The following is a 102,500-nucleotide window of genomic DNA, read 5'->3' on the forward strand; positions in this document are numbered from 1 at the left end:
TGCCACTGCTTCTTCTACTGCTGCTGCTGCTGTTGCTGGTCAGTACCGGTTGTCTGTGAGTGGTGGGTGTGATGGTGGTGTCAGTGTGGCCATGTTTGGTGAACAGGTGCACCCACAGGAGACAGCGTCGGGGGCATCAACCAGCCTGTTGGCAACGGGGACATCTTCATCCTGCCCGACCCCCCGCCCCCTGACAACCCCGGGCCTTGAGACCGCCCGGCCTTGACCCCCTTCAACAAGGTGAAGGTCACGTCGCGCCCAGCCGGGAATGTGAAAGAAGCACACAGACACACACTTGACACCGACACACACACACATCATCATCATCACCAGTGACACAACACACGCACGCGCACACACACACATGACACAACACACACACAGACACGCACACACAGATACGCGCGCGCGTGCGCACACGCACACACACGGCATACGTAACTTCTGCCATGAATATTCTTCGGAGTTCTGGGGCTGCCTGCAACCGACTCATACATACACACGTGTGTGGAGCCGTTAACCTCGACCATTATCGTTATTCTGGAAAAAAACCTTGAACTGCGCGAATCGAATGTCTAATTAATGAGGAATCAATGTAGATCTGACCGGCCCGTCTTTTCTGTTACCAAAAAATAATATACACGCCAAGAAACAGAGCGAAATAATTATAAATTTAAAGATAAAACCTCAGTCGAGTCTTCCAAAATAAAATGAGTACTCCCCAGATGATACCGCGCTGGCAACCCGTGTAATTACTATCATTTATTTCATTTAATCGTTCATATCATCATTATTGTAATTGACAATATCACTCATATAATTGTGTTTTCTTGATCTTATTCTGTTTCTTTCATTTATCTGTTTTCACTTTTATTTCTGCTTTTATTTATCATTCTAATCTATTAATTGATTAACTTATCTATTTGTTCATTTGTCTATTCATAATTTTACTTGCGAGGCATGCGCACTGACGGCCGAAACTGAAAGGAAGATCCAGGCCTTCGAGAACAAATGCCTGAGGAAGCTCCTTCAAATTTCCCGGATCGAGCACAGGACCAATGAATATGTAAGGAGCAGAACTAAGAACCTTGCTGGACCTCAGGAACCTCTCCTCTCAACTGTGAAGAGACGCAAGCTGATATGGTTTGGGCACAACACTCGACACACCAGTCTGTCCAAAACAATCATGCAAGGCATCATCGAGGGCGGGAGAAGAAGAGGAAGACAGCGGAAGAACTGGCATGAGAACATCAAACAATGGACCGGACTCCATATACGTGAGCTGCTGCCGGCGGCTGCTGACAGAGACAGATGGAGAAGGGAGGTTGCGTCTGCGGTCCTCAGGTTTCCCCCAACGACTAGTTATGGGCCTGAGCTGAGCTGAGCTGATTTTACTTAAATCTCTATCTCATTGTCTTTTCCCGCAGGGCCTGATCTGATCTTAACGTTCCTGCCTGAGTGCAGAACGCATGGATTTACTTGACACTGATCTCCTCTTGAATAGATCTCGTCACTCAGTGTAACGGATGAGACACTGGACTGTCTCCTTCATGGAATGTTTTCAGAACGAGTGCTGACGACAAAGACTACTGCATCGGCACTTTACGTCACTCGGCTGAAAGTTGAGCGGGGATCTGTTATTATTCCTGTCTGCAAGTTCAGATAACAGCAGTTCAAGGATAACGGCACCACATGCAAACCGTGACACACCAAACATTGAAAAACAACACACAGATTATGAAGATCTATATTCATGTGTGGTAACAGACTATTTCAGACATATGTAGGTCTATGATAGATAATGAAAACTGCCGTACAGGAAAATATATTCGTGATCACACAGGAACATTGACAACAATCTGTTATCAGTATTGAACTACAGAAATGATGTGACGCCACAGAAATAGCACAGATGTGTGGCGATTCACACGAAGATCTGTGACCGAGAAGCTGACGTTGAATTTACACTCCCCCAAGAAATCTCGGCTTTTACTCTGACTGTTACCTTTTGAAACTTCCTCGTGTCAATGCAAGAACCAATGGTGAACGTTCTTTCTTCTTTGCTGCTCCTCACATCTGGAACAATCTTCCTCATCATATCCGTGCATCTGATTCTAAGCTTATTTCTGCTTTTTGCTCATCACTAAAAACTCATCTTTTAAAAACCTACCTATAAGCACTCTCAGCTTCCTTGTTCTCCAACACCACCCATGTCAGCTCACTTTGGGTGTATGTGGAGTGGTTTTTTGAGAAAGAGTGGTCATAAATGTTTCAAGTTATGTAAAGCGCCTTGAGCTCTTTGAGAGAAAGGGCGCTATATAAATGTACATTATTATTATTATTATTAAGTGTGTAGATACAGGTCTGTGACCGAAAAGGAGTCTAGCATAGAGTCTAACATAGATTGCAATCAACATTGAATGATATACAAGTGTATAGATCTGTGGCGATACAGGAATTTGTAACTGGGATAATGGATCTGCCATTGATATTGAATACACCGACCGAGCTAGCGCCACAGTGGAGAGAACATTGCATGGTGACCCCATATATATATATATATATATATATATATATATATATATATGTGTGTGTGTGTGTGTGTGTGTGTGTGTGTGATGTGGTCAGTATCGATTACGTCACTGTATACAGCAGTATACAAGACTAAGGGCCACTTGTGCGCGCTGCCATAGAATTGATCTGCGATCGTGCAGAGCGGGGATTCCATTTACACTTCTTTTTGTTCTTGCTTTTTTTTTTGCTGGCCTTTTGTTTTTTTTGTTTTTTGTCGCGACCTTGATGCATGGTTGTTGAAAAACTACCGCCAAGGTCATGTGGAGCTGTGCAGCCTACAAGGCACACGTGGAGCAGTTCTGCAGAATGTCACTGTTGACTCTGCAGCCACGTACTCAACTATATAGCGCGCGCGCGCGCGCACACACACACACACACACACACACACACACAGAGTCATATACATCCACCCACATAAACACACCGTAAAGCACACACACACACACACACACACACACACACACACACTTCAAGCTTACACAACTAACTACGTCCCACAAGTTTTGACGTGCACCAGAGTGCAGTTTCAGTTTCAGTAGCTCAAGGAGGCGTCACTGCGTTCGGACAAAACCATATACGCTACACCACATCTGCCAAGCAGATGCCTGACCAGCAGCGTAACCCAACGCGCTTAGTCAGGCCTTGAGAAAAAAAAGAGAAAAAAAAGAAAAAAAAGGGGGAATAAATAATAGATAAGCTTACATAAAAAAAAAATTATAATATAGTATAATATAGAAAAAGGTGGTAGTAGTAGTAGTAGTAGTAGTAGTAGTAGTAATAGTAATAATAATAATAATAATAATAAAAAAAATAAAAAAAAAAAAATAAAAAAATAAAATAAAAATAAGACAGCAATGATGATAAATAAGCAAATAAATGTAAAGTGTGCACACATTATAATTGCAAAGCGTGACTGATTCCGCCAGCAGAAATACTTCGCTGCATCTCCGCTTCTGCTGCTGATTTCACTTTCAACAGCCGTGACTTGTTTTCTTCTTCTTGTGTGGGATTTGAAAAGCGACACGTTCCTCATTGGAATCTGCGCTAAGATAAGCACTTTATTATAATATATATATATATATATATATATATATATATATATATATATATATATACAACAGTAGGCTCTTCATGTCTGAAAGCTTGTATTCAAACAAACAAGGGTACCCTTGCCTGAGGAAGCTGTTTTACAGTGAAAATTTGCTGCTTTTTAAGAATGCAAGTTTTAAGACATGTAGAGCCTACTGTTATTGATATTTAAAATTATTTTTTTTACCGGTCTTAGTATTCACCTCAGTGCCTTCCGCAAGGAGCGGTGCCCAGGACACGAAGAGAGTGTGAACTATCTGAAGATATATATATATATATATATATATATATGTGTGTGTGTGTGTGTGTGTGTGTGTGTGTGTTTTGTTTTGTTTACAGTTCAGGGTGCATCTCTAATTCATGTTACTTTTTTCTGCGTATTGTAAACGCGGAAACTTTACGTAGCCAACTCGATTCGGTTAAAACGTACACGATTAAACACACACACACGCGCGCGCGCGCGCGGTCATGAATCTTTTGTATCTGTTTTAAGGGAAGGCGAAATGGTTTGGCTTTATGGCTTGCATACATTTATTCTAGGTAGACATGACTCGTCCAATACTTTTTAAAGCAAACAAATGTGTGTCTTCACTTTATCAAAATGCGAAATCGTCGTGTGGTCATGGAGGCCGCCATTTTGAAAAGGTTGTGACGTCACAAGTTCGCTGGGAGACTTGAGTTTGCTTTTGGCATCGAAATGAATCCGTTTGAAATGCTGTGCAATGATTAAAAAAAAATGTGCAAGGTCTGTGTTTGAATGGATTTTTAGTTTAGTTCTTTATCATTTTGGACCCGATTTTACGAAGGGAGAGCTGCTCAGTGAAACGTCACTGACACAGACATATCTAAGTTGTGATCGCCGTTGTGAAAACTGCCGTGTTTACTCACATCTTCGTGCCTGAAGAAGGCACGTTTTGCAGAGACGATGATCCCACTGTGGCATATTTTGAAAACGAAGAATTTGACAGGCCTGCAGTTTGAATCACAGAACATCCATCGTTTTCCCCTTCAAGAAGTTGATGGACCTGTAGTTTGAATCACAGAACACCCATTGTTTTCCCCCTTCAAGAAGTTGATGGACCTGCAGTTTGAATCACAGAACACCCATCGTTTTCCCCTTCAAGAAGTTGATGGACCTGCAGTTTGGATCACAGAACATCCATCGTTTTCCCCTTCAAGAAGTTGACGGGTCTGGAGTTTGAATAACAGAACATCCATCGTTTTCCCCTTCAAGAAGTTGACGGCCGAAGTTGTGGGTTTGACCACACTACAAGCAGAGAAGTCACGTTTGAATGATTTTGCATATTTTTTGTTTAGAAATTTTAGCCAGCTTCAGCCAAGATTGTCTTTTTCTTTTTTTCTTTCTTTTTTCATTAGTAAGCTTAATAGCGTTTTGATTTTTATTGGAGTGTAGCTTGAACAAGTGTATTCTATCATTTCTGAACAAGAGCAATGAAATAAATGGTAAAACTCATCATCAATGCCTCTCTAATGACACATATTGCACAATCCCATTTCTTTCAGCCCACGTATGTGCCCTGTGTATACGTATAAGCAGTCGATGATTCACAGTTCCAGATTTTATTATATATATATATATATATATATATATATATATATATATAGTGTGTGTGTGTGTGTGTGTGTGTGTGTGTGTGTGTGTGTGAATTGTTAAGTTTTCAACAGATTCAAAATATAATTCATTCTGGTGATTTTCAGCTTGCTGATTAACATTCAAACTCCACATGCATGCATCCGAGGAATATTGCGCATCCTTTTCCAAACCAATACTGTGTATACAAGTATCTTTAAATCTGTCCATAGCGTGGACATTGTTGTTTCCAGGCCCGGCATGGTAAATATGCCCACACATTCCCTGGATTTTATAGACATGTATATCTACAGAATATGGAGCTAGAAGAACGGCTGAGGGTCTGGGTGATGGCAATACTATCACCGTTGATGTCCACCCCGGGTGTATGACGTCCAGTCCCCGTGAAGATGGGGCTTCAAAGAAGATAGACTGACTGTCTGGGCAATGGTCATAAGATCAACATGGATATGTAATGCCCAGCTGTTAAGTGTCTACATATACAGGCCCCAATATGTATATATGTATGCAGGTATCTGTGTAATCTTACCTGTCAGGGCAATAGTGATAGAATCAACACGGATGTACTATTTCCAGCTGTTGCGTATCTCCATGTACGAAACCCCTAACATTCCATAAATGTTTACAGGTATCTGTGTAACCCTACCTGTCTGGGTAATGGTAATACAATTCAGCACAGATGTACTGTTTCCAGCTGCTAAAGTGTCTGCATGTACGGACCCCCCCTAACATTCCCTGGTATATATTTTTGTAGGTATCTGAGTAACCTTGCTTGTCTGGGCAATGGTATTAAAATCAACACGGATGTAATGTGTCCCGATGTTAAGTGTCTACATGTGCAGACTCCCTATCATTCCATAAGATATAGGATTGCAGGTATCTGCGTAACCCTACCTGTCTAGGTAGTGGTAATACAATTCAACACGGATGTACTGTTTCCCGCTACCAAGTGTCTACGTGTATGGAACCCCTAACGTTCCATAAGATATATGTTTACAGGTATCTGTGTAACCCTACCTGTCTAGGTAATGGTAATACAATTCAGCACAGATGTAGTGTTTCCAGCTGCTAAGTGTCTACATCAGTACCTCCTGGTATATATTTTTGTAGGTATCTGAGTAACCTTGCTTCTCTGGGCAATGGTATTAAAATCAACACAGAAGTAATGTGTAGCGCTCTGAATTGTCTACGTGCGCAGACCCCCTAATATTTCCTAAGGTATATATTTGGTGGTGTCTGCCTAACCTTGATAGTCTGGGCAATGGTCAAAATATCAACACGGATGTAATGTTTCCAGCTGCTAAGTGTCGACATATGCGGAGGACCCCAAACATTCTTTAAGGCATATTTTTGCAGGTATCTGCGTAACCTCGATTGCCTGGGCAATGGTAAAATTATCAACACGATATAGTGTTTCCAGTCCCTAAGTATTTGCATGTACGGACCTCTGAACATTACCCAAGATTATTATATCGATATGTTTGCAGGTGTAAGAGAGACGTTGCTTGACCTATAAGTATTTGGACTCGACTTGTTCCTTTGTTGACATGAAATTCGATGCACGGATATAGATGAGGATGATTTATATGTGATGGATTTTTGTGGTGTTTAATTTCTTTTGAAATATGGCACTTTATACTGTGCAGTGTGTGTGTGTGTGTGTGTGTGTGTATACACACGTGCATTTTCTTTAAGTACTTTCCTTGATCTATATTTGTTCATGGACAATATCATGCGTGCGCGTGAGCACGAGTGCATTCGTGAAGGTGCATGTGTGTGTGTGTGTGTGCGTGCGTGATTTTTTTTCATTTTGGCATGATTGTATCGCATGAGTTATGTATTTCCGACGTATGTCGTTTCGTTTTGTTGTTGAACAACGGTAAGATGTCTGACACTGTAGTGATTTTACCTTGTAAAATAAGGTATCATCGGTACTGATTCTGGGTTGTTGTTTTCTTTTTGTTTTTTGTTTTTTTGTATTGTCCATGTCTTCTGTATTAGTTTTTTTTTCTTTTGTTACATATAATTATGAACATGACATTGTTTCCATATTTTCATGGAACCAGAATATATAAGTCATTTGTGTTTGTGTGTGTGTGTGTGTGAAAGACAGAGAGAGAGAGAGAGAGAGGAGAGGGAGACAGAGAGAGAGAGAGAGAGAGAGAGAGAGAGAGAGAGAAGAGTTAATCAGAAACAGAACATAGGCGGTTGTTTTCATTCTCATGAAAACCTCAGATTTATTTCACACAACTCAATGGAGCAATGTTGTATTGGTGGCAAATTTCATACTGAATAGTTGACATTAAAACTAACATTGCCATTAAATAAAATAAATAACAAAACAAAAAAAAGCACGACCTTTAAATGAAGCAGTCTTCAACACATTTCATAACAGCAATACAACGGAACGATAATCGACATCAATTTGCGTCGTCGCTCTCTTCCTGAAAGCCACAGACCATCATTCAAGGCGTTGTTGATACAATTGTAACAGTAATTTCTTCCTACAAACATCACACACACACACACGCACACGCACATTACAGGTGAATGGAGATGACCTTCCCCGTAGTTGCAGATCTGACACACATGAAGTGTCCTACTCTTTGCAAAAGGTACGACCACACACCAAATCACCACTTTAAAGTAAACACTGTATACGCGATGTGTTAAGTTAAATTTACGTTAGCTCAGCAAATGACTGTTTCCAAAGAGGAGATCTTACTACCTCTGACCATTTCCATATTTAAACAAATAAAAATAGATTAAAAAAAAAAGAAAGAAAAGAAAAGAAAAGTGGGTGGGGTGTGATGGGCGGGGCTAAGGGTGGTTAGCAACATCGATTGTTTTTGTTTTTCATCCCTGTGATTTTGTTATGCATGCGTGTGAAACGACTGGTGTGTGGGCTAAACGCTTATATTTGGTCTCTTCACTATGTGCATACTTTATCATTACCATTTCTCATTATTATCTTCTCATTATTACCATCTTCACTATCATTATTAATTCAGCTGCAAAAGGCCGGCTATGCAACAAATCAAAGTACGTCTCCCCCCCCCCCCACCCCCTCCTCCACCCGCCGTTTCGATGTTTCTGTTGTGCAAGCACGCATGTATATCATTAGGTAAAAGACAACAACCAATGACAACACATGATCACACACATGTGATGTCTAGAAGACAGCAGCAACGGCCAATCAGTGAACAGCATGAAGACTGATACTTTCCACGGTACATGAGCATTTCAGTTGCAATACCACGAACAGGTATATTGTCAACTTTTCCAGTTACGATAGCACTGTTTTTAAATCAGTGGGGTGACAATTATGTAATGTTCCAACCGCTTAAAACAGATGCTGCACTCGTGAACTGAACGTGATGAATGAATGAAAACACGTTGGTTTCAAATGAGGTTCAACAATATACATGACCGAACTGTGGGGATACCAATCCAGTTTCATGTTTGTCTCTTTCACCTTGCAGAAAAGTTAGTGAAGTGACATTGGTTCAACGATACACTGGACATACTCTGGATTAAAATCCACTTTCATTTCTATCTCTTCTATCTTATAGAAAAGTTAGTGATGTGATATTGGTTCAACGATACACTTGACATACTCTGGATTAAAATCCACTTTCATTTGTATCTCTTTCATCTTGCAGAAAACTTAGTGAAGTGATATTGGTTCAACAACACACTTGACCAATCCACTTTCATTTCTCTCTCTTTCGCCTTGCAGACAAGTAACTGCTGTGACACTGGTTCAACAATACACTCGACAGTACTATAATAATAATAATGGTATTTATATAGCGTTGAATCTTGTGCAGAGACAAATCAAAGCGCTTTCGCACCAGTCATTCTCACGCACGCATAAATCTAAAACTGGAGAAACTGAAGACAAGGAAGAGGCAGGGAAGGGAGGTTATTTTGGGAAGAGGCGGGTTTTAAGGCCAGACTTGAAAGAGCTGAGTGTGGAGACTTTGACGAAGCGAAAGAGGAAGTACTCTGGCGTGACCGATCATTTTGTCCACTTCACTTTGAAGAAAAAACAGTTACTGAAGAGAGGCTGCGGCATCCGAGTCCTAACTCGGGATGAGGAAATGTAACTACACAACCCTGACTTCGTGGACAATAAACATAATGTTAACGTACAACATGCGTTTTTGTATCCAAGGCAAGAACCGGCAGAATTCCTAAAACGAAATGACTGACTGGTAAATATGCATTCAAACACCGTGAAAGCATAACAACGAGGTAAAAAAAAATTCTACTAGTTACAATTTACGTGCAGCCAATGCCAAAGGTGTAACTATTGTTACCAGTCAACATTTTTGTTACAAAGAAAACATGTTACATTTTCCGTTGCAACAGCCGAAAGATGTTTGGACTTTCTTTTTTTTTTTTTTTTTTAAACTGGGACAAATCGGTACACACACGCCGACTCACTCAGACACACACAACAAAGGCAAAATATTCTGCCTGGTCAAATCTTTTGGTGGAGCACCAAAATATTGCAAAGTTCGAATCACACACTAAGATTAAAACAAACAAATCAATATTCTTTAAAAAAAAGAAAAAAAAAGAAAAAAAAAAGTTGCCCATGTTCTGAATATAGCGGCGTGTGTTTGAACCCCAAACCCCTCGCTCCCACTTTCCTGGATTGGTTATCTCCCCCATCGGCCATACCCCCCCCCCCCCCCCCCTCCCCCCCACCACCACCTGAGGTAGGTGTCAACGTGACACAACGATTTCATGCCTTATTAACTTGTTTCCTCCTTTGTTTACGAACGAAACAACAACATACTTGGTGTGTGGAGATTCGCAAAAACCCCGACCAGATAAAAAGTCATCCAATTTACATGAAACAGCAGCAAAAAACTGACTTGAGTTGTGAAGATTTAAATAGAGAGTGGGGGGAAATTTTCTTTCACAAACAGGTAAATTAATAACGTACCGAATATTCTATTTTTCTTTCTTTCTGAAGGACAGAGAACAGGAGGAGGAGATAGAAAGAAAAGAAACAACAAAAAAACAGACGAAAAGCAGAAAGCAGGAGAAGGGAAGGCAGAAGGATGACGACACAAGGCGGACAAGGAGGAGAAAGCAGAGGGCAGCGAAAAGACGAGACAGAAGAGAAAAACAAGGAAAAAGAGGAGAAGAAGAAGCAGAAAGAGAATGAAGAAAAGAAAAGAAAAGAAGAAACAGGAGGAGAATGGAAAAGAGGTGATTGAGGAGGAGGAGAAAGAGATGGTGGAAGAGGTGGAGGGGGAACGAGAGAGTAGAAGGTGGTGGTGGTGGAGAAGAAGAAGAAGAAAAGAAAAGAAGAAGAAGAGAAGAAGGAATATCTCAAGAAGAAGAAATATCTCAAGAAGAAATATCTCAAGAAGAAGACCTCAAGAAGAAGAAGGAAGATCTCAAGAAGAAGAAATATCTCAAGGAAGATCTCAAGAAGAAGAAATATCTCAAGAAGGCAGATCTCAAGAAGAAGGAAGATCTCAAGAAGAAGGAAGATCTCAAGAAGAAGAAGAAAGAGCTGAGCAGAAGGAGAAGGAGAAGATGAAGAAGGAGGAGGAGTAGTAGTAGTTGTGGAAAGAGTATGAGAAAAAGAAGAAGAAGGAGAAGAAGAAAGTGGAGCAGAAACCGAAGAAAAGGAGGAGGAGACGACGAAGACAGAGGATCAGCAGACAGACACAGCAGAAGACGTCACCCACAAACAACAACAACAACCTAAGTAAATACTAAAACAAACGCTCCACGAACTGCCAAGAACAGCCAACTGACTATCCTATTTCAGCCAGGACAAACCACTGGAGGCTCAAGTAACAGGTAGTCACAGCCCCTGTCATGAATATGGAATGTGAGTTGGGAAATGTCGAGGGTATTTGGGGGAGAGAGAGAGAGAGAGAGAGAGAGAGAGAGATAGAGGGGGGTGGGGGGGATTCTTCTTCTTTTTTTATATTTTTAAAAATTCTCCTCCTCCTCCTCTTCTTCTTCTGTCTTCGTTAAGGAGAGGCCTTTTGTTTGTTTTTGTTTCTGACTTAAAAAAAAAAAAAATGGCTTGTCTTTTTCCAGTTTTCTACACACCGGTGGCATGAACAGAGACATTAGCTATTCATGTACTGAAACACACACACACACACACACAGAGTGACACACAAACACATCACAGTGACACACACAGTGAAACTCTCACACAAAACACACAGTCACACACACACACACACACAAAAGCAATAAAATGGAAAAAAAAACTTCATCTTGTTTGTCCAGGAAGCCATCAGCCATTTCACTGAAATTAAAATGCCTTACAAAAATCACAAAACAGTAATTAAAAAAATGCATGCCAATTCACTGAAATGCTGTCATTCATCACCAAGTCAAATATGATTATGCAAGTTTGCGTACCCATCCAATTGTTAACTGAACACAGAGCTTCGTTAATATTCCCACACAGCTTAATATAATATACAATATGAAAAAAACAACCCCAACAACAACATGGGATGCTAACTTAGTTTGGCTCTGCAACTAAGTGATTATTGTCATCAATAGGGGGTGTGGGGGGCTTAGAAGGTGGTGTCCTGTATACGTTTAATCAGAGCAGGCACCACATAACATCACCTATGTGACTCAGCAGAAGCAGTGCAGGGTCTCCACTGGTGTGTGGCCTGCTGGCAAACCCAACAGCAACATCCATAGTTCCCTGGGGACTGCCGATACTAGGACTGCGATGGATGAACCCATGTGTGGCTGTGTTATGGGGGACTCTCTCCGTGAACTGTGTGGGACGAATGGCATTGAAATGGAGCAGATGATGGGGCCAAAAAAACCCACAAAAAAACCCACCACCAACAACACAAAAACAAAAAACAGCCACACAGCAGTAACTGAATCAGGTGTGCATTGTGTGAACCAAGGCTATCACTTTAGTGTACGCATGTATACACATGTTTCCACATGAGCATCAACAAAGTTGCAGTTAACTGGAGAAAGAAAGCACTGAGCGTCCACCCATGACCTCATGTTTCATCATGCGTCTTGTATTCTGTTTCTGCCATTCTATACGGAGACTCTTGGGAGGGCAAACACACACACACACACACACATTAAGGCATGCACACAAACATGCACACATGTGCAAGCACACACATCTGTATCTACACATACACGCACAGAAGCTCTCTCTTCCACTCTCTTCCTCACTGACAAAATAACAAACATATACATTATATATATATTGATAAAATATATAATCATACACCTCCACCACAACAAGTCAGAATTTCTTTTATTTAAATAAGTACCAAAATAGATTTCTGCAAAATTTCTATGCAGGTCAAAAGATGCATGTCAACTCTCATTCACACATCCTCTGTCAGTCTCTCTTCCACCTCAGCTTCAGACAGACATTGGAGATAAATTGGCATGCACGTGCACATACTCCAACACACCAACACGAACAAATGATACACTTCACACCTTGACAAACTTGGTCTGTACCCTGCTCTCTCTCTCTCTCTCACACACACACACAGAGCAATGAATGTGCACACACAAACACCAACAGCTAAACCATTGCAGACAAAAAGAAGGAACGGCACACATCGCATTCAGAGACTCGTTCTGAACACTGACCATTTTCTTTCTTCTTTGTCTTCCACAATCAAGATTCTATGTCTTCAACATTTTCTTTCTTTCTTTCTTTCTTTTTTTCCTTCCCCAAATCCATCTCGCTACAACCTCTTCCACACAGGTCACTGATGGAATGTTCCTGCTTGCATTCCCAATACTCCCTGGGCCAAGCATGCAACCAACAACATCCACTCACTCCATACACTCTTAAAACGAACTAAAACTTAAAAACTTCAACTCAAGGTGCAAAGCCTTCACAGCTTACCTGTACTTCCTGCTGGTTTGAGAAGAGAGAGACAAACACACACAAAAAAAGCAAGCAGATCGCTGGCTACGTCTGTAATTTGTGAGGGTTTTTAAAAAATTTTATTGTTGTTATCATCATCATCATTCTGAAAATTAATTCTATTATTATTATTATCCTAAAAATGACATTCTGCAGACATGTGCACCAAATCCCGGGACATGGGGCGGGAGGGAGGGAGTGGGGGGAAGGGGGCGTGGGTGTGTGTGTGTGTGGAGAATTTACCCCACATTTTTACACAGAAGGAAAAAATAAATCTTTTTTTTTCAGCTGTCAAGAGACGTTATCTAATCTTTTTTGAGCCTCGTCTGAATATCAATCAAATTCCTTGCCGCAGACACCGATCACTTTTCTTTTTGCAATGACTAGACAAGTCACTGGGCCTCCTTCAATGAGAGGCTGGCTCTAAAACCATGGCTTCAGTTCAAACCCACCTCCCCCTTGCTACCCACAAACCACCCATCCACTGTTCTTGGTTGCCTGACAACCCTGGCACACACGGTGAGTGCTGGGTCTTCTACAGCGTGGGTGTGGAGCGAGGGCCTACACTTTGGCAGGTACCTTCCTCGGGGCAGCTACCACAGCAACATGTCTGGGTCCTCCCCCTCAGCCCCCCACTACACACTGTCTCCTTCATCACAGCAACCTCCTGCCTTCCTCACGTCACTGCAGCATCCACTCCACTCCATCCTTCCACTCCCTCCAACATTGTGTCATCCACTCCACTCCATCCTACCACTCCCCCCAACATTGTGTCATCCACTCCGCTCTTCCACCACTCCCACACCCCATTGCATCATCCACTCCACTCTTCCACCACCCCCACACCCCATTGCATCATCCACACCACTCTTCCACCCCCACACCCCATTGCATCATCCACACCACTCTTCCACCACCCCCACACGCCATTGCATCATCCACACCACTCTTCCACCACCCCCACACCCCATTGCATCATCCACTCCGCTCTTCCACCACCCCCACACCCCATTGAATCATCCACTCCGCTCTTCCACCACCCCCACACCCCATTTCATCATCCACTCCACTCTTCCACCACCCCCACACCCCATTGCATCATCTACTCCGCTCTTCCACCACCCCCACACCCCATTTCATCATCCACTCCACTCTTCCACCACCCCCACACCCCATTGCATCATCCACACCACTCTTCCACCACCCCCACACCCCATTGCATCATCCACACCACTCTTCCACCACCCCCACACCCCCACTGCATCATCCACACACTCTCACCCCACTCCCTCTGCTCATCCACTACACTCTTCCACACCCCCACACCCATTGCATCATCCACACCACTCTTCCACCCCCACACCCCACTGCATCATCCACTACACTCTTCCACCACCCCCACACCCCATTGCATCATCCACTCCACTCTTCCACCACCCCCACACCCCATTGCATCATCCACTCCACTCTTCCACCACCCCCACACCCCATTGCATCATCCACACCACTCTTCCACTCCCACACCCCATTGCATCATCCACTACACTCTTCCACCACCCCCACACCCCATTGCATCATCCACACCACTCTTCCACTCCCACACCCCATTGCATCATCCACTCTGCCCCTTGACTGCATCACCCAGTCCCCCTTCCACTCTCTCCATCACTGCATCACCCACTCCCTCTTCCACTCTCTCCATCACTGCATCACCCACTCCCCCTTCCACTCTCTCCATCACTGCATCACCCACTCCCCCTTCCACTCTCTCCATCACTGCATCACCCACTCCCCCTTCCACTCTCTCCATCACTGCATCATGCACTCCCCCTTCCACTCTCTCCATCACTGCATCACCCACTCCCCCTTCCACTCTCTCCATCACTGCATCATGCACTCCCCCTTCCACTCTCTCCATCACTGCATCATGCACTCCCCCTTCCACTCTCTCCATCACTGCATCACCCACTCCCCCTTCCGCTCTCTCCATCACCCACTCCCCCTTCCGCTCTCTCCATCACTGCATCATGCGCTCCCCCTTCCACTCTCTCCATCACTGCATCACCCACTCCCCCTTCCGCTCTCTCCATCACTGCATCACCCACTCCCCCTTCCACTCTCTCCATCACTGCATCACCCACTCCCCCTTCCACTCTCTCCATCACTGCATCATGCACTCCACTCCACTCCCGCCCTCCCTCCACTCCCTGCAGTGTGTCAGTGTGGGTCATCCCATCCCATCACATCAGGCAGCACTGACTGCTGTCCATGCCGGGTAGCTTGGGCATGCCGTGCTCGTCAAACTCCAGGCCTGGCGCCTGCAACACCGCACCCACACTGATCTTCACCGCTCCCCTCACGTTGTGACGCACAACACTGATCCTATCACACTTACTGTCTCTCTCTCTCTCACATACACACGTTATGATGCACAACACTGATCCTATCACACTTACTGTCTCTCTCTCACACACACACACACATTATGACGCACAACACTGATCCTATCACACTCACTACACGTTATGACGCACAACACTGATCCTATCACACTCACTACACATTATGATGCACAACACTGATCCTATCACACTTACTACACATTATGACGCACAACACTGATCCTATCACACTCACTACACATTATGATGCACAACACTGATCCTATCACACTCACTACACATTATGACGCACAACACTGATCCTATCACACTTACTACACATTATGACGCACAACACTGATCCTATCACACTCACTACACATTATGATGCACAACACTGATCCTATCACGCTCACTACACATTATGACGCACAACACTGATCCTGTTACATTTACTGTCTCTCTCTCTCACACACACACACACACACATGTTATGACACACAACACTGATCCTGTTACACTTACTGTCTCTCTCACACACACACACACACGTTATGACGCACAACACTGATCCTGTTACACTTACTGTCTCTCTCTCACACACACACACGTTATGACGCACAACACTGATCCTGTTACACTTACTGTCTCTCTCTCACACACACATACGTTATGACGCACAACACTGATCCTGTTACACTTACTGTCTCTCTCTCTCTCACAAACACACACACGTTATGACGCACAACACTGATCCTGTTACACTTACTGTCTCTCTCTCTCTCTCTCTCACACACACACTCACACACATGCACACATACGCACACATTATGATATACATCGCTTATCCCATCACACACACACACACACATGCACACACACACAAACACTCACACATGCACGCACACATTAAGATACACATCACTGATCCCATCACACACACACACACACACACACAAAGCCAGTGACTTTACCATATCTCCAACAATGTCTTTCGGGGGCTGTCCCAGATCCTGCATCTGTTAACACACAGAACACAACTGGTGAAGCCTCAGGCCTGTCAATGTGGCTGTATCTCTTGTCAACACACACACACACACGCTCTCACACCACACACACACACATATACACCACACACACTTACAAAAACAACAACAACAAAAACACCCCCAAAACACAATCGTTCCTACACTCTAATTTTTCTTCACTGTCATCCGTCCATATTACAGTCTTCTGTGGTTACAAACTGCCAGGAAAGATGAAGGTGGCAGAATGGTTGAGACGCTCCGCTGCCAACACAGTGTTGGAGAGGGTCTGGGTTTGAGTCACACTCTCCCCCCTTTCTCCCAAGTTGGACTGGAAAATCAAACTGAGCGTCTCGCCATTCCAATGAGACAATTAACGGAGTTCCCGTCTACAGCACGCAACTGGTGCACAGTGACACCTCCTTTGAAAAACAACAACAACAACAACAACAATGAAACTGGCATGGGAGATGTTAGCCAAACATAACAATTATAATACTAATAATCATAAGTAGTGATGATAATAACAAAACAACAATGCAACTGAGGCAAAAAAAAAAAAAAAGAAAGAAAAAAAGAAGAAAAAAGGCATTCTTGCTGCCCATGTTGACGTGGTGTCAGTGTCGTCAACCAGATCAACTACACCAGCTGCCCTCCCTGCTCAGCTGTTTATTCTCTTTTCCTTGTATTTTTTGGATTAAGAGCCATGTTTTGATGTTTTGCAAATTAATTTTGTCTGTCATGATAAACGAAACAGGTGGGTATCCCAACCTCCCATTCCCCCCCCCCCCCCCCCCCCCACAACCCAACAACATCAATAACAATAATAACAAGACAGGCAAGGCCTTCAAGACTCATTTGTGATAAATTAAATCCCCTAGCATTAATTACAGAGTAATTTCCCTTTTTTACTACCTGCACCAAAACGTTTGCAAAATAAATAAAAATTCCATGCTTAGCAAAAGAAGTACCTGTTTGAACAAAAAATGATAATACTGACTCCTCTTGTTGTTGTGTCAGAATAAGAGGTCAAAGTGCCAAGTTTAGAGAATACAAAAAATATAAATATAACAGTAAATGCAGTTTGCATAAAATTAGGCTTCTTTTTTTTTATTTCTTTGTGCCCATCCCAGAGGAGCAATATTGTTTTAAACAAGATGACTGGAAAGAACTGAATTTTTCCTATTTTTATACCTAATTTGGTGTCAACTGACAAAGTATTTGCAGAGAAAATGTCAAAGATAAAGTTTACCATGGACACACAGACACACACACACAGACAACCAAACACCGGGTTAAAACACAGACTCACTTTGTTTACACAAGTGAGTCAATAATAATGAACATTCATCCATTGCTTTTTCCCAAATGAAGCTAACATATACTACCATCACTGCTACTACTTACTACAACTACTTACCTCTAATAATAACAAACAACACTTATCCAGCATTTTTCCCCTCACATTCTAAAGCTCATATTGCTTTACATACATGTACAAAACTCAGTAAATTGTTAAATGAACCCTCCACGCTCCCCCGCAACCCTCCCCCCAAAACAACAAAAACAAATCAACAACAACAACAAAAACCACATTCACTGCAAACAGAAATCATGACACCACACATACAACTCGCTTGCATACTGTACACACAAACACACAACCTTGACAGCACGAGTGAAAGCAGTGCTGTTCAAATGGAAAGATTCACTGTCCTGCTGGCAGTCTGTAAATGTATTGTATCACACTTCCATTTCTCTGCCTCAGATAATAATAAATAAAGTTATACAGATTCTGATGCTTACTTTGCAGTGCAGCGACACATGAGGCCCAAGTCCAAGGGAGGTAATCTTTGACAGAAATAATCTGCCCAGCAGGCTTAATGGTTTACCCAGCACAAAGTACACTGCATACATGTAAGTTTGTCACTGTCACTGGTCCCCAAACCCAACTGGCTGTGTGTGTGCTGCACTGCTCAACACATCACCAACACTCTATCTCTGGCGGTCATGGGATAGGCTGCAGTTTCGGCAACACTTCTTCAGGCCTTGAATCCTAAGCGTCACCTTGACCGATGCAAAGGATTCTAGCGAATGAGAACAGTGTCTAAACAATCCCTTTCCACGGATGTTTTAAGGTTCTCAAGCAGGCATCACTGCGTTTGGACAAATCCATACGCTACACCATATCTGCTAAACAGATGCCTGACCAGCTGTGTAACCCAACAACAAAAAACCATAAAAGCCCTGATGATAACAAAACTAAATAAACACAGTGAAATAAATAGGTAGAAAAATCAATCGATTGATAAATAATACATATGATGAAAAATCACACATGCACATCACCTACCCAACCAACCCTCTACCCTACCCACCCCACACACACTGATCACCTACCCTACGCAAACACCCACCTACCCCCACACACATATCACACCCAAATCCCCACTGAAGTCACACACATGCATACCACACCTGCACACAACACCAAGAAATAACATAATACACACAACCTATCCACACACACCTGCCCACATCAATTACCCACTTTCCACACACGGACCACACACACACATCTAACCCACAGAAATCACACACACACACCCCCCCCCCCAAACACACACATATCAAACCCACACACACAAGCAGATATTGAACCCCCCCCCCTTCCCCCCACTCACCCCCACACACACAGAGATCACAAACACAACCTACCCACCACTATACCCACAAATCACACCCCCAACCCACAAATCTAACCCCCCCCGCCCCCCCCAACACTTACAGAGAAATCACAAACACATCCTACTCACCCCTCTACCCACAATTAACACATGCACCCCTCCAAACACACCCCACACATCAACCCCATACCCCCCCCCCCCCCTTTTTTTTACTATCTGCACCAAAACGTTTGCAAAATAAATAAAACTTCCATCCTTAGCAAAAGAAGTTCCTGTTTGAACAAAAAATGATAATAATGACTGCTCTTGTAGTTGGGTCAGAATATCAGATCAAAGTGCCAAGTTTAGAGAATACAAAAAATATAAATATAACAGTAAATGCAGTCTGAATATAATTAGGCTTCATTTTTTATTTATTTATTTTTTTGTGTGTGCCCATCCCAGAGGTGCAATATTGTTTTAAACAAGATGACTGGAAAGAACTGAATTTTTCCTATTTTTATGCCTAATCTGGTGTCAACTGACAAAGTATTTGCAGAGAAAATGTCAATGTTAAAGTTTACCACGGACATTCAGACACCCCTCCTATTCCCCCCCACACCCCCACCTTCTGCATGAGGTCCAGCAGTTTCTCAAAACGCTGTGTCTTGACCTCGGCGCTGTCCACCCCTGTCTCCTCCTCGTACACGCTGCAGATGGCCGTCATCAGGTCGTACTGCTTGCGGTACAGTTCAAGGTCGCTCGCGTCCACCTTGCCCTCGTTCTCAGACAGGTACGCCGGGTACTGCACACACACACACACACACACACACAGCCAGGTGAACAGGTGTTGTGTTGTTGTGACAAACCCTAGACATACAAAAACATTTTTTGTGACGGTTAAAGAATGAAACTAAAAAATAAGGTGTCCATCTATGGGAAAATGCACAGGTGCATCTTAGTAGTTGTATACTGTGTGTGTGTGTGTGTGTGTGTGAGTGTGTGTGTGTGTGTGTGTGTGTGTGTGTGTGTGTGTGTGTGAGAGAGAGAGAGAGAGAGAGAGAGAGAGAGAGAGAGAGAGAGAGAGAGAATGACAATGACAAATGTTTTATTGAGGGTAAACTGGATAAGCTGAAAGCTTCTTTACGTTATGCCCTCACACACACACACACACACGTACACATGCACAAAAGAAGAAAAAGAAAAATAATCGGTACAGACACTGTAGACAGTAACAAAAAAAACAACAACAAAAAAAACCCCCAAAAAAAACAAAACAAAAAAAAGAGTGAGAGAGAGAGAGAGTGTGTGTGTGTCTGTGATCGCCCATGGTGTGTGTGTGTGTGTGTGTGTGTTTGTGTGTGTGTGAATGTATGTGTGACTGGTGTGGGAAGATGTGCAATGCGGCTTGTTTGACTGAAATGGAAGTGCATAAGAATTGCAGTAATCTGTATAGATATATATATATATATATATATATATATATAGAGAGAGAGAGAGAGAGAGAGAGAGAGAGAGAGAGAGAATATATATATATATATATATATAAAGAGAGAGAGAGAGAGAGAGAGAGAGAGAGAGAGAGAGAGAGCTATTTCTATTTGGTGCCATTCACTTGACCTTTTTATTTTTCATTCATTTCATGATTGTTTGTTTTACATGCTGCACACATGCTGCTGCCAAAAACAAAAATCTCTGCACCAAAGTATAGACAATACAGTTTGTGTATTCATGTAGTATTGGTGACAGAGAAATGTGTGAGAATGGGAAGGGCAGGGGAAGAAAGAAACCCTCTTCAAAAAAAGAAAAAGCTCCTACATTGTTCCCCAATCCCTCTTCAAAATCCTCACAATCATGCACACACTCAGACTGGCCTTGTATGTCTGCTGCCTTCTTTTTTATGTGTGTTTCATTGTTGAATAAAATGACAAGCAAAAAACCCCCCCCAAAACCAGTATTGTGTTGTATTGTATTGTATTGTATTAACCGTACTGTGTGACGTATTGGGCTGTATTTGTATCCCCATTCTCTGACTGGTACACCGGGTATTGCACACAGCCCCATAAGCAGACCAGCACTGTACTGCATTGCACTGTATAATGTATTACAATGTATTGTGCACTGTATTGCAAAATCATTCAATTCATGTGAAATTGTCATCACCGGACAGTGCCTTCATTTTCCTTTCAGAAAAGTGCAAGTTATATATATTCTTTCTTTCAGTGGTTTGCATGCTAGAATTAAAAAAAGAAAAAGAAAAAAAATAGTTATGGTCTGGCATCCACAAACTGTACACGGACATGGACAGCCACAAAGCCAGCCACTGCCTACAGCAAGCTGTACCTTGGAGGCGATTTCCTTCAGCGACGGGTACAGGACGTTCTTGGACAGCAGCGTCTGCATCAGCTCCTGCATCATGGGCATGAAGTCCTCGCCCTGACCCTCAGCCTGACCTTCACTTTCCACCGTCTCCTCCTGTGTGGAGCCAGACAAGACGGGAACTCGTAACTGTTAAGACTTACCGTTTCTCTGCCTGTAGCCCAATTTTGGCACAGAACAATTTATCGAAGTACCCATTAGTGGCAGCCATTGTGGAGTTTTTGAAGTTTTGTTTCAACATTACTAGTTGATGACATTCTGTGTGCCGGAAAAATGGATAAATTTTCACTGGCGTGTTGCACAGCCTCGATCAATATATACAGAACCAGCAAACTATCAAGAAATGTTCTAAGGTGGCTGTTATCACTATTTCCATGACCGGAAGAAACAGCTAAGTTTCCTGCAGATGCAGCTATGACAGGATATCGCCTTCCTGAATTCATTCAACCCCTTCTTCAACTCAGATGGAAGCGTCGGAATCAATGTGTGGTAAGCTGAACCCCCTCACCCATCCCTCCATGACAGACAAAAACATGACTGTGTGTTGTCAGTCGTCCCAAACAAGACCCCTCAGCATGCTTGGAGACGTCAGCACAGGACAGAACATGGTCAGGGCTGAAAAAAACAACAACAAAAAACACCACCACCCTCTGGCTACTGACTGGGATTGAACCCGCACCTTCCACTGACAGCCCACAACCCTAACCACACACATCTGGTGCAATATGTATAATCATTAATGGTGTAGTCCAAGTGTAGAAGTCAGTAAAACACTCAACACCTTGCTTTGAAAGATACACTCATCTTTTTAAACATTCATATAATCATTAATGTCTTTTTTTCATATCGCTTGGAGTCCAAGTACTATAGAAATCCAGATTCTGCTTATTCTACAGTGTTACCAAATAACTGTGTAATTGAGTAAGTAAAGTTTGTAACAGCCAATAATCCTTAGCCCGTTAACAGACAATGTTTCGACAATTTACCCAGAAATGAAAAAATCTGTGATAAACGCTCCACGAACAACACTGTTGAGGAGTTTCACTATTTGTTTGTCTGCCCTTTTTTGGAAAGCATCAGGCAAAAATGTTTATCTAGATATTATAGAATCCGCCTGAACTCCAATAAATTCTACCTATTATTTTCCGAAAAAACAAGAAGAATACTGTTAAAACTTAAATCCTTTGTTTCTGCTATGCGTAGCTCTTGTCATTAATGTTTTGTCTATTGATACGATTTTTTTTATTATTAAAAAAAAAAAAAAAAAAAATCTTTTCTTTTTTTGTTGTTGTTTGTTTGTATTATGAGTGAAATAGTACTTGTCAATGTGTATATAAAGTGACTGAATGAATGAGCCTACTGTATATATAGGATATGTGTAAAATATGAACGTATGTAATATTTCAATGCCCCTTGGGGGCACACAGAATAAACTCCTTGCCTTGCCTTGCCTTGGTAGGTAGCGGCCATGAACGTATGTAATATTTCAATGCCCCTAGGGGGCACACAGAATAAACTCCTTGCCTTGCCTTGCCTTGGTAGCGGCCATGAACATATGTAATATTTCAATGCCCCTTGGGGGCACACAGAATAAACCCCTTGCCTTGCCTTGCCTTGGTAGCGGCCATGAACGTATGTAATATTTCAATGCCCCTAAGGTGCACACAGAATAAACTCCTTGCCTTGTCTTGCCTTGGTAGTGGCCATCTTGGATTTTATGCAATTAAGCTCAAAATGCCTAACATTTATGACTTGGCTTAATGGATTTAGAATCAGCACCCCCGAAACCATGTAAAATCAACAACAAAAACCTAACATATGATGCAAAACCAGGTATTCTGCTCAGACTTGTATTGCATTTCCACTGCGTTTGCTTTGATGCTGAACAATATGAATGAATGGCATTTGAGATGGTGTGTGTTGTGCTAGCTGCATCATGTGTATGTGTGTACGTGCGATCGTGCATGTGCATGTTTCTGTGTATATCACATCTGTGCGTATATATATACATGTGTGTGTGTGTATGTTGTATGTATAAGGTGTGTTATGTTTTTATGGTGTGTGTGTGTGCACATGCGTGCACGTGCGTGCATGTGTGTGTGTGCATGCGCACGCGCATGTATTTTTATGTATGTGTGTGCGTGCATATGTGTGTGCGCGTGCGCACATGCATGTATTTGTGTGTGCATGCATGCGTGCATACGCGTGTGTGTGTGTGTGTGTTGCAGGTGTGTGGCTCTGACCTGGATACCATCAGCGTTCTGCGACATGTCCATCAGGGTCTGTGTCAGCGTGTCCATGAAATTCTTCTGTGCCTCTGGCGAGTCCCCTGCACACACACACAGTGACAAAGCCAAGACCTTCACCAAGGATTCCTCCTTGTTGTCTTCACACACGGCAGTGCTGGACCAAGTGTTGCCCACTCTGGTTAAAACCAGCACAACATTTTGCTCCAATCATTCATGCAGCTTTCATTCTTTGTTACAAATTAATTCTTTAACTCACTCGGGATGACAAGTTTTCTCCCTTGCTTTTCCCCACAGATGGCCCATTTGTAAGGGTTTAGAAAAAAAAATTACAAAAAATACAAAATACTGCATAAGAAAATGAAACTTTCAGAACTGGTTTATTACGTGTTGAGCTATTACATATATATATATATATATATATAAATCAAATTTCTCATCTTATTTTTACAGTTTCGCCATATGTAGAAAATACTGCCAATTTTTCACCCCGAATCACCATACCCATGCTCGCTTTCTGCATTAAATTCACTTTCTTCTTTGTCATCATCCACTTCTTCAATGTCCGACCCTTCACTTTGTAGCATTTCAAGTACTTTGGCAACACTAAAACATTGCCGTCACTGCCTTGTTCGGTTCACAACATTCTGAGAAGAGCCCGCTTTGCTAACAGGCTGGCACGCGAGCAGACGACCGGTCAGTGACTTTGTCAGCGTGTGTGCGAGACAGGCCACACATCCCAGGCTGACCAATCATACTGTTCGATTGTGGAGTGACCCAGAATAGCACACTCTGCTTGGCTAATCACAAAATCACGTGTACAGCACATGATGGAATTTTACTTTTGGAGAATGCTATTCCATTCCTTCATCCGAATCTGAATACGTTTTGTGTAGGAATGCTTGAGCATTCCTTCGCCCGGAGAGAGTTAATCTACTGTAATTTTCAGACTTAATTTTTTTTTTTAAATTTTTTTTTAACTCAAATCTGACCCCTGCGTCTTAACGGCTGTATCACTGTATGTGCTTTATTTGTGTCGGAAAACTAAATTTGTGACCACCATGTACTGATGTAGGGCCACCTGACACAAAAAAACTCAATGACAACATCCTTGATCACAATAAACGTTTACAGTCACGCTTAACAGCAACTTTGGCCTCACCACTGTTCAGTTTGCCATGGTTCTTGTTCACCATCAAATCAAACTGAAACCAAATCGCACACTACACAAAATTTTAACTGAACATGATCGCAGTTTGCCCTTAGGCCATGAAAAAAAGAACAGTGTCTGATTCAGGAATAGATTCATGGTGCCAAAGTAGAGACACTGAAAGTGAACAGATTGCTTTTTGAAAGCAGAATGTGAAGCAAAATGGCGGACGGGACTGAAAAGCAGAGCTGGCAGACTTGATTCTGATGGAATTAGTTAACCTCTTGACTGCGCTGTTGACGTACGGCGTACGTCATGAAATGTCGCTCAGCAATGCTGTATTGACGTGCGCCGTACGTCATGTTACAACGTTCTATGTTTCGAGTCCCGCATTACAGAAAATACAGTCTGCTAACCATTAAATTAGCTCCCCTGATAGCTCTTTATCTCCTGAGTTCCATAAGCTAAAATTATTCATTGGATTGTCATATTTATGGCGAAAGTTTTGCAAGTTTGTACGAAGCTCAAGTTGTGTTTGCAAAGCCATGGCTGAACGCAGACAAACCCCAACACTTGCACTTGTATTGAAAGAATTCTTTCGTGATGCAAACAGTAGAGATGAAGATTGTGGACTGAATGAGACAGAACTGCGTGAAGTTGATGCCGAAGACGCTGATTTTGACAGTGCAGGGGGGTGGGAGGTGGAGTTGTTGACGAAACTGAAGACAGACAAGCTCAGCTGATTCAAGATGCAGGTGGGTGTTTTCGAGGTTTGTCAGTTTATTGTTTGCTTTCTGTTTGTTGTAACAATGAATATGACTGCATTGTGTGTGTTTTGAATGTGTTAGCTGTGGTAAGTGGCTTCGTCAGTCACTGATCAGTGTATGTGAGTGAGAGTCAGTCAGTCACGTGGGTACTGTGACCATCACAGCCCAGGGGGGCGTGGCTTGCTGGCTGGCTCATTGTTGATGACAGCGTGTGTCGCTCGCCTGCAGCTTTCTGTGTGTTCGTTCCTGAGTGTGTATTGGTTTGTTGCTGTTGTTGTTATTGTTGTTGTTGTGTGTGTGTGGTGTGTGTGTGAGTGAGAGAGAGAGAGAGGTGGGGGGGGGGGGAGATGATGTTTATAAAACTGAAATCAGAGAATGATATACAGAACTGTATGCCTAAATTACTTTGTAAATGCAACACTTGTAGAAGTGTGTGTGTGTGTGTGTGTGTGTGTGTGTGTGTGTGTGTGTGTGTGTGTGTGTGTGTGTGTGTGTTGTCATTTTGTTTTGTATGAGAAAGAGAGAATGAAGGGGGTGTGGCATACCATGAACCAGTTTCAGTGTGTGTGTGTTTTGGGGGTTTGGGGTGGGGGGTGGGGTAGGTATGTGTGTGTTTGTATTTCAGCTTCTGAAAACAATGCTTCTGAAAACAATCAGAAATAAAATGGTACCATTTCATGATCTTTTTATATGTAAAAACCAAAAACCAAACCCAAAACCCAACAAACTTAGTCTTTTATGCAATGTGTTTCAGGTATGCAGCATGGTGATGATCATGATGTTCATCCTGGATCATCTGGAGTTGACAACTTGCCACAAACCTACAGCTGAAGACCAGCAGCAGCAAGACCAAAGGGCAGTAAACAAGCCTCCAGCAATTCTGGATTACAACAAAAACATGGGTGCCATGGACCATCATGACCAACAACTGCATCCCTACAATGTCACAAGGAAAACCCTGAAGTGGTACAAATAGCTGTGTGTGCATTTTCTACAAATTGCCATGCTGAATGCACACATCCTCTACAAAAAAGCAGGCAACAACAGTACACTCCTGGACTTCAGAAGGATGTAATTAGTGCCATGATTTTTGGTGACCAAGACACTGCTAAAGATGACCACGCTGTTTGTCTTGTGTGGACGACACTTCATCCCACCTACCCCACAGAAGGCCTGGCCACAAAGGAGGTGCAGAGTCTGCTGGAAGAAAGGACAAAGAAAGGATGTGGGGTTCTACTGCCCAGACTGCCCCAGCAAACCAGCACTGTGTCTTGAAGACTGTTTCTGCAAGTACCACACACTGGGTTTTTACTGGCGTTAGATCCTGGGTGAGTACACCCTTTTCATTCTTTGTGTGGACTGTTTTGGTGTCTTATGCACCTGGACACTGTTGCTCAGCCTTGACAGTGTGTGTGGTTGATCACAACAGTCACAAGAAAGACAGATTGAGAACCTGGTTGATATTGTAGCACCTACATGGTGGAATGACAGTCCCAATTTTTTTTATTAATGCATTTTATGGAATTTTTCTGTTAGATTGACTCATTATTTGAACATGTGAGTATCAAAAACAAAATCTTGGTTCATTTTCCTTTCATTTGATATATACTTTTATGCACTTATCTTCAGTACTTTTTGAAATATAAGCAAATTAAAATCATTGGCGTGTTTTTCTTGTTTTTCTGAAAATTTTCTCAGCATACGCCATAGCAAAACGTACTAGCAGTGAAGGGGTTAATGAACAGGGGCTTCACAACAGTGTACATTCAACTGAAGGCTGTCATTTTATTTTTAATGTGTAAAAAGAAAAAAAAAGAAAACAGCAGATAACAGAGCAGATAAAGGCAGTAACAGAGCCCAGTCAACAGGCAGACAAAAACTAGTCGGATTCCGATCCAGTTTTCTGAAGATGACGTCACTGCTGGGAAAACAACATCTGCTGTTAGCAGAGACAAATGGAGGACTTCCACTATGTGGCAGATGCAGCTTATCAGATGTGTGTGCCTTATGAGTTTGAAATAACTTTTTTCTTTAAATTCAAGGGACATGCCTATAGCGCTGTGGCACCTTGTAGGCTGAAAATGACAGTACTTCTATTTGTTTATTGATCTGATTTCATTTCCTATTACAGTTGTCTATAAACCAAAGGTATGGGCCTGGCCAGCACACTGAGTCAATGTGTAGGCAGCATTTGTTTTCTGACCACCTTGTTGTACTGCTGTGAAACATGGACGATGTATCGCTGTCACATTCAACAAGTTGAGCAGTTTCACCAGAGATGCCTACGAAAGATCCTCGGCATAAAGTGGCAAGACGGTCTCCAACCTCCAGGTCCTAGAGAGGAGCGGCCTGCCCAGCATCGAAAGCCTGCTGATCCAGTGCCAGGTACGCTGGACAGGACACGTCCGCATGACATACAGCAGGATCCCGAAGATGCTTTTGTATGGCCAGATGAAGGAAGGCCACCGCAAACTTGGAAGACCCTGCAAGCGCTTCAAGGACACCTTGAAGACAAACCTCAAAGCCAGTGACATAGACATCGCTTCCTGGGAAACTGATGCCCTTGATCACTCTCGCTGGAGGATGCTGTGCTCTAGTGGCATAAAGACGTTTGAAAACAAAAAAACGCTGTCCATTAAGGAGAAGTGTGAGCGAAGGAAGCAGGGCTCAACTTCTGGAGACATTTTCCCTTGCAACACCTGTGGGAAGTGCTGTGCATCCAGAATCGGCCAGAATCGACACACACCGACAGATAAGCCTGCCTGCCTACTCATCCGTCGGTCCGATGGGAGACTCCATCATTTGCTTTCTTATCATTTATTTATTTATTCATTCATTTTTAAGCAGATGTAGTATAGCATATATCACTATATGTCTGCACACTTTGACGCTTCCTTCAAACTAAAACTAAACTAACAGAACTGAAGAAACTTTGCTGAGCATTTCCATGGCCTGATGGGTGACAAGCCATGACGTAAAGGAGGAAAGGCCACACAAACTGATTACTCCTGTCAATTTATAAATCATCCTACTACTACTTTTAAACAGGAAGAAATGCCTTCATGGCTCACATGTGATTCCTACTGATTCAAAAACAAGAAAGAATAAAACTGAAGACGCAGGGGGTGGGGGAAAGGGTGGAAGGGTTGAAGAAGAGGAACGTATAAAAACCAAAACGTACATGTATCAATCAATGTCATATCTTAGCTCACAACCTAAAATGAGTGTTGGACGCAATGTTGTTTGAGAGAAACTGATCAGTTCTGTCTAAAGCAGCCAGTGTCAAGCAAATTTCATCGTTTCATGATCATAATAATTACTACAGATCTATCAAAGTTTCAAATTAACCCTGTCCTCATGACTTTCGGGGTTTGATTAATCCTAACAAAAATTCAAAATGCTCATGAAACACTTGACACACACACAAAAACCCACCTCATGATACATACTGGAAATTTCCTGCTTAAAGATAACAAAGATAACTTTCTTTCCACACACACACACAGATAAACATCCACCCCTCCACTCACACACACATCCCCCCTCCACACACACACAATCCACACACTCACTCACATCCTCCCTTCACACACACACACACACACACACACAGAGTTCACCAACCAGCAGTGTTGGCAGCCTGTGCCAGTTTTTCAAACTGCTGGATGACCTGAGGATTCTGGGACATCATGGACGCCATGGTTTCCTCAAAGTGGCTGGCAAACTGCTCGGAGAACATCTCCGTAAATTCCGCAGACATGGGGTCTGGCTCAGCACCCTGCAAAAGCAGCCGTAGAAATAATGCATGGATGTGAGACTGTTGTACCAGAATCTTGTAACCATTACATTAGTCTTGATAATGTATTGCTCACAAAAATAATGGAAAATGCTGTGAATTTGAATCACAAACTTTTTTTTCTTCTTCTACACATTTTATTATCACTATCGTTATTATCATGATTATTATTATTATTATTATTATCATCATTATTATCATTATTATGAGCATATATGCCTAATCTTGAAAATCCTAGGCATTTAAAAATAGACACACATACGTAAATATCAAAAAGAAAAATTGAACACAAGATACCAAACATTATCAGAAAATTATTCATCCCACACACCCCCCCGCTCCCCCCACACCACCCCCTCCACAACACCCATAAGCATGCATGCACGTGTGAACACAAGTTACAGCACACAATCATGAATAGTACACAATCCAAAATAGAACCAACAAATTCAGAAACTATCAAAACTCACTCACTCACTAATAGTCATTTTAGTTCATAATGGAAAGGGATGAGCTGTTGAGAATTATTCAGGAGGGGAAAAGGTGGGTCTTCAGACTGGATTTGAGAGATTGCAGCGAAGATGAGTGACGGAGAGGCTGAGGAAGTTGATTCCAAAGAATGGGGGCTTGCTGTGAAAAACTGCATTGGCCGTATGTTTTGGTTCGAGCAGGGGGGATCCTAAGCATGCAGGACTCAAAAGAAGAGCGGAGTTGGTGTGAGGGTATGTAAGGATGAATGAGGTCAGAAAGATACCGTGCACCATTAGCCTCAGTGGACTTCAAACAAATAGAGACAACTTTGTAAATAATCCTTTCTTGTACTGGGAGCCAGTGTAGAGCATGAAGGAGAGGAGAGACGCGATCAAATTTAGAGGAATGAAAGACGAGATGAGCGGCATGGTTCTGGCCTTTCTGAAGCCTAGCAATAAAGATAAAAAATTATTTTACCATTTGCCTATGTAGAATAAACCCAGCATTGTTAAACAAATTTAAATAAAGAAACTTTATGTGGGCATGCATATGACAAATTTATACTTTAAATGTGTCATATAACGTGCAAAGCCATGCTACCTGTGCACACACACCCATGATTTATCACCTGCAGCAAGAACCACACTTCCTGTGCACACCTATCTATGGTTTATCACCTGGCTTCAGCAAGGACAACACTTCCTGTGCATACCTATCAATGCTTTGCAAGGACTTCCTGTGCACACCTATCTATGGTTTATCACCTGGCTGCAGCAAGAACCACACTTCCTGTGCACACCTATCTATGGTTTATCACCTGGCTGCAGCAAGAACCACACTTCCTGTGCACACCTATCTATGGTTTATCACCTGGCTGCAGCAAGGACAACACTTCCTGTGCACACCTATCTATGGTTTATCACCTGCAGCAAAGACAACACTTCCTGTGCACACCTATCTATGGTTTATCACCTGGCTGCAGCAAGGACAACACTTCCTGTGCACACCTATCTATGGTTTATCACCTGCAGCAAAGACAACACTTCCTGTGCACACCTATCTATGGTTTATCACCTGGCTGCAGCAAGGACAACACTTCCTGTGCACACCTATCTATGGTTTATCACCTGGCTGCAGCAAGGACAACACTTCCTGTGCACACCTATCTATGGTTTATCACCTGCAGCAAAGACAACACTTCCTGTGCACACCTATCTATGGTTTATCACCTGGCTGCAGCAAGGACAACACTTCCTGTGCACACCTATCTATGGTTTATCACCTGGCTGCAGCAAGGACAACACTTCCTGTGCACACCTATCTATGGTTTATCACCTGGCTGCAGCAAGGACAACACTTCCTGTGCACACCTATCAATGCTTTGCATGGACTTCCTGTGCACACCTATGGTTTATCACCTGACTGCAGCAAGGACAACACTTCCTGTGCACACCTATAGATCTATGCTTCGCATGGACTTCTTGTGCACACCTATCTGTGGTTATCACCTGCAGCAAGAACCACACTTCCTGTGCACACCTATCTGTTGTTATCACCTCCAGCAAGAACCACACTTCCTGTGCACACCTATCTGTGGTTATCACCTGCAGCAAGAACCACACTTCCTGTGCACACCTATCTGTGGTTATCACCTGCAGCAAGAACCACACTTCCTGTGCACACCTGTCTATGCTTTGCATAGACGTCCTGTGCACACCCATCTATGGTTTGCCTTCTGCAGCAAGGACCACACGACCTGTGCACACACCTATCTCCTGCAGCAAGGACCACACTACCTGTGCACACACCTATCTATGGTTTATCACCTGCAGCAAGAACCACACTACCTGTGCACACCTATCTATGGTTTATCACCTGCAGCAAGAACCACACTTCTTGTGCACACCTATCTATGGTTTATCACCTGCAGCAAGAACCACACTACCTGTGCACACCTATCTATGGTTTATCACCTGCAGCAAGAACCACACTTCTTGTGCACACCTATCTATGGTTTATCACCTGGCTGCAGCAAGGTCCACACTACCTGTGCACACCTATCTATGCTTTGCCTTCTGCAGCAGGATCCACACTACCAGTGCACACACCTATCTCCTGCAGCAGGATCCACACTACCTGTGCACACACCTATCTTCTGCAGCAGGATCCACACTACCTGTGCACACACCTATTTCCTGCAGCAGGATCCACACTACCTGTGCACACATCTATCTCCTGCAGCAAGGACCACACTACCTGTGCACACACCTATCTCCTGCAGCAGGATCCACACTACCTGTGCACACACCTATTTCCTGCAGCAGGATCCACACTACCTGTGCACACACCTATCTCCTGCAGCAAGGACCACACTACCTGTGCACACACATATCTCCTGCAGCAAGGACCACACTACCTGTGCACACACATATCTCCTGCAGCAGGATCCACACTACCTGTGCACACACCTATTTCCTGCAGCAGGATCCACACTACCTGTGCACACACCTATTTCCTGCAGCAGGATCCACACTACCTGTGCACACATCTATCTCCTGCAGCAAGGACCACACTACCTGTGCACACATCTATCTCCTGCAGCAAGGACCACACTACCTGTGCACACACCTATCTCCTGCAGCAAGGACCACACTACCTGTGCACACATCTATCTCCTGCAGCAAGGACCACACTACCTGTGCACACACCTATCTCCTGCAGAAAGGACCACACTACCTGTGCACACACCTATCTCCTGCAGAAAGGACCACACTACCTGTGCACACACCTATCTCCTGCAGCAAGGACCACACTACCTGTGCACACACATATCTCCTGCAGCAGGATCCACACTACCTGTGCACACATCTATCTCCTGCAGCAAGGACCACACTACCTGTGCACACACATATCTCCTGCAGCAAGGACCACACTACCTGTGCACACATCTATCTCCTGCAGCAAGGACCACACTACCTGTGCACACATCTATCTCCTGCAGCAGGATCCACACTACCTGTGCACACACCTATCTCCTGCAGCAGGATCCACACTACCTGTGCACACACCTATTTCCTGCAGCAGGATCCACACTACCTGTGCACACACCTATCTCTTGCAGAAAGGACCACACGACCTGTGCACACACCTATCTCCTGCAGCAAGGACCACACTACCTGTGCACACCTATCTATGGTTTATCACCTGCAGCAGGGACCACACTACCTGTGCACACCTATCTATGGTTTATCACCTGCAGCAAGAACCACACTACCTGTGCACACCTATCTATGGTTTATCACCTGCAGCAAGAACCACACTTCTTGTGCACACCTATCTATGGTTTATCACCTGGCTGCAGCAAGGACCACACTACCTGTGCACACCTATCTATGCTTTGCCTTCTGCAGAAGGATCCACACTACCTGTGCACACACCTATTTCCTGCAGCAGGATCCACACTACCTGTGCACACACCTATCTCCTGCAGCAGGATCCACACTACCTGTGCACACACCTATTTCCTGCAGCAGGATCCACACTACCTGTGCACACACCTATCTCCTGCAGCAGGATCCACACTACCTGTGCACACACCTATCTCCTGCAGAAAGGACCACACTACCTGTGCACACACCTATTTCCTGCAGCAGGATCCACACTACCTGTGCACACACCTATCTCCTGCAGCAGGATCCACACTACCTGTGCACACACCTATTTCCTGCAGCAGGATCCACACTACCTGTGCACACACCTATCTCCTGCAGCAGGATCCACACTACCTGTGCACACACCTATCTCCTGCAGAAAGGACCACACTACCTGTGCACACACCTATTTCCTGCAGCAGGATCCACACTACCTGTGCACACACCTATCTCCTGCAGCAGGATCCACATTACCTGTGCACACACCTATTTCCTGCAGCAGGATCCACACTACCTGTGCACACACCTATCTCCTGCAGCAGGATCCACACTACCTGTGCACACACCTATCTCCTGCAGAAAGGACCACACTACCTGTGCACACACCTATTTCCTGCAGCAGGAGCCACACTACCTGTGCACACACCTATCTCCTGCAGCAGGATCCACACTACCTGTGCACACACCTATTTCCTGCAGCAGGATCCACACTACCTGTGCACACACCTATCTCCTGCAGCAGGATCCACACTACCTGTGCACACACCTATCTCCTGCAGAAAGGACCACACTACCTGTGCACACACCTATTTCCTGCAGCAGGATCCACACTACCTGTGCACACACCTATCTCCTGCAGCAGGATCCACACTACCTGTGCACACACCTATTTCCTGCAGCAGGATCCACACTACCTGTGCACACACCTATCTCCTGCAGAAAGGACCACACTACCTGTGCACACATCTATCTCCTGCAGCAGGATCCACACTACCTGTGCACACACCTATCTCCTGCAGCAGGATCCACACTACCTGTGCACACACCTATCTCCTGCAGAAAGGACCACACTACCTGTGCACACATCTATCTCCTGCAACAAGGACCACACTACCTGTGCACACACTTACCTGTGGTTTACCTCCTGCTGCTCCACCATCTGCAGGTGGTTGTGCGGTGGCTCCAGTGGGTGCATCTGGAGACGTCTCACTCAGCTTCACCTTGTCAAAGTCCTCCAGGGCACCTGCCCACAAGCAGCTCATCAACACTGTGTGTGTGTGTGTGTGTGCGTGTGCGTGAGTGTGTGTATGTGCGTGTATATATGTTTCTGAGTGTGTGTGCACAAACATGTGTAAGCCTGCTGAGTGATGTAATGTTATGTCATTGTATGTGTGTGAATGTGTGTGTGAATGTGAATGTGAATGTGTGTGTGTGTGTGTGTGTATGTGTGCGCGCATGCGCACACGTGTATATATGTATGTGTATGTGTATGCGTGTAAGACTGCAAAATATTATTTATTATTTTGTTGTGTATGCATGTCCAAGTGTGTGTGTATGTGTGTGCGCGCGCGTGTGTGTGAGTGTGTGTGTGTGTGCGAGTGTGCGTGTATAATATGTGTTTGTCACTTTGAGGTGGGGGATTGTGTGTGGGGGGTGATATGGAGGGGTGGACGGCGGGATGGGGGCGACCCAAGAAACAGATGGTTTGGGGAGGTAGCGGGGTTGAGGGTTATATTGTTGACTCACAGGCAATAGTCAATAGACCAGTCTGGACATGCTGAAGCAGTCCAGCAACTTGGCTGTGACAACCTCTTTGTCATACAAGTATATAACAGAATAAACAAGCTGCTTCAGAGACATTATGCATTCACTCATTTCAGCAGTCGCACACACATGCATGCATACACACATGACACACACACACATGACAAATTCACACACACACCCTGGGCGTGGAGAGTGGATACGGTAAAATAATCTTCTTCTTCTGGATGGGTAGCCAACATCGACTTGTCAATGAATCTGCTACACAATTTCTTTTCCTTGGGGGGAGGTGGGGGGTGGGGAGCGGGTGGAGGGGGGAGGGGAAGGGGGGTTCCGAGTGGGCTGTTTTAGTTAGTTCTGAGTTTAACAGGTTTAGGGGTCTTGGGGGGGGGGGGGGGGGGGATGGCTGTTGTTTGGAGCTGGTCAGAGGTTTGCCACACTGGCCTGGAAGGCTGCCAGGAAAGGCGCAGAGGCGGCTTCAGTGGGCAAGTTGTTCCATTCCGGGATGGTTCTAGGAAATAATGTCATCTGCCGGTACTGTGCCCTGTTGGATGGGATGTATTGCAGGGGGTGGGACTTTTCTAGTTATGTGGCTGAGGCAAAGTTATTGCAAACTGCAGTAACCAAGTTACTGCACACTAAAGCGTTTGAAAATTTGTAAACACAGACAGTCACCAAATAAATGCAGACGACAGTGTCTGACACAGACAGGCCAGAGGAGATGGGATTCTCCGACTGTTGCTCCAGTCGCCTAACTGTAAATGCTGCAATTTGCGTTTATCTGTTTTTATTAGCACTTCCAGTTCTACAATTATAAAAAGAAACGACAACAACAAAAGGATACTTTCAATGTTTCAAATCATTCACGTGCCTTTCGTCTGTCGGACTTTGAACTAACTTTTGACGGTCACGAAGGAATAAAAAAGGTCGCACAAGCAAATTCAACAACATTCACCACACTCACTGTTCAAGAGTTCATTAAGTTCAGGATCATCTTGCGAATATTTTGCCATCGCATCCACGTCAGAATTGATAGCGATCTCTCTGCCATCATCGACTGAAGTTTCCACGGAGGACGGTTGAGAAGCTGACTGGTCGGCCATGCTTGCGACTGGGTGAAACTCTATACATTCAAAAACTGAACCATTTGGGAATAAAACGTCAGGTGGCGCACAGTTTCCGAACCCAGCGGACTGAAGATTTTAAGGAGCAAACATTTTAAACATTTTAAACTCATATTACATGATATATGCTATTTTGTTGTTTGTTTTTATGTTCAGATGTCAGCAATGACTATTAACTGGGTAGACAACACGTTCGTTTTGCTCGTTTGATTGCAAAACAGTGCTAGTTTTGGAGAGTGCAACTCCAAAGGCCGCGACAGTGTGTGTATGTGTGTGTGTGGGTGTGTGTGTGTGTGTGTGGCACGCGCGGCGGGCGCCGGCGTTCGTCAGTTCGTTCTTTTGTTTAACGTCTATCCGCGATTGTGATTTTGCTTATCAGTCGTTGTTCGTTTATTCATTTATATAGTTTGTTCATTTAAGATGATGATATTAGACGGCTGAAAATAAATATTATTATTATTATTATTACCATCATCATCATCATTTTTTCTATCATAATGGTGACTGGATTATTATTATCCGGCATTAATTAGAAACCATCATTTGTGAAAATCAATGGCAGGGGAAGCCTCGATTGTGATTTTGGACGAAAATCGACCACCTCAGTTTCCCATCCAACCCATCAATACTGTGTCATCACTAGGGTACACTTTTCCTGTTCCTCTCATCCTAACATGCACCACCGACCCAAAGTATTGAACAGAACAAACTTTGAACAATAAGCTAACAACTAAACCAGAAAAACCATGACAGAGAGCCAGTTGGACTCCTAAACTGACTGAAGTATTTCAAACACAGCCGGGCTAAAGGTGATTGTCACGTAAAACATTTCCAATGGGAACTGCAACTTTTGTAAATGAGGTACACATGTTTTCCTCTGTTCACATTCACAGATGATATTGCATAACCACAAATGCCGCAAGAAATTTGAGGAGTAAATTTTTGTTTTTATAGCATCCAATCGTAATTTAAGCTGTGGGTTGTATGCCGGATTAGACTGGTTAACCTACTACGCTTTCGCTTTGGAAGTAAACATCGATCGTTCTGCACGTGCGATACTTAGCATTTTCTCTAACAGGGACAAGCCCCGATATCAGTTTACTGACATGGTTCCAGCAGCTGGTTTCTCCAGTAGAGAATAAATTATATAGCCTTCTTGTCATGAAAATGGGAGTACGCCGGCCAGGATTTCTATGTCATTGTGAATATTCGTTGCACCCTTATTTTTCACACTGACAACGACCTACACGCTCATTTCCAACACTCCCTATGTGAGAAGGGATGCGACAAAATAGCAGCCTTTGTGGCCACTAATGGTCAGAAAATGAATTGCATGACCAATTTCTGTTACGAGTTCTCCTCTTGTTTTCAAATGATTTTAATGCCAGTTTGCAAAACATGCAGATTTAGAATCAACACAAAACAGCACCTGAAATGACGCCTGTGGTTGAACAATCTGGCATTATAGTAGCCTTTTTTCAGTAAAATAAATAAATAAATGAACAAATAGATAAATAAATTATGGCAGTCTACCCTACAACCATCCTTATCTTTTTTATTCGCTTTTTTGTTGTATTGTGTTGTATTGAATTGCATGGCATTGCATTTTACTGTACTGTATAGCACTGCGTTTTTTTTTTTTTTTTTTTTTTTAAATTGTTTTCCACTGCATTGTATTGTGGTGTGCTAGATGTGCTGGGTTGTGTTGTGTTGTATTGTTGTCTTGTCTTGTACGCAGTCATGTTTTGTCATAAGAAATTTCTCTGTATAAAATTCAGCCTTCTTTTCCCAAAGAGAGCGCGTTGCTACAATGGAAGTACCACCTTTAAAAAAAAAAAAAAAAAAAAAAAAAAAAAAATTATCATATATATTATCTGCCTGCAAGCGTTTTTGTTTTCCAATCAGAGCGTATTATTCTACTGACATAATTATTGCCAGGGACAACCCTTTTGTTACCGTAGGGTCGTTTACGTGCGTGCTACACACGTGACCTCTGTTTACGGTCTTACCCGAATGACTAGCGTCCAGACCACCACTCAAGTTGTAGTGGAGAAGGAGAAAATACTGGCGAGAGAGGGATTCGACCCCACACCATCAGATTCTCTCGCGTCATGGACGGACTTGCGTGTTGACCACTTGGCCACCCCACCACTTGCCGAACTTTGCGCTTGTTGGACACCGTGCACATGTACGTGTGTGTGTGTGAGTGTGTGTGTGTGGAGAGAGAGAGAGAGAGAGAGAGAGAGAGAGAGAGAGAGAGAGAGTGTGTGTGTGTTTGGTTTGTGTGCGTAAGTGTGTGTGTGGAGAGTGTGTTGTGTGTGTGTGTGTGTGTGTGGAGAGTGTGGTGTGGTGTGTGTGTGTGTGTGTGTGTGGAGTATGTTGTGTGTGTGTGTGGAGAGTATGTTGTGTGTGTGTGTGTGGAGAGTGTGTTGTGTGTGTGTGTGAGGAGTGTGTGTGTGTGTGTGTGTGTGTGTGTGTGGAGAGAGTGTGTTGTGTTGAGTGTGTATGAGTGTGTATGTGTTGAGTATGTGTGTGTGTGTGTGTGTGTGTGTGTGTGTGTGTGTGTTTTCGTGTTTGTATGTATGTGTGTGTGTGTGTGTTGAAAAACGAACACGGACACGGACGCGAACACACACACACACACACACACACACATTCACACAAACATAAACACCCACACTATTCAAGAGTAAAAAAAAAAATGATGACAGACAGACAGACAGACATACGGAGAGACAGACAGACAGACCAAAAGGAGAGAGAAGACAGACAGACAGATGAACAGAGAAAAACCAAACAGATGGTGAAACACCAGAAGGCAGGAACACGTATCATAAGCACAGCATAAGTTTTTATTATTAGGATTGTTACTATGATTATATTATCTCGCTGAAGATTGGGCTGGGTGAGGGCTTTTGGGTGGGGCAGGAAGTGGGGACTGGGTGGGTTGGGTTTGGAATCGAATGCCCTCTGGCATAGGGTTCAGGAGGGGTAGAACTGGACAGGTGCCACAGTCCACTTTTAGCAGTTGTGCCACAGTAAACTTTTATCAGTTGTGCCACAGTAAACATTTATCAGTTGTGCCACAGTCCACTTTTATCAGTGCCACAGTAAACATTTATCAGTTGTGCCACAGTAAATTTTTATCAGTGTGCCACAGTAAACTTTTATCAGTGTCACAGTAAACTTTTATCAGTTGTGCCACAGTAAACATTTATCAGTTGTGCCACAGTAAACTTTTATCAGTGTCACAGTAAACGTTTATCAGTTGTGCCACAGTAAACTTTTATCAGTGCCACAGTAAACATTTATCAGTTGTGCCACAGTAAATTTTTATCAGTGTGCCACAGTAAACTTTTATCAGTGTCACAGTAAACTTTTATCAGTTGTGCCACAGTAAACATTTATCAGTTGTGCCACAGTAAATTTTTATCAGTGTGCCACAGTAAACTTTTATCAGTGCCACAGTAAACATTTATCAGTGCCACAGTAAATTTTTATCAGTGTGCTTTTATCAGTGTGCCACAGTAAACTTTTATCAGTGTGCCACAGTAAACTTTTATCAGTGCCACAGTCAACATTTATCAGTGTCACAGAAAACTTTTATCAGTTGTGCCACAGTAAACTTTTATCAGTGTCACAGAAAACTTTTATCAGTTGTGTCACAGAAAACTTTTATCAGTGTGCCACAGTAAACTTTTATCAGTGTGCCACAGTAAACTTTTATCAGTGTGCCACAGTCAACATTTATCATTGTGCCACAGTCAACTTTTATCAGTGTGCCACAGTAAACTTTTATCAGTGCCACAGTAAACTTTTATCAGTGTGCCACAGTAAACTTTTATCAGTGTCACAGAAAACTTTTATCAGTGTCACAGAAAACTTTTATCAGTGTCACAGAAAACTTTTATCAGTGTCACAGAAAACTTTTATCAGTGCCACAGTAAACTTTTATCAGTGCCACAGAAAACTTTTATCAGTGCCACAGAAAACTTTTATCAGTTGTGTCACAGAAAACTTTTATCAGTTGTGTCACAGAAGACGTTTATCAGTCAGTGTGCCACAGTCAACTTTTACCAGTGTGCCACAGTAAACTTTTATCAGTGTCACAGTAAACATTTATCAGCTGTGCCACAGTAAACTTTTATCAGTGTGCCACAGTAAACCTTTATCATTGTGCCACAGTCAACTTTTATCAGTGTCACAGTCAACTTTTATCCGTGTCACAGTAAACTTTTATCAGTGTCACAGAAAACTTTTATCAGTGTGCCACAGTAAACTTTTATCAGTGTTCCACAGTCAACTTTTATCCGTGTGCCACAGTAAACTTTTATCAGTGTTCCACAGTCAACTTTTATCCGTGTGCCACAGTAAACTTTTATCAGTGTTCCACAGTCAACTTTTATCCGTGTGCCACAGTAAACATTTATCAGTTGTGCCACAGTAAACATTTATCAGTGTTCCACAGTAAACTTTTATCAGTGTCACAGAAAACTTTTATCAGTTGTGCCACAGTAAACTTTTATCAGTTGTGCCACAGTAAACTTTTATCAGTGTGCCACAGTAAACTTTTATCAGTTGTGCCACAGTCAACTTTTATCAGTTGTGCCACAGTAAACATTTATCAGTCAGTGTGCCACAGTCAACTTTTACCAGTGTGCCACAGTAAACTTTTATCAGTGTCACAGTAAACCTTTATCAGTGTCACAGTAAACCTTTATCAGTGTCACAGTAAACCTTTATCAGTGTCACAGTAAACCTTTATCAGTGTGCCACAGTAAACCTTTATCATTGTGCCACAGTCAACTTTTATCAGTGTCACAGTCAACTTTTATCAGTGTCACAGTAAACTTTTATCAGTGTGCCACAGTAAACTTTTATCAGTGTTCCACAGTCAACTTTTATCCGTGTGCCACAGTAAACTTTTATCAGTGTTCCACAGTCAACTTTTATCCGTGTGCCACAGTAAACTTTTATCAGTGTTCCACAGTCAACTTTTATCCGTGTGCCACAGTAAACATTTATCAGTTGTGCCACAGTAAACTTTTATCAGTGTTCCACAGTAAACTTTTATCAGTGTCACAGAAAACTTTTATCAGTTGTGCCACAGTAAACTTTTATCAGTGTGCCACAGTAAACTTTTATCAGTTGTGCCACAGTAAACTTTTATCAGTGTGCCACAGTAAACTTTTATCAGTGTCACAGAAAACTTTTATCAGTTGTGCCACAGTAAACTTTTATCAGTGTGCCACAGTAAACTTTTATCAGTGTCACAGAAAACTTTTATCAGTGTCACAGAAAACTTTTATCAGTTGTGCCACAGTAAACTTTTATCAGTGTACCACAGTAAACTTTTATCAGTGTGCCACAGTCAACATTTATCAGTGCCACAGTTAACATTTATCAGTGTGCCACAGTCCACCTTTATCAGTGTGCCACAGTAAACTTTTATCAGTGTCACAGAAAACTTTTATCAGTTGTGCCACAGTAAACTTTTATCAGTGTGTCACAGTAAACTTTTATCAGTGTCACAGTCAACTTTTATCAGTGTCACAGAAAACTTTTATCAGTTGTGTCACAGAAAACTTTTATCAGTGTGCCACAGTAAACTTTTATCAGTGTGCCACAGTCAACATTTATCATTGTGCCACAGTCAACTTTTATCAGTGTCAGAGAAAACTTTTATCAGTGTCTTCCCTACACAGACACAGTAGTCTTACAGACCCAAGATAAATGATGACGGCAATTATAATAAACGCTGTCTCCCCTATCGATGAGTAAAGCATCAGCTGGGTAAATCATTATCACCTGTCGATTTTCTTCACCCCGTTAACAATTGAACGGGCGCACAGGATATCTAATCATATCATACATATACTTGCTGTTGTCGTAGTTGTTGTCGTCGTCGTTGTTGTTGTTGTTGTTCTTCTCATTCATTTATTCGGCAATTGATTAAGTTTCGCACAAAGATCACTCACAGAGCAGGGCACATTAAAACAAAGAATTAACTTTTTTGCACAAAGGTTAAGGCACAACGGCGTGTATTTCGTGTGTGAGTGAGTGAGTGAGTGAGTGTGTGTGTGTGTGTGTGTGTGTGTGTGTGTGTGTGTGTGTGTGTGTGCGTGTTTCTACAGACAGAGAGCGAGCGGGAGAGCGTGAAAGGGTAGGGGGTGGAGCGGCAGGGAGGAGGGAAGAGGGAGGTGATTTGGGAAAGGGTGGAGGGGATGGCGAGGGTTGGGGTGTGGATGTGGTGTGTGGGGGGCGGGGGCTGGGGGGGGGAGGGAGGGGGAGAGGGTGGAGAATGGGAGGGGAGGAGGTGGTGGCGAACGGGGTTCAAGTGCATAGCGCATAACATATGTCTGAGCTGGCTGTAAAATTTCAAAATTTCAGGAGATGGAGAGTAGCCACAGGCGTTCACTCGCTCGGTTGGCAGCGGCGGTGGCGGCTACAGTCGTGGATACATTTCGGGCATGAGGTCAGATCTGCTGAAGGCAGCTTTCAGATGGTCCGGGTCCACTTTGCTTCTGGTTTGCTTTTATGGCTGAAACCCAGTCACACAGTCGTGTCGTGTTGTATCGTGTCGTATCGTATCGAATGGAATCGTATCGTATCGTATCGTATCGTATCGTATTGCACTGTACTGCAATATATTGCATTGCGCTGTATTGTATTGTATTGCATTATATTGTTCTGTATTGCATTATATTGTTCTGTATTGCATTACATTGTACTGTATTGCATTACATTGTACTGTATTGTATTGCATTGTGCTGCATTGTATTGCATTGCAGTGTGCTGTATTGTATTGTATTGCACTGTACTGTATTGTATTGCATTGCATTGTGCTGTATTGTATTGCATTGCATTGTGCTGTATTGTATTGTATTGTGCTGTATTGTATTGTATTGTGCTGTATTGTATTGTATTGCATTGTACTGTATTGTATTGCATTACATTGTACTGTATTGTATTGCATTGTGCTGTATTGTATTGCATTGCATTGTGCTGTATTGTATTGTATTGTATTGTGCTGTATTGTATTGTATTGCATTGTACTGTATTGTATTGCATTGCATTGTGCTGTATTGTATTGTATTGTGCTGTATTGTATTGCATTGCATTGTGCTGTATTGTATTGTATTGTATTGTGCTGTATTGTATTGTATTGCATTGTACTGTATTGTATTGCATTGCATTGTGCTGTATTGTATTGTATTGCATTGTACTGTATTGTATTGTATTCATAGTATTGCACTACATTGTATTCAGTGATAAGAAACTCTAGGGAGAGCTGAACAGTACAAGGTCTTCAGAGAAGAAGCCCCCCTCAGTTAAATGTTTCGGCCCTTAACTTCTTACACTCTATGGGGTTCGGGCCGCACCCATGTCATGGCTCCTGGATGCCCTTGTATTGGCGCCTTTTTTCCCCCTATTTTTTGGCCGGGTCCTCAGCAGGTTTGAACCCGCGCCTCCAGGGTGGTCGCCACTTCAGGACTGAGTCACCTTTCTGGCAGATGGTTTAACTACTGAGCCATTGTACGCCTAGTTTGAGTTGAGAAATTTAATTCCTCCTCGACCAGATCCAGCTGGAACTCTTTTCTGCTGCTTCTGCCATTGCCTTGAGAGCCCGTGTCGTCTCTCTGCCAGAAATCCACAGCTGTTTCATGAGGCTGGAGGCAGATGCGATCACAAACCCTCTTGCACCAATCTTTATGGTGAGGACTTTGGCTTGGAAGCCAGATTCTCTCAGGCTGCTGGCTAGACTAGCATACTTCTCGGACTTGTAGATGTGGGCTTCCTCCAATCTGCTTTAGTATGGCACAGTGAGCTCAATCAGAATCGCTTGTTTCGTTGCCTTGGAGTGGAGTACCATGTCAGGTCTCATGTCGCTCTTGCTGATGATTTCCGGGTGGTTCTTCCCCTCTGGTAGGTCAGCTGTGCACTCTCAATCTTCGGCACCATCAAGCAGCCCAACTTTCCATGCTGCTGGAACTTCTGGTGGGGTTGGTGCTCCTTGGACAGTGCTCACCACGTGTGCAATTTCTTTTAGCACTTGGTTGTGCCTCCATGTGTACCGTCCTTGGCTTAACGCCGCTTTGCATGAGCTGAGGACATGTTCCACTGTTTGTTTGCCATGGCAGAGGGGGTACGCAGGGTCCTCTGCTTTCCAACATCACCAAGTTTGTATTCGAGGGAAGGAGGTCGTACACAGCTCTGAGGGACGCGTGACCATCCAGGCACAAATCCAACATGTCACTGTGTGCTCACAACACACACTCCTCTGTGTCAGTGAGTGCTCACAACACAATCTGCTCGGTGCACAGTGTGGCTCAACACACATTCTCTGTGTCAGTGTGTGCTCACAACCACCCCACTTCTGAGTGTCAGTGTGTGCTCACAACACACACTGCTGGTGTCACTGTGTGCTCACAACACACACTGCTGGTGTCACTGTGGGGTGCTCACCAACGCACATTGCTGGTAGTCAGTGTGTGCCTCACAAAACACACATTCTGGTCTTGTCAGTGGTGCCCCCACAACACACTTTTGCTGGTGCAGTGTGTGCCACAACACACATTTTGGGCGTGGTGCTCACAACACACATTCCCAGGTGTCCACCCTTTTTTTTGTTGCTCCCCACCCCATCCTCGTTTTAAAAAAAAATTGGTACTCACAACAAAAACCCATTTCCCCCCTTTTACGGGTTCACCCCAAAAAAACCCCCATAAAAACTTAAAAAAAAAAAACTGGTGTTTCCCCCAAACAAAACCCACCCCCCCCCCAAACCCCAATTTCCTTTTTTTTCCCCCCTTTTAACCATTTTTTCCCCCCCCCAGCATGTTGCAAATATATGCAAACTGTGTTACTTTGAAGTTCGCAGAATAGCATCCATTCGTCATCTCCTGACTGAAGATGCAACCAAAACTCTCCTCTGTGTCATTGTGCTGTCCCGCCTGGATTATTGTTAATTCCCTGCTTGTCGTTTCACCCAGCTGCCCCATTGCTAGACTTCAGAGAATCCAGAACCATGCTGCTCGTCTTGTCTTTCGTTCCTCTAAATTTGATCACGTCTCTCCTCTCCTTCATGCTTTACCACTGGCACCCAAGTACAAGAAATGATTATCTACAAAGTTTCAAGTCCACTGAGGTTTCTTGTCCACAGTATCTTTCTGATCTCATTCATCGTTACATACCCTCACGCCAACTCCGCTCTCCTTGTGACACCCGCATGCTTAGACCCCCCCCCCCAACCCCCCCCACCCCACCCCCTGCTCGAACCAAAACGTACGGCCATCGCGGTTTTTCATACCAAGCCCCCCATTCTTTGGAATCAACTTCCTCAGCCCTCTCCGTCACTCATCTTCGCTGCAATCTTTCAAATCCAGTCTGAAGACCCACCTTTTCCCTCCTGAATAATTCTCAACAGCTCATCCCTTTCCAGTGTGAACTGAAATGACTGTTAGTAGGTGAGTTGAGAGTTTCCGAATTTGTAGGCTGTATTTTTGATTGTGTACTAAATATTGATATGTGCTAGGACGTGTGCGTGCGCGCGTACTTGTGTGTGTTGTGTCGTCACAACAGCTGTTGCTGCCACTCCTCATCCTCCTAACAACATCACAACAGCTGTTGTTGCTACTACTCCCCCTAACAACACACAACAGCTGTTGCTGCCACTCCCCCCTCCTAACAACATCACAACACTTTGCACCCTCCAAACAACACACAAAAGCTGTTTCTGCCACTCCCCCCTCCAAAAAACACACAACCCCTGTTTTGCTGCCAATTCCCCCTCCTAACAACACACAACCGCGTTGTCCACCCTCCCTCCTAAAAACATCACAAAGCTTTTTTGGGGCCCCCTTTCCCAACAAAACACAACAGCTGGCTACTCCCCTAACAACTCACAACACTGTTGCTGCACTCCTCCTAACAAAAATCACAACAGCTGTTGCGCTACTCCTCCTAACAACAAACACAACAGCTGTTTCCCTCCTAACAACACCCCAACACGTTTTCCCACTTCCTCCCCCTAACAACATCACAACACTGTCGCCCTTCCTCCCCCCCAAAAAACATCACAACTGTTTCTCACCCCCCCTCTACAAAAACAGCTTCGCCACCCTCCTCCCCTTTTCAACATCACAACAGCTGTTGCTGCTACTCCTCCTAACAACATCACAACAGCTGTTGCTGCCACTCCTCCTCCTCCTAACAACATCACAACAGCTGTTGCTGCCACTCCTCCTCCTAACAACATCACAACAGCTGTCGCTACTCCTCCTAACAACATCACAACAGCTGTTGCTGCTACTCCTCCTAACAACATCACAACAGCTGTTGCTGCTACTCCTAACAACATCACAACAGCTGTCGCTACTCCTCCTAACAACATCACAACAGCTGTTGCTGCTACTCTCCTCCTCCTAACAACATCACAACAGCTGTCGCTACTCCTCCTAACAACATCACAACAGCTGTTGCTGCCACTCCTCCTCCTCCTAACAACATCACAACAGCTGTTGCTGCCACTCCTCCTAACAACATCACAACAGCTGTTGCTGCCACTCCTCCTGACAACATCACACAGCTGTTGCTGCCACTCCTCCTAACAACATCACAACAGCTGTTGCTGCCACTCCTCCTAACAACATCACAACAGCTGTTGCTGCTACTCCTCCTAACAACATCACAACAGCTGTTGCTGCTACTCCTCCTAACAACATCACAACAGCTGTTGCTACTCCTCCTCCTAACAACATCACAACAGCTGTTGCTGCTACTCCTCCTCCTAACAACATCACAACAGCTGTTGCTGCCACTCCTCCTAACAACATCACAACAGCTGTTGTTGCTACTCCTCCTAACAACATCACAACAGCTGTTGCTGCCACTCCTCCTAACAACATCACAACAGCTGTTGTTGCTACTCCTCCTCCTAACAACATCACAACAGCTGTTGCTGCCACTCCTCCTAACAACATCACAACAGCTGTTGCTGCTACTCCTCCTAACAACATCACAACAGCTGTTGCTACTCCTCCTCCTAACAACATCACAACAGCTGTTGCTGCTACTCCTAACAACATCACAAAAGCTGTTGCTGCTACTCCTAACAACATCACAAAAGCTGTTGCTGCTACTTTTTATTTTATTTTATTATCTATTTACTTTAAAAATTATACATATACATTTTTTTTAGTTTATTTATTTTATTGTTATTTATTATTATTTTTTAAATATTTTTTTTTCTCTCAATATGTGGTGTAGCGCATGTGGATTTGACTGAATGCAGTGACGCCTCCTTGAGCTACTGACACTGATACTGCAACTCGACCTCCCGCTACTAACAACAACAACACAAGCAGCAGCAGACGCTACTTCTCCTCATCTTCCTCCATCTACTACTACTACTACTTTTACTTTATATATGATAGTCAGTCGTGTTCGACTATGACCATCAGAACAGCAGAGGAGGCAACTGCTGTTCTGACTACTTGGGCTAGAATTTGATTATAGTGGAGAGTGTCTTGCCCAAGTACATCCCCACTCTCTCGGCCAAGAGGGTTTTAGGACAGTCGGCGTTGGGATGGTTCCCAAAGGCCACCTAGCCCACAAGGCTGCAGCACTAAGAGCCAGTGCAGTTTTGCCTCCTAGTTTGAGAGTCATAGTCCTTAACAAAAGACTAAGCTGTAAATGGTTTCCCATTGATTAGAGAAACCATTGATAATACAGCTCTTACTTTGTTGTTGGCCCAAATGTAAACTTATGTCAATCTGTGATATAAGCCGAGTGTTGGGCCTACCACTATACTTACACAATCTCCACAGGTGTAAGGACAACCTTCCTGTACGTTGGAATACGCACAGTATGTATTCACTTCGTCTGCAGCGATGGCACCACACCATGGCAGGGTATTGGCAGGAGGGCAGTTCCCTGCAAAACAGCGCCACACGCCTCGCGTCGTCATCATCATCATCATCATCGTCTCTCTCTCTCTCTCTCTCTCTCTCACTCACTCCCAGAAACAATTAAACAACACCATTGCCCAACCACCTTCAAAAAACATTGCCTTTCCCACCTTATGCCATAATGTGTAATGTAAATCGTTCATCTTATTGATACTGTTTATCAAATGTGTATGGTTGACTGAGAACCTTCCTCACCCTCTATCCCCCATTCTGGTGTGTAGTGCGGTGTGTGTTGTGTGTGTTTGTTTCTTTCATTTTGTTCATTTTTGTTCCTATGCATTTTACTAACACCATCAACAGGAAGTGAAGAACTATCAACACACTGATCAACAGGAAGTGAAGAACTATCAACACGCTGATCAACAGGAAGTGAAGAACTATCAACACGCTGATCAACAGGAAGTGAACAACTATCAACACACTGATCAACAGGAAGTGAAGAACTATCAACACACTGATCAACAGGAAGTGAAGAGCTATCAACACACTGATCAACAGGAAGTGAAGAACTAACAACACGCTGATCAACAGGAAGTGAATAACTATCAACACACTGATCAACAGGAAGTGAACAACTGTCAACACGCTGATCAACAGGAAGTGAAGAACTATCAACACACTGATCAACAGGAAGTGAAGAACTATCAACACGCTGATCAACAGGAAGTGAAGAACTATCAACACACTGATCAACAGGAAGTGAAGAACTATCAACACACTGATCAACAGGAAGTGAAGCACTATCAACACACTGATCAACAGGAAGTGAAGAACTGTCAACACACTGATCAACAGGAAGTGAATTACTTGTCTTCCTTGTAGGGAGGATTGTGGCAGAACGGACAAGCCGCTCAGCTGCCAATACAGAGAGTCCGTGAGAGTGTGTGTTCGAACCCTGCTCTCCCCTTTTCCCACCGAGTCTGACTGGAAAATCGAACTGAGCGTCTTGTCAGTCGGGTGAGACGATAAACCGGGGTCCCGTGTGCAGCACGCACTTGGCGCACTGGAAAAGAACCTACGGCAACAAGAGTGTTGCCTTCTGGCACAATTGTGCAGAAGAAGCTCAGTCTGACAGGTACATACATAGATACATACGTATACACTCATGGTCTGACTAAGCGCGTTGGGTTAGTGTATTGTATTGTATTGTATTGTATTGTATTGTATTGTATTGTATTGTATTGTATTTCTTTTTGAACACAACAGATTCCTCTGTGTGAAATTCGGGCTGCTCTCCCCCCAGGGAGAGCGCGTCGCTACACTACAGCGCCACCCATTTTTTTGGTATTTTTCCTGCGCGCACTTTTTATTTGTTTTTCCTATCGAAGTGGATTTTTCTACAGAATTTTGCCAGGAACAACCCTTGTGTTGCCGTGGGTTCATTTACGTGCGCTAAGTGCATGCTGCACACGGGACCTCGGTTTATCGTCTCATCCGAATGACTAGCGTCCAGACCACCACTCAAGGTCTAGTGGAGGGGGAGAAACTATCGGCGGCTGAGCCGTGATTCGAACCAGCGCGCTCAGATTCTCTCGCTTCCTATGCGGACGCGTTACCTCTAGGCCATCACTCCACAGTAATGCTGTGTGCTGCTGCATCTGCACTTGGGAAGCTGATGTGGTGTGTGCGTATATGGATTTGTCCGAACATGGTGACGCCTCCTTGAGAAACTGAAACCTGAAACCTACTTGTAGTGCAGTCGTTGCCAGTCCAGAGAGGGGGGCAGTCACAGGTACAGGTGTTGATGTTGTAGGTCCCCCCATTGAAACAGCCGTCCACACCAGTCGTACAGTCTGCACGACGGACAGAGCGAGGCGAGAGATTCACTATTACCCATATATCTATATCTATCTATCTATCTATACATGTGTGTGTGTGTGTGTGTGTGTGTGTGTGTGTGTGTGTGTGTGTGTGTGTGTTAAACGCAGCGAAACACACAGTCACCATCCTCTTCCTTTTCAAGAGAGGAAATGGAGGGCGGGGGTGGGGTTGGGGGGGACAGGGGTGGGGGGGGGGGAGGGACTGCTAAAACCATACTCCCCTCCCCTCCCTGACAAACATACGCACGCATACACGCAAACACACACAAACACACACACACACGCGCGCGCGCGCACACAATCACACAGAGGTATACACACCACAGAGGTTGTTCTGACAAGAAGAACCGCAGTCGCCGCACTGAGTCCCCTGCTTGTAGTGACCAGTACTCATCGATCTGTGACACAACAGAAAGCATTCATCCATATCCACCTTCCAGTCAGCTGCCAGTCACCCAAACACTTTGTCCACCTACTGGTCAACTGTCAAATAATCAATCAGTACAACACTTTGTCCACCTACTGGTCAACTGTCAAATAATCAATCAGTACAACACTTTGTCCACCTACTGGTCAACTGTCAAATAATCAATCAGTACAACACTTTGTCCACCAATTGGTCAACATTTAATCAGTCACAAAAACACTTTGTCCACCTACTGGTCAACTGTCAAATAATCAATCAATACAACACTTTGTCCACCTACTGGTCAACTGTCAAATAATCAATCAATACAACACTTTGTCCACCTATTGGTCAACATTTAATCAGTCACAAAAACACTTTGTCCACCTACTGGTCAACTGTCAAATAATCAATCAATGCAACACTTTGTCCACCTACTGGTCAACTGTCAATCAATCAATACAACACTTTGTCCACCTATTGGTCAAAATTTAATCAGTCACAAAAACACTTTGTCCACCTACTGGTCAACTGTCAAATAATCAATCAATACAACACTTTGTCCACCTACTGGTCAACATTTAATCAGTCACAAAAACACTTTGTCCACCTACTGGTCAACTGTCAAATAATCAATCAATACAACACTTTGTCCACCTACTGGTCAACTGTCAAATAATCAATCAATACAACACTTTGTCCACCTATTGGTCAACATTTAATCAGTCACAAAAACACTTTGTCCACCTACTGGTCAACTGTCAAATAATCAATCAATGCAACACTTTGTCCACCTACTGGTCAACTGTCAATCAATCAATACAACACTTTGTCCACCTATTGGTCAAAATTTAATCAGTCACAAAAACACTTTGTCCACCTACTGGTCAACTGTCAAATAATCAATCAATACAACACTTTGTCCACCTACTGGTCAACATTTAATCAGTCACTAAAACACTTTGTGCACCTGTCGGTCAACTGTCAATCAATCAATCAACCAATAAAACACTTTGTGTACCTGTCGGTCAACTGTCAAATAATCAATAAAACACTTTTTCCACCTATTGGTCAATTGTCAATCAATCAATCAATCCATCAATCAATCAATCAAACACTTTGTCCGCATATCGGTCAACTGTCAATTAATCAATAATACAACAATTTGTGAACCTATTGGTCAACTGTCAATCAATCAATCAATCAATAAAACACTTTGTTCACCTATTGGTCAACTATCAATCAATCAAACACTTTGTAACACCTATCGGTCAACTGTCAATTAATCAATAAAACACTTTGTCTATCTATTGGTCAATTGTCAATCAATCAATCAGTCACTTTGTCCACCTATTGGTCAACTGTCAATCAGCCAATAAAACACTTTGTAAACCTCTTGGTCAGCTGTCAATCAATCAATCAATCAATAAAACACTTTGTCCACCTATTGGTCAACTGTCAATCAATCAATCAATCAATCAAACACTTTATGCACCTGTCGGTCTACTCACTACTGTCAATCAATCAATAAAACACTTTGTGCACCTATCGGTCAACTGTCAATCAATCAATAAAACACTTTGTCCACCTATCAGCCAACTGTCAATCAATCAATAAAACACTTTGTGTACCTATCGGTCAACTGTCAATCAATCAATAAAACACTTTGTGCACCTATCAGCCAACTGTCAATCAATCAATAAAACACTTTGTCCACCTATCAGCCAACTGTCAATCAATCAATAAAACACTTTGTGCACCTATCAGCCAACTGTCAATCAATCAATAAAACACTTTGTGCACCTATCAGCCAACTGTCAATCAATCAATAAAACACTTTGTCCACCTATCAGCCAACTGTCAATCAATCAATAAAACACTTTGTGCACCTATCAGCCAACAGTCAATCAATCAATAAAACACTTTGTGCACCTATCAGCCAACTGTCAGTCAATCAATAAAACACTTTGTCCACCTATCAGCCAACTGTCAATCAATCAATAAAACATTTTGTGTACCTATCAGCCAACTGTCAATCAATCAATAAAACACTTTGTCCACCTATCAGCCAACTGTCAATCAATCAATAAAACACTTTGTTCACCTATCGGTCAACTGTCAATCAATCAATAAAACACTTTGTCCACCTATCAGCCAACTGTCAATCAATCAATAAAACACTTTGTCCACCTATCAGCCAACTGTCAATCAATCAATAAAACACTTTGTCCACCTATCAGCCAACTGTCAATCAATCAATAAAACACTTTGTCCACCTATCAGCCAACTGTCAATCAATCAATAAAACACTTTGTCCACCTATTGGTCAACTGTCAATCAATCAGTTAATCAATCAAACACTTGATCTCACGCAACGTAATAGTTGCAGACGAAGTGTTTCCTGTCGTCACATATGGCCTGGCCGCAGCCGATCAGTCTCGTTTTGGAAAAGATCACCTGCCACCAGAAGGAAAACATCAGGGCGTTGACAGGCGCGAGCACACACACCCACACCCACACATGCACACACACACACACACACACACGCACACACGATGATGGAGTCTCCCGTCGGATCGACGGATGAGTATGCAGGCAGGCTTATTTGTCGGTGTGTCCACATAATTATGGGAGAAGAGGTCGATTCTGGATGCGCAACACTTCCCACAGGTGTTGCAAGAGAAAACGTCTCCAGAAGTTGAGCCCTGCTTCCTTCGCTCACGCTGCTCCTTAATGGCCAGCGTTCTCTTGTTTTCAAACGTCTTTATGCCACTAGAGCACAGCATCCTCCAGTGATAGCGGTCAAGGGCATCAGTTTCCCAGGAAGCGATGTCTATGTCACAGGCTTTGAGGTTTGTCTTCAAGATGTCCTTGAAGCGCTTGTAGGGTTTTCCAAGTTCGCGGTGGCCTTCCTTCAGCTGGCCATACAGTAGCATCTTCGGGATCCTGCTGTCTGTCAGGCGGAGAACGTGTCCTGTCCAGCGTAGCTAGCACTGGATCAGCAGGCTTTCGATGCTGGGCAGGCCGCTCCTCTCTAGGACCTGGAGGTTGGAGACCCTGTCTTGCCACTTTATGCCGAGGATCTTTCGTAGGCATTTCTGGTGAAACTGCTCAAGTTGTGACGGCGATACATCGTCCATGTTTCACAGCAGTACAACAAGGTGGTCAACACAACAGCTCTGTAGGTTTTGATTTTGGAGCTGAGCCTGATGCCTTTGTTGTACCACAGTCTGTTGTTGAGTCTGCCAAAGGCGGAGCTGGCCTTGGCGATGCGTAGCGTCAATTCTTCATCAAGGGCTCCGTTGCTGCATAGGGTGCTGCCCAGGTCGCAAAACTTGTCGACTGACTTGATATCTGTGTCATCGATCTTGATTGCAGGTGAGGGGGGAGGCACTGGCATTTTGTGAGCTAGCTGGTTGATACATGGACTTGGTCTTGCTGAGGCTGATGGTGAGTCCAAAGCGCCTGCAGGAGGTTGAGAACCTGTCCATAATGAATTGCATGTCCTCATGGGTGTATGCAGCAAGCGCGCAGTCATCAGCGAAGAGGAACTCTCTCAACAGTGCCTCAAATACCTTGGACCTAGCGTGGAGCTGCAGCAAGTTGAAAAGTTTGCCATCTGTGCGAAACTGAATGTAGATGCCCCGGTCACAGTCTTGGAAGGCGTCAATCAGCATGGCAGAGAAGAGAATGAACAGTGTGGGTGCCAGGACGCAGCCCTGCTTCACTCCATTTACCACCGGGTACGGATCTGACATGTCAGTGTTTTCCTGTACTCTCGCCTGCATGCCATCGTGGAATGACGCAATCAGCTGGATTAGGCTCTCTGGGCAGCCAAACTTTAGGAGGATCTTCCACAGACCACGGCGGTTCACCGTGTCGAAGGCCTTAGTCAGGTCTACAAAGACCATGTGGAGCTCCTTGTTCTGCTCATGGCATTTCTCTTGCATCTGGCGTACGGAAAACACCATGCCACATGTTCCCCTGCCTGAGCGGAAGCCGCACTGTGCTTCAGGGATGACTGTGTTGGAGACATGGTCAACCAGTCTGTTCAGTATAATGCGGGCGAAGATCTTGCCAGCGATGCAGAGAAGAGAGACTCCACGGTGGTTACCGCAGGATGTTTTGTCTCTCTTCCGTTTGTAAATGTGGACAATAGAAGCATCCTTGAAATCCTGGGGGACCTCCCCTCTCTCCCAGATAGACTGGAACAGGGCGGTCAGCTTGTCTGTCAGCACCTCGCCTCCATACTTGTAGATGTCGGTCTGGATTCCATCTGCTCCTGATGCTTTTCCTGACGTTGTCAGCTTCTGGGCCTTCCGGGTCTCGGCCTTGTTGGGAGGGGCAGCTAGCGAATCATTTGACTGGTAGCTGTGGGAGGGTCGCAATTACCTCGTCAGATACGGACGAGTCCATGTTGAGGAGGGTGTTGAAGTGCTCTGCCCAGCGGGCAAGGATGTCTTTCTTGTCTGTCAGGAGGGTGGTCTGGTCCAAGGCTCGGACAGGGGTTGATCCTGTGACTCTCGGCCCATACACAGCTCAGAGATCATGATGGAAGGTCTTCATGTCGTGAGCATTAGCAGCGGACTGAAGCTCTTCGGACTTTCTCTCACGCAACCTCTTCTGTACGAGTTGCTTGGTTTTCAAGAACTGGTCCGTCTTCCTCCGGCAGTCTTTATCGGAAATGTGATCCTGATGCCGTATATGCAGTGTGTTCAGGAGCTTGGAGATTCCAGAGTCATTCTCGTCAAACCAGTCTTTGTGGCTCCTCTGTACAAAGCCGAGTGTGCCAGCTGCTGCTGTGTACACAAAATCTCTAAAGGTGCTCCATACCTCTTCTACATCAGTCGATGCAGGAATTTCTTGGAGAGCTGCTTGGATTTGCTGCTGCAGCACGTCCTCGTTGATAGGGAGACGGAGGATGTTCAGCATCCTAGGGTGTTTCTGCCTGGCTGGTTGGAGCTTGCGTGCACGTCTGATGTTCATCTTGCTGCGTACCTGGCGATGGTCCGACCAACACACTGCTCCTCTCATGCAGCGTATAATGGAAACATCACCTCTGTCCCTCTGCCGGACAATCACATAATCCAGCATGTGTCACTGCTTGGAGTGGGGACGCATTCGTATGTTCTTTGTCCGCTTGTTGGAAGAGGGTGTTGGTGATGGTCAGTCTATGTTGCGCGCAAAGTGAGAGCAAAAGCAGTCCGTTGGAGTTGCACTTGCCAGTGCCGTGCTGTCCTTTTGGCCACGAGGAGAAGTCCACGTCGACGCGGGCATTGAAATCCCCAAGGATGATCAGCCTGTCCTTTCTGTCTACCGCTGAAATGGTGCGGCTGAGCTCCTCATAGAAGGCTTCTTTGATGTCATCAGCGTTGGTCATCGCTGGGGCATAGCAGCTGATGACTGTGGAGAAGTGATCCTTGGACAGCTTCAGACGCAGGGTCATCAGCCTATCGTTTATCCCACGTGGAAGGTTGTCAAGCTGTCGTGCAAGTTTGGTTTGTATGGCAAAGCCCACGCCTGAGGTTCTTGGGGTGCCTTCTGGCTTCCCAAAGTAGTAGAAGGTGTAGCCCCCTCAACTTTCTCCAGCTGGGTTTCACCGGCAAACCTTGTTTCGCTAAGGGCTGCTTTTTCCACCTGGTAGCGATCAAGCATTCTGGCAATGAGCGCTGTAAGCCTTTCTGGTCTGTCATCTCTGTCTAAAAGGGTGCGAACATTCCAGGCACCCAGAGTCAGGGTATGACTCCTGGTTCTTTTCTTCTGTTGTTTTCGACCGCTAGTGTTGGATGTCCAAGTAGGTGCGGTTTCCCACTAGGTACTAGGTGAGGAAGGCTTTGTTAAGGGATCCTTTTATCTCCCCTTCCCCGTGTGGGGAGAGCAGTGCTGTCCCTAAAAAGGGCTGCTCTGACTCTGTGGGAGGATACGGGCGCCGCATCTGCCCCAGTCTACGGCGGAAGACCATCACCCACAGAGTCGTGACTAGGAACTGCCAGCAGCATCCTCTGCTTGTCCCCGTTACCACTTCTCCATCGCTGCAGGGCTTGGGAAAGCTGGGTGTTGAAGGGGAGTTGTGCAGTCCCTTCCCCACTCTCTCGCCTACCGATGCTCAGAGACCCACATGTGCAGATACTGCCACGTGTAGAACGGCCTCGGCAGGTGCATGTTTTTTCTTCGGAGCTCCGTCTCCTAGGAGGACTTCCAGCCAAGGATAAGAGATCCCCCCCTGCCCTTTGGTCATCCTCTTCCGCCTTCACAGCCGTTGGGAAAGGTTTCCTCCTCCGCCTGGTCCGTCGTTGGGAGACTTCACATGCGGCAGGTAGTACTGGGGTACATGGTACCAGTAGCTAGGGCTATGCCCCTGACCTGACAACATACTTACACGCGCGTTAACTCACACACACACACACACACACACACAAAGAGTTTTACATCACACACATAAGAGACAGACACAGACACACTCACTCGCACTCACGTACTCACAGGCGCGCAACTTCTTTCTCTCTCTCTCTCTCTCATGCGCACACACAGTTTTACACCACACGCACACACACTGTTTTACACCACACGCACACACACTGTTTTACACCACACGCACACACACTGTTTTACACCACACGCACACACACTGTTTTACACCACGCGCACACACACTGTTTTACACCACACGCACAGACACTGTTTTACACCACACGCACACACTGTTTTACACCACACGCACACACACTGTTTTACACCACACGCACACACACTGTTTTATACCACGCGCACACACACTGTTTTACACCACACGCACACACACTGTTTTACACCACACGCACACACACTGTTTTACACCACGCGCACACACACTGTTTTACACCACACGCACAGACACTGTTTTACACCACACGCACACACATTGTTTTACACCACACGCACACACAGTTTTACACCACACGCGCACACACAGTTTTACACCACACGCACACACACTGTTTTACACCACGCGCACACACTGTTTTACACCACACGCGCACACACTGTTTTACACCACACGCACACACACTGTTTTACACCACACGCACACACACTGTTTTACACCACACGCACACACACTGTTTTATACCACCCGCACACACACTGTTTTACACCACGCGCACACACAGTTTTACACCACACGCACACACACTGTTTTACACCACACGCACACATACTGTTTTACACCACGCGCACACACACTGTTTTACACCACACGCACACACACTGTTTTATACCACGCGCACACACACTGTTTTACACCACACGCACACACACTGTTTTACACCACACGCACACACAGTTTTACACCACACGCACACACACTGTTTTACACCACACGCACACACACTGTTTTACACCACACGCACACACACTGTTTTACACCACACGCACACACACTGTTTTACACCACACGCACACACACATACACACACTCACTCACATGCATGCACTTGCATGCGCGCCGCTCTCTCTCTCTCTCTCTCTCTCAGACACACACGCTCACTCACGTATACCACACACACACACACAAACATACACGCACGCACACAAATACACAAGCACACACACACACACACACACAGCGCTGCAAACCCCTCTCTGTTAACCCGCTCTAAATATCACTGCCCCCCCCCCCCTCCACCCCCCAAACATCCTCCACTATAACACACACCTGAACGTAATGGCCGTTGTCACCGCTCCAATTGTCGAACTCGTAATGCTGAAGTTCGTCATACCAGAGCTTGAAACCCACGAGGTGGGAAGAGGAAGCTGGAAACTCTGCGAAATTTTGTCCAACTTTTCCTGGTAGATCTATTATCAGACCCCATTTAAAAAAATATTATTATTTATATATAGGAATCAATACATAAAAGATGGGCCGTATGGAAGTGTCGGGAGTGTGTATCGTAAGTATTTACACACACACACACACGCATGCACACTTATCTCTCTCTCTCTCTCTCTATATATATATATATATTGAGAGAGAGAGAGAGAGAGAGAGAGAGAGAGTTGGAGAGAGATGGTTTATTCAGTCAAGGCCATAGCCCCATATGAACAGGGGGCAACAACAAAATTTTGTTTTGTATGTGTCATTGTAATTGTTAATGCGAACAGTGCAGCATATTCCATAACAAGCTCCAATAAAACTAGGATATAAATGTCTCTCTTAAATGAAATGCTTTAGAGATAAACAAAGCGAAACTACGTATAGTGTTTTCATCCACCGATGACATCAGTAAACACAGTCGAAACGTACACGGATATGCATAATATATATATATATATTTTTTTAGAAATGAGCTGGATTCGTAGGTCACTAAGGATAGGACATTTCAAAACAAAATGGACTTCATCCTCTCTGGATTCCCCGCACAAAGGACACATTAAATCAGAATGATAAATGGATTTATAACGATATCTATGTATGTTTAATTCAGAGATACCAAATCTGAATCTAGTAAGAATAAGTCGTAGGTGTCTGTTCAAATCAATCAAAAGGTATCGCTTCACTATGTGATCTGAAATATACACTCGATACATATCAAGCCTGTCGCTTGATTGGATATGGCTTTCCCACTCCTGCCACCTACAGTCTATCAATCGTTGTCGAACAATTTGTACAAATCTAGTTTCATCACCAACCCCTTGAAATTCCCAAGCATACCCAACCCCAATTTCACATATACATATTCGAATTTTCGATACCCAATTTCTTTTCCCTCTTGAATCTAAATCATTTAGCATAATATAATATTTCCTAGGCAGTCGATTATTACTCATTTTTAATAATTTCAACCAATAACGAATGCATCTAATGGCAGAGTTAATATAAATTGGGTACCTATCGGTCTCTCCATATACTAAGTCATTAGGTGTTCTCATTTCAACCCCTAGAAACTTTTTAAGGCTAAATAAATGAAGAGATTCACAATGCATACCAGCTTTTCTATCTAATCCCCATATTTCTGAACAATATAAGAATAAGAATAACTTTATTATCTTCAACTGGAGAAATTTGGTCAGGTGCATTATCACAACATAGACAAGTAAACAACATGGGGACCATAACTGTAAAAGTCAACAACTGCTTTTACGAATATTACGGAAACACAAATGTAAAAAATATCACATACACCGTTTCATACACACATCCACACACTGCAGGTAATAACTGGTATTCTTAATGCAAAAACAGAAAGAATGAAGAAACATTATTTTGAATATGATTATAAGCATAGCCTACTACATTGCACATTGATTGTAATAGACAGATAAGATAAGAATACAGATAAATTGCGGAAAACCACAACCAGATAATCAGCACCCCCCCCCCCCCCCCCCGCACCCCCCCCCCTCCCACAAGCGGTTTACTTGATTAAACAAGAGTGATAAACATATGTTCTCAAATAAAAGCATTTCACATAATCGCTTTTAAAACACTGCAATTAATTATTACATCGTAATTATTAACAGAAATATATTTAGAATATGGACGTTAGCATTAGATATATTCCATTGTACATTCATTCTGCATATTGCACATTATTCATCCTTCATATTGCACACTCATGATAACCAATTGTCACGTTTTTAAGCTCAGTAAACGCGCGCGCGCGCGCACACACACACACACAAGTAGAACAAGGTACAACCTATCATGCACGGCCTTTCACACGTCTCACATGAGAGTGCGTGCACGCGCGCGCGCGCACACACACACACACACACACAGAGTTCTCAAGAATTTAAAAGGTGAATTGAACGTGGAATAAAAGTCTTCAGAGCTCTGGATTTCAACTTAAAAGTTCTGTAGTGTCGTCCTGATGGCAATAGCTCATAATACTTTGCTAAAATATGGGTGTCGTCAGTTGCTATCTGCCTGCTTTTTTTAACCACTCGACTTTCATACAGCTCTTGCATACTAGCTTGTTTCACTCCCACAATTTTACTGCATACACTCATGACATCGTTCAAAACTCGCTTACTCCTCACTCCCAAACTTCCATACCAGCACATAAATGAAACTGTGAGCACGGACTCGATACAACATCGATAATAACTTTGAAGAATAGTTGAATTTATACCAACATTTCTAAGCTTCTGTAAATAAAAATTTCTTGACTGACATTTCTTATGAATGGAATCAATATTTCTGTCAAAAGTCAGCTTATTGTCTAAGATGGTCCCTAGATATCTATATTCATTGACCCTCTCCACTGTTTGACCATCAATAACAAGGTTAGCTACAGGCTATATCTGGATATCAAATATTTTCAAAAAGAGGTCAAGTGAGTTATCATTCAGCAAACACAGTTTCTTCACAATATGTAACAATGCATTTTTTTGCTCTGTTAGCTAAATCCTTACATGCAGCTACAAAACTCAAACGCGTAGAGAAAAATATTCCGAGATATTTATACACATTAACCACCGGCATTACAATACCATCATAAACCCACCTTTCCCTCGCTGCCAAATAATCCCCTTTTCTGAAAACAACAATATTACTCTTATCCATATTAACCCGTAACTGTTACTGATAAGCTGAATTTTTCAACTTATTCAATTGTGTCTGGAGACCAACAACTGTCTGAGAGAGCAAAACTATATCATCGGCGAGCAGTAAAATAAACAATTCCATTGGATCAGTTGTGAAACTAGCACCATGCCTACCCTTATCTATTATCTCTACCGCTAATTCGTTTATAAATAATGAAAACAAAATAGGGCTACATACATCTCCCTGTTTGACACCTCTTGTACAACATACATAATTAGTAAGCTTGTTACCACATCTAATTCTTGTTTTAACAACACTATACATACTCTTAAAGCAACTGAATAGTTTTCCACTAACTCCATTTTTGATAAGAATGGGCCATAATAGATTTCGATTAATTGAGTCAAATGCCTTTTCAAAATCAATGAACGCTACATAAAGTTTACAATTACATGAAAATTGTTTCTGTATTGGATTAAAAAGAGTAAACATATGGTCAATTGTTGAGTAACCTCGTCTGAACCCAGCTTGCTGTTCTCCAGTTATATTGTTATATTTTACATATTCCTGAAGCCTTTGGTGAATAATAGTGCTTTCTTCTTTGCTAATAATATCAGAGAGCTAAATACCTCTATAATTATTGGTGTTATTTACATTGCCTTTTTTTTTTTTTTTTTTTTTTTTTATAAAGTGGAAGTATAATAGATTCACACCACTGTTCAGGAAAGACTTTTATCAAATAAAATATTCAAAAAATTCACAAAAAAATCTACAATCATTTCACATGGACTTTTTAAAAGTTCTCCAATAATACCATCAGGGCCTGCTGCTTTTCTACTTTTTATTTTTCTAAGGGCAAACAAAACCTCTTCTCGAGAAATCGGACGGTTCATGGCTTCAGTTTCCATATCTAAAGAGACATAATCAGTGTTATCATGTGGTATATCTTTATCTAATAAAGTTCTAAAATGTTCAAACCAGTCATCTACAGATAATACATTTTTAGGTTGCTTCTTTTTAAATATTTTATGTACACATTCCCAAAACCGTTTTTGGTCTCTCTCTAAATATATTATCACACACACACACACACATATATGATCTCCCTCTCTCTATATAATCTCTCTCTCTCTATATATATAAAATCTCTCTCTCTCATATATATATATATATATATGTATATATATATATATAATCTCTCCCTCCCCCCTCTCTCTCACTATATATATATAAAATTTATCTCTCTCTCGATATATATATATATATATATATATATATATGACCTTTCCAACAGATGCCACACACACACACACACACACACACGTTAAGACCATAAGGTATTGTACAACAGTACATTAATAAAAACATCACGGGAATAAATCGTATATATAAGTAAAATGCTCACACACACACACACACACACACACACACACACACACACACACTCTCTCACACACACATACACATGGATGTAGGCCCGTATGCATGCAGAAGAAGAAGAAGACATCTTCTGGTTCGTTTCTATGCCGACCCAGCTAATTTTTTTCGGAGAATTTTCACCCAGGATTATACGCGGGTTCACCACTTAGAGCCCAGGGCCCGTATGCACGTCAAACCCGATTAGCTTATTCGCGTTTAGGGCTTAAACGCGGTTAGCTATTCGGAGCTTAAACGCGATTAGCCCCTCTCCGGTTTTGGTATGTACGTCGCCCTATTCGCGATTGAATAGCTCTCCGCGTTTACGGGGCAGGACACGGCGCGCTATTTATAGATTCTTTGGAAAACCGCGGTGCAGCAGGCATTGCTTTCGGTTTAGACATACCCTCCCTCGTGGAACTACCGCTGGTACGTGCTTCGTCGGTTTTCGTCAGTCCCAGTTTTTATTGTTTGTATTACTTGCCATGGAGAATTCAAAGCGCACTAGGAAGCCAAATTTCAGTGCTGATGAAATTCTAGTATTTCTGGAAGAGATGCAGGTGGAACGTGTGCTGTTATTCAGCAGTTTGAATCCGAGTGTAACCAACCCTCAGAAGACAGATACATGGAAAAAGATAGCCGAGAAGGTGAAGGCGTGCGGAGTGGTCGTTCCACCTCGTTTGTCAACTCCCAAATATGTTGCCGCCTAAACCTGAACTTTCGGAACAGGTCATGGTCATCGTACAGGTCAAACGGGTTCTTTCTGTCACGAAAGATGCGGTTTCTTCGCAATTGCCGTCGCTGTCTCACTTGGAAAAACATCAATGCCGCCATATTTATCCGCGTTTAGGCTCGCTATCTGACCCCCGAGGCACCGATAACTTTATCCGCGTTTAGCCCAGTCGGATAGCTTATGCGTTCTGACGTACATACCAAAATCTGCGGCCTATCCACCCGAATAGGCGCTATTTGCGGATAGCCCTCTATCCGGATCGACGTGCATACGGGCCCAGATAAGCAAGCAATGAAAACGCGTTGGTCTTCCCCCTTCCCAAGAAATTCAAACCGGTGGCATCTGTTGGAAAGGTCATGGCTCCCCGTGAAAAGGAAACACCATGCCTCAGAGCTGCACAATCTTAAAGCAGCCATCAAAGTTTAAACGCCGAGGAAAGCTTCAAGCAGGAGAACGTTGTGTTATATTTATTTTAGAGGAGGCGGAAGAGGAGGAGAAGGAGGAGGTGGAGAAAGAAGAGGAGGAGAAGGAAGAGGAGGAGGAAGGAGGAGTAGGAAAAGGTGGGGAGGAGGAAGAGGAAGAGGAGGAAGAGGATAAGGAGGAAGAGAAGGAGGAGGAAGAGGAGGAGGAAAGGGAGGAGGATAGGAGGGAGAGCAGAAGGAGGAGGTGGATGAGGAAGAGGAGGAGGAAGAGGAGGAGGAGGAGGGGGAAGACGAGAAGGAAGAGTAGGAAGAAAAGGAGGAGGATGAGGAGAAGGAAGACGAGGAGGAGGAGGAGGATGTGGAGGAGGAAAAAGATGAGGAAGAGAAGGAGGAGGAGGAAGAGGAGGAGAAGAGTAAGAGCAGAATGAAGACAAGGAGGAGAAGGAGGATGTGGAGGAGGAAGAAGAAGAGGAAGAGAAGGAGAAGAAGGAAGAGGAGGAGGAGGGGAGGAGGAAGAGCAGAAGGAGGAGGAGGAGGAAGAGGAAGAGGAAGGGGAAGAGGAAGAGGAGGAGAAGGAGGAGCAAGAGAAGGAGGAGGGGGAAGACGAGAAGGAAGACGAGTAGGAAGAAAAGGAGGAGGAGGAGGAGAAGGAAGACGAGGAGGAGGAGGAGGAAGAGCAGAAGGAGGAGGAGGAGGAAGAGGCGGAGGAGGAGGAAGAGGAGCAGTAGGAGGAAGAGGAGGAGGCGGAGGATGAGAAGAAGAGGAGGAGAAGAGGAGGAGGAGAAGGATGAGAAGAAGAGGAGTAGGAAGAGGAGGAGGAGGAGGAGGAGGAGACCAGGGGCACACAGGACCTGGCTCTGCGCGGTTGGCGTCGTGGCCTTGCGTACAGTTCATCGCCCATTTCTCCGCCACTGTCGCCAGTCTGTCGTCCCACTTCTGTCATCATCATCATCATCATCACCATCACCACCACCATCATCATCATCATCATCGCCATCATCATCATCATCACCATCATCATCATCATCATCATCATCACCATCACCATCATCATCGCCATCATCATCATCACCATCATCATCATCACCATCATCATCATCATCATCATCATCATCATTATCTTCATCACCATCATCATCATCATCACCATCATCATCATCATCGCCATCATCATCATCATCATCATCATCATCACCATCATCATCATCATCATCATCATCATCATCACCATCATCATCATCGCCATCATCATCATCATCATCATCATCACCATCATCATCATCATCATCATCATCATCATCATCATCGTTATCATCATCACCATCATCATCGCCATCACCATCATCATCATCACCATCATCATCATCATCACCATCATCATCATCACCATCATCATCATCACCATCATCATTATCATCACCATCACCATCATCATCATCATCATCATCATCATCATCACCATCATCATCGCCATCACCATTATCATCACCATCATCATCATAGCCATCACCACCATTTTCATCACCACCATCACCATCATCATTATTATCATCATCATCATCATTATCATCACCACCATTTTCATCACCATCACCATCATCACCATCATCATCATCATCATCACCATCATCATCATCATCATCATCATCATCATCATCACCATCATAATCATCACCATCATCGCCATCACCATCGTCATTATCATCACCCTCATCATCATCATCATTATCGTCACCATCATCATCATTATCATCATCATCACCATCATCATTTTCATCACCACCATCACCATCATCATCAACATCATCAACATCATCATCACCATCATCATTATCGTCATCATCATCACCATCATCATCATCACCATCATCGCCATCACCATCGTCATTATCATCACCCTCATTATCATCACCATCATCATCATCATCACCACCATCACTATAACAATCATCACCATTATCATCATCACATTTTCACCATCATCATGATAATCATCATTACCACCATTATTATCATATCATTACCATAACTGACGGGTGCAATAGCCGAATGTTTAAACGTTGGACTTTCAATCTGAGGGTCCTGGGTTCGAATCTCGGTAACGGCGCCTGGTGGGTAAAGGGTGGAGATTTTTTCCGATCTCCCAGGTCGACATATGTACAGACCTGCTTGTGCCTGAACCCCCTTCGTGTGCACACACAGGCAGAAGATCAAATACGCTCGTTAATGATCCTGTAATCCATGCCAGCGTTCGGTGGGTTATGGAAACAAGAACATGCCCAGCATGCACACTCCCGAAAACGGCGTATGGCTGCCTACATGGCAGTGTAAATAAATAAAACGGTCATACGCGTAAAATGTTAACTATTACATGTTCGTCTGAGTGTGTATGTGTGCGTGCCTGAAATCTGATTAAATGACACAGGAAAAGAATTATAAGCGCCCAATGGCAGCCGTCAGTCGGCTCTACCAGGTAGGCAGCCTGTTGTGTAAATGACCCTGTGTTTGTACAGCGCTTAGAGCTTGGTCTCCGACCGACGAAAGGCGCTATATATGTATCCATATCAATCAGTCAATCAATCAATCAATAATCATTATGATCATCACCACCACCATCATCATCCTCAACATCAGTATTTTTTTCATCACCACCATCACCATAATCATCCTCACCGCCATAATCATCATCATCACCACCATCACTATCATAATCATCGTCATCATCATCGTCGTTGTCGTCATTGTTATCATCGTCGTCCTTGTCATCGTAATCATGACCATCATCATCGTTGTCGTCATTGTCGTTATTATCATTGATGTTGTTAGTATTATCGTCGCCATCATGGTTGTCGCCATTATTATCATCACCATCATCATCATCTCCACCGTCATCAATTTAGTCATTATTATCATTATCATCATCATCGTGGTCGAAGCTTGTACAAAGAAGAAAAAAGAAGAAGAGATATTTACACCAGGTACAGGTACAGAATTTTGGACTTTTTAAAAATTTTTGAGCCTTTTTGGCTTTTCAACGCCCCTTCTTAATATAGAAATAGTTTAGGGTTGCGTACATGCGTATGAAATTTTTTAAATGTTTATTCATCAAAATCGAATGGTTTTATTAATGATTTAGAGTCATTGTCTAGAAGATTCTTGAACAGTTTTAGCTGTTTTTGTTGAAATTTTCAGTGCATTCCATCCTTTAACTGCTCTAAAGCTAAAAGAAAACTTACGAATATTTGTTCTGCAAAATATTTGTTCTACACCAATCTTTCAAAAAAAAAAGTATATTTCATTATTTTACAACAGACATTGAATATTCTTAGCATACTTTATGCACGAAAATAGCTTGTTAGACAGGTCCTTGAATCTAGGACGCTAAAAAAAAAAGACAAAAAAAAGGACTTGACCTTTTCTGATAGGATGAGAGCGAGGGAGGGAGGGAGGGGGGGAGGGAGGAGGGGTGGGGGGTGGGGGGTGGGGGTATCCACCTACCACTTTCAGCATGTTGGAAGCATCAGTGACGTTACGACGGGCGCTGTTATGCAGACGGACGAGTTCGTCTTTTTCCGCCTGAGTAAAAGCCACGGCCTGAGCAGACTCGTGGTCAGTAAAACACATGGTATGGGTAACGGTGTAGTTGGCGTACTTTTCGGGACACTGCAACACGCAGCAATCATGACGTCAATTTCTTTTTGTTTGCTTGGCGTCACGTTGGTGATGATGACGTGTTTTACGTTGCCATCTTCTCTCAGCTGAACGCGAGCAGCAGGGAAAAAAACAACAACAACAAACAAACAATTAATGACAACTTGCACAATGAATGGGCGTGGCGCTTTGCGAACGCAATGTTTATACTTTCGCGCTATGGGTTGGGCTGATCACGCTGCGCGCGCGCGCGCGCGCGCGCACACACACACACACACACACACACACACATACACACACACGCACGCACACACACACACACACACACACACAAACGCACGCATACACGCATCGCCCGTGCACACCCCCAACCCCACTCCACACACGCACGCACGCTCGCTCGAATGCACCTCCCCCCTTCCCCCCACGCACACACAAGGGAGGGGAGGGGCACTTCTGGCGACTGTGGATTCGATCCTGTAAGCCCAGAGTCTCGCGCTTCTCAAGCGGACGCGTTACCACTTGGCCACCACTCCGCTGCACTCTCTTGTCTTCACTTTGGAGCACGTCTCTTGTCTGACAACAATTTCGAGAGTCTGTCGAGGGCGTGTCTGTCATTTGCCTGTTGTGGACGGAAGTCCACGGAAAGCGCTTAGAGCTCTGACCGAGGATAGGCGCTATATACATATGATAGTCAGTCGTGTCCGACTATGACCATCAGAACAGCAGAGGAGGCAACTGCTATTTGGGCTAGAATTTGATTATAGTGGAGAGTGTCTTGCCCAAGTACATCCCCACTCTCTCGGCCAAGAGGGTTTTAGGACAGTCGGCGTTGGGATGGTTCCCAAAGTCAACTAGACCACAAGGCTGCAGCACTAAGAGCCAGTGCAATTTTGCCTCCTAGTTTGAGAGTCATAGTCCTTCACAGAAGACTAAGCTGTAAATGGTTTCCCATTGACTGGAGAAACCATTGATAATACTGCGCTATATAAGTATCCATATAATATTGTATCGTATCGTATCGCATCATGTCATATATCATATCGTATCGTATCGTATCAAATCCAACCCGAACGATGACGTCAGAGACTCACGAAGTTTCAGTTTCAGTTACAGTCTCTCTCGAGGAGGCTTTACTATGCTCGGACAAATCCATATACGCAACACCACATTTGCTGGGTGCACATGCCTGACCAGCAGCATAACCCAGTCCGCTCAGTCAGGTCTTGAGTTTCAGTTCAGTTTCAGTTTCAGTAGCTCAAGGAGGCGTCACTGCGTTCGGACAAATCCATATACGCTACACCACATCTGCCATGCAGATGCCTGACCAGCAGCGTAACCCAACGCGCTTAGTCAGGCCTTGAGGAAAAAAAAAGAAAAAAAAAAGGTGAATCAATGATAGATAAGCTTACACAAATAAATAAATAAATAATAAATAATAACTATAATGTAAAAAAAAAAAAAAAAAAAAAAAAAAAGCAAATAGATGTAAAACATTAAGACACACATTCACATATACACCCACACATGCATAACAGATATGCACCGAACACGCAGTTTCACAGATATGAAAGCACAGTCAAATACATATAAACGTACATGAGCTCCAACACACACACACACACACACACACACACACACACACACACACCACACATTACCCTGCACCTCCTCTACCCCCCTCCTCCACACACTCATTTCTGGTCTACGTATCACAGCTTCCACGGCACACACACACACACACACACACACACACACACACACACACACACACACACACACACAGATGAACACTTACTTGTACAAGCGCACACACATAGGTCTTGAGTGCATGCTTATATATTTATGTGCCTATCAGTGGATTTCTTCAAAAGAACTTGGCCAGAAGACAACACTCTCGTTGCCATGGGTTCTTTTTCAGAGCGCCACGTGCCCGCTGCACACGGGACCTGGGTTCACCGTCTCATCCGAATGACTAGACGCTCAGTTTGATTTCCCAGTCAGTCAAATTTGGGAGAAAGGGTGAGAGCGGGATTCGAACCTGCACCCTCACGGACTCACTGTACTGGCAGCAGCTGAACTTCTTTACCATTCTGCTCCCTTACAGCCTTTGACTTCGCCAGACCCACCCTTAGAGCTGTGGGGGTCCTTTCTCCATGATCGGAAGAATCAAGGAGGGCGCTCTCTCTGTTTCTCTCTGCTCTGTCTGTCTTTGTCTCTCTATCTCTCTGTCTCTCTCTCTCTCAGTCTCTCTCTGTCTTTGTCTCTCTCTCTCTCTGTCTCTGTGTGTGTCTATGTCTCTCTCTGTCTCTGTCTGTCTGTCTGTCTTTGTCTCTCTCTCTCTGTCTCTCTGTCTCTCTCTCAGTCTCTCTCTGTCTTTGTCTCTCTCTCTCTCTGTCTGTCTCTCTGTCTATCTCTCTGTCTATCTCTCTCTCTGTCTCTGTCTGTCTGTCTTTGTCTCTCTATCTCTGTCTCTCTCTCTCTCAGTCTCTCTCTGTCTTTGTCTCTCTCTCTCTCTGTCTCTCTCTGTCTCTCTCTCTCTCTGTCTGTCTGTCTTTGTCTCTCTCTCTCTCTCTCTGTCTCTCTCTCTCTCTCTCAGTCTCTCTCTGTCTTTGTCTCTCTCTCTCTCTCTCTGTCTATCTCTCTGTCTATCTCTCTCTCTGTCTCTGTCTGTCTGTCTTTGTCTCTCTATCTCTGTCTCTGTCTCTGTCTCTCTCAGTCTCTCTCTGTCTTTGTCTCTCTCTCTCTCTCTGTCTCTCTCTGTCTGTCTGTCTTTGTCTCTCTCTCTCTCTGTCTCTCTCTCAGTCTCTCTCTGTCTTTGTCTCTGTCTCTCTCTGTCTCTCTCTGTCTTTGTCTCTCTCTGTCTGTCTCTGTCTGTCTGTCTGTCTCTTTCATCAAACTGGTTCTATTGTTGTCTTGTACTGACGCTGATGTTGTGCGAAATTTGTCTCTGTTTTTCTACAAAGCCTTTAGATATAGGGAAATACTTACCTCTTAACGTTCCTGATTAACCTGATATATCCGTAGCTGCATTGCTTTAATTTCTATGTCTATATTTGTTATTATGATTAGTCTCTGTTCACTTTCCCCTTCATGAGGGGCCTAGGCCTAAAATGAATAAATCTGAATCTGAATATTACCGTGCACATTCACTGGCTTTGTTCCCACTGCCTGTTGCATATGATGCTAACAGAGTATCGTCCCTTACCCACCTACTTCTCTCTCTCTGTGTCTTCTCTTCTCTCTCTCTCCCCCCTCTGCCTCTCTTACCCAGCAGATCCAAAGGCTTTGTACCCACTGCCTGTTGCATATGTTGCTAACAGAGTATCGTCCCTTACTTCTCTCTCTTTCTCTCTGTGTTTTGCAAACATGTGTTTCTCGTGATTTGTCATATTTCCATCCCTGAACACCAGACCGAAAGCCAGTGAGCAACAGATATATGGAACGTTATGATTGCACACACATTCAAAGACCGAAGTTTTTCTCAAATACATGCCACGATCGTGGCAAAAGGTCAATGGAATATTTTCTTTTCGCCAAGATAACTTGCGAAATATTTCCACATAGTCCAAAAAAAAAAAAAAAAAAAAAAAAAAAAAAAAAGAAAAAGAAAAAAAAAGAGGAAAATGTGGCTTTCTTTTAAATTAAGCCTCCCCCCATCCCCCCCCCCCCCCCCCCCAACCCCCCCCCCCCCAAAAAAAAAACAAAAACAAAAAAAAACAACAACAAAAAAACAAATAAACAAACAAACAAACAAAAAACAAACAAACAAACAAAAAAAATCCCACACATGTACATTTTTTTCTTTTTTTTCTTCTATATTTTCTTCCTAAACCACTAATAACTTACCGTGGAGAAGCTTCCAGTGTCTGCAACAGAAAAAAAAGGGGGAAACATGTCGATTATTATCGCCCTCCAAAATCATGACCGAAAATTAAAACAAATGAACACATGTACATGACACACAAAGACACACACAGACACACACACACGCGGGCGCGCGGGCGCGTTACGTACCACAGTCTCTCAAACATCACAGACTTTGAAAGAAGACATGTTCGATTCAAACCATTCAAATATCAACTTTCTTTCTAGATTGTCGGCTAGGTCTTCACTTCTAGTGGCCCAATCGTCATTAATTTTGTATTATGTTCTACTGTATTCATTTTGTTTATGTGTCTTATTTCGTTTTGGGCTTTTCATGTCGTGTATGTACGTATGTATGTATGTATCTCTCTCTTTATACATATGTACAAAACACACACACACACACACACACACACACACACATATACACACGAGTGAACGTGGGAGTTGCAGTGTCTGTGTGTGTGTGTGTGTGTGTGTGTGTGTGTGTGTGTGTGTGTGTGTGTGTGTGTGTGTGTGTGTGTGTGCGTGCGTGTCTCTGTGTATGTGTATGTATGTATGTGTGTGTGTGTGTGTGTGTGTGTGTGTGTGTGTGCATGCGCTCGCGTGTACGCGTGCGTGATAGTGTATTCATGCGTACGCGTATGTGATTGAAGGGTGTGGGATGGGAGTGGGGTAGGGGTGGGAGTGGAGTGGAGGACGGTGAGGTTGGGAGGCGGGGGGCCCGGGGGGGCGGGGAGGGGAGGGTAAGGGGGGGGGGGTCATGACTAATAAATAGTCAGTACTTGTTCCTGCCACGTCTGTTGTGTTTTTTTTTTTGTTTTGTTTTGTTTATTTGACTGTTCTATTATCGCCTGATGACAATGGATCAATCAAACTAACAGATGGTACTATGTACTATGTACTATGACATCGTCAGAAGAACCAACAATACAGGCTGGATTTGAACACGTGGCGATAACCAACCTCCGTTAACAACACCACCACACACTGTCGTTTCCGCGTGCTTTGATAAGATGAATGGCATTGTGCTACTCGGTTGAATTGAATAGTATTGTTTTGTGTTGTATTCGTTGGACACTTCTGTGTGTCGCGAAGTGTGGACGTGGACTTCCCCTCTGTGTGTGTGTGTGTGTGTGTGTGTGTGTACGCGCGCGCGCTGTAAGCCATAAAACATATGATTCAGAGTCTTTTCATTTCACCTTCATCTCACAAACATTTCCGGGTGAACGAGTGCTTCAATGACCATGACACCATTATCCCCCCTTTTTCGTGTGTCTTTTCAATCGTGGGGATACAATGCGTGACAGGTCTAGATGCAGAGCATACTTTGGTGAACACAGCAACCGTCAGAGAGGGAGAGAGAGAGAGAGAGGGAGAGAGAGAGAGAGAGGGGTGGGGGAGAAAGAGAGAGGTGGGGGGAGGGAGGGGGTGGGGAGAGAGAGAGAGAGAGAGAGAGAAAGAGAGAGGTGGAGGGAAAGGGAGAGAGGTGGGGGGATGGAGGGGGTAGGGAGAGAGAGAGAGAGAGAGAGAGAGAGAGAGAGAGAGAGAGAGAGAGAGAGGAAAGCAAGGTTGGACGGCATCACGTAGTCAATGATCTGATATGACCCAGTTAATGATCTGATATGACCCAGTTAATGATCTGATATGACCCAGTTAATGATCTGATATGACATCTAATTACCTTGTGCCGGGGCCGATTTTATGATGAAAGGAACTGTAATGATCTGTATCAGCAGAATGGTCGATGATGATTGTGGCAGTGGAAAATAGTAACAATAATGATAATAAAATAAATCAATCAACAGATAGATGAATAAATAGTAATAACAATAACGTCTACAATAAGCAGAATAATAGTAATGATAATGGTGATGATGATGATGATAATGATACTACTACTACCACCACTAATGATAATAATAAGTTATAATGATTATACATCTTTGTAACGATAGTAACGATGACAATAAACACGAGCAGTTTGGCCCCTTTCACACACCAGGTCAAACTGGTGCAAACGAAGCCTATCAGTTTGCTCTGCTAACCCAGATTTCGCGGCTAACCCAGTAGTAAGACACCACCCTGACAAGGTCTGTCGTTTGCTAAGCCAAAGCCCTCAGCCCAGTTCCCTGTTTCGAGCGCTGACAAGTCATTCCGTGACCGACGAGGAATGCCCCATGTGAACCACAGCCAGGTGCTCAAAACAACTTCCTTCTGGGGGAACTGAGACTTCACTGGTCCCTAGAACACAGCCATGGGACATACAGGTCTGTCAGGGTCAGTGGTCCCACAAGACAGCCTTGGGACATACAGGTCTGTCAGGGTCAGTGGTCCCACAAGACAGCCTTGGGACATACAGGTCTGTGTACGTCAGTGGTCCCACAAGACAGCCTTGGGACATACAGGTCTGTCAGGGTCAGTGGTCCCACAAGACAGCCTTGGGACATACAGGTCTGTGTACGTCAGTGGTCCCACAAGACAGCCTTGGGACATACAGGTCTGTCAGGGTCAGTGGTCCCACAAGACAGCCTTGGGACATACAGGTCTGTCAGGGTCAGTGGTCCCACAAGACAGCCTCGGGACATACAGGTATGTGTAGGTCAGTGGTCCCACAAGACAGCCATGGGACATACAGGTCTGTCAGGGTTAGTGGTCCCACAACACAGCCTCGGGAGATACAGGTCTGTCAGGGTCAGTGGTCCCACAAGACAGCCTCGGGACATACAGGTCTGTCAGGGTCAGTGGTCCCACAAGACAGCCTTGGGACATACAGGTCTGTCAGGGTCAGTGGTCCCACAAGACAGCCTCGGGACATACAGGTCTGTCAGGGTCAGGTCTGTCAGGGTCAGTGGTCCCACAAGACAGCCTCGGGACACACAGGTCTGTCAGGGTTAGTGGTCCCACAAGACAGCCTCGGGACATACAGGTCTGTCAGGGTCAGTGGTCCCACAAGACAGCCTCGGGACATACAGGTCTGTCAGGGTCAGTGGTCCCACAAGACAGCCTTGGGACATGCATGTCTGTGTAGGTCAGTGGTCCCACAAGACAGCCATGGGACATACAGGTCTGTCAGGGCTAGTAGTCCCACAAGACAGCCATGGGACATACAGGTCTGTCAGGGCTAGTAGTCCCACAAGACAGCCATGGGACATACAGGTCTGTCAGGGTTAGTGGTCCCACAAGACAGCCTTGGGAGATACAGGTCTGTCAGGGTTAGTGGTCCCACAAGACAGCCTCGGGAGATACAGGTCTGTCAGGGTTAGTGGTCCACAAGACAGCCTCGGGAGATACAGGTCTGTCAGGGTTAGTGGTCCCACAAGACATCCATGGGACATACAAGTCTGTCAGGGTAAGTGGTCCCACAAGACAGCCTTGGGAGATACAGGTCTGTCAGGGTTAGTGGTCCCACAAGACATCCATGGGACATACAAGTCTGTCAGGGTAAGTGGTCCCACAAGACAGCCTTGGGAGATACAGGTCTGTGTACGTCAGTGGTCCCACAACACAGCCTTGGGAGATACAGGTCTGTCACGGTTAGTGGTCCCACAAGACATCCATGGGACATACAGGTCTGTCAGGGTAAGTGGTCCCACAAGACAGCCTTGGGAGATACAGGTCTGTGTAGGTCAGTGGTCCCACAAGACAGCCTTGGGACATGCATGTCTGTCATGGTTAGTGGTCCCACAAGACAGCCTTGGGACATACAGGTCTGTCAGGGCTAGTAGTCCCACAAGACAGCCATGGGACATACAGGTCTGTCAGGGTCAGTGGTCCCACAAGACAGCCTCGGGACATACAGGTCTGTCAGGGTTAGTGGTCCCACAAGACAGCCTTGGGAGATACAGGTCTGTCAGGGTTAGTGGTCCCACAAGACAGCCTCGGGAGATACAGGTCTGTCAGGGTTAGTGGTCCCACAAGACAGCCTCGGGAGATACAGGTCTGTCAGGGTCAGTGGTCCCACAAGACAGCCTTGGGACATACAGGTCTGTCAGGGTCAGTGGTCCCACAAGACAGCCTTGGGAGATACAGGTCTGTCAGGGTTAGTGCCTTGGGAGATACAGGTCTGGGTAGGTGGTTCCTCGGAACCCAGACCTCCCGGCTCTCACTCACGTTCCTCCCTTGGCAGAACGGTTAAGACGCTCATCTGCCAGTACAGGGGGTTTGGGTTCGAATCCGCTCGCTCTCGCTCTTTCTGTCAAGTTTGACTGGAAAATCAAAACAGGGTGTCTGGTAAATTCGGATGAGACGATAAACAGAGGTCCTGTGTGTAGCACACACTTGGCGCACTGAGAAAGAACCGAACCCAAATGCAAGGAGAGTGTTGTTCTCTGATAGGTACAAACATAAATATATTATATGCATGCACTCAAGGCCTAACGTAAGCGCGATGGGTTACGCTGCTGGTCAGGCATCTGCCTTGCAGATGTGGTGTAGCGTATATGGATTTGTCCGAACTCAGTGACGCTTCCTTTAGAAACTGAAACTGAAACTGTCCCTCTTCTGGAACACGAGCTGGTCTCCCCCTCCCCCCCCCCACACCCCCGCCACTCCCCACCATCCCATCCCTCACCCATGGAGGGAGATGGTCGGATAGTGAACACACGACCTGTACCCCTCCCGTGAAGATACTGGAATGTTCTGACCTGGGGTCAGCAACAACAAAAACAACCCCCCAAAACAACGACATAAAAGCATTGATTCAACAAATGCTAAAAAAAAAAAAAAAAAAAAAAAAAAAAAGTTTTCGAAGGTATGTGGGGAGACAACCGTTGGCCAAAGGAATGAATGACTATTCGGCACCTAAGGCAAAAAATTGCGTTGATTGGTTGATTGGTTCACAGACGACAAGCCTGTCAGAAGTGTACTGGGATTGAGTGAACCGCGAAATTTGGCCAACACTGGTTTGGGAGAGCTATATTGTTGTAAGCTGATTCAGGGACTGGTTTGGGAGAGCTATATTGTTGTAAGCTGATTCAGGGACTGGTTTGGGAGAGCTATATTGTTGTAAGCTGATTCAGGGACTGGTTTGGGAGAGCTATATTGTTGTAAGCTGATTCAGGGACTGGTTTGGGAGAGGTATATCAATATAAGCTGATTTAGGGACTGGTTTGGGAGAGGTATTTCAATATAAGCTGAGTCAGGGACTGGTTTGGGAGAGGTATATCAATATAAGCTGATTTAGGGACTGGTTTGGGAGAGGCATATCAATATTAGCTGAGTCAGGGACTGGTTTGGGAGAGGTATATCAATATAAGCTGATTTAGGGACTGGTTTGGGAGAGGTATATTAATATAAGCTGATTTAGGGACTGGTTTTGGAGAGGTATATCAATATAAGCTGATTTAGGGACTGGTTTTGGAGAAGTATATCAATATAAGCTGATTTAGGGACTGGATTTGGGGAATTATGTTGATAAGAACTGATTCAGGGGACCAGTCTATGGAAAGGTACGTTCAGTGGAGCTGATTTAAAGAACCAATCCGAAGAGAGGTGTGTTGTACGGAGCTGATTTGGGGGTCTGGTTTCGAGGAAGAAAGATGATACTTTACACTGTGTTAAGAGAAAAATACCAGTGGCAATTTTCTAAACTTGATCAAAGGATTAATGAAGCAAAGTTGTCACAGGAGAATGAAAAAAACAAACAACCCCCCCCCCCCAACTTTTTTTATGTTTGTCTTATTGTTTTGACAAGTGTACGATCTCAAAGCAGCTAAACCTAAAACTATTTCTTAGAAGGAACTACTCACACATCAAAGACAACGCGAAAAGAACGCCAAGGATCTGCATCTTTGAGGGACGGGTTTCACGTGCTCGTGCTAATGAAATCAGATGGATGTCCCGGTCGTCTTCCTCTGGGTAGAATAGTGGACAGCAACTCAGGGAGAGTGGTGGTAGTGGTGGCAGTGGTCGTTGTCCTCGTCAGATGCAAAGCGTCTGCTGACGCAACGAACCACACTCTGTCTTTTTATAGAAGACACAGGGTGACTGAGACAGAGGGCGAGCGACAGAGACACAGAGAGAGAACGCAAAAAAAAAAAAAAAAAAAAAAAAAAAAATTATTGTCCAGGCCACATGGCCCGTTACAACTGATCGTGCTGACAATGTTTAGAGTGAACAGCAGTTATGTGGTATTATGGACATGATCAAAAATGTGAAATAAATCTTCAAAGGAAAAAAAAAAGCATCAAGAAGAAAAGGGAGGAAACAATTAGAGAGAGAGAGAGGGAGAGAGGGAGAGAGAGAGAGAGAGAGAGAGAGAGAGAGAGAGAGAGAGAGTTTATTAAATAAGGCCATGACCCCATTTGAAGGGTGTGATGAAAGTCGAAGCAGACGTTTTTTTCGTGTGGCATTACACTTTGTTGAGAGAGTCAATTTTGTTATATTTGTGGTTACACGAGGCGCTTGAGTGAACATTTATTTTTCTAATACAGGTGTTCAGGTGAGAGCGCAGGTAGATGCATGCTCTCTGGCACAACTTGTTTGTCACCGATCTGTGCGGCCGTTCGGCTTACAGTCACAGAGAACTTTGGCTCTCAGACCCTAGTGCTCAGGTGAGAGTGGAAAAAAACAACTTAGAATATTTCTGGTGTTTATTTTATTTCATTGTTATAGCGTCGATGGAGTAATTTGGATAAGTGTATTTGAATGCGCATTTGATGGTAGTTTAGCTTTTTGGTCTTAAAAAAAAAGAACAACTCAATGTTATGTTACCATACTGTTTCTAAACTTGGCAGTATGATTCCTTTTTGTCAAAGTGTTCATAATGTCTTTGCTACTGTGACAGGGAGAAAAGAATATTGTTTTGCTTACACTTGATTTTACCTAATCTTTGTATCAATATTAGAATGATTTCCACTGAGACTTTTCTCCTTAACGCTTAACCTGGCGAAAGCCTTCAGATGGACTTAGCGGTCGGCGAGGCTCAAAACACCATAATTTGATTTAATTTGATTCTTCGTAACTCTGGAATAATGGAATAAAAATGTGTAATATGTAATTACTGGCGCTTGCTTGGAAAACATATGATTGGATTGGAAAGACAGAAAGAGGGTAAAAGATATTATATATTACGAAGGCGATAGCTCAGAATTGTGACTTTATAATTAGTATTTTAATGGTGAGGATGATGCGTGACTGAACCTAGGGAAGTTAGTGAAATCGTACAGGGCACACACACACTCACTCACACACATGTGACTGACGGGACTAACAGACAAGACAAGACAATACGGAGACAAGCCTAAACACGTACATTATCCAAGATGAACTGAAAGTATTTTTTATTTTGGTTTAAAGAGCTTGTGAGTTGGCGCTGGGCCGAGACCAAGCAGCCACAACAACAGCAACAGCAGCAGTAACCGCTGATGGCGCCACTGTCGAGGGCAGCCAAGCTGTGAGGAGCAGCCTGTGTCCTGGACTGAGGACTGGAGTGAAACGAACTCTTTGGACAGAACTGAGTATTCCCGTTATGAATAAAGAAAACAAAACTGGGCTACAGACATCGCCCTGCTTGACACCAGCAGTACAGTTTATAACTTCGGTCAGTTTGTTTCCATTTTTCACACAGGCTTTTTACATTATTGTACATGCTTTTGATACATCTGAACAATTTTCCTTTAATGCCATTTTTCAATAAAATGGGCCATAATAAATTTCGGTTGACTGAATCAAAAGTTTTTTTCAAAGTCAATAAAAGCTACATAGAACTTTCGGTTTGCTGCAAATTGTTTCTGAACAAATACCATTAAGGTAAACATGTGATCAATAGCGGAATACCCTTTTTTAAATCCTGCTTGCATATCTCCAGTCAGGTCATTTTCTGAGATCCAGGCTTACAATCTGCTATTGATGACAGTGCTAAAAAGTTTACTGCTGGTGTCACACAGAGCAATACCGCCATAATTACTAGGGTCATTTAGATCCTCTTTGTCATGTAAAGGTACGATAATAGATTCTGTCCCCTCATCAGGAAAATTAGCCTTATCAAACAATGCATTAAAGAATTTAACACAAAAAACCCTCAGCAGTTTGATCCCAAGAATATTTGAGGGGGTCACCAATTATTCCGTCTGGTCCTGAGAGAGGGAGGGAGGCAGAGAGAGAGAGAGAGAGAGAGAGAGAGAAACTGAGGCAGAGAGACATACATTATTGAAAACTGCACGTACATAGATTAAAAAAGAGATATTTTTCATGCTATATAACAGGAAGATGAAAGACAGACGGAAATACAGTGTGGGGGCAGGTGGGGAAAGAGGGGGAGGGGTAGTGGGGGTGGGGTGGGGGTGGGGGGTAGGTTGGGGAAGTACAGGCATAGATACTGAAAGAGAGAGAATGGTACTCTGAAACAGGTATTGTTTTGCATTCCCTTTGACCATAGTTCCACCTTTGAAATCACGAAAGGTTTGTTGGAATGTGGTCATTATGGTGTTTTCGCAAATAGGTCATGTTTCATATTGTTGTCTTCATAAAAAGTTCCATGGAGGCGGAAGTGGGTGTGTGTGGGTGTGTCAAAGGGAGATCTGATATGCTACGAATATAAACAGCCGTTCCGTTAGGAGAGAGAGAGAGAGAGAGAGAGAGAGAGAGAGACAAAATTTCAATAAGTGCACACCAGCCAACTGTGACGTTACCTGTCATGCTTGTAGTGTTTATTGGGTACTGTTTTTTTTTTGTTTTTGTTTTTTTGTTTCATCATCATCATCATTATTATCATTATTATTATTTCAATCTAGTGGCTGGGAAAAAGGAGCGTTAGAAACTGAGTTTTCAAAAAAATCTATAGAAGAAACCCACCTTGATCGGTACACAATCTATCTCTCTCTCTCTCTCTCTCTCTGTGTCTTTAGAATGGAAGTTCTGGATCTGGATCTGGATCTGTACGTCGCCGAACCAATTTTGGTTATATTGCGACGGAAAAAGTTACATCGGCATTTTTTCGTATGTGACTTGTGTTGACGATTCCTGGCGGGGGTGCTTGAACCAAGTCCAGCACAACGTGTCGGTCTCATTGCTGGCTCGCGGCTGATTCCGGAGGGAGGACAAATAGGGAGGACTGTGACGCGGAATTTGCAACGTCATCTCCCGGAATCGTCGGATCCCCCGTCAGCATCGATTCTCCACATGCGTCAGTACATGAACAGATTTTTCTTTTTTTTTTTTCTTTTTTTTTCTGCTGCCCCATCATCTGCGCCGTTTCAGTGGCATTACTCCCACGCCGCTCATTTAGATTTTCCCATACACGGCCACACCCGGGTTCGTCCTTCGCAGTTCCAGCGTCGGCAGTCCACAGGGAACCATCGATGTTTGGTCACCAGGAGGCCACACACCAGAAGAGACCCTGCACTGCGGGCAGATCAAAAAAAAATCTTCAATAGACATCTCTTTGGTGTCGACTGATATAAATCCATACTGTGAATGGCAAGTTTTCAAAACACCACTGGGGAGTGACCACTTTCCAGTTGAAATGGCATTATCTGTAAAACACGAGATCATAATTAAAGATAATATGCGGATGAAGTATAATGAAAAAAAAAAGAAGCAAACTGGGATCTGTTTGGTAATATGCTGGCTTATTACTCTGCTGATCTAAATTTCAGCACTGATGTTACATCACAAGAAGATTTAGAAATTTGTTATCGGTCTCTAAGGAATGTTATTCTGAAGGCTGCTGACGGTTCAGTTCCAAAAGTAAAGTATATAACCAATCCAAAACGGTCTGGTAATCCTTGGTGGAACAGCTCATGTGAAATAGCAGTCACTAAGAAAACAGAAGCTTTCAAAAACTGGCATAGGTATCGAAAAATAGAATCCAAAGAAAGAGTATCAGAACTGCACAAGTATAAACAGGCTAATAGTTTTAGTAATAGAACAGTGGCTGCTGCCAAAAAGATGTACTACACAAATCTGATTAACGACTGTACTAGCAACCCAACTGCCTCTTCAAACCTGAGGAGAGAAATAAAGCAAATAAAGGGTGTCTATAATCTTCCTGATCCTCCTTTGTATGAAAATGATATGGTGTATAAAACTAGGGAAGAGAAAGCCGAGTTATTTGCGGATACATTCGCAAAAATGAGTCAGACAAAATACTTGCCATCCTATGAGCAAAAGAGAAGGAAACAGTTTGAAGATATGAACTGCCCCTGTGAAATGGATAATAATGAAAGCAGTGCTTCTTACATTAATGCAGACCTAACGCTGGGGGATCTATACCGTGCTCTCAATGCTGTTAAGTCAGGGAAAGTTGCAACAGGCTCAGATCCAATATCGTACAACATGATCAGACATTTTCCAAATATCTTTTTAAAAAGAGTGTTAGATTTTTTTTTTTCAGATTTGTTGGAATTCTGGTATCCTTCCAACTGATTGGAAGAAAGCAACCATAGTACCTATTCACAAACAAGGAAAACCTAAATCTAACCCTTCCAGTTACCAACCTGTTTCGTTAACACCCTATCTTGGGAAGGTTTTCGAGAGAATTTTGAAAGCTAGATTAGAACACTTTCTGGAGAAGAAAGGAATTTTACCTACTTTCCAGGCTGGTTTTAGAAGAGGTAGGGGTGTTACTGATCATGTTGTCCATCTAACTTCTCATGTTAAGAAGGCACTCGCAAAGCGTCACTCCACGGTCGCAACTTTCTTTGACATTCATAGAGCCTATGACTCTGTGTGGCACTATAAATTGATTCATGAAGCAAATACAGTAGGGTTGGAAGGTCTTTTTCTCAGATTTCTTCAGTCATTCTTATCCCAGAGGACATTCAAGGTGAGATTAGGGGGTATATTATTCAGATCAAGGTCCATCAATATGGGTGTTCCCCTGGGAAGTGTGATTTCTCCCACTCTGTTTTCACTAATGCTTTATGATATGAAAAATATCAACACAAATGGTGCCACATTAGTAGCTTACGCAGATGACATAGCTCTCTGGAAGAATGTAAACTGTAATATTACAAAAAATACATCAAAACGAAATAAAATTATTAAGCATTTTCAAGATGCCATCGACAACATTGTGGAATATATGAAAGAAAGTGGTTTTCTCCTGTCTGCTGAAAAGACTGTTTTCGTCATATTTTCTAAAAAGTTGATTGAATTTGAAGGCAGGGATGCTATTAAAATAAAGGTAAACGACACTATTATATATCCGAATAAACAGGTGAAATTTCTCGGTGTTATCTTCCATTATAAACTTTTTTGGACTAAACATATAAACTACCTTATTGAGAAGGCGAGGAAGAAAATAGCTCTATTACGTGTTCTTTCTGGAATCCCTGTTATAAATTGTGGCAATAATCTTATCAATGCTGCAGTGGGACTAGTCCGCTCAATTATATCATATGGTCAGGAAGTCTATTTCACTGCTTCAAACTCTGATCTTCATAACTGACAAGTATTGATTCCTTAGCTTTTAAGATTTCACTTGGGTTACCGCGATGGGCTTCAATCGACAAAACATACAAAGAAGCTGGTGTTTTACCATTACCTGAACACAGGAAATTAAGTGTCTAACTACATGGTAAGGGCTAGAGCTTCCCAAATTCGGTTGTCTCTGAAATTGATGAAGAAACATACATCTGTAGAGAAATTCGTAACAAAACTGTATACACGTCCTTGTTCGATTTTACTAAGTCAGTCTTTGAGAGTTGCAGTCTCTTTCCCAGATTGCGAAAATTCCGCATTATTTTCATCCGCCTTGGCTGACTGAGCAAGCAAATATTATTTTTACATATGGACAATTAAAAAAGAGTCACAGTCCACTCATTATTGCCTTTCGGGCCAAAGAACTAATTAATACACATTTCAAATATTATCTCCGTGTTTTCACAGATGGATCAATCAGTAGTAACTCTGAAGTTGGAGTCGCTTTTGTAATCCCCGTGCTTAACATTAAAAAGAGATTCCACTTAACTAAAGGTTGTTCAATTTTTACTGCTGAATTTTTCGCAATTATGATGGTTTTCACCTTTTAAAAAAATTTTTTTTTTTTAGTGATATGCCTCTTGTGCCTGCAAAAATTCTTATACTATCTGATTCAAAATCAGCATTGATGGCTTTAAATAATCAATCTTCATCTGAACGAGCAGATATTATGTACGAAATTTTGTATTTAATTCACCAATTAATTATGCGAGTCTCCGACATTTCACTCTTGTGGGTTCCTGGACATTCTAATCTTCGTGGCAACGAAATGGCCGATTTTTGTGCCAAGGAAGCGGCATCGAACAATTCAGTTTCAATCAATTACGATATTCCTATTTCTGTTTCTGAAGCCTGTACTATTCTTTCAACATTTATCTGGAGTTTCAGACAGAAACAGTTCTTAGAAAACTCAAATAAGAAGCTCTGGTGGGATCTCTTCCTTCCAGTAAGAAAAGGCACTACCCTCCCCCCTCCCCTCCAGGATCAATTTCCACAAGAAACTTGACACACAGGCTAAAAACTAATGCATGGTTATGCAGATTTTTGAAACCGTCACCACTATGTATTTGTGGTAAGACCCTTGACATCCCACATTTTTTGCTCGAATGTCCAGATACACATTTACATTTCAAACCCCTTCATGATATGATTACATCCTTTAATCTTCCATTCGCCATGTCCAGCGTTTTTCACCTGGCAAAGAAAATGGTTGGTCTCTGACAAAAACCGCAGTTGACCTAATCAAAAGCCATCCAATTGGTCGGTTTTTCTAATTTGTTTCATCCCTTTATATATTATATGCTGTAGAGTTTCCCCTCTTTTATTTAATCCAAAGTAGTGTTTCGTTTTGGGTGATGGCGTCAGATTTACTTGTAGAGCAAAGTTCCCATTATTCTAATTAGTGGACCTGTTCGACTCTAGCATTTAATATGTCGTCTGGATTACATTACGAAACCTTAATTTAATCAGAAAGAGTGAGAGACAGTGTGAGTGTGAGTGTGTGTGTGAGTGAGTGGGTAGGGGAATGAGGTGGGGGAATTTGAATGGGCGTCTGTGTGCATGCATGGATGTATGTAGGGAGAGAGTGGGGGATACACGTATGTGAGTATGTGTGTGCGTTAGAATATTTTTTGAGATGATGATATTAATGAAATTTGGTAAACTGATTTGTTAAATATGTTCTTTTTAAATTAATATATTTTTTTTTCTCAAATTAGAATTTCTTTGTGTTGCTCAGTTAATATTTATTCAAATGGTTGCGAAAATGTCAGTACAACAAACAGTTAATCTGACAATAAATGGTTTCAGTCAGTCAGTGTGTGTGTGTGTCTGCATGCACTCAAGGCCTGACTAAGCGCGTTGGGTTGTTCTGCAGATCAGGTTATCTACCTGGCATAATTATGTGGTGTAGGGAATAATGGATTTGTCCGAACGCAGTGACGCCTCCTTGTAGAAACTGAAACCCAAAACTGAAACTGCAGTGCAGTGGATTTGTAATTACCTCGTGGTGGGCGCAACAGCCGAGTGGTTAAAGCGTTGGACTGTCAATCTGAGGGTCCCGGGTTCGAATCACGGTGACGGCGCCTGGTGGGTAAAGGGTGGAGATTTTTACGATGTCCCAAGTCAACATATGTGCAGACCTGCTAGTGCCTGAATCCCCTTCGTGTGTATATGCAAGCAGAAGATCAAATACGCATGTTAAAGATCCTGTAATCCATGTCAGCGTTCGGTGGGTTATGGAAACAAGAACATATCCAGCATGCACACCCCCGAAAACGGAGTATGGCTGCCTACATGGCGGGGTAAAAACGGTCATACACGTAAAAGCCCACTCGTGTGCATACGAGTGAACGCAGAAGAAGAAGAAGAAGAAGAAGAAGAAGTAATTACCTCGTGGCATAGTCAAGGACTCGTGCCAGTCTGTCAGTATCTCCACCGTGTTGAAGACAGTCTGAGCGCAGTGTGTGGAGTGGTGGCCAAGTGGTAACACGTCCGCCAAGGAAGCGAGAGAATACTGAACCCATCGGATCGAATCCTAATCTCGCCAGTATTTCTCCGCCCTCCAATTGACCTTCATTGGTACACTGGACGCTGGTCATTCGTATGAGACGATAAACCGAGGTCCCATGTGTAGCATGCACTTAGTGCATATTAAAGAACCCCCGCCAACCAAAAGTGTCTGTTTGTCTTCCTGTCTGACTCTATCACTCACTCACACACACACACGCACACACACACGCACACACACGCGCACACACACACACACACACACACACACACACACACACAATCACACGTGCATAATGACAGAGTCAATGGAGATGAAAATTGAAGACAATTTATTCCTGATCATCATCATCAGGGCATGTCCACCTCTCGAAGGACTGGTCTAACCACACGCACTGAAGTATAAAAGGATGAAAATAAAACAAACACAAAAACAAACACACACGAATTACATACAGAAACAATATTATAAAGTACAGCACAGTCTGATTCTTAAGCTCACAATGTCTCTCAGTTCAAACGCTTTACACGAAAAACCAGACAGATCCGACATTATTCTGAGGACGACGTGATAACAAACGCGATTTAACTCTTTCCATACGAACGGCGAAAGAGACGACGTTAACAGCGTTTCATCCCAATTACCATCATCAAAATATTGCAAGCGGAAGGCTCTTATACTGAAGAGGTGAATGTTGACAAAGAATACCACAATTCTGACGACGGAAGCTAAAGGTTGGGTCATTCAGACACCCACTGGACATCCGAGGGGTCTGTGTAGAGGAGAAGAGAGGACTGGCCGTACTGAGTGAGTTAAAAAGGTCTGGTTGTCAGTGCTATTCAGCTGATATTTGTGTAGCCAAGCGCTCAGCTTCATATAGCGCTCTTAGGCTTCAGATACTGCTTCACGCACAAGCTGTATAGCATTTGATTCTCCAGTTTTTGACTCACTTGTGTAAACAAAGTGAGTCTATGTTTTAACCCGGTGTTCGGTTGTCTGTGTGTGTGTGTGTGTGTGTGTGTGTGTGTGTGTGTGTGTGTGTGTGTGTGTGTGTGTGTGTGTGTGTGTGTGTGTGTGTCTGTGTGTCCGTGGTAAACTTTAACATTGACATTTTCTCTGCAACTACTTTGTCAGTTGACACCAAATTTGGCATAAAAATAGGAAAAATTCAGTTCTTTCCAGTCATCTTGTTTAAAACAATATTGCGCTTCTGGGATGGGCACAAAAAAATAAAGAATGAAGCCTAATTATATGCAAACTGCATTTACTGTTATATTTATATTTTTTGTATTCTCTAAACTTGGCACTTTGATCTGATATTCTGACCCAACAGCTAGAGCAGTCATTATTATCATTTTTTGTTCAAACAGGAACTTCTTTTGCTAAGCATGGAAGTTTTATTTATTTTGCAAACGTTTTTGTGCAGATAGTAAAAAAGGGAAATTACTCTGTAATGCTAGTGGAGACACACACGCACATACACAGACAACCGAACACCGGGTTAAAACATAGACTCACTTTGTTTACACAAGTGAGTCAATAAAATGAAATTCGTCCCCAAGCACATCCATATCACAGTGATGACAAACACAGTCACGTGGAATATTTTGACGTCTACCAGTCCCGACAGCTAATTTGTGACTGCTACACCTGAACTGCATTAATTAATGATGAGATGTAACACGTAGGTAGATTGGAAACACACACACACACACACACACACACACACTACCACACACATACATACACAAATACCCGCACGCATATACGCATACACTTTCTCACACTTTTAGGCATGTTCGCAAGCACATGAAAGCATGCACATGATGACTGTGAAGTTGGACAACTATTCACAATCCCCCCCTCCCCCCCCCCCCCACACACACACCATGCAACCTCCATCACTCTCAAACAATGTGCGCTGGTGACAGTGTTTGCGTCCTTAACAATTCGTCATCACAATAACAGACTCCACGAAAAGTTGATTGTCATTTTAACTCACTCAGTACGGCCAGTCCTCTCTTCTCCTCTACACAGACCCCTCGGATGTCCAGTGGGTGTCTGAATGACCCAACCTTGAGCTTCCGTCGTCAGAATTGTGGTATTCTTTGTCAACAACATTCACCTCTTCAGTATAAGAGCCTTCCACTTGCAATATTTTGATGATGGTAATTGGTAACAGAATACAATGGACTGAAGACACTGCAGAATGGACAGAAAAACCATTTGCAAGAGACTCACCAAGCTTTGAGACACCACCGACAGACCCGGAAGGATCTGGTGAACAGTTTTTCTGTGTGGCGTCCCAACGACTGTCCTCAAACACTGAGTTAAGGGAGAAGAAGGAGGAGGAGGAGGAGGAGGAGGAGGAGAAGAAGAAGAAGAAAAAGGAGAAGGAGGAGAAGGAGAAGAAGGAGGAGGAAGAGGAGGAGGAGGAAGAGAAGAAGAAGAAGAAGAAGAAGGAGGAGGAGGAGGAGGAGGAGGAGAAGAAGAAGAAGAAGAAAAGAAGGAGAAGAAGAATAAGAAAAAGAAGAAGAACAAGAAGGTGGAGGAGAAGAAGAAGAAGAAGAAGAAGAAGAAGAAGGAGGAGGAGGAGGAGGAGGAGGAGGAGAAGGTGGAGAAGAAGAAGAAGAAGAAGAAGGAGGAGGAGGAGGTGGAGAAGAAGAAGAAGAAGAAGAAGAAGGAGGAGGAGGAGGAGGAGGAGGAGAAGAAAAAGAAGAAGAGGAATAAGGAGGAGGAGGAGAAGGAGGAGGAGGAGGAGGAGAGGGTGAGGAAGAAGAAGAAGAAGAAGAAGAAGAAGAAGAAGAAGAAGGAGGAGGAGGAGGAGGAGGAGGAGGAGGAGGAGAAGAAGAAGAAGAAGAAGAAGAAGAAGAAGAAGAAGAAGAAGAAGAAGAAGAAGAAGAAGAAGAAGAAGAAGGAGGAGGAGGAGGAGGAGGAGGTGGAGAAGAAGAAGAAGAAGAAGAAGAAGAAGAAGAAGAAGAAGAAGGAGGAGGAGGAGGAGGAGGAGAAGGAGGAGGAGGAGGAGGAGGGGGAGAAGAAGAAGAAGAAGAAGAAGGAGGAGGAGGAGGAGAAAAAGAAGAAGAGGAATAAGGAGGAGGAGGAGAAGGAGGAGGAGGAGGAGGAGAAGAAGAAGAAGAAGAAGAAGAAGAAGAAGAAGAAGGGGAAGGAGGAGGAGGAGTAGGAGGAAAAAAGATGTCGTTGATGTGTCCCACTTCACTCATGTTGTGGTGTGTCCCACTTCATTCATTCATTCATTCATTTTATTTATTTATTTATTTAATTTTTTTTAAATTATTTTTTTCTCTCAAGGCCTGACAAAGCGCGTTGGGTTACGCTGCTGGTTTAGGCATCTGCTTGGCAGATGTGGTGTAGCGTATATGGATTTGTCCGAACGCAGTGACGCCTCCTTGAGCTACTGAAACTGAAACTGAAAGTGAATCATTCATGTCGTGGTCTGTACACCCGAAGTGTCACTGTACCGCTGCTGAACACTGGCTGCAGGTTCTCAAGAGATGCTGTAAGGCAGGAGGACCACAAAGTATGTCACCAGGAGACCACCAAGCTGGAACAAATAGCACGCGCACGCACGCACGCACGCACACATATGCGCGCGCGCGCACACACACACAAGCACATACACACACACACACACACACACACACACACACACACACATACACACACACACACACACACACACACACACACACACACACACACACACACACACACACGCACGCACGTGATAATTGAACCATTCTTGACATGTGAGTAAGTCAAACAACGAATCCACGAAATCAGTTGATTCAGTTTTAATCCATCGGTTCTTATCTTCTGTTCATTTGATATACCTATAATTGTGCTAATTACTTTCATTATATCATGACAAAGACTCCAGAAAAAGCCGAAGAAGTCTACGACGACGACGAAAAAGAAGATGAAGATATAGACAGACAGATATAGATAAACAGACAGATAGGTATATAAATAGAAAGGTAGACAGATAGATAAGTAGATAGATATCTACAGATACGATAACTAGATGGACAGAAAGACAGACAGACAGACATACATGCAGACAGATAGACAGATAGACAGAGAGAGAGAGAGAGAGATAGATGGATAGATGGACATACAAATATGTAGATAGATTTTTAGATAGAAGGACATGTAGAATACAAATATGTAGATAGATTTATAGATAGATAGACATATAGACAGATAGATAGGTAGACAGATATATAGATAGATAAATAGAGACACAGACAGACAGATCGATCGATAGACTGACAGACAGATAGGTAGATAGATAGATAGACATACATACAGACAGACAGAGAGATAGACAGACAGATAGATGGATATATAGATGGATAGATACACAGACAGACAGACAGACATACAGACAAACAAACAGACAGAGAAGTAAACAGAAGAGACAGAAAGGGGGTCCCCGATAGCTCACCGACAGCACGATCTCCTTGGTGATGGTGATGCCCAGAACACTGAACCCGATGGAGCTGCTGGACAGCTTGGACAGGAACAGCTGTAACTGTAACACCACAACACAACAACAACACTACTGCTGGACAGCTTGGACAGGAACAGCTGTAACTGTAACACCACAACACAACAACAACACTACTGCTGGACAGCTTGGACAGGAACAGCTGTAACTGTAACACCACAACACAACAACAACACTACTGGTGGACAGCTTGGACAGGAACAGCTGTAACTGTAACACCACAACACAACAACAACACTACTGCTGGACAGCTTGGACAGGAACAGCTGTAACTGTAACACCACAACACAACAACAACACTACTGGTGGACAGCTTGGACAGGAACAGCTGTAACTGTAACACCACAACACAACAACAACACTACTGCTGGACAGCTTGGACAGGAACAGCTGTAACTGTAACACCACAACAACACTACTGCTGGACAGCTTGGACAGGGACAGCTGTAACTGTAACACCACAACACAACAACAACACTACTGCTGGACAGCTTGGACAGGAACAGCTGTAACTGTAACACCACAACACAACAACACTACTGGTGGACAGCTTGGACAGGGACAGCTGTAACTGTAACACCACAACACCACAACAACACTCCTGCTGGACAGCTTGGACAGGAACAGCTGTAACTGTAACACCACAACACGACAACAACACTACTGGTGGACAGCTTGGACAGGAACAGCTGTAACTGTAACACCACAACACAACAACAACACTACTGCTGGACAGCTTGGACAGGAACAGCTGTAACTGTAACACCACAACACAACAACAACACTACTGGTGGACAGCTTGGACAGGAACAGCTGTAACTGTAACACCACAACACAACAACAACAACACTACTGCTGGACAGCTTGGACAGGAACAGCTGTAACTGTAACACCACAACACAACAACAACACTACTGCTGGACAGCTTGGACAGGAACAGCTGTAACTGTAACACCACAACACCACAACAACAACACTACTGCTGGACAGCTTGGACAGGAACAGCTGTAACTGTAACACCACAACAACAACACTACTGGTGGACAGCTTGGACAGGAACAGCTGTAACTGTAACACCACAACACCACAACAACAACACTACTGGTGGACAGCTTGGACAGGAACAGCTGTAACTGTAACACCACAACACCACAACAACAACACTACTGGTGGACAGCTTGGACAGGAACAGCTGTAACTGTAACACCACAACACCACAACAACAACACTACTGGTGGACAGCTTGGACAGGAACAGCTGTAACTGTAACACCACAACACAACACAACAACACTACTGCTGGACAGCTTGGACAGGAACAGCTGTAACTGTAACACCACAACACAACAACAACAACACTACTGCTGGACAGCTTGGACAGGAACAGCTGTAACTGTAACACCACAACACAACAACAACAACACTACTGCTGGACAGCTTGGACAGGAACAGCTGTAACTGTAACACCACAACACAACAACAACAACACTACTGCTGGACAGCTTGGACAGGAACAGCTGTAACTGTAACACCACAACACAACAACAACACTACTGCTGGACAGCTTGGACAGGAACAGTTGTAACTGTAACACCACAACAACAACACTACTGGTGGACAGCTTGGACAGGAACAGCTGTAACTGTAACACCACAACACAACAACAACAACACTACTGGTGGACAGCTTGGACAGGAACAGCTGTAACTGTAACACCACAACACAACAACAACAACAACACTACTGCTGGACAGCTTGGACAGGAACAGCTGTAACTGTAACACCACAACAACACTACTGCTGGACAGCTTGGACAGGAACAGCTGTAACTGTAACACCACAACACCACAACAACACTACTGCTGGACAGCTTGGACAGGAACAGCTGTAACTGTAACACCACAACACAACAACAACAACACTACTGGTGGACAGCTTGGACAGGAACAGCTGTAACTGTAACACCACAACACAACAACAACACTACTGGTGGACAGCTTGGACAGGAACAGCTGTAACTGTAACACCACAACAACAACACTACTGCTGGACAGCTTGGACAGGAACAGCTGTAACTGTAACACCACAACACAACAACAACAACACTACTGCTGGACAGCTTGGACAGGAACAGCTGTAACTGTAACACCACAACACCACAACAACAACACTACTGCTGGACAGGAAGGAAGGAAGAAAGAAAGTTGAGGCAGAAAAAACGGAGTGAATGAATTATGAATGGACGGTCAATGCTCCATCCCCTACCCCTCCACCCCCCAGCTCGCGCAGGGTCCTCCAGTCAGACTCCACGTCTCTTTGTGGGGCTGCTGGAAGATCGTCTGGAATCCGCCTCTCTGGACAACCAGAATGTGGAGTCTGACTGGAGGACCCTGCGCGAGCTGATCTATAGTACAGCTTCAGAGACCCTGGGACCCATGACCAGAAAGCACAAAGACTGGTTTGATGAAAACTGTGATGAAATCCAGCAGCTTCTGGATGAGAAACGCCGTCTGCATCAAGCCCACCTGAGCAACCCAAAGTCCACATCAAAAAAGGTTGCGTACAATGCCATCCGCAGGACTGTTCAGCAAAAGTTACGTCAGATGCAGGATAAGTGGCTGAGTGACAAAGCTGATGAGATCCAGGGATATGCTGACAGGCACGATATGAAGAGGTTCTATGATGCCTTAAAAGAAATCTACGGCCCCACATCCTCAGGATCACCCCCCCCCCCTCCTCAGTGCAGATGTAGATACATTGATCACTGAGAAGGAGAAAATCCTCGAATGCTGGGCTGAACACTTCAACAGTGTCCTAAATCGCCCTTCCTCCATAAATGATGAAGCCATAGACCGTCTCCCACAGTCCCCATCAACGAAGCACTCCGCCAACACTTCTTGAGACCCAGAAAGCAATCCGTCTGCTATCCAGTGGCAAAGCACCTGGCTCAGACTCCATACCAGCAGAGGTCTACAAGGATGGAGGCACTGTGCTGACTGAGAAGCTCCATCAGCTGTACTCACTCATGTGGAAAGAAGAGACGATCCCCCAGGATTTCAAAGATGCATCTATCATTCACTTGTACAAGCGAAAGGGGAACCGGCTAGCCTGTGATAACCATCGGGGCATTTCCTTGCTCTCCATCGCAGGCAAGATACTTGCCAGGATCCTACTAAACCTACTAAATCTGTTCTCCACCTATGTCGACCTCACTAAGGCCTTCGACACCGTGAGTAGAGAGGGACTGTGGAAGATCATGGCCAAGTACGGATGCCCTCGGAAATTTATTTCCTTGGTCAGCCAATTCCATGAAGGCATGCAGGCTCGAGTCCAGGACAATGGTGAAACATCTGCTCCTTTTCCTGTCACAAATGGTGTCAAGCAAGGCTGTGTCCTGGCGCCAACACTGTTCAGCCTCATGTTCTCTGCAATGCTTACTGATGCCTTCAGAGATGGCGATGTTGGAATCGGCCTAAAGTACCGAACAGATGGCAAGCTGTTTAACCTCAGAAGGCTTCAAGCAAAAACGGTCATGGCAGACATCATCAGAGACTTTTTGTTTGCTGATGATTGTGCCGTCAACGCTGGATCTGAAGCTGACATGCAACTCAGCGTTGACAAGTTTGCCACTGCCAGCAGGAACTTCGGCCTTACCATCAGCACGAGGAAAACTGAAGTTCTCCATCAGCCAGCCCCAGGGAAACCCCACGTTGAGCCCAACATCACAGTCAACGATCAGAGACTCAGTGCGGTGGAGCGGTTCACATACCTTGGCAGCACACTGTCACGAAATGCGACCATCGACGATGAAGTGAACGTCAGGATTGCAAGAGCAAGCGCAACCTTTGGCAGACTCTATGCAAATGTCTGGAACAGAAGAGGCATTGGTCTTGAGACCAAGCTAAAGGTCTACAGAGCAGTAGTTCTCCCCACACTACTGTACGCCTGTGAATCTTGGACAGTGTACCAACGACACGCCAAGAAGCTGAACCACTTCCACACAACATGCCTCAGGAAGCGACTGAACATCAAGTGGCAAGACATGACCCCAGACACGGAGGTGCTTGCAAAAGCCACCCTTCCCAGCATCTTCACCATCCTGATGCAGTCCCAGCTTAGCTGGGCTGGACACGTGGCGCGCATGCCAGATCATCGGCTGCCCAAAAGGCTCTTAATACTCTGAAAGTCTCTCTGAAAGCGTTTGATATCAACCCTGACTCCTGGGAGGAATCTGCAGTGGATCGTGACAAATGGCGCGCTGCTGTGCACAAAGGCGCCAATTTGTGCGAGGCCAACAGGACTGCTGCAGCTGTTCAGAAGAGGCAGGCCAGAAAGTCACGGGCAAACAAGCTCCCTGAATATGCCTGTCTTTGTCTGCCCCAACTGTCAGCGAACATTTCGTGCGCAGATTGGACTATTCAGCCATCTGCGCATTCACAGATAGATTCATGAGCATCCAGACCCCCACCCCCACCCCCCCGCCCACAACCACCCTCCCCTCATCCCCCAGCTGGATGACAACGATGGTCATCATCGATCTCGATGGACACACACCACCCCTCCACCCCAACCCCCTTATCCCGCCCTATCTGCCACATTGCCTCACTCTGTCTGTCTTTCTCTGTCTGTGTGTCTGTTTGTTTGTCTGTGTGTCTGTTTGTCTGTCTGTCTGTCTGTCTCTGTCTCACATATACATTCACACATACACGAACACAAAGACTCACAGACAAACAGAACAGACAGGTATACAGACAGAAACACACACACACACACACACACACACACACACACACACACACACACAACCACCTCCACATCCACCCAATCACCCACACACCGCCACACACACACACACACACACACACACACACACACACACACACACACACACACAGAGAAACAACCACCTCCACATCCACCCACACACCCACACACCGCCACACACACACACACACACACACACACACACACACACACACACACACCTGGGCCAGTTGAACAGGTGAGGCCTGGTCTGCTCTCACAAAGAACAGTCTGTCCAATGGTGAGTGGGCCTGGAACAGGACGCAGCCATGATGATGATGATGATGATGTGAATACTTATATAGCGCCTATCCTTGGTCGAATATCAAGCTCTAAGCACTTAACAAACACGGAGTCATTGTTTGATATGGATAATATATAGCGCCTAACCTTTTCTCAGAGACCAAGCTCTAAGCGCTTTACGAACACTGAGTCACTGTCATGATGGGTACTTATATAGCGCCTATGCTCGGTTTGAATACCAACCTCTAAACGCTTTACAGAGTCACTGATTGATATGGATACTGATAGGCCGTCTCTCCTCGGTCATGACCACGATGTAAGCGCTTTATGAATACGGAATCTCTGATTGATATGGGTATATTTTATATAGCGTCTATCCTCGGTAGAAGACCAAGCTCTGATCGCTTTTCAGAGTCAATCGCACAACAGGCTGCCTACCCAAAACAACACAACCACCACAGCCACCACCGTCACCACCGTTCACCCAAATCAGCCACACCCCCAATCACAACAACTACAGCAACACCGTTCACAGAAACCCCCCCCAAAAAAAACAACAACAACAACAACAACAAACAAACCCACCACCGTTCAGCTAAAACAACTCAAAACAACCACAACAACACCATCGTTCACCCGAAAAACAACAACAAAAACCCACACCCACAACTACAACACAGACACCACCGTTCACACCCCCAAACCACACGCTCAATCACAACATCACAACCACCACCACCACTACCACATCACCGCCGTTCACACCAAAACAACCACATCCACAACAACCACATCCACAACAACCACACCCACAACAACCACAAACACAACAACCACATCCATAACAACCACATCCACAACAACCACATCCACAACAACCACATCCACAACAACCACACCCACAACAACAACAAAATCACCACCGTTTACCCCCAAACAACCACCACACCACCACCCACACCACAACACCATTACATCACCACCACACACCACAATCACCACCCACACCACAACCACCACAACCACCACACCACCACCCACACCACAACCACCACCACCGCCACCAATAACCCCCACCACCACCCACACCACCACCACCACCCACACCACAACCACTACCACCACCCACACCACCACCCACACCACAACCACCCCCACCCACACCGCCACCACCACCACCACCACCACCACCCACACCACAACCACCACCCACCCTCACCCCACCCCCACTACTACCACCCCCACCACCACCACCCACACCACCACCACCACCCACCCTCACCCCACCCCCACCCACCCCCACCACTACCACCCCCACCACCATCACCCACACCACCACCACCCACACCACAACCACCACCACCACCACTACCACCCACACCACAACCATTACATCACCACCACACACCACAATCACCACCCACACCACAACCACCACCACCACCACCACCACCACCCACACCACAACCACCACCACCACCCACACCACAATCACCCCCCCCACCCTCACCCCAACCCCACCACTACCACCCCCACCCCCCACCACTACCACCACCACCCACACCACCACCCACACCACCACAACAACCACCACCACCCACACCACCACCACCCACACCACCACCACCACAACAACCACCACCACCCCCACCACCACCCGTACCACCACCCACACCCACACCACCACCCACACCACCACCACCACCACTCACAGCATCATGCACAGAAGCGGCGACGATGGAGACGGCCCCGAGGTGTCCCAGGGCCATGAGGAGCCACATGGCGAAGATGATCGTCGTGCCCAGGCCGTCTCGGACCGTCACCAGACTGTACAGCAGCAGGACGGACACGGGCAGGTTGGTGCTGTAGGAAGCCATCAGCAGCTTGCCCAGAACCTCGTCCAGGGACGTCACACACTGGCACAGGCGCAGGTGTTCCTGTTTTGGTGGGTAGGAGTTGGTCATCATCATCATTGTCGTTCGCATCGTCATTTGCAGCAGTGGCGGTGGTTTTGACTATTGTGTTTGGCGCTGTCACACACTTTGTGCTTCTGTTTGGTAGATAGGAGAGTGAGTCATCGTCGTCACCATCATCATCATCATCATCATCATCTTTATGATGGTGATAATGACAATCGTGTTTAGCGCTGCTACATGCGTACTGTACTGACACAGGGGTGGGCGTTCCTGTTTGGTGGATCGTAGAGTGAGGAGTTGTTATCGTTGTTGTCGTGAACATCGTCATTTGCAGCAGTCTCATTATCACGGTGATAATGACAATCGTGGTTAGCGCTGTCACGTGCTGGAACAAGTGTGCTCCTGTTTGGTGCAGACGTGGGTGGGTGGGCTATTATTGTTATTGTTGTTGGCATCCTCATCCTCATCAGCAGTGTCATTGTCAGCAGCATTGTCATCGTTGTCATCGTTATCAACATTGTCATCGTCATCAGTATTGTCATCGTCGTCGTCACCACCATCATCATCATCGTAAGCAGCATTGTCATCGTCATCAGTAGCAGAATTGTCATCGTCATCAGCATTGTCATCGTCATCAGCATTGTCATCGTTATCATCGTTATCAGCATTGTCATCGTCATCAGCATTGTCATCGTTATCAACATTGTCATCGTCATCAGCATTGTCATCGTCGTCATCATCATCATCGTCATCAGCATTGTCATCGTCATCAGCATTGTCATCGTCATCAGCATCGTCATCAGTAGCAGAATTGTCATCGTCATCAGCATTGTCATCGTCATCAGCATCGTCATCCTCAGCAGCAAAGTTATGACGGTGATAATGACAAAGGTGTTTAGCGATGACACGTACTGACAAAAGCGTCGTGTGCTTCTGTTTGGGTGGGTGGGTGGGTGGGAGGATGGGTGGAGGTGGAGAGGATGGAGTTATCTTCATCGTCATTAGCAATGTCATCGGCAGCACTGGCAGCAGCAAAGTTATGACAGCCATAATGACAGTGGTGTTTACCGCTGTCACGCACTGAATTTAGTATATTGTGCTTCTCTTTCGTTGGGTGGGTGAGGGGAAGGGAGGCGGGAGGTGGTGGGGGAGAGTGGATTAACGTCATCGTCATCAGCATCGCCATCGTCATCAGCATCGTCATGTGCTCCTGTTTTGGGGAGCTGGGTGGTGGTGGTGGTTTTGGCGGAGGTGAGTCAGTTATCTTCATCTGTTTTATCGTCATCTGTTTATTCTATCGTCATAAATTTCACTTTTATTTTGGTTTTTTATTCCCTTTTTTGGATTCATCGGTTCATCAATTTAATTACTTATCTATTTATTCACTTTCGTTAATAAATAACATGCAGATAGTCGTTCGTGAACATTATGCACTATGTGATGATAGGCATAGTCGTTCGTGAACATTATGCACTATGTGATGATAGGCATAGTCGTTCGTGAACATTATGCACTAAGTGATGATAGGCATAGTCGTTCGTGAACATAATGCACTAAGTGATGATAGGCATAGTTGTTCGTGAACATTATTCACTAAGTAATGATAGGCATAGTCGTTCGTGAACAATATGTAGTAATTGTTGATAGGCATAGTAGTTCGTGAACATTATTCACTAAGTAACGATAGGCATAGTCGTTCGTGAACAATATGTAGTAATTGTTGATAGGCATAGTCGTTCGTGAACATTATGCACTATGTGATGATAGGCATAGTCATTCGTGAACAATATGTAGTAATTGTTGATAGGCATAGTTGTTCGTGAACATTATTCACTAAGTGATGATAGGCATAGTCGTTTGTGAACAATATGTAGTAATTGTTGATAGGCATAGTCGTTCGTGAACATTATTCACTAAGTGATGATAGGCATAGTTGTTCGTGAACAATATGTAGTAATTGTTGATAGGCATAGTCGTTCGTGAACATTATTCACTAAGTGATGATAGGCATAGTTGTTCGTGAACATTATTCACTAAGTGATGATAGGCATAGTTGTTTGTGAACAATATGTAGTAATTGTTGATAGGCATTGTCGTTCGTGAACATTATTCACTAAGTGATGATAGGCATAGTCGTTCGTGAACAATATGTAGTAATTGTTGATAGGCATAGTCGTTCGTGAACATTATTCACTAAGTGATGATAGGCATAGTTGTTCGTGAACAATATATAGTAATTGTTGATAGGCATAGTTGTTCGTGAACATTATTCACTAAGTGATGATAGGCATAGTCGATCGTGAACATTATTCACTAAGTGATGATAGGCATAGTCGTTCGTGAACAATATGTAGTAATTGTTGATAGGCATAGTAGTTCGTGAACATTATGCAATTAGTGATGAGGCCTGTTCACAAACGTTTCTGTACGAATTAAGAAAAAAAAAAAAAAAAAAAATCAGAGGCTTCCCCCTTCAGTTTCAGTAGCTCAAGGAGGCGTAACTGCGTTCGGACAAATCCATATACGCTACGCCACATCTGCCAAGCAGATGCCTGAGCAGCAGCGTAACCCAACGCGCTTAGTCAGGCCTTGAGGAAAAAAAAGAGTAAATAAATAATGGATAAATACATAAACAAGAACTACTACTACTACTACTGATAATAATATGTTTAAGGCGCAAAAACTTGATGAAGTCAACTATAAGCGTAAAAAAAAAAAAAAAAAAAAAAAAAAAAAAAAATATATATATATATATATATATATATATATATATATATCTATATATATATCACGTGCTGGCCACCTAACTGTCCACACGTTCCTCATCCTGATAAACTGACAACGAGCACCGTCCCAGTGTTATCTCAGCCATGGAGCTGAATGGCTGGTGTTATCACAACATTTTGTTTGCACTGGTCGCTGCCCCGTCATCTGCACCATTCCAGGGGCATTTTCCACACGCCGCCCATTCCGAGACACCCCCTTCCCCCACCTATCTCCCCCCTCACCCCCCACCCGCACTACCCCCCCCCCCGTCCCCCCACCAAGCATCCCCTCCTCCCCCCCCCCCTATACAGAGTAATGACCCAGAGGTAACGCGTCTGCCTATGAAGCGAGAGAATCTGAGCGCGCTGGTTCGAATACCATTATCGCCAGTATTTTCTTCCGTTAAACCGAGGTCCCGTGTACAGCATGCATTTAGCGCACGTAAAAGAATTTGATACCATTATAGTTAAACGATGAAAATACTGATAATACTCAATGAGTCAATTTGCCAGATAAAATGCTAACACTTTGTTTTGAAGAAAAGGAAACAGCAGCAGCAGCAGCATCTTTAACGTGATTAATTTTCGGAAACGTTCATTGCTTTCTGTACATTTTCTTTGTAATGCACTGTCATTATGATTGGAATGTGTGTGGGGAAAATAAAAACAACAATGTTTCTGCTGTGTTTCGTTTCATCTTTTTTTTCCCTCTCTCTCTCCATTTTTTGGAGTCAACAAAGCTTTTCTGAAACAAAAACAAAAATGTTTTCCATGGACACACACACACACACACACACACACACACACACACACACACACACACACACACACACACACACACACACACACACGGATCTCGGGAATAGTTATTTACACAAACCCCCAGTGTCCACGCACGTGTGGCAAAAGTTCTGCCCACATCCCCCCCCCCCCCCTCCTTTGTCTGCATGTTGTACCAGCTCTGTGAGTAAACTAGGTCAGCTCACCGTACCCCATCAATACTATTTGGTAACGCAGTTTTGATGAACGGGTACCAAGCAAACGGGTGCCTTGATGACCAGTCCTGACTTTGGCCGTCCAAATGTTTGCACATGGTGTCCATCAGAGCTGGTTTCTACCCGGTATCACTCTCGTACTGTTTGAGGAACTCTCTGGCGTTTAGGCCAGTATTGATCACACGACTGCTTCACAGACTGAACGGCCAGAAAGTACCATGGAACGTGCAGCAGCAATGTATTGCACTGTGTTGTATTCTATTGATCTATTTTCGTCACAACAGATTTTTCTGTGTGCGAAATTCGGTCTGCTCTCCTCAGGGAGAGCGCGTCGTTACACTGACAGTGCCACCTTTTTTTTTTCTTTTTTTTTCTGCGTGCAGTTTTACTAGTTTTTCCTATCGAAGTGTGTGTGTGTGTGTGTGTGTGTGTGTGTGTGTGTGTCTGTGTATGTGTGACTCTGTGTGTGTGTGTGTGTGTGTGTGTGTGTGTGTGTGTGTGTGACTCTGTCTCTCTCTCTCTCTCTGTGTGTGTGTGTGTGTGTGTCCCGTAACTATGATATCCAGTGATCAGAGTTTGAGGCCGAGTGTTGGCATGGTATATTGATTGTGCCCTTCAAAATGGGACTTAACTCCCCTTTTTCCTCACTCCACCCACGTATGATGGGTGCCTGACTTGGGTCTGGGAAGGTCAAAACCTGGGTCCCGCCTTCATACACCGATCGTTGGACACAGTATGATAGTCAGTCGTGTCCGACTATGACCAGCAGAACAGCATAGGAGATAACTGCTGTCCTGACTATCTGGGCCGGAGTTTGATTATAGTGGAGAGTGTCTTGCCCCAAGCTACATCCCCACTCTCTCAGCCATGAGGGTTTTTAGGACAGTCGGCGTTGGGGATGGTTCCCAAAGATCAGCTATTCCCCAAGGCTGCAGCATTAATTAAGATCCAGTACAACCTTGCTCCCTAATTTCAACATAGTCCTTCAGAGCAGACTAAGCTACAAATGGCTTCCCATTATGGATTCATAATTATGGAATCTTTACCCATATATCCACAACAGGCCATGAAACCATCAGGTATTTTCAACCACAATCACAGTACTCATGATGTGTATATTCAACATTGTGGGATAAACAACGCCCAGGCTGTGCATGGAAAAAAGACAACAATAGCTGACGACGAACTAATAATGAACTACGGAGAGTTTTATACATAGTGTCAATGAAGCACCCACATACACACACGCGCGACAGCGTCTCCACCCCCCCACCCCTCTCTCCCAACACACATACAAACACACACACAAGTACGGACACGCACACACACACACACACACACACACACACACACACACACACACAGGCCAATACGCTCTATCTAACAGTCTGCATACACACATGAGTGGATACAAAGGAAAAGCCCATCAGAAGCTTACAATCAACAGAATAACCAGTAAAGTAACACACACGCAGATTCACACACACACACACACACACACACACACACAACCCCCCACCCCCGACCCCAACTCCCCCACACAAACCCCAAAACACAAGTCCTAAAGAACAATCCTAGCACATCACCTGACGCCAGCGCTCCAAAGAGCGAGGGAAACGGTCGCGGGTCCTCGAGAGCTCAGTGGTGATGCTTTTGGTCAGGTGGTAGAAGCGGGTACGCAGAATGGCGCACAAGGCGCAGCAGAAGGCGGGTGGCAGTATCCAGGCACAGACAGCCAGGAAGAAGAGCCCTAATGACGTCACCTTCACCGGAAGTGACATGCCAAAGGGATTCGTGAACGTCACCACCAACAGGTTGTTGTCTGAGAAGATAATTTGGAACAGGAAAAGTCCGATGAGGATCAGGTTGGTCGTCACCAAGCCCCAGGCCAATATCAGGTACACCATTCCTATTTTTTCGTATTTGTTCAGGCCTGTTTTGCTGACACGGTCACCAACATGAGATGTGGATCGCCAAGCCTCCGCTCTTTTTCTGTCAGCTTGAAGAGGGCTGACAACTTCCTGATTTTTCTTGTCGTCTTTGTGGTTGACGTTGTCGTCATCTGTCGACATCGTGTTGCCAAGTCCCTCACCAGGGATCAACAGTCCGTTCT

The 102,500-nt window shown here is 44.2% G+C and overlaps 3 protein-coding genes across 6 annotated transcripts in view; 1 reads left to right on the plus strand and 2 right to left on the minus strand.

Moving 5' to 3' along the window:
* The window catches only part of LOC143277394 (uncharacterized), a 12,190-nt gene extending 8,865 nt beyond the window's left edge, over positions 1 to 3,325 (plus strand). For 3 of the 4 annotated variants that reach the window (XM_076582182.1, XM_076582185.1, XM_076582184.1), the window contains exon 6: positions 107 to 3,325. In XM_076582182.1, coding sequence (XP_076438297.1) covers positions 107 to 210 — 104 coding nt within the window. In that variant the 3' untranslated portion in view covers positions 211 to 3,325. The remainder of the gene's footprint in view (positions 1 to 106) is intronic. The other variant, XM_076582183.1, reaches the window with a different exon arrangement.
* An 11,491-nt stretch (positions 3,326 to 14,816) lies between these two features.
* On the minus strand, positions 14,817 to 36,382 carry LOC143277427 (peroxisomal biogenesis factor 19-like). The gene is made up of 8 exons (XM_076582237.1): positions 36,237 to 36,382; positions 34,639 to 34,751; positions 29,435 to 29,588; positions 23,891 to 23,976; positions 21,612 to 21,743; positions 19,897 to 20,073; positions 16,552 to 16,596; positions 14,817 to 15,514 (listed from the first exon to the last, which is right to left on the minus strand). Exons 1-8 carry the CDS (start codon positions 36,373 to 36,375, stop codon positions 15,437 to 15,439), a joined length of 924 nt encoding a protein of 307 aa, XP_076438352.1. The 5' UTR covers positions 36,376 to 36,382; the 3' UTR covers positions 14,817 to 15,436.
* A 6,490-nt stretch (positions 36,383 to 42,872) lies between these two features.
* On the minus strand, positions 42,873 to 79,108 carry LOC143277595 (cysteine-rich venom protein Mr30-like). The gene is made up of 10 exons (XM_076582471.1): positions 79,103 to 79,108; positions 73,374 to 73,449; positions 71,188 to 71,207; positions 67,186 to 67,350; positions 64,539 to 64,623; positions 58,285 to 58,424; positions 52,963 to 53,048; positions 50,507 to 50,583; positions 50,054 to 50,158; positions 42,873 to 42,937 (listed from the first exon to the last, which is right to left on the minus strand). Exons 1-10 carry the CDS (start codon positions 79,106 to 79,108, stop codon positions 42,873 to 42,875), a joined length of 825 nt encoding a protein of 274 aa, XP_076438586.1.
* Positions 79,109 to 102,500: the final 23,392 nt, after the last annotated feature.

This window comes from Babylonia areolata, chromosome 34 (genome assembly GCF_041734735.1).
Source record: "Babylonia areolata isolate BAREFJ2019XMU chromosome 34, ASM4173473v1, whole genome shotgun sequence".
Classification (NCBI taxonomy): domain Eukaryota; kingdom Metazoa; phylum Mollusca; class Gastropoda; order Neogastropoda; family Buccinidae; genus Babylonia; species Babylonia areolata.

Excerpts from the sequence above, each read along its gene's own strand:
- LOC143277427 (XM_076582237.1), bottom strand. The coding sequence starts at position 36,375 with ATGGCCGACCAGTCAGCTTCTCAACCGTCCTCCGTGGAAACTTCAGTC. Across the intron at positions 20,074-21,611 it reads TGAAGGAAATCGCCTCCAAG|TACCCGGCGTACCTGTCTGA; the intron begins GTACAGCTTGCT and ends GTGTGTGTGCAG. Across the intron at positions 16,597-19,896 it reads TGCTGGACCTCATGCAGAAG|ATGCAGGATCTGGGACAGCC; the intron begins GTGGGGGTGTGG and ends GTGTGTTAACAG.
- LOC143277595 (XM_076582471.1), bottom strand. Across the intron at positions 67,351-71,187 it reads ACACTGGAAGCTTCTCCACG|TGTCCCGAAAAGTACGCCAA; the intron begins GTAAGTTATTAG and ends TGCGTGTTGCAG. Across the intron at positions 42,938-50,053 it reads TGGCAACGACTGCACTACAA|CCATAAAAGCAAACCAGAAG; the intron begins GTAGGTTTCAGG and ends ACTGGGTTTCAG.